Source organism: Vigna umbellata, chromosome 7 (genome assembly GCF_029865625.1).
Source record: "Vigna umbellata cultivar VRB3 chromosome 7, Vumbellata_1.0, whole genome shotgun sequence".
Classification (NCBI taxonomy): domain Eukaryota; kingdom Viridiplantae; phylum Streptophyta; class Magnoliopsida; order Fabales; family Fabaceae; genus Vigna; species Vigna umbellata.
The window spans coordinates 25,965,351-26,109,529 of NC_142171.1; the positions used below are offsets into that span (position 1 = coordinate 25,965,351).

Genomic DNA, 144,179 nt, shown 5'->3' on the forward strand with positions numbered 1-144,179 from the left:
TTGCAAATTTTTATTTTTTATGTTAATATTATCTTAGTAATAGTACTTAACAATTCATGTGTTAAAATAAAATATCTATTGTTATAATACAATGTTATTTTGTGATACCTAAATTTTAATATCTATAAAATAAATGTTATTTATCTATTTTAAATAAATATAAAAAAATTATAAATAGTGATTAGAAAATTTTAAAGATTGAAAATAAAACATTTGTATTTTATAAAAAATAATATCAAAATTCAGCTATTCTAAAAGGAATAAAAAATTGTTTCAAATTTTATAGAAATGAAAAATTGAAAAAAAAAATCACCAATTTTGCAAGAATTAAAAACATATATTGGTAAAAGTATATTTCACTCTGGAGTCCTCGTTCTTGGTATGGTCTTTTAATGTTCAAATGGAGTTTTCAAGAGTCGGTTCATCTAATTGGTTCAGTGTTGAAATCGACGTTCGTTCATATGCGTTTCTGGGAATATATTATTGTGTTCGCTATCTTTCTTAAAACCGATGTCAACCTTTGGTCTTATTCCATTCTCAAATTTGAAGATCTCTCTGTCTCGCTCTATGTGTTCGGCCTAGTTTTGAGTTCGGGTTGAACGTTCGTTATTTGGAATCCTCATGAAACTTTGTAAGAGGTGATTAAATGAGATGTTTATTAATAAAAGATGAAGAAAATGTAATATGGAAATGTTGTTGATTATGGACGAGCGTTCCGGGGAGGAACGACTCATGTATGAATATTGGAATTTGTAAAGTATGACTGTGGTAATGCTAAGCTGTCGGTTCATCCTGATGTTCCGTGAGTACTCGTCCTCACGTAGAGGAGGGTAGGTCATGTGTGGGAACGACAGGAGGTCCTAGTCCTTAGGGGTACTTTGGACAGATAGGACTAACCTCGGGTGGCAGCTGATGAGAGTGTTCCAGTTACTACATCACCCGGGTGCACGAACGTCGTAGCTACACAGATTTCATACAGTCCGGACGGTCAATCTAGTATATTAGGCTTGTGTGAACGAACTCTGATGTATTTTGTTTGAATGATTTTGTGAAATGTACGATATGCATGAATTAAATTACATAAGCTTACCCTGCATTTCCTGTGTTGTCTGTTTTGTACGTCCGTCCTTGTCGTTGCAAGTGGATGTGAGCAGAAGGAGACGAGCTGCTGGAAGAGACGCTGGAAGAAGAAAATTTGGTAGAAGTAGAAGTAAAGACCGAACAATAGAACGTTCGGTCAGTAGTTTAGTATAGCAAGGTGGTCGTTCGATCACCTCCCCTTTTGATGTTTTGTTCGAGCGTTCGGTAGTTCCTTTTGTAAACCGTTCGGTCGGACTTGTACTGCTGTATAGTTTAATTGTAACTCTTTATGTAAGGCCGTTCGGCCATAACCGCACGCCCTTTTTAATTTTAAGACTGATCTGAATTATTATTAAATGTAAATATTCTATCATATAGTTTATCTGTATTTTGGGATGTTACATCGCATTTTTTCATTTATTTATTTATTTTTGATTTTTTTATTTATTTTTTAGTTTTTTCTTTTACATATTCAACGATGGTAATTTTTTTTTACTTCTAACTTGATTTGTAATATATATATATATATATATATATATATATATATATATTTCTCATGTAAAAATTTGTAAAATGAAAAAAATAAATTAAAAGTGCTACATGTCAAATTTTCTATTAAATGAATTATATCGCTTTAAATATAAAACGTTTTAGTTAGAGAAAGTTCTAAATAATTGCTTTTAACAAAAAAAGAAATAAAAGAAATGTTAACTTAAAAATAGAATAAAAAATTGTTGAACAACGCTGAAACTAAACACATTGCGAAAACTATTCATTAAAATAATCAATTCTGTAATAATTTCAAATATAAAGGTCAAATGCATTAAATAGCAAAGAGTACTCCTTTAAATCATTTAATTATAATTAAATACATAATTATTATTGCTTGAAGAAATGTATATTATTGGTTTGGTTTCTGAAATTATTGGACATTGTATTATAACTTTCAGTCAAAAGGAAACATTGTAACTTTAGTCTGTATTCAAACTAAGTCCTTCAGTTTTTAGTTGTTTCATTCAAATGTTTAATTTTATCAATGCTTTGTGTAATAAGAAGATTTAATTTTAGAGAAATAATATTTTTAAATAAATAAAAAATAAAGCTATTGAATTTTCAATTATAACTTTAAAAGTTAACTTAGAACATCATTATCATTATTTATCAAATTTTGACACTCCCTCGTCTAATACTTATTTACTATAGGTTACACTAGTACACTTATATTTTAATCCACTGGGATGGTGTTTTGCAGACACTAGTGCAGAATTGGCTTTTAACGTCCCCTCATAGACGTCCGTCTACAAAAGCCCCAACGTATATAATTGACCGATGGCATATTCGTAAATAAGTGAAACTCGAGACGTCCGTCCTTGGTCGAGCTGGACGTTTATAATATTATAGACGTCCGTGGGAGGGGGACGGACGTCTACTAGGCTCCCCATGTTAGCCCTTAAACGTCCGTTCTGGGGCGAGACGGACGTTTATAATATTATGAACGTCCGTCTGGGGGGGACGGACGTCTAGTAGGCTGAACAAGTGAACGTTTCAGTCCCCATGGCCAGCCCTTAGAACGTCCGTCCTGGGGCGAGACGGACGTTTATAATATTATGAACGTCCGTCTGGGGGGACGGACGTCTAGTAGGCTGAACACTGAACGTTTCAACTCCCCATGTGTCAGCCACTTGAACGTCCGTCCTGGGAGGGCGCGGACGTTTATAATATTATAGACGTCCATCCTGGGAGGGCGCGGACGTTTATAATATTATAGACGTCCGTGGGAGGGGGGCGGACGTTCACTAGGCTGAACACTGAACGTTTCAACTCCCCATGTGTCAGCCACTTGAACGTCCGTCCTGGGAGGGCGCGGACGTTTATAGTATTATAGACGTCCGTGGGAGGGGGGCGGACGTTCACTAGGCTGAACACTGAACGTTTCAACTCCCCATGTGTCAGCCACTTGAACGTCTGTCCTGGGGGGCGCGGACGTTTATATTATTATAGACGTCCGTGGGAGGGGGACGGACGTTCACTAGGCTAAACACTGAACGTTTCAACTCCCCATGTGTCAGCCACTTGAACGTCCGTCCTGGGAGGGCGCGAACATTTATATTATTATAGACGTCCGTGGGAGGGGGGCGGACGTTCACTAGGCTGAACACTGAACGTTTCAACTCCCCATGTGTCAGCCACTTGAACGTCTATCCTGGGGGGCGCGGACGTTTATATTATTATAGACGTCCGTGGGAGGGGGGCGGACGTTCACTAGGCTGAACACTGAACGTTTCAACTCCCCATGTCAGCCACTTGAACGTCCGTCCTGGGAGGGCGCGGACGTCTATAACAGTATTAATATTGTAAACGCGAACCCGCGAGCAGTTACGCTCGTCTTCCCCCCGCGAACGCTGTTTGCTCCATTGATTTTCTAGGTGCGTTTTCTCTTTTTTGGACCGTTTAAATTAACTTTCAATCCGATTACATTGCTCTGTGAAGAAATACCTTTGATTTGAACCGATTAAAAATCGTTTTCGGTACGTTTTTTTGCAGTCTCTTGCGTGTTCGTGGGCGGATTCTTTGACTGTTTTTGGGCTACGTTTTATGCCGTTCCCTCCTCGATTTCCCTCCCTTTGACTGTTTTTGGGCTAAATTCTTAGGCCGTTCCGGCAGTGCACAAACGGACGTCCAACCCCCCAGCCCCTACCACTAACAATACAGCCAAGTAGACGTCAAGGGTCGAGGCGCCGGACGTCTATATAAACGTCCGGCCTAAAATAGCAGACGTTTATATAGACGTCCGGCCTGACACAACGAACGTTTATATAAACGTCCGACCTGGTACAACGGACGTCTACATAGACGTCACCCGCATAGACGTCCGTTGGAGATCGGACGTCAAAAGGCCCAGAGAACGGACGTCTATAGCCCGTTCTGCACTAGTGAGATGAATCAAAAACCATCTATTTTTCTAACTCATAATAATAATAAAAAATCATATATGTGAAGATATAAATACACTGATTTTGAATTTGAAATTACAAAACATATTTTAGTATTTCTTTTTTATAAATTCAGACAACTCAACTTAAAAAAAAAGTAAAAAAAAAAATCTATCAAATACAAATCTTCAATAAAATTTATTAAGAACTAAATTCATCCATTTAAACAGTCTTAACTAAATTATACTTAACTAAATTATACTTAAATTGTAATATCTCGAATTACTATAATCACTTCACTAATTCAAAGTATTTCAAATTTGATATCAAGTACAACTAGCATGTTACAAAATTTTTGATAAGTTACTTAATAAAATTTTCATAAACATAAATGTATTTGAATTTTAGAGAAAATATGTAAAACATAAATGAAATTATACGGATGTAGTCTACTTTTATTCATACCACCATTCCTTTTTATCTTAGTGTTGAGTACCTTATCTACATTATTTTCTATCCATATAAAATATACAATTATTGCATATAGATAAACCACAATACACACAGAAAAGAAAAGATAAATAATCTTTATTAACTTACAATCAAAATAGCCAATTTTCTCTATAAACAATACAAGCAACATTTATGATACAAGCAATATACTTAATATATGTATTTATGCAGTGGATAATAGAAGTCATGGACTTGTGTCATGAAATTATAGAACAAAGTATCAAGAAGATCAGTTACACCAAACATTATAGTCTCAATTGACACATGATAAGTTTAACATATGGTTTCGTCAAAAAAGATGTCACATCCCATATTTCGTCGTAAAAATCTTTTACATCTCTCACCACTTAGACAAACTATAATACTCTACATGAATTTATAAGTCTAGTAGAGTTTAGAATGATTTTTCGCCAGTATTTCTAATAAGTGCATAACACTAAATTACTCAATGCAGTCTTTCTCTTTAGAAACACCACAATAACAAAGTATACATATCTTTTGAATCCATACATTTTTTTACATAATCATAAAGACTACATTTATCTTAATTCTCATTAAACATTATCAAATTGGTATACACAATCACAAAAAAATAATCAAAGAACAACATATCACACATAACTCATTCATCACCTTCTCATATAATTTTAAATCATCACACCATGTCATACATATTTATTTACTTAAATTCAAACTCATCTCATAACATAAATCACTTATTATTTATTTCAAATTATATGTTAATAATTTATTATTTATTTTCTAGAATTCATAACACAAAACAGGGTGACACCCAGTGCCTTACACTTGGCACCCAATCCCATAGTGCTCACCGCCTCTCTAGAATTCATTGTGAGGTGAGCACTAATGGTCCCAGAGTTCTGCCCAACATTCTGAACCATTAGAGCTCACTAACTTGAGTCTTGGGAATGTGCCCATCGGTTTTGTGATACTACCCAACATTGTATCAAAGTTTTAACTCTCAATTTGACTTGAGTAAGTTGTTCAACTTGACCATCTATGCAACTTTAGTTCCTTCTTAGTTTAAAATACCTTATTTTAGTTCAAAATAAACATATGATATATCAAATTGAACAATCCTAGACAAATCATTTTAGTCTTACAGAAAACAATACTAAATCAACCCAAAAACAATGGTCCAAGCAGTAAAAACACAATTCAATCTCATTATTATACTCAAACAATTTACCAATATAATTCAACATTTAACATACAAAATCACAATCAAACAATCACACATCTCAATTGAAACCAATACACAAGTTAAAACAGATATTAACAAGTATAAAATTACTACTAATTTCTCTTACCTTTATATACACTCCTAAACTCAAAAGATGTTCCCCATTGTCTCTACCTTACACAGATTATTCTACTTACTCATAGAAAACTATGATCAATTATTAGAATACATCAGAACAATCATAACTAAACAAAAATTGCCCTTAAACACCATATACAAGTCCAAAACCCCCCACATGTAACATTTTTTAAAAGATAAAAAAATAAAAGAGGAACTTATTCTGTTCAAGATTATAATCAAATAGGATTGTGAACCTTAACGCACTATGATATTCAAATAAATAAATGATGAAATCAAATATCTAAAGAGAAGACAAAGAAAGATTTTAGAAAATTTTTCCAAAAAAAATAGTAATTATTATAAAATAAAATTCAATTAATAAAAAAATTACTTATATATAGTTAAAAAATTTATAAATAAAAAAGTCGCATATCATAATTAAAATATTGTTATTCTTAAACTATTTTCTAGATCTTTAAATAAATCGTAATTCTTTTTCAAAGTAGAAAACTACATTTCAAATATAAACTAGTTATTGACATGATTAGTTCCATAAATAGACCCACGAATTGCATTGGTTAATAGATAGTGAATATGATGATTCGTCATGATAATGCCAACTTCTTACAAGAGATTCCAAGTGTCCAAGGACGTAGGGGTCATATTTATGTGAACAAAGAAGTTGTTCTAAGTCATCCATATTTCTGATTGCTTCATGTTTTATTTCAGTCACATAAGGATTATATACATTTCATAAAATTGGTATGAGAAAAAGTAAATATTTTTGACGAAAATCATAAACATAAGAATCTATAATTCATTTAAAGACTTTTTTGTTATTATAAAATATATTTTGTAAGTTTTGATGATTTTGTATGTTTAAAGCAAGAATTTAGTATTTCATTATATTGTCTTAAAAGTGAATCATAATACACTCTTGAAAGAAATAAATTATGTTTTTTATGGATAACTTATTTGAATAAATTTTAAAATATAAATTACTTGAAACATTTTTTTATTTGATGTTTGTAGATAAAATTTTAGAAGATAAGAAATTAAACAAATAGTTTATTACTCGAAAATTTTCCTTCAGTAGACCTATATTGAAATTAAATTCTTTAATTAGACTTGGTCAATATTTATTTTCGCAACTAGACCTTTTTTTCTTACTATGGTAAAAATTTGTTTTGCAAGACAATCGAAATTGAAAGTGAATTTATGTTTGTTATGATAAATTGCCTGTTAGAAATCGGCTAATCGATGGGGAGCCAAATTCTAAGCCGGTTTTTAAGCCTTTTTATTTTAATATAAATTATTATTTTGAAATAAATTATAGAATTAGAAATGTCAATATGTAGAAAATAGATTTAAGGTATTTTTAGTTTATTTTTAAAGATATTTTATTTATAGAAAATTTAAAAATATAGTAAAATATATATTTTTTAATAGAATTTTTAAATAAGAGATTGGGTATTTTTTTTAAAAATATATAAAAATAGAAAATTAAAGCATATAGAAAAATGCATGATTTTTTAATAGAAATTTATAAAACTTTTAAAATATAAGAGGTATAGAATTTTGAAAAAAAACGTATATTCAGAATATACACACACACACATTTGAAAAAAGGTATAGAACTTTTAAAATATATATTCAAGTTATTTCAGTACAAATTATTCTTTAACCATATAAATATACATTTGTCAACTTAATTGAAATCAATTATCCTAAATCAATTCAAATTAATAGTTTTTTTTTATCAAACAACAATTTTTCTCTGTATTATTTTTTTTTTCATTTTTTAAACTATAATTTTAATAATCTATATATTCAATAAATTATTATCTTAATAAATTACAACAATTTAAATTCATATTAGTAAATTACATTACACTTCCACATTTTCCATTTCTTAAATATATTTCTCCATCTGCTATTCTTTAATAATTAAAAAAAAACATTCCAACAATTTAATATTACAAAATCCAACCATAAATATAAATATTATATCATCTTATATACATATAAACTTTGCTTTTTTTACCTTTTTCATTTTTTCTTAAAAAAATTCGAAAATAAAATAAATTAAAAAAACCAATTCAAAATTCGACCTCTCGATAACCAAATTCCAACTAATTTTTTGGCACCTGATGTGCAATGTGTGCTGTCTGGATAATTAATAATTATCATGCACAATTCGCTATCTCTCTAGTAATAAGTGGAACAATGCTACTGAAAAAAATATAATAAAAACAAAATAATAGTTAATAACCAACCACCTTGTACATTTTAAATTTTTTATAAGTTTCAATTAAAAAATTATACATTTTGCTATATATTTTAATTTTCTACTTTTATGTTTTTTGAAATAAAATTTTTAATTTTTTTTACCTAGTTTCTTATTTAAATTTTTTATCATTTTTTATTAAAAATTATATATTTTACTATATTTCTAAATTTTATCTTAATATTTTCTATAAATAAAATACATTTTTACAACTAAACTAAAATTACCATAAATTTATTTTTTATACTTTTCTATTTCTATTTCTACAACTTTTTTCAAAATAATAACCTATATTTAAAAAAAAAATCTTAAAAACCCGTTTTAAATTTGGCCGTCAATTTATCATAACAAACATAAATTCACTTTTAATTTCGATTGTCTTCAAAACGAATTCTCAAGTAAAAAGGTCTATTTGCAGAGATAAACATTGGCCAACTCTACTAAGAAAATTTAATTTCAATATAGGTCTACAATAGGAAAAAACTCGTATTACTCTTATAAAATATTTAAGTTTTAATCAACGGGCATGTATAGATAAAAAGACTTACCTGCAAAAATTCTTTGATAATAATAAGAGAATTAGGTTCTATTAATAATTATTAAGTATTAAGTATGAAGTGAGTGTATTCCTTTTTGAAAGTTATTGTTATATGGGTTAAATATATTTTTGGTGCTTTAATTTTTAGTGAAAATTGGAATTAGTCCTTCTTTCAAACTTTGGCCTAATTTAGTCTCCAAATTTTAGAAATGTATGAATTTAGTTCTTTTAGCTAAATTTTGTTAGGTTTATTAGATGTTTTAAGTGTATTTCATGATAGTATTTGAGTTGTTTATGCCGTTTGATATATTTTTGCTTTAATGTTAATTGAGAAATGTGTTTGAAACTTCAAATAAAGTTAACAAAATTTAGTTAAAAGAACTAAATTCATACATTTATAAAGTTTGAGGACTAAATTGGTCAAACGTTTTAAAGAAAAACTAATTTTAATTTTCAATGAAAGTTAAGGGACAAAAACATATTTAATCCTTGTTATATTTATAAGATTAACCTGAGTTGTAGATATATATTCCTATTATAATAATACTTATTTAAAAAATATAATAATAATAATAGAAAGATAAATCCTAAATAACATATCAAATTACTAAAATTTAATTATAATATATAAATATAACTTAAATAAATATAGATTTAAACTGTTTCATAATAATAATAATAATAATAATAATAATAATAAAGAGCCTTAAACAACCTTAAATAGTCTTATTTAAACAGTTCACTAAATATGTTTGTTGAGTAGATATGAACAAAACCCATATATTACTCAACTACTTAAACTTAAAAAAGATAAAGAAAAAAATTATAAAGAAATGTAACCCTATGAAATAGAGAATGATAACCATTTGTAAATATTTCATTCTTTATTTATTAAAACAATCTTCGAAAATTCAAGTCTCACATAATGTTGAAAGTCTTTATCTTATACACCAATGACATCTACATCACTTTTATATAAATGTAGAATGTCTAGAATAACGTATGTAGAATCCTCTTCTTCTAGAAATTTTACTTTTCTTCCTTTCAAAATTCTTAGAGTTTTATATACATTAAAAATTTAGATTGATTTTATACCATATAATAGTAACAATATATGTTTATATATATATATATATATATATATATATATATATATATATATATATATATATATATATAATGGTTTGTTTTTTCATTTTATAAATTTGTTTTGATAAGTGAATTATCATTTTTATATAGTTATATCTCTTCACCATTAATTTACTGATAAAAAACAGTTTAATTATTTAGTTGAGGTCATTAATATAAAACTATTTTTAGTTGAGGACATTAAAATATTTTTTCATTGTAAATAATAAACACAAACTTTATATAAAGAGCCATGTAGGAATGTTTGTTGATATAAATAATATTAAATAGTGACACAAATTTTATGAACCTTGAATGTGGACATATCTCTTCAATTAAAATAGACCCCAAACCCATTAAAAACCTCTGTTTTTACAAAAGTCATGTCCAATAATTTAAAATAGAGAACCAGTTCTGCATCTCTATCAAATACGCATTAATTTGTCCAACACAATCATATATACTTTTTTTTTTTTTTTTACTTTTGCAAACTAATATTTGTCCAGCATTATTACGAGACCAAATATTGATACATTCAAGTTTGTCCCACAAACAGTGGAGCAACGTATATAGGTAGGTTAAAAATGTTACCCAAAAGGGAAAAAAAGAACTTTAAATTATTTGTAAAATAATTTGGTTCTTAATCTGTTAACCAAAATTGGAATTTGATTTTTTTACCCTTTTTTATAATATAATTAAATTTAACCTTTATCAATCCAAGCTACATTTTACTATAGCACTTTATATAAAGATAACAATAAAAAAATATATTAGTTACTGTTTCGATTTCATTGAAATAATATTTTGCATTTTAAGTATTATTTGTCTTGGACTTTATAATTCTTGTCACAATTTTGTTTTCAATTTTTTTTAAAGATTAAAAATTATATATGTATTTAAATTATTTTTGACATTCACTTTAAAATTGTGAAACTATTAGGTATACCATGTTCTACAATTAAGAGATAAATGAGTTTTTCTTATACACATAATATTAATATTTCGATTTTGAATTTATTGAGATATTATCGTTAGGATCAAGTATCGTTTAAGAAAAAAATTGTGACAAAAGTTTTAAACTCCAAAGTAAATAATACCTTAAATATAGTGATTAACCTTAATAATTTCATCTCAATTCAATAGACTTAAAGTTAAGATATTGATGTCATATGTGAAAATGAAAAACTCTCTAACTTTCAATTTACCAATGATAATTGACCTAACGATATTTTTTTCTAAGATATTTAAAGTTTAAAACATTTATCATAGTAGATTACATATTTATTTGATACTTAATAATAGCTTTCTCAGCTTATGATAGACAAAAGTTTTATACATTCACATAGCCTAATTAAGTGGAAAAGATTGTTACATTTTTGTAGAACATGTCATACAATTGATACACTTATATTTTAACATTGTAGTTAAAAAAAATAGTTCAAAAAACATGAATGATTAATTATGTGTCCAAAAAAAAAAACTCAATATCTTTTAATTAAGTTTGAAGACCCAAAACTCCTCATTGAAGCTACCTTTCATAGTTTTATGAGACATGGCACCTTAAAGTAAAGAAAGATGGCTTAAAAGGAGTAAACTTTAATGACAAAGCAAGGGTGTGGAAAACAAGTATGATTGGTGGTGTTTTCCATTTGATGTAATATAAACACACTAGAATTTATAGGAAGATATAGAATGATGTGGCATTTCACTTCACATGAGGGGATCACCCCAATTAGGGTACATGTAGCTTTCACTTTGTGGTACACCCTTGTTGTTGTTGTCCAACAAGCTAACCAATGATCTAGACAAGAGCCTATGGCATTCCATTTGAAAAAAGAATTATATGAGTCACAAAGTTGAAAATGTTCATGTGGAAGGATGTTGCCATGACCAATGAGAAGCAACTATGTGTAGGGGCATGGTGCTCAATGATGAAGGATGTCTTAGCTTCCTCCAATGTTAGTGAAAATGTGGTACATGTTTTTGTCCTATTGTGTTCATTGGACACTTTCTTATCTTCTTTGTCAAGTGGACAGCTTGGAAAGATATGACTTTAGGTCTTTGTGGTCACACATGTGACATATATGTATATATATATATCTGCAAACCTTGTGGCCTTCCCAATGCTAATAATTTAACCAAACCTTACCCATCAATGTGGTAAGCCTTCCCAAGGCCACACACATAAACAAACACTCTTTCCTTGGATGGAGAATTTTCAAATATTTTTAAAATGTTAAATCATTTGTTCTCTTGAGAATCTACAATGAGTTTCAGTGGTCAAATCAAATCAATTGGTTTCAGATTAAGGTAGACTAGGGTTTAATTTTTTTTCTTTTTTTTTAATGGCTTTTTGTGTATAGTCGGACGAATTTATTTTGTACAAAAAATTAGAAGGGATAGTGTAAAATAGATATTTTTCATAAATTAAATTAATTTATACATATATTAAGTTTTACAAATTATAGTAAGTTTTAAAAATGTATTCTATAAATTAAATTAAATAAATCAACTTTAATCTTAAAAAGGTTCATTCATATTTTTTTTCCAAATCAAGTGTTTTTAACTCTAGCTAGAGTATGAAACAACCTTAGCAAAAGTGACAAAACAACTTCTTGATTCGAATGAGACAATGAGTTACAATTCAAATAAATAAATAAAATGTTTTTGAGTTTAACCTGATCTTCTAATTTGTTGCTAAAGTCTGTTCTTAACACTGGCTGTGAGCTTTTATCAGACATTTTCTATTGACTTTTTATTTGATTTTACAGGGTTTTTCTCTTTTCTTAATATATATATATATATATATATATATATATATATATATATATATATATATATATATATAAAGGATTAATTACATAATCAAAGTATTTAAAAATTACATAAAGACAATTACAAAAGGAGTATATATCATAAGTTGTCTAAGTTTATATAGAATCGTATCGTTGTCTTGCAATATCACTTGTTTATTTGGTAAGTTTATTTTAGTAATGATTAAGAAACATCAAACCAACTAAATTAACTCTATATTTAATTCATTTCAAAGTATTAATTAGTTTACTACAAATATGAAGTAATCGAGAGAACAACATTTCTTAACTCATACAACCAATAAAACCTTCAAACCCACATAAATGTAGTCAAAGAAATTGGAATAGAGATATTTAAAAAAAGAGAGTCTAAATTCAACTTTGATAGAGTAAAAATGTTTTTTACTTTGCACATTTTAACTAATAAGGTTTATTTAGGGTTTAGAAAAAAAATAATAACAACTTTATAAATTAAGATATAAAGAATGGAAGAAATAGAGAGAAACATGCAAAATAAGGGAGAAAGAACAATAATGAAAAAAAAATAAAAATAAAAATGAAAAGGAAATTTTGGCCAATAAATATGATCACATGATATATTAGATAAATTTAATTATAACTATATTTTATATTTTATAATTATTAAAAATTCACTGATATTTTAGTATCAAATGTTACATACATAAAAATAGATAATGAAAAATTGAAATTATTTAAAAATTTAAAAAATAACAAGATTTTAAATAATTAATCATATTATATATTTATGTTATTTGTAACATTCTATTTTAATAGTTTTAACACTATAGTAGAAACATCATATATTCAATAAAAAACACTTAACTTAATAGAAAACATATAAAGTGCAGTTAAAGTTATCCAAACCTATCTATTACATCAAACTTTATATATAATAGGTTTTTAAAAGAGCACGTATATAATAAACTAATTGTTTTAAAATAGTTTTTCAAAACTACAAAATATACATAAGAATTAATTATATTGTTTATACATAAGTTCCCTTGTTGTCTAACACCTACTCCACTAAAACATCATCCTCTTCACACTAATCATGTGATCATTAAAAAAAACACAAACAAAACATACAAACAAAACAGAAGAGTAAGATAAATTTTATAAAGAAACAATCACAATTTAGTTCAACCATATAATAAGTACATTCTCAGTTCAAATCATAACTTAAAAAAATTCATAACATTTAGACTTGACCATTTAAATGTATATTAAAGTCAGATTATGACAAGTTTTACACTTGTAGTGGTGGAACAACTTGTCCACGCAAGCTATAACACAAGGTTAGTTTGTCTACAAACTATGGCCAAATAATCAAACCATATATACTAGAACCTTTTGCTACTCCTCACCACATAACTTTCCCTTATCTACTTAAGATGAGATGATTGTTGGAGTGTCAGAATAACTTCCAAGACTGAGTCTCTACTTTAATACAACACACTACTAAACACTACCATAGAGTCTCACCACAAGGTCCATTAAATTACGCATACCAATAACAAAAATTCATTATCACTTTTATATCATACTTGAAATAGCATCATACACCACCTTATTCATCAACCATTAACATATACAATATCCACACCAATATGATTAATCTATATAAAAAATTGTAAACAAACCAACTTTTGAAAGTATAAAAAACTTAAAGAAAAACTCAAAATAGCCCAATACTATATACTGGTGCTCAGTGAGCAAGTCACTCGCTCAACGAATTAAGAGAAACAAAAGTCCAGATTTACAATAGAGAAGTGACACTCAATGCCACTTCTTACCGCTCAACGACTGCCCAAACAAAGATCACAACAATCAGCAACCTAGAATTTCCCCTCAGCACCCAAAACATAAAGAGCTCACTATCTTCGCAACACTCAGTATCCAAACTGGTCGCTAAGCGCCGTAAAGTTCGTAGCTCTTTGACTTCATGAGGCTCAACACCACTTCATGCCCCGCAACACGATACTAGAATCATCAACTTTGATTATTGATTTTTGTGTATCAATCCAAATTACCAAATTGGTATCCTAATACTGGTAATTTTTTCTTACAAGTATAAAACGCTTTATGTGACTAGGGATACCAAGAGTGGTTAAAATACTTATGTGTATTTCATTGAATATCTAATGAAACCCTCTAAATTATCTTAAAGGAGAACTAAATGTAGCTTTAACGAGTGAACCATTATAAAATGCTTTTGTTATAACTTATCTTACAAACAATTATTTCTTGTGGAAAGTAATTTCTCGACACACCTTCAACATATGTCGATTTTGCTAAATGTTCATTCATCTCTAAACACAAGGAGAATAAATTAAAGGCCAGAAATATAAAATGCATTCAACATAATAACATTTATAAAGAAAGTACGAATAATAATGATCATTCATTTCACGATTAGTTGATTAGTCTAAAAAATATTTATAAAAATATTATTCAACTCCCTTATAGTGTTTTTGCAACTTGATTATTTGTTGGTTGCTCTCCAAAGTCATGCCACCTGAGATAGATCCAGATCCAACACTTTGCACTTCGAATGTGAGCGTGTCAGTGAGAAATAAGGTTAGTGGAAATAGTGTCATCTACGAAGAAAGAGAAGTCGGAGATACTGAGTGTAACATCCCAAATTCTCACATTGGATAATTCATAATTTATATATTGTAACATTACATTTACGGTAACATCCCGTAATCTCACCCTTTAAAATTTCCTAGTTGATATAAGTCTATACATGTAAAAATGTTCTAATTATAGTTCTTCTACTTCTCCCTTCCTTGGCACTGAGTGAGGCAACATTCCTTCATCTGCTCCCGTATAACGAATTATACGATCATCGCACATACCCAAACACAAACAAGTAGGGTGAGCTAACATGCAACCAATCATTTATGAAACATGCATGCAAACCTCATATAATAATTATGTCATACATACTCATACCATCATACAACAATCACATCATACAAACACAAACAAGTAGGGTGAGCTAACATGCAACAAATCATTTATAAAACATATATAATTACCTTGATATAAACATCATATAATAATTATGTTCGACACTCTCATACCACAATTCCTATTAGACACTCGTCTCACAATACCCAATAGACACCACAATACCCAATAGACACTCATCCGGATGATACGTTGATGAGCGGTCACGGGAAGTTATGCACTTGTAATGACTTCTACTTCTTTTTTTTTAATATACTTTCAAAATACTTCATACCATTTACAAGGTTAATCCCCTCACTATGTCCAAAACCGGCACATAGACCAGGACCTCCTGCTCCTCTCACCACATAATTCATCCCTCTCTACTTGAGACTAGATGATTATTAGAGTATCAGGATAACCTCCAACTACGGGACCCTCAACATCAACATATACACAAATACCATAACATTTATTTAATCTCTCCACAAGACTCATACCATACTAATATTCCTCAACTCACATTATACCCTTACAAAATCTCCCCATACTACCCATAACATGTTCAGATGCATAAATTCAAATGCAGTATAATAAAATGCAATTATCACAATTATAATTCATAATTCCATATCTACCACAAAATGAATTCATCAGACATTTCCATTCCAACAAGATATATTGCCCAATATTTTAATAGTACAAAATCTGTTCAATAAGATTTAAGTTAAAAACTTGTCGAGTAGACTTCCAGGAAAGAGAGGTGCGTCACAATGGACAACTTAAGTACCAAATCTTTCCTTAGCCAAAGTGTTCCTCAACTAGTTTTTAACAAATTTCTTATTTACAGATTCAAAACAACAGCATATAATATTAACACCGAATTTCAATATAGATAAACATACAGTAAGCATTAACAGTATTCATACATAATTTCAAGATATGAATAGTAATAAAACAATACTAAGTCATAATATAAAAGCATAGAAATACTAAATCATAATATAAAAGCATAGAAAAGTTAGCTCCCCTACCTCTATTCCAGACGTCTCTTGCTCTGAATTTATTTCTCCGAAACCTTTCAGAACCTCTACCCTTCTTGCAACTAAAAATTTCTCTCTAACTTTCTCTCACTTGATTTCTCTTCTCTTGGTGCAGAATAATCTTCCCTCCCATGGTTATTTATAGTAAAAAAAATTTACTATTCATTAATATTTTAATATTATTTATTATTTTAATATTATTTAAAAATAATATTTCAATCATTTTCTCACCAAATCTGATCCTAATTTCTACCTACTACTTTCTTCCATGCTAAGAAATCCAAATGCTGAAAATTTATTTTTACTATTCACTTTTTACTATTTACTATTTACTTTTTACTATTTACTATTTACTTTTTACTATTCAATTTAAAAAAATTTACTAAATAAGTTACCAAAAATTTGAACCTCTCCTTCTAAAATTACTATAATTTTATATCCAAAATTTACATTTTTCTATCCATTAAAATTATTATTACTAATAAAATACTAAAATTTACTACTATAAATATATATATATATATATAGATTTTTTTTTTATGGGTCTTACATTCTCCCCAACAACAAAAATTTTCGTCCTCGAAAATTCAAAAATAAAAATTTTTAATTTAATACTCATCTGAACGCATTCAACTAGAAAAGTCTCACACTCATAACCTGAATCATTTCTCTACTTATTTTGTGCATAAAATTTCTAGCATCTCAAATTGAAATGTACTCACAAAAATTAAAATCATAAACCTTCCAAACACTCTTACTTTAGCCCAATCACAACCATCATTAAACCTACCTCAATTATAATGTGTTTCCCGAGATCAAAACCATATCCCAAGGATATTTAGTGTTAACTAAATCTAAATTTTTTTTTTTTATCTTATGCGAATTAAAAGTAATTATCAACAAGTTCACTCATACACATCACTGGATAGAGATCAAGGTGCGACATCACCATTGAGGTTTGAATACTACCATATAACTATGCCTGATGAAATTGCTCCAATTACAACCTACAACTTCTTAATTATTCCTAATTCCCTAATCACATTAGTGTTGCAACCCTCCTTTTTATCTATTTCCAAACTCTTCTTCTTCCTTATCTTGCCATATTCATAATAATATCAATTCCACCTACACTACCTCTACTAACTTTAACATTCCAAAATCAATAAAATTTACAACCATAAATCATGACATTTTAATCCTATCATAAAAATACCAAATATTTTGCATAAGCCGAAAGCCAAAATTTTCGTACCTGGATTTTCTTCACTACTCCTCATACCAAAATCACATATTCTCAAATCTTATCTCTAATGTATTTACTGAAAAAAATCTAACCATCTCCTTTTAATCATCCATTTAGCTTAGAATCCTTCCAATACTTCATTCTTCTCTAAAGACCTCGTGTTCTCTTAACTTATAAATTTCTCCTCCTATTAAACTTTCTCTCAATCCTCTTTATGCCTTATACAACTTCTTATTTACTCTTCTTCGTCTAATATTTGATTTATTCTTAATCTACTTCAGTATTCCTATCCCTTTTTATTTTAAGCTTTATCTTCAAATCTTCATCTATTTTCTTTCTTCAGATTCCAATCATCACTGATACATCAATCCATGTTACCAATCTCACACAATGCCACTCTGTTTCTCATCAATACTTCCTTCTCTTCTGACTTCTAACGTTGCTGATATACTAAACCAAACTGATTTCTCAAACCTTGCCACATTCATGCTTATCCAAAGCTTCTCTTAATCTAGCCTTTGAACTCAACTCCTTTTTGTGAAACGTAAGATATCTCATCTATTAATTTTGTTCTAGAAACTTCTAAAAATTTACTTCTAAACACCAACATCTTCACTCATCCTTTGAAACTTAAACTCTAGTATTATATCTCCCTATCAAGGCTTTAACTAATTCTAATATATTTCCTCAAACCCTCATAATTAAGAAAGGAAAATCATCTATGGTAAAAGTCATGGTAGTTAGACACAATACTCTACTATCTAGATTTAGAGGAAATGGTAAATTATACCATTTAGACTCAATTCTTCACAGAGAAGACACGGAAGACCCACAACACAGAGGTCATCCTAAGGACGAACTGCTCTGATACCATTAATGTAACATCCCAAATTCTCACATTGGATAATTCATAATTTATATATTGTAACATTACATTTACGGTAACATCCCGTAATCTCACCCTTTAAAATTTCCTAGTTGATATAAGTCTATACATGTAAAAATGTTCTAATTATAGTTCTTCTACTTCTCCCTTCCTTGGCACTGAGTGAGGCAACATTCCTTCATCTGCTCCCGTATAACGAATTATACGATCATCGCACATACCCAAACACAAACAAGTAGGGTGAGCTAACATGCAACCAATCATTTATGAAACATGCATGCAAACCTCATATAATAATTATGTCATACATACTCATACCATCATACAACAATCACATCATACAAACACAAACAAGTAGGGTGAGCTAACATGCAACAAATCATTTATAAAACATATATAATTACCTTGATATAAACATCATATAATAATTATGTTCGACACTCTCATACCACAATTCCTATTAGACACTCGTCTCACAATACCCAATAGACACCACAATACCCAATAGACACTCATCCGGATGATACGTTGATGAGCGGTCACGGGAAGTTATGCACTTGTAATGACTTCTACTTCTTTTTTTTTAATATACTTTCAAAATACTTCATACCATTTACAAGGTTAATCCCCTCACTATGTCCAAAACCGGCACATAGACCAGGACCTCCTGCTCCTCTCACCACATAATTCATCCCTCTCTACTTGAGACTAGATGATTATTAGAGTATCAGGATAACCTCCAACTACGGGACCCTCAACATCAACATATACACAAATACCATAACATTTATTTAATCTCTCCACAAGACTCATACCATACTAATATTCCTCAACTCACATTATACCCTTACAAAATCTCCCCATACTACCCATAACATGTTCAGATGCATAAATTCAAATGCAGTATAATAAAATGCAATTATCACAATTATAATTCATAATTCCATATCTACCACAAAATGAATTCATCAGACATTTCCATTCCAACAAGATATATTGCCCAATATTTTAATAGTACAAAATCTGTTCAATAAGATTTAAGTTAAAAACTTGTCGAGTAGACTTCCAGGAAAGAGAGGTGCGTCACAATGGACAACTTAAGTACCAAATCTTTCCTTAGCCAAAGTGTTCCTCAACTAGTTTTTAACAAATTTCTTATTTACAGATTCAAAACAACAGCATATAATATTAACACCGAATTTCAATATAGATAAACATACAGTAAGCATTAACAGTATTCATACATAATTTCAAGATATGAATAGTAATAAAACAATACTAAGTCATAATATAAAAGCATAGAAATACTAAATCATAATATAAAAGCATAGAAAAGTTAGCTCCCCTACCTCTATTCCAGACGTCTCTTGCTCTGAATTTATTTCTCCGAAACCTTTCAGAACCTCTACCCTTCTTGCAACTAAAAATTTCTCTCTAACTTTCTCTCACTTGATTTCTCTTCTCTTGGTGCAGAATAATCTTCCCTCCCATGGTTATTTATAGTAAAAAAAATTTACTATTCATTAATATTTTAATATTATTTATTATTTTAATATTATTTAAAAATAATATTTCAATCATTTTCTCACCAAATCTGATCCTAATTTCTACCTACTACTTTCTTCCATGCTAAGAAATCCAAATGCTGAAAATTTATTTTTACTATTCACTTTTACTATTTACTATTACTTTTACTATTTACTATTTACTTTTTACTATTCAATTTAAAAAAATTTACTAAATAAGTTACCAAAAATTTGAACCTCTCCTTCTAAAATTACTATAATTTTATATCCAAAATTTACATTTTTCTATCCATTAAAATTATTATTACTAATAAAATACTAAAATTTACTACTATAAATATATATATATATATAGATTTTTTTTTTATGGGTCTTACACTGAGGATTTAATGTACATGGTAGCAATTGTTGAAAGTTTTTAATTGATGTTAACAAGTGTAAAATATTTTTGACTTATTATATTATCGATTTTAAAACCGATGTAATATGTATTAAACGACGTATGTAATGTCATTTTTCTTAAACATAATTACTTATTCTAAAGAAAGTTTCAACTTCAATAAGAATTTACTCAAAATCTAAAAACCTTGAACAAGACACGCCAGCATAACAAAATTTTAGTATATGATAAAACAAATTGAGAGATCATTTTTCTCAAATAACTCCATCAATTATAAAATTATAAGAAGAATAAAAAAATCTATAAAGTAAATAAAAAAGCTTACTCTTTGTAAAAATCTCCTTAATTACTTTGAAAATATCTCCTTAATTACTTTGAAGTCCGATCAGATTAAAAAAAATAAAGTAACTGAAATGCATAAAAAGCAGATGAAAAAGCTTGTATCCATGAGATATTGAGTATATCTGTTTGTTGCAGCTATGCAACAAAAATGAAACAGTTCTCAAGGTCTTCCAAAGATTCGGTTTGTGTTGGTCAAATCCTGGTGGGTCCCACAGTTTTTGTTGTGCACTCAAAAAAAAAATTATATTGTAATTCAATCTCAATTCATTTTCTATATGTTATTGTCACACTTGTCGGTGTTATTTTTTATATATTTTTATGCAATTTGCTGGTTTTCAATACAAATACTTTTATTCCTGCCAACAATTTTTATGAACTCTATGGTTAGAGTAAGTAATTATTCTAATTATCGTTTATTCGTATAATTTCTTTTTTTAAACGTTGTACATCGAATACCCTTGTTTGATAAACCAACAAGTAGGGATGGCAAAAAAATCTACGCCCGTAAATATCTACAGATAAAATCCGCGATGGATAGTTATACCTGCGGATATTTATTACCCGCAATCCACGGGAATATTTTAATACCCGCTTATAAACAGGTCGGGTACGGATATTATACTATCCGTACCTGCGGATACCCGCTACCCGCAAAAATAAAAATAAAAATTTAATTTATATTTTATTAAATTAAATTTAATTAAAATTAACATTAATTTATATTTTACAAAATTAAATTTAATTAAAATTGAATTTAAATTTAAATTTAATTTAATTTATATTATATTTTATGTATTTTTTGTAATTCTATTTAAATTTTATTTTAATAATTTATTAAAATATATATTTTTTTAAATATTTGTGGGTATCCGCGGGTTTTAAAATACCCGCAGATATTTTTTAAACAGGTATCCGTACGAATAGCGGGTGGATTTTTTTTTTTCGGGTCGGGTTGCGGGTAAGCACTATCCGTGCCCGACCCGACCCGTTGCCATCTATCAACGAGGAACGAGTCACAACATATTAAGTAAATCTTAGTGATCCATGTTTATAATTATGTTAGTGTTTTCTTAAGCATGTAATATGACATTACTATAACAATCTAAATTAGTGAAGAAAAACAGTTTTAGATAGATGAAAATATAAAATAAATAAAAAATTCCTATTTATAATCTTTCTATTTTTTATCCATTTAAATTTATTTTTAAATAAGTCCCACATCTTAATTAAGAATGATATCACTTATTTTCCAAAATTTACAGTTTTGGTTTCTTATAAAAATTTGTTTTTATCTATAAGAACATTGACATTTTTATCTCTTAGAATAATTCTATCAATAAAGATAAAAACAATCAACACAATAATATAACAGGAAAACTCCAAATTCAAATATTAGAATTTCCACACTCAAATGTCTTCGGATGAGTTATGTTATATTTATAATAGAATATATATTTTTTCAACAGTAATTCTAATTAAAAAAATGATAAGTGATTCCAAAATTCTCATTTACATAACTATATAGTTGAAGTAGCAATACCTAACTTATTATAAATTTCACTGTTTTTGGTCGTTCGATTCTATGTAGAAAAAGGTGAATGATGTGAATATGTGACACCCCAATAGTGGCCAAAAGCTTTTTTTATGTGAATATGTGAATATGTTAATAATGTGAATATGTGAATATGTTAATAATGTCCAAAAGAGAGAGGTCTGTAGAAAAAACATACATGCATATAATTTCCATATCAAAGAAACATATAATTAATGAAACTAATTTTTCAATAACATGCTCAATGTAACTTTTTATATATCCTTATAAATTTTACCCATTAAAGTTTGATTTGTTAGCATCATAGCAACCCTTTAAGTTAATTTTCAGCATCCAAAAGAAAAGTTAATTTTTTTTTTATATTTTTCTCTCTCCTAAAACTTTTATAGAAAAATTCAACCAAATATACATTTAATTTCACACATAAAACATCTAGATTCAAAAACATATTTATATTTAATGTTTTAACATATTTTAGATACACATGTTTGATAAAAATAATACATATAGTAACACATTGTTATTATTTATTCTCATATCAAATCTATTTTAATATATGTAACATCGTTAAGGTTAATGATACGTTTTTTTTCCTTTATTTTTATAATAAAGTTGGATTGACTTGTATCCATAACTAATAACCTAGTATAGTAATTTAAATTATTTTAAATTACGTATATGAATATATAAATTATTGGTACATGTTAAGTTTCCTTGCAACATTCCTTCCTAATCAAGGATGATACATATCATTATTTTAAAACCAAGTATAGGGTAAATTTATTTGGTTGGATCATGTACCAAATCACAATATAACATCATCAAATTGCTACAAATAAAATGCTTTTAAATATATAATTTTTTTTTAAATGTGTCCTTGTTCTATACGCTGCCATAGTGTGATAAAGAGACATATATACCTATCATTTTCAATAGAGGTTTATAGCTATCATCAAAACATCCCCATCATATTTACATGCAAGTGGTTGTAGTTGTACAATGCACCTAAAAGTACAATGCAAACCCAACAATGACCAAGTGTTTTTCTTATTCATGTTTATCTTGATAAGATCTGTTTTATTTATGTTTGTCCTAGAAAATCAACATTCTTTCAGATTTAAGAAATGTAAATTTGGGGTTTGAGACAACATCTTAGAAATATATTTGTTGAAATGACTAGGAAGTTTGAATTAGATAAATATATGGTTGGTTAATGCAAAGGTGTTGATTCTTTAAATGATACCTTTTCTTAATCAATAATGCTCTGAAATATTACTATAACTTGCTCCATCCTTAATTAAACCTAAAATATTGATAACTAGTTCAAGACAAATTTTTGTTAATTTATTTAATAATATTAACTTGTTTTCAATTATCATATATTTTTCAAAATTACCCTAAAGTACGGTGGAAAAAAGAATAATAGTAAGGAATCTTTAATTTTTAAAACAAAACCCTTGAATTCTCTTATCTTCTCGTAAGGGAGAAAAACAAGATAATTCATCGTATTTATTGTTTATAACTTTATATAATTAAGGTTATTTTAGTCAAAAGTAATTAATGCAAATGATTGATTAGAAAAACGATAAACAAATTTGAATTTTAGGACAATATCTTATAATTAAAGAGTGATGTATGATCGACAACAACTAGTTGTATTTACACAAACTATGTAATTTTATATATTTGAGCCCTCAATAATCAATGATTAAATAAAAATAATCTCGAATATTTAAATTCATCATTGGGTGTTTAAATGCGTAATACTTAATTAGTGAACACCAATCTCATTGCCAATGTTCATGTACTTATGCTCCAAACTAAGTGGAAGTCTATTCAACTAGTTTCCTCCAAGTGGGTCTACAAAAGAATAATAGATCTTGGTGATTTTTTTAGGACAAACTTTACCAAACCTACAAAAGATGCCCACCATATACTAGAAATGACACAATAATTTTTTAATAATTTAATAGGCACGATTTACTATAATACATACTCTATGTACCCACTAGTTCACTCCATTGTAATTGATAAGCAATAATATATGTAGCATGGATGAATATGTGGTGAAAAGGGATTGTTTCGAGTGGAGGTTGATGTCCACGGTTTAATGTTGTATAAATTATTAAGGAATTGAAATGTTTATTCTCACGCTATCGTATCGTTCTTCTTTTATGTTTAGAGATTATTAGGTATTTCGATGTTAAATTCATTATAAATCATTATAAATCAAGTATTTAATGTATATTAAATATAGATTTTGGAGTGAATTTTTATTAGTGACAGTCTAATTACGACTTAATTGATGATAAATATACTTTGTCTTAAATTGATTAATATTAGATATTATATCTCCATAAACTGACCGCTCGACGTGTTGGTCATAGTTACACGGTTACGAGAGTAGCTTGTGGTATGGTTGACTGTCTGGTCCATAGTTGACCAAACGATTATATGGTACACAGGCGCTCTAAGCCCGAGCCTATCGTGATAGGCGAAGGGGTTTGTGATGAAAAGTTGTCTTGGTCATCCAGTCGTCTTCAGAGGTGTTATGGTCTTTCATGATCATTCAATTTTCCCTCGATCGATCAATAACTGATTGTTATGGTTCTTGAGAATATAACCGTTGGAGGAAAGTTATAGCCATTGAGATAGAGACGTGTGACACGTTGATTCGCACGCTCCAAAAGATGAAGAGTTGTGTGTTGCGGATCGTCGAATCTAGTTTGATTCGATGACTAAGGATGACATCTATGATGAAGAAGAAGTGTCATTCATGTACTCTTGACCTCCTCTCCCCTCAGACTTCTAAGACGAAGACACAAAGACAGTTGACATTATTACTTGAAAGGGGTTATATTATTTTTATTTTTTTGCGATTAATGGATATCTTCTAATACAGATAATATGGTACTTGTGCCTAATCTGTTTATAAGCGAGTGTTAAATTATCCCTTACTCCTTACCCACTCGTATTCGTTTAAAGTATTTACTTAATACCTAATAGATTTTATCTATGGATACTCATGACCAATAATATTATTGACATCTCTAATCAAATAATAATAGAAAAAAAATTATACTATTTATTATATATAAAATAAAATAATTGATAAATGCTTATTTTAATAAAAAATAATTAAAGAAAGTGATAACTAGAAAAAAAAAACGATAAACAAATTTGATTTTTTTAGAATAATATCTTATAATAAGGGGGATGAAGTAAAATATACCAACGACTAGTATTTATACAAACTAAATTCCTTGAAATATAATTCTAGATATTTGAGTATGCTATAGCCAATGATTAAATTAACATAATCTTGAATGTATAAATACATTATTGGATATTTAAATGCATATTACTTAATCAGAGAGCACCAATCTCATGGCCTATGTTCATCTACTTATGCTCCAAACTAAATGAACCCTATTTAACACCATCATTTCCCACCATGTGGGTTCACAAGCCCGATTAATGGCTTTTGGTTACTGCACATAATGTTTTCTCGCTACACCCCATAGATGTAATGAAATGACCATTTTATTTTTATTGAAAAAAAAATAAAAATTAAATTATTTTCAGATTTGAAAATATATTTTGAATTATATAATCTGGAATGTATTATATTTTAAAATACATTTTGGATTGTACGAGACAATAATTTTATGAGACAATAATAAGTTTGCTTGTTGGTTTTTGGTGTAGGTACAAAGTTGTATTAATAATTATATTATATATATATAATTATAAATGAACATAAAGAATTTAAATTAATTACTTTTAATTAGTAATTAATAACATACATTTTTATAATTTTTATTATTATTAGTTACATTTACCAAAATAAAGAAAGGGAATCGAGAATCTGCTATAGAAATGATCTAAAAAATTCTTACAAAGAAAGATGGGGAAGAAATTGGTTCTCAATTTCATTCCATCGGCAATTACAAGCTAATAAGTTCACGAGCACATTGAATAAAACGAAAAAGAAAGTCACCGATAAGTGTGACTTAGCATTGTACGAGAAAGTCATTGTTTTAGTATTCCATCCAAAAAGTTTAACCTATTTTAGAGGGAATCTGGTTTTTAAAGACAGACTTCAGCACCATGATGATGGAGCCCATAAGCAGCATTGCGCCAATTGCCCCTCCACAGACAAACATAAGAGCAGGAACTTCGGTTGAACCCAAGGCAACACCATAACCAGACAATGCTTCTGCTAATGCTAAAATGCAATAGATGAAAAGTAGCAGCAGCACTAAAATTGCAGGCACACGAAAAGCAAATGGTCGTGTAAGAATTCTGATCTCTGGATCTCCTTCAATTGCCTTATCTTCTCCCTCAGTATTTATCACTTTAAAGGAAGGATGAGATCCCTTCTTCATCTGCAGATAGTCACTGATTAAAGATATGATATGGTAATTGATAAGTACAGGTGAATCTAATTTCGTGTTACTAATTATAATTATAAAGTACCTTTGACTTTCTTTTCATCTCAGCAGTAGCGTCATCATACTTCTGTACATAAAAGTAATAAATATTAAGTAATTGAGGGATTATGGGATTTCCAAGTTATTTGATTAAAGTTTCTCTTATTACGTGAAACTAAAAACAACAGTACTTGAGATAATAAAGATAGAATTCAATTTCAATGATAAATTGTTATCAATTGGTTCTATAATTACTTCAAGTATGATGAGCTTATCAAACCAAGTAACCTGCTCCATTCAAATAATAAAGATATGGTAATTGATAAGTAAAAATGAATGTAATTTCAATAATGAAGTGTTACTAATTATAAACTACCTTTACCTTTTCATCTGCAAAATCATCATTAAGAGCTTTGAGACGCCCTTTCTGTACATAAAACAATAAATATCAGGTAATCGGGGGCTTATGAAATTTTTTAATTATTTGATTGTTGTTTCTCTTATTACTTTTATAAAAAATAGAGATGCAAACAACTTTCTTCTTGAGAGTAAATACAAGAGAGAAAATAATAAAAATTGAATTCAATTTCAATTAAATATTGTTATCAATTGGTTTTACAAATACATCAAGGACCTCTAGTTTAAGGTCATCATATAAATCATCAAACTTCTCCTACATTCAAACAATGAAGATATGATAATTGATAAGTAAAAGTGAATTCAATTTCAATAATGAAGTGTTACTAATTATGAAGTACCTTAGACACATTACTTAGCTCGCCATCATTAGCTTCAAGATTGGGTGGCTGTAAATAAAAGCAATAAATATTAGGTAATTAAGGGATCATGAGATTTTCAACTTTTTTTTATTATAGCAAATATTAATTATTAGTTTTTATTAGTGAGGATCTCTTACTTTCCTTTCAACTTTTACTACTAAACTAATCTTAAGCTCTATGAGATTTTCGAGTTATTTGGTTGGAGTTTCACTTACTACTTTTAAAAGAGATGAAGATGCAAACAACTTTTTTCTTGAAAGTAAAAACAACATAGAAATATATGGTACTCGAGATAATAAAGATAGAATTCAATTTTAATAATAAATTGTTATCAATTGGTTCTACAAGTGTCTCAAACTTTGGTACTGTAACATCCCAAATTCTTACACTTGAAAATTCATAGTTGATATATGTCTATACATGTTTTAGGCTAAGATTTCAACTATAAAACTATAACTAGAGTTCTTCTATCCCTCCCTTCCTTGGCACTGAGTCAGACGACATTCCTTCATCTGCTCCCGTATAAAGAATTATACGATCATCGCACATACCCAAACACAAAACACAAACAAGTAGGGTGAGCTAACATGCAACCAATCATTTATGAAACATGCATATTTACTTTGATGCACTCAACTAACCTCATATAATAATTATGTCAGACACACTCATACCATCATACAACAATCACATCATAGATATTCATCCATTACTTTGATACACATGGTAAAATGACATCGCAAGACTTGTTACTTTATAAACCGACTCGTCTGGACTAGAATGATTACCGAGCTATGGTGGGTCTTGCACTCGTGGTGGCTTATGAAACTTGGGCTCCCCCACCCTACCACACTCACGAGGTTAGTCCGTTATCACTCACCTTGGACCATACTGGAAGCACCCAAGACTAGGACCTCTTGCTACTCCTCACCACATGGTTCAATCCTCTCTACGTGAGAAGAAAGACCATTGGAGTTTCAGGATGACCCCCAAAACTGAGCTACCATGAAATCATTCTACACACCCCCAGATCACCACCATGTATCCTCTTCTTGAGGATCATGGAATTACGTCCATGAACCATACTGTCACTTTGAACCTTAACCCAAAACATGAATAACTAGATACCATCATATTATCACAGTGAATCCAACATATCTCATACATTCACATACTTCCCACATAAATCAAATCATGTTCAGACGCATAAATTCAAATTCAATATAATAAAATACAACCATCACAATTATAATTCATAATTTTTGTATAAATGGTCCAAAAACAGAAATTAAGCAATATTGAGATCCCTGAGAAGATACGAAATTAATATCTCTAAATCTATAACTTCGATTTCAAATCTGAATGGTCAAAGTAATTCAATATGTGTTAGAAACTACATATTAAAATTTCCGGTTGATCCAACGGTTAACTAGATAGATATTGAGGTTTTATCGAGGTAACTCAAGGACAAAATTTTAAGTGGTTTTCAGTTATACTCAAAATGCGGAATGAATTCCTCTAAGCACAGACATCTAATTACAAATCTGAACGGTCAAGATGACTTGATATGTTTTATGAACTACGTACTAAAGTTTGGGCTCAATCTAACGGTAAATGAAATATATCTGAAGTTTTTACCATGATAACTTAAGAACAGAAATATAGTGTTCATCAGATTTTTCAAACCTTCAAAATTACTTTCTCAAAACATAGACTTCCAATTACAAATCCGATCGGTCAAAGTATATTAATATATCCTAAGAATCATATATCAAATTTTCAGGTTGATCTAACAGTCAAATAGGTCAGAATCTATATTTTACCGAGAGAACTCAGTAACAGAACTATAGGGGTAATTAATTTACTCAAACATGCAGGATTTATTTCTCCAAGTACAGACTTCTAATTACAAATTCGAACGGTCAAAGTCTATTAATATATCTTAGGAATCATATATCAAATTTGCAGGTTGATCTAACGGTCAAATAGGTCACAATCTATATTTTACCGAGAGGACTCAGTAACCAAATTATAGGGGTAATTAATTTACTCAAACATGCAGGATTTATTTCTCCAAGTAGAGACTTCTAATTGATGATTCGAACAGTCAAAGTGAAGAAATTGGTCTTAGGATTCATATATTAAACTTTTAGCTAAATCCAATGGTAAAAACAATTAAAAGGAAGGTTTTACCACAGTAATTCGAAAATAAGAAAATTATAATCATGAAAACTAAATTTATACAAGTGAATAGATAACTACCATTACCAAAATTTTAACATATTCATAACTCATATTCATGATCATAACATGTATAAAAATCATGTATAAGAAGGATTAGCTCCCCTACCTCTATTCCAGACTTCTCTTGCTCCATTCAAATAATAAAGATATGGTAATTGATAAGTAAAAATGAATGTAATTTCAATAATGAAGTGTTACTAATTATAAACTACCTTTACCTTTTCATCTGCAAAATCATCATTAAGAGCTTTGAGACGCCCTTTCTGTACATAAAACAATAAATATCAGGTAATCGAGGGCTTATGAAATTTTTTAATTATTTGATTGTTGTTTCTCTTATTACTTTTATAAAAGATAGAGATGCAAACAACTTTCTTCTTGAGAGTAAATACAAGAGAGAAAATAATAAAAATTGAATTCAATTTCAATTAAATATTGTTATCAATTGGTTTTACAAATACATCAAGGACCTCTAGTTTAAGGTCATCATATAAATCATCAAACTTCTCCTACATTCAAACAATGAAGATATGATAATTGATAAGTAAAAGTGAATTCAATTTCAATAATGAAGTGTTACTAATTATGAAGTACCTTAGACACATTACTTAGCTCGCCATCATTAGCTTCAAGATTGGGTGGCTGTAAATAAAAGCAATAAATATTAGGTAATTAAGGGATCATGAGATTTTCAACTTTTTTTTATTATAGCAAATATTAATTATTAGTTTTTATTAGTGAGGATCTCTTACTTTCCTTTCAACTTTTACTACTAAACTAATCTTAAGCTCTATGAGATTTTCGAGTTATTTGGTTGGAGTTTCACTTACTACTTTTAAAAGAGATGAAGATGCAAACAACTTTTTTCTTGAAAGTAAAAACAACATAGAAATATATGGTACTCGAGATAATAAAGATAGAATTCAATTTTAATAATAAATTGTTATCAATTGGTTCTACAAGTGTCTCAAACTTTGGTACTGTAACATCCCAAATTCTTACACTTGAAAATTCATAGTTGATATATGTCTATACATGTTTTAGGCTAAGATTTCAACTATAAAACTATAACTAGAGTTCTTCTATCCCTCCCTTCCTTGGCACTGAGTCAGACGACATTCCTTCATCTGCTCCCGTATAAAGAATTATACGATCATCGCACATACCCAAACACAAAACACAAACAAGTAGGGTGAGCTAACATGCAACCAATCATTTATGAAACATGCATATTTACTTTGATGCACTCAACTAACCTCATATAATAATTATGTCAGACACACTCATACCATCATACAACAATCACATCATAGATATTCATCCATTACTTTGATACACATGGTAAAATGACATCGCAAGACTTGTTACTTTATAAACCGACTCGTCTGGACTAGAATGATTACCGAGCTATGGTGGGTCTTGCACTCGTGGTGGCTTATGAAACTTGGGCTCCCCCACCCTACCACACTCACGAGGTTAGTCCGTTATCACTCACCTTGGACCATACTGGAAGCACCCAAGACTAGGACCTCTTGCTACTCCTCACCACATGGTTCAATCCTCTCTACGTGAGAAGAAAGACCATTGGAGTTTCAGGATGACCCCCAAAACTGAGCTACCATGAAATCATTCTACACACCCCCAGATCACCACCATGTATCCTCTTCTTGAGGATCATGGAATTACGTCCATGAACCATACTGTCACTTTGAACCTTAACCCAAAACATGAATAACTAGATACCATCATATTATCACAGTGAATCCAACATATCTCATACATTCACATACTTCCCACATAAATCAAATCATGTTCAGACGCATAAATTCAAATTCAATATAATAAAATACAACCATCACAATTATAATTCATAATTTTTGTATAAATGGTCCAAAAACAGAAATTAAGCAATATTGAGATCCCTGAGAAGATACGAAATTAATATCTCTAAATCTATAACTTCGATTTCAAATCTGAATGGTCAAAGTAATTCAATATGTGTTAGAAACTACATATTAAAATTTCCGGTTGATCCAACGGTTAACTAGATAGATATTGAGGTTTTATCGAGGTAACTCAAGGACAAAATTTTAAGTGGTTTTCAGTTATACTCAAAATGCGGAATGAATTCCTCTAAGCACAGACATCTAATTACAAATCTGAACGGTCAAGATGACTTGATATGTTTTATGAACTACGTACTAAAGTTTGGGCTCAATCTAACGGTAAATGAAATATATCTGAAGTTTTTACCATGATAACTTAAGAACAGAAATATAGTGTTCATCAGATTTTTCAAACCTTCAAAATTACTTTCTCAAAACATAGACTTCCAATTACAAATCCGATCGGTCAAAGTATATTAATATATCCTAAGAATCATATATCAAATTTTCAGGTTGATCTAACAGTCAAATAGGTCAGAATCTATATTTTACCGAGAGAACTCAGTAACAGAACTATAGGGGTAATTAATTTACTCAAACATGCAGGATTTATTTCTCCAAGTACAGACTTCTAATTACAAATTCGAACGGTCAAAGTCTATTAATATATCTTAGGAATCATATATCAAATTTGCAGGTTGATCTAACGGTCAAATAGGTCACAATCTATATTTTACCGAGAGGACTCAGTAACCAAATTATAGGGGTAATTAATTTACTCAAACATGCAGGATTTATTTCTCCAAGTAGAGACTTCTAATTGATGATTCGAACAGTCAAAGTGAAGAAATTGGTCTTAGGATTCATATATTAAACTTTTAGCTAAATCCAATGGTAAAAACAATTAAAAGGAAGGTTTTACCACAGTAATTCGAAAATAAGAAAATTATAATCATGAAAACTAAATTTATACAAGTGAATAGATAACTACCATTACCAAAATTTTAACATATTCATAACTCATATTCATGATCATAACATGTATAAAAATCATGTATAAGAAGGATTAGCTCCCCTACCTCTATTCCAGACTTCTCTTGCTCCATTCAAATAATAAAGATATGGTAATTGATAAGTAAAAATGAATGTAATTTCAATAATGAAGTGTTACTAATTATAAACTACCTTTACCTTTTCATCTGCAAAATCATCATTAAGAGCTTTGAGACGCCCTTTCTGTACATAAAACAATAAATATCAGGTAATCGAGGGCTTATGAAATTTTTTAATTATTTGATTGTTGTTTCTCTTATTACTTTTATAAAAGATAGAGATGCAAACAACTTTCTTCTTGAGAGTAAATACAAGAGAGAAAATAATAAAAATTGAATTCAATTTCAATTAAATATTGTTATCAATTGGTTTTACAAATACATCAAGGACCTCTAGTTTAAGGTCATCATATAAATCATCAAACTTCTCCTACATTCAAACAATGAAGATATGATAATTGATAAGTAAAAGTGAATTCAATTTCAATAATGAAGTGTTACTAATTATGAAGTACCTTAGACACATTACTTAGCTCGCCATCATTAGCTTCAAGATTGGGTGGCTGTAAATAAAAGCAATAAATATTAGGTAATTAAGGGATCATGAGATTTTCAACTTTTTTTTATTATAGCAAATATTAATTATTAGTTTTTATTAGTGAGGATCTCTTACTTTCCTTTCAACTTTTACTACTAAACTAATCTTAAGCTCTATGAGATTTTCGAGTTATTTGGTTGGAGTTTCACTTACTACTTTTAAAAGAGATGAAGATGCAAACAACTTTTTTCTTGAAAGTAAAAACAACATAGAAATATATGGTACTCGAGATAATAAAGATAGAATTCAATTTTAATAATAAATTGTTATCAATTGGTTCTACAAGTGTCTCAAACTTTGGTACTGTAACATCCCAAATTCTTACACTTGAAAATTCATAGTTGATATATGTCTATACATGTTTTAGGCTAAGATTTCAACTATAAAACTATAACTAGAGTTCTTCTATCCCTCCCTTCCTTGGCACTGAGTCAGACGACATTCCTTCATCTGCTCCCGTATAAAGAATTATACGATCATCGCACATACCCAAACACAAAACACAAACAAGTAGGGTGAGCTAACATGCAACCAATCATTTATGAAACATGCATATTTACTTTGATGCACTCAACTAACCTCATATAATAATTATGTCAGACACACTCATACCATCATACAACAATCACATCATAGATATTCATCCATTACTTTGATACACATGGTAAAATGACATCGCAAGACTTGTTACTTTATAAACCGACTCGTCTGGACTAGAATGATTACCGAGCTATGGTGGGTCTTGCACTCGTGGTGGCTTATGAAACTTGGGCTCCCCCACCCTACCACACTCACGAGGTTAGTCCGTTATCACTCACCTTGGACCATACTGGAAGCACCCAAGACTAGGACCTCTTGCTACTCCTCACCACATGGTTCAATCCTCTCTACGTGAGAAGAAAGACCATTGGAGTTTCAGGATGACCCCCAAAACTGAGCTACCATGAAATCATTCTACACACCCCCAGATCACCACCATGTATCCTCTTCTTGAGGATCATGGAATTACGTCCATGAACCATACTGTCACTTTGAACCTTAACCCAAAACATGAATAACTAGATACCATCATATTATCACAGTGAATCCAACATATCTCATACATTCACATACTTCCCACATAAATCAAATCATGTTCAGACGCATAAATTCAAATTCAATATAATAAAATACAACCATCACAATTATAATTCATAATTTTTGTATAAATGGTCCAAAAACAGAAATTAAGCAATATTGAGATCCCTGAGAAGATACGAAATTAATATCTCTAAATCTATAACTTCGATTTCAAATCTGAATGGTCAAAGTAATTCAATATGTGTTAGAAACTACATATTAAAATTTCCGGTTGATCCAACGGTTAACTAGATAGATATTGAGGTTTTATCGAGGTAACTCAAGGACAAAATTTTAAGTGGTTTTCAGTTATACTCAAAATGCGGAATGAATTCCTCTAAGCACAGACATCTAATTACAAATCTGAACGGTCAAGATGACTTGATATGTTTTATGAACTACGTACTAAAGTTTGGGCTCAATCTAACGGTAAATGAAATATATCTGAAGTTTTTACCATGATAACTTAAGAACAGAAATATAGTGTTCATCAGATTTTTCAAACCTTCAAAATTACTTTCTCAAAACATAGACTTCCAATTACAAATCCGATCGGTCAAAGTATATTAATATATCCTAAGAATCATATATCAAATTTTCAGGTTGATCTAACAGTCAAATAGGTCAGAATCTATATTTTACCGAGAGAACTCAGTAACAGAACTATAGGGGTAATTAATTTACTCAAACATGCAGGATTTATTTCTCCAAGTACAGACTTCTAATTACAAATTCGAACGGTCAAAGTCTATTAATATATCTTAGGAATCATATATCAAATTTGCAGGTTGATCTAACGGTCAAATAGGTCACAATCTATATTTTACCGAGAGGACTCAGTAACCAAATTATAGGGGTAATTAATTTACTCAAACATGCAGGATTTATTTCTCCAAGTAGAGACTTCTAATTGATGATTCGAACAGTCAAAGTGAAGAAATTGGTCTTAGGATTCATATATTAAACTTTTAGCTAAATCCAATGGTAAAAACAATTAAAAGGAAGGTTTTACCACAGTAATTCGAAAATAAGAAAATTATAATCATGAAAACTAAATTTATACAAGTGAATAGATAACTACCATTACCAAAATTTTAACATATTCATAACTCATATTCATGATCATAACATGTATAAAAATCATGTATAAGAAGGATTAGCTCCCCTACCTCTATTCCAGACTTCTCTTGCTCCATTCAAATAATAAAGATATGGTAATTGATAAGTAAAAATGAATGTAATTTCAATAATGAAGTGTTACTAATTATAAACTACCTTTACCTTTTCATCTGCAAAATCATCATTAAGAGCTTTGAGACGCCCTTTCTGTACATAAAACAATAAATATCAGGTAATCGAGGGCTTATGAAATTTTTTAATTATTTGATTGTTGTTTCTCTTATTACTTTTATAAAAGATAGAGATGCAAACAACTTTCTTCTTGAGAGTAAATACAAGAGAGAAAATAATAAAAATTGAATTCAATTTCAATTAAATATTGTTATCAATTGGTTTTACAAATACATCAAGGACCTCTAGTTTAAGGTCATCATATAAATCATCAAACTTCTCCTACATTCAAACAATGAAGATATGATAATTGATAAGTAAAAGTGAATTCAATTTCAATAATGAAGTGTTACTAATTATGAAGTACCTTAGACACATTACTTAGCTCGCCATCATTAGCTTCAAGATTGGGTGGCTGTAAATAAAAGCAATAAATATTAGGTAATTAAGGGATCATGAGATTTTCAACTTTTTTTTATTATAGCAAATATTAATTATTAGTTTTTATTAGTGAGGATCTCTTACTTTCCTTTCAACTTTTACTACTAAACTAATCTTAAGCTCTATGAGATTTTCGAGTTATTTGGTTGGAGTTTCACTTACTACTTTTAAAAGAGATGAAGATGCAAACAACTTTTTTCTTGAAAGTAAAAACAACATAGAAATATATGGTACTCGAGATAATAAAGATAGAATTCAATTTTAATAATAAATTGTTATCAATTGGTTCTACAAGTGTCTCAAACTTTGGTACTGTAACATCCCAAATTCTTACACTTGAAAATTCATAGTTGATATATGTCTATACATGTTTTAGGCTAAGATTTCAACTATAAAACTATAACTAGAGTTCTTCTATCCCTCCCTTCCTTGGCACTGAGTCAGACGACATTCCTTCATCTGCTCCCGTATAAAGAATTATACGATCATCGCACATACCCAAACACAAAACACAAACAAGTAGGGTGAGCTAACATGCAACCAATCATTTATGAAACATGCATATTTACTTTGATGCACTCAACTAACCTCATATAATAATTATGTCAGACACACTCATACCATCATACAACAATCACATCATAGATATTCATCCATTACTTTGATACACATGGTAAAATGACATCGCAAGACTTGTTACTTTATAAACCGACTCGTCTGGACTAGAATGATTACCGAGCTATGGTGGGTCTTGCACTCGTGGTGGCTTATGAAACTTGGGCTCCCCCACCCTACCACACTCACGAGGTTAGTCCGTTATCACTCACCTTGGACCATACTGGAAGCACCCAAGACTAGGACCTCTTGCTACTCCTCACCACATGGTTCAATCCTCTCTACGTGAGAAGAAAGACCATTGGAGTTTCAGGATGACCCCCAAAACTGAGCTACCATGAAATCATTCTACACACCCCCAGATCACCACCATGTATCCTCTTCTTGAGGATCATGGAATTACGTCCATGAACCATACTGTCACTTTGAACCTTAACCCAAAACATGAATAACTAGATACCATCATATTATCACAGTGAATCCAACATATCTCATACATTCACATACTTCCCACATAAATCAAATCATGTTCAGACGCATAAATTCAAATTCAATATAATAAAATACAACCATCACAATTATAATTCATAATTTTTGTATAAATGGTCCAAAAACAGAAATTAAGCAATATTGAGATCCCTGAGAAGATACGAAATTAATATCTCTAAATCTATAACTTCGATTTCAAATCTGAATGGTCAAAGTAATTCAATATGTGTTAGAAACTACATATTAAAATTTCCGGTTGATCCAACGGTTAACTAGATAGATATTGAGGTTTTATCGAGGTAACTCAAGGACAAAATTTTAAGTGGTTTTCAGTTATACTCAAAATGCGGAATGAATTCCTCTAAGCACAGACATCTAATTACAAATCTGAACGGTCAAGATGACTTGATATGTTTTATGAACTACGTACTAAAGTTTGGGCTCAATCTAACGGTAAATGAAATATATCTGAAGTTTTTACCATGATAACTTAAGAACAGAAATATAGTGTTCATCAGATTTTTCAAACCTTCAAAATTACTTTCTCAAAACATAGACTTCCAATTACAAATCCGATCGGTCAAAGTATATTAATATATCCTAAGAATCATATATCAAATTTTCAGGTTGATCTAACAGTCAAATAGGTCAGAATCTATATTTTACCGAGAGAACTCAGTAACAGAACTATAGGGGTAATTAATTTACTCAAACATGCAGGATTTATTTCTCCAAGTACAGACTTCTAATTACAAATTCGAACGGTCAAAGTCTATTAATATATCTTAGGAATCATATATCAAATTTGCAGGTTGATCTAACGGTCAAATAGGTCACAATCTATATTTTACCGAGAGGACTCAGTAACCAAATTATAGGGGTAATTAATTTACTCAAACATGCAGGATTTATTTCTCCAAGTAGAGACTTCTAATTGATGATTCGAACAATCAAAGTGAAGAAATTGGTCTTAGGATTCATATATTAAACTTTTAGCTAAATCCAATGGTAAAAACAATTAAAAGGAAGGTTTTACCACAGTAATTCGAAAATAAGAAAATTATAATCATGAAAACTAAATTTATACAAGTGAATAGATAACTACCATTACCAAAATTTTAACATATTCATAACTCATATTCATGATCATAACATGTATAAAAATCATGTATAAGAAGGATTAGTTCCCCTACCTCTATTCCAGACTTCTCTTGCTCCATTCAAATAATAAAGATATGGTAATTGATAAGTAAAAATGAATGCAATTTCAATAATGAAGTGTTACTAATTATAAACTACCTTTACCTTTTCGTGTCCAAAAACATCATTAAGAAGTTTGAGAAAGCTTTGCTGTACATAAAACAATAAATATCAGGTAATCGGGGGGTTATGAAATTTTTTAATTATTTGATTGTTGTTTATCTTATTACTTTTATAAGAGATAGAGATGAAAACAACCTTCTTCTTAAAAGTAAAAACAACATAAAAGTATATGGTAGTTGAGATAATAAAGATAGAATTCAATTTCAATAGTAAATTGTTATCAATTGGTTCTAAAATATCTCAACCTGTAGTAGTCTTCGCTCATTAAATTTATCATCAAACTCTTACATTCAAACAAAAAAGATATCGTAATTGATAAATAAAAGTGAATTCAATTTCAATAATGAAGTGTTACTAATTATAAATTACCTTAAACAATTTAGATAGCTCGGGAGAATAACCTTTAAGATTGGGTGACTGTAAATAAAAGCAATAAATATTAGGTAATTAAGGTCAATACATGAGAGAAAATAATAAAAATAATAAAGATAGAGATGCAAACAACTTTCTTCTTGAGAGTAAATACATGAGAGAAAATAATAAAAATTGAATTCAATTTCAATAAAATATTGTTATCAATTGGTTTTACAAATACCTCAGAGATCTCTAGTTGAAGGTCATCGTATAAATCATCAAACTTCTCCTACATTCAAACAATAAAGATATGGTAATTGATAATTAAAAGTGAATTCAAATTCAATAATAAAATTACTAATTATAAAAGCATGAGTTTCAAGATTCGGTTGCTGCTGTACATAAAAGCAATCAGTATTAGGTAACTGAGAGGTTATAGGATTTTCTTGAGAAATATTGACGTTGAAGAGAACAAATAGTATATATGGAGAGAGATAGTTACAAGAAGTGAATAATTCCTCAAGTAGGTGAGTCTCTTCTCAGTCTTCTCTGCACACAGATCAAACAAAAAGATTGGTTGTCAGAAATTATGGCATTCAATCAATACAGCAAATATCTTCTCAAACACTCACAATTAAAAAAATAAGAATTTGAAAACCCTGTGTGAGGATATTTCTGTTTCCTCTTTTCTTCTCTGTCATGTCTGTTTTATGTAAGCTAATGGATGAAAAGCTTAAATTCATAATCAAATTATTTCTATTTTTCACGGTTCAAAACATTAAACATGTACTTCTTACTAACATAATTATCCTGAAAATTTATCAGACCACCCTAGATCCATCAATCGGAAAGACTTCTTGAATCCATAGCTGATGATTCATCTCCGGACCAGTAAGAAACAACTTTTTTTATAACAAAAAATGCATGATAATGAATTTTGAGTGGAGAGAAGCAGCATAATTATTGTTTTTTTGTTTTCTTGTTTTCAATTAAGAAATTGCAGTTGCAAAATTGGCTTGAAGGTAAAAGTATTAGTACCTATTTCCTTGGTTTCCTGTTCCTCCAAGTTCTCCATTATTGGGAGCTGATTTTCTTGTATAACTTCAATAGGAAGGGACATAGCTGCTGAACTGCTCTGTTCGGTTACTTGCGTTTCTCTCAGGTACCTCAAACCTTTGCAATCCCTAAAATCACTTTTTGCTTCCGCACAAGATTTAGAAAAGAGAAACTGACTTCTTACACGGCGTTAAGTGATTAACGATTCAGTGATAGAAAGCTTCACACTATTTTTGAACTTTTGTTTCATTCTGATGTTGACCCCAATAGTCCACGTTAACTAACAGCATTGGCGGTTGGACTTTCTTACACCGGATTGACTATTTCAACGCGGAATTTCACTTTCCACGTTACGTAAGCAGTTGGAAAAGAATGATCGTTTGGAAATGAGGGTTTTGTTTCAGACTTTCACAAATCATCAACTTGAACCAAATACGTACTACTCCTGAGAAGCTTAACCCTAAAAGCTACGCACTGTACCAAATCATGATTTCCTCCTACATGGTAAGTAGTATATGCTTGATTTTTGGCCGAACTGTGTCATGATATATTCAATTCTTAATGTTTTCTTAATCGTTCCTCATAAACCACCCATCCGTCGGTTTATAATTTCGATCAATTTTGGGGAATCTTGATTCCATATGCCAAAGTCATCGTTTGAAATGTTTCAATTAATTTTTTTGCAGATTCAACATGCAAATCTTGTTTCAAAAGGCTTTACGGGAAGTTTGAAGATCAACAGAAGGGAGAAGCATGAAAATGATGAGAACTGCAAGCTTCCGGAATCACCCAGACGAATAAACAGTTCGAGTGTAAGTTGTTTTCTTTAATTTCCAATCCAAATCCTACAACTAATGAAGAAAAGTGATGTCCTTATGCTAATAATAGTAATTGAATTGCACAGCAAGATGAATCAGAGATATGTGGCACTGTTACTCCTGAGAAGCTTAACCCTAAACGCTACGCACTGTACCAAATCATGATTTCCTCCTGCATGGTAAGTAGTATATGCTTGATTTTTGGCCGAACTGTATCATGATATGTTCAATTCTTAATGTTTTCTTAATCATTCCTCATAAACCACCCATCCGTCGGTTTATAATTTCGATCAATTTTGGGAAATCTTGATTCCATATGCCAAAGTCATCTTTCGAAATGTTTCAATTAATGTTTTTGCAGGACTTCCAACAGATTAAACATGCAAATCTTGTTTCAAAAGGCTTTACGGGAAGTTTGAAGATCAACGGAAGGGAGAAGCATGAAAATGATGAGAAATGCAAGCTTCCGGAATCACCCAGACGAATAAACAGTTCGAGTGTAAGTTGTTTTCTTTAATTTCCTATCCAAATCCTACAACTAATGAAGAAAAGTGATGTCCTTATGCTAATAATAGTAATTGAATTGCACAGCAAGATGAATCAGAGATATGTATAATTGTTAATGGTGTTGAGCAAGTACCTAGCAGAATACGAGCGAAGCATTTCCCCAGAACTTGTGGTGAGAAAAGAAGAACAGCAGAAATGGAAAGAACGGCATCATGGTGGGCGACCTTTGCGTTATCTTTGTGTTCATTGTCACTGAAATACAGCAAACCACTTCTCCAAGCACAACCACGTCATCCACTTTGGCTTTCCATCATAGCCATGTTGAGCTTTACTTTGTTTGCATGTTCTGCAACTGTTATGCTTCTTGTTGGAGCTAGGTTCACTCATACGCAGATAATTGTTATGCTCATTGCATTCTTCGCTCTGGTGTTGGCTTAACATGTTTTCAGATTCGTTCACAAGTAGTATCTTGCTTTTTACATATTTTCATCTGCAAAACAATATTGTAACAAAGGTTTGAGTGTGTGAGATATTAATCATATCTCCTCTCTTTATATATTTACATTCTGTTGCTCTGCCTTCTACTGTTCTTCGTGACTCTACTCAGTTCTTGCTTTAAAATTTCATTCCTGCACCAGATTTTTAATTTGTTTTACAGTCTTTTATCACTTTCTTGCACCATGGTTGCTGTTTCAGCGTTAAAATTCTTAATTTCTAATTAGAAATTCTGGCTCTGTAACTCTTTTGCTTCAATTGATTAACCTGTAAATCATGTTCATTCACATTTGATAAATTGATATAACCATCAGTGTGTTGTTTGCACGAAATACTTAATATTTGTATTCACTCCTCTTCAATTTACCCGCACAGTTGCGCCTAAAGAAATTTTCACGACACTATTTCTTTCTTCACCAAGATTAGTATATTTATATCATAAGCGAAACATTTGGAGTATTCTGATCGGTATATGTAGTTTTGTAAACGACAACAAGAATATAATACAAAGATTTATACAAAATACAATTTGTAGGATGCTCCTCACTTTTGTATCCTCACCAGAATGAGCTCTAAAAACCATTTGTATGTATTTCATCCAACAACCTACATCTATACTCATAACTAATCAAAAAAGTTTTTTTATTCTACTTTGATTGTCAAATATCTCTTTTACAAATCTTGATGTGTTTATGTATGGCTATCATATCAGTTCTATAATTTCTCGATGCCTTCTGCCTATTCTACTTGGTGTGCTTCATTCATCCTATCTGCATAATTGCTTTTGTGGAACTGCAGCAAAACTATATTTGTCCATGTTACTACTGCATTGCAGTTGAATCTTAGTCAATGTATGTTGTTGTTGATGAATCTTAGCCTATCTGGCATATGGCATACTTCCTGATACAATAGGATTTGCCTCTGCAGCGCTGTACCTTTTCTCGATATACCATTACTTCCACCTTGTTCTTTCAAAGATGTTGAGGTGTCCATGTGTGCTATATACCTAAACTATAATGACACTCACTGTACTTTAATTATCTCCTATTTCTTTTCCTCTTTAGATGACCAGTTACTTTATATCATTTTCTGGACATAGATTTCGAAGAGAGTATGAAAATGCGACCCTTTTTTAAACTTATTGATCATGCATGCTCATGCATTAACATGTGTCAGAGACCACCCTTTCATTCATAGATACAAGGTTTAATTAAGTTTCATCTCTGATAAATTTGAATATTTTCATTTGAATTGTTATTAAATTTTCTTAGTGGGTACATAATGTTTATTATATTTCTCAATTAGTCAAATATATTTCATAAGAGTGTTCTAGAAGACATTATATGCACTCCAAAAAGTCTCTGTTCATGAAATTTCATTCCAAAAAGCTTATGCAGAAATATTTCATGTCTTCTGAAAATTTCAATTCGGAAAATCTTGTTCTAGAAATTCTGTTCCAGAAATCTTATTCCAAAAATTCTAGAAAGCTTGTTTCGCAAAGTCTCCAGAATATGTAATCTGGATGTCACTTTTACCAAGAATAGAGTGGTAATTTTTGAAATTTGAGGGAATGTGCATAGAAATTGTGGGTGTGCAGGAAGTAAAAACCCTTCCTGAAAACTCGCATGATGAGTTTTTGGGATGCTTTTCCTTTGGGCTCCTGACGGTACTTTAAAGGGCTTTCCTTCTTGCACCCGCCTTTTTTCTTCCTGCAACCCCATAAAATATATAATCCCCTAACTACTATTCATTACTAGTATAATATAAATCCCTGCACCTCATCAAATATTTCAGATGAAAATAACCTTCGAAATATGTTAGAATAAAATGATGGGTTTGGTTGAAAGTTTGTTCCAAAAAGTGTAATCCAAAAGATGTCATATATGTTCTAGAAATTTTGTTCTATAAGTCTTATTTTAAAACCTATCTCATGTTTAAGAAATTTATTCTGGAAAGTTCATTTTAAAATGTATATCGTACATTCTGAAAAGCTTGGTCTCAAAATTCTATTTTAAAAATCATATCCTGTATTTCATATCATTTTGAAGTTATGGAGCGCACTTGGAAATTATATGAGTGCAAAAAGAAAATACCTTACTTTAATTAAGATAAAAGGAATTTTGGTCACCAAACAACAACCAGAGTCACTTCCTCCACTACCACATGTTACTATTCCCATTTTGTCATGCAGTTAAAAGTTTTTTCTCATGAGGATTGGTATAAATCAAGATCGCATCTCCCACCCTTCATTCTTCTAAAACCCTAATTTTGCAGTCTCACCCCTCACTTTTCTCTTTCAAAATTTTGTTTTATTTTTTAACAATTTTTTTATACATAAAAAGTATTACAAAAATTATTAAATTATGTAAAATCTACACAAATAAACATTTACAATGTTCAGAAATTAAAATCTACAAAAAATTAATAAACTAAAAACAAAAAAAAAATTAAAAGAGTTGAAACGCAAAGACTTGAACGGATGTGAGAGATCCGTTCAGCCTTCAACGGATCTTGACATCCATGGACGGATCTCAAGATCCGTAGAAGGCTGAATGGATTTTCCACATCTGTTCAAGCCTTCGCGTTTCTCTTCTTCCTCTTACACAAGACACCACATACATCTATTTACAGAGTGCATATACAAAAAGAAGGAAGCTTTAACCACAAAAATGTACAAGGGAAGAATAAACGAAGAGAAAGAGAGGGGATGGGGGCTCTGTGTGTGTGAAAAAGAGAGCAAGAGAGAAAGTGAGGGGGTGAAGTTTCTGTGTAATTAGAGAAAGAGAAAAGTGAGGGGTAGGGGTTGTAGAATTAGGGTTTTAAAGAATGTAAAGAAAGTTAAATGGTAAAAGTTAAAAAGTTTTAACATAGGATATGTTTGGAATAAGAAACAAATATGAGGAGGTGTAGAGAGCAGTTGGGGTGGTGGAGGGAGTAACTCTCCCAAACAACAAGTCTATGTATTTAGATTAGAGCTGTCAAAACCCGACTCGGCCCACCACTGGTTGGTCACTTAGTGAGTCAGCCCAACCCGGCTCACTTATTAGCGAGCTGAAAAAAATTCAAACTCGGCTCGACCCACCACGGGTTGGTAGGTTAAACGGGTTGGCTCACTGGCTCATTTAATTATAAGTTTTTTTTAAAATGAAAAAATTAATTTTTTTAATTCAAATCTAAATAAATATCACTCTAAAACGATGTTAAACTCCAAAGACAATTCAAAATAAATAAAAAAAGTATCATACAATTCAAGCGTAATTCAAAAACATATACAAAAGGCGAACAAATAAGTTTTTAATATTGTTAATTTTTGTGTCACTTGTCCATTTATAATATTAGAGTCTTAAATAGATGAAACATCTTATTTATCACTACGTGAACCAGGTTCTAAGTGAGCCGGGTTGAAAACTAGCCCGCATAAAAAAGTTACATTTTTTTCAAATCCAACCCAGCTCAAACCCGTGGTGAGTCGGGTTGACTCGCGGATTACAACCCATTTTGACAGCACTAATTTAGATAACCTTCAATCTTCTAAACCCATTTATAAACTCAATCTCTTATTGCAATAATAATATCTAAACTTATCTACTTCTTCTTATTTTAATATAAATTTCAAATAAAATAACAATAATAATGGATTAAGTTTAAGAAATAAAATAACAATAATAATAAGTGGTTTAAATTATGGACTAAAATGATTCTCTAAAATAACAAGTATGTAGAATGGCATACCAATTATACCTTTAGATTTTGTTTTTAATTGGTTAATTACAAGAGCAAAAGAATTGTTTGTCCTATATAAAAACAATCATGAGATCTCACAAACTACAATTTCACTAAACATTGGATTTGAATAACTTTCATCAGAAGACGTGTTTAGGTTAATTTTCTCCCAAATTTGGACGATGACAAACTCCACTTTCTTTCACTTGCAAGCATCTAATTGCAAACAACACTTTTCTTGTGAGATTGTGAGATGAATAATAGTATAAGGTTTTTTTTCATCCATAATAACCAATATATACATAAAAAAAAATAAGACATCGGATGTCTCCCATGTATAAAAAATTTCAAATAAAGATATGAGAATTTGAAACCTACGAATACTATATCTTCTTTTAATCATACAAATCTTATAAATAACATCAAAACTCTCTACTGGACAAATCAAGAATTGGGAGACATTTTTATGATTTCAGTGTACTCGAAACATTACAAAAATATATTTATACAATTGTATTATACAAGATAGATATAACATTTTATATGTAACATATAATAAATTTGAAAAAAAAAATAGAAATTTGAAATCAAACAAACCTTTCTATAATATCTTTCCATTAAACTCATAATTTCTTTTAAAAAGTAACTTGTTTTTTATATTTATAAGAAATAACGATGAGAAACCCTAACAAAAAATCCAATCACAACAAGCGTAACCAAACAAATTCTACATTCTTTGTTCTATTTCACTATCACCATAATTTTTTTTTTAGTTTTGGTTCAACATAGTCAAGGAGTTGCTATTAACATAATCACTTCATGTCTAAAACACTTAATCTCATGACATAGGTTTAAAGAATAATTCTGATATATTATTTTAGATATTAGTGTATCATATATATACAAAGTCGTATGATTTCTCATCTATTAAAAAAATATTTGTACAAATTATAATAATACTTAAATTATAATTAACAAATATTTGATATATCTTAACACACATTAATTAACAAATATTTGATATATCTTAACACACATTAATTAACAAATATTTGATATATCTTAACACATGATAAAACTTTTTAATGACCCAAATCATTATATATAATGTGCTTAGATACATACTTAAACCAAGTTACAGAGTGTGCATATGGTGGGACAGAAACATTAGTGTTTTTTTTCCTTTGTGGGACGTTAGATTGGATCCAGACGTTGGAAAAGGTTGTTGTGTCTGTATTTTGGAATTTGCAAAGAGAGTCGATAGTTCCAACTAGGTTTTTGTTTCTTCTTGCATTCTATCTGTTGTTTCTTTCTGCAAAGTTGCTTCACATTGACTGAATGGGATATGCAGCCTTGTCGGTCTCTAAAGTTTATAGGAGTGCTTGCTATGTACCACTCAACACGACAACAATACTATTAACCAGCTTGGATATAGCCAAACAATTAATTAGCCTCTCAATAATAGTGTTCGATGAAATTATTTTTAGTAAATTGGTCCACTATATATACAGTGAAATTATACTAGTAAGATGGTGGAAATTTAATTTCTTAAATAAATTGTGTAAAGTTAAACAATACTTGTCATTAATTTTTATAAAGTTACAAGGTAAAAAAATAAATCAAATTTTAATACATAACATTTTTAAATGACGTTAACGTGAATTTAATCTAAATGATCAAATTAGCTCTATTTAATAAATTTTCAAGTTGAATTAAAATTTATAATTTTATATATATATATATATATATATATATATATATATATAATTATAAATCTAAATATAAAATTAAAATTATTAATTAATTATTTTTGTATTTTTTATTGAATTTATACATTCAAAACATTAAATCTTTATATGTGTTAAAATTTCATATCAATTAAAATATAATCAACTTATAATAAGACGTTAAATCTTCACACGTATTAAAAATCCCACCTCAATTAAAAGTATAATCAAATCGTAACTTACGTTATATAATTCAATTTCATGAGATTTTAAGTTAATTATGGTTATAAAAAAATAGTCTTTTAAACAACTTCGTTATTCAATTTCTAGGTTAAAATGAGGTATAAGTGAATTTAGCTCAATTAGTTGAATAGGGTAGTATGAGTTTTTTCTATATACGTGTTAAAATTTTGAGTAAGAAAAGTACAAAATCACTGGCTGGTACGTCAGCATGTATGTTTTTACAAAATTAAAAAAAAAAGTAATCTGGTTGGGAATTTGTTTGGATGATTGTGAAAATTATTAAACTATTTCAATAATTGATAACATTTATTTTTACAATAAGTTATAAATAAAATCAGTTTTTATCATCTGAGTATGTTAAAAGCTAGTTTTTACATAAGAAAAAGAGTAATACATTTTGATGTTCAATTCATATCGTATAAAGATAAAATAATTATAAAAAAACAATTTTTTATATGTTTTCATAAAAGAAAATAATAAAGAAATAAATGTAAAAAATTTATATATATCAAAATATTATTTTTCAAAAAAAATAAAGTATGTCGGAAGAAAGAATTGGTCAGAAAAATAATAATAAGTTAACACTTTCCATATTTTCTTTCACATGTTTCATTATTGCTCTAAATTTAAACATATATCAACAAGATCTATAAAAGAAATCTAATCTATTAAAGTTGGATACCTTCCAAAGCCTTAAATATTATCACAAAAAGAACACCATCGTTCAACCTTTGGAGTTCATTTGGGTCACAAGAACCAATCTTTAACAAAAAGCACCACCTCCATAGTCTTTTCCTTTATCTAAGGGAATGCAATATATATGTATATATATATATATATATATATATATATATATATATATATATATATATATATATATATAAAAGAAGAAAAGCATAGTATAGTTATGGTGTGGAGCAACATAGGAAATTCATGTAATGTAAGCCACTTGAAGTAGAATAAAAACACATGCAAGGGTCTATAAATGGTGGGACCTTTACACAAGAGTCTCAAATTCCCCACATGTAATCACATGTAAGGGTATATATCACATATGACATGCCATTTTTCCATCCTCACAAAATTAAATTAACCACAAACAATAAATTAGATCACTAATTAATCTAATTTGGAGAAAGGAAATCAAAATCATTACCCATCTCAAACCCCACAAAAAGGACACATACCACCAATTATGTGCCAACTTGTAAGCCATTATTTAAACTAATAGGACCATTTTTCCATCAACAAAAGTATACCCACCTTAACAATCTCTCTCTTAATCTCTTTCTCTCACTATATATATATATATATATATATATATATATATATATATATATATATATATATATATAAGGATTAATTGTAATTTTAGTTCACCTACTTTTTTAAGTTTGCAATTTTACTCTATCATAATATTTGTTAAAGAATATTAATGTGACACTTTAATTAAAATATAGTTGCACGATTAAAAAAAAAACATCAACATTTTTGTTAAGCATTGAAAGTTAGGTTATCAGATAAACTAAATTACATAATTAGAATATTGAGAGATTGAAAATTAAAGGGAAAAAGGGACCAAATTCATGCAATTAAAAATTATAAGAAAAGAACACCGCCTTGTTTTCATACATGCGTGAACATTTTTTGCATCACATGGCCCAGAGATACTTATAAGTTTAAGAGGACAAAATAAAAAACTAGTCATTTACTATATTAAAATATAAATAAAGATTAATAATATTGAGAATTTAAGAGTAAGTCTCATGTAAGGAAAATAAACAAAACTCATAAATTCATTCTCTGAAAGTTTTGAGTGGAAAATAATGTTACTCTTATATTAATCTCGTTAATATTATCTCTCACTGGAAAAATATATACCTTGTAAAACTCATTATATAATTAAACTTTTAATAAAATATTTATAATAACTTCCTTCAACATATATTCTTTTTACGAACGATATTCTAAATAGTCAGACAAAGACTAATTATTTCTTTACTAAGATGTCACCAAAAATAAAACTCATTTTCCAAATAAAATTTTCTCCATTCACATCATTAGAAATCATACTTCCAACAAGACATACTTTAAATAATGGAATTATCTATCTATATATGGTGGACCATGTTGCTTTTAACTTAACTTCTTAGTGCATAGCAAGAATAGCATAGAAAATTGACTCTATATATATATATATATATACAGACAGAACCCACATCATGAAAATTTGAAACATTTGTTACATCAAAACCTTGTGATAGTGTTCATGGCAGAGGAGGAGAGTCCAAGTGTGATGCCAAAAGTGATCACTTTCCTCTCCTCCATGCTGGAAAAGGTGGCTGAATCAAACGATCACAACCAGAAGCTTCAACAGCAGCACAAGATCTCAGTGTTCCATGGCTTGACACGACCAAACATCTCAATCCAGAACTACCTTGAAAGAATCTTCAAGTACGCTAATTGCAGCCCTTCGTGTTTCATCGTTGCTTATGTCTACCTCGACCGTTTCACTCAGAGACAACCCTCTCTCCCCATCAACTCCTTCAATGTGCATAGATTGTTGATCACGAGTGTCATGGTAGCTGCCAAATTCATGGATGACATGTCAGTCTCTCTTTCTCTCATCGATCGTATCTCACTACTCAAAACTTTCTTCACTTCAACAAAACCTACTTTCCTCCATGATCACATGAATGGAGGGAGAATTACCCTTTCATGAGATCGGAAAAATCTTTCATTTTTTAAGTTGGGAGATGTTCTTGGTGGAAACTAATAAAGAAAAAACAGATTTTCATATTCTGGGTTTTATCAGATTTCTAAATTTTGAAACTTTGATATGTGTGTGTGTGTGTCTGTAATAACTGCTGATGAAATCTTTGGTTGTTTAGAAGCTAGGAAAGTTATTAGAAGGGAATTTTTTCTTATTTTTTTTCTGAGTTTTATGCAATACTTAAGGTCAATTTTTCATTCAAAACTTTGAAAAGAGGTTTTTGAAAAAGAAAACAACTGGTAGATATTGGATGATCATGGTGGAGGTGTCTAATTTTTTGAAAATGTTAGAAAATAGTTTTCCATATAGAAATCAAGCATCCATTATAACTGTCTCGATGTTCTTGACAGACTTTCAAAAACTGTTTTTCTGAATTCTGAAACTTATTAGAGACATAATTTTAAGTTAACAAATGATGAATGATCTTGGTCTTACTTCTCTAGTCTTGTTTCTTTGTTTTTTCCTGTAAATTACAGTTACCTGCAGAAAAATGAAAGATCTTAAAACCCCAGATTGTGAATTGTAGTTTACCTAAAAAAGATTATATCTTTTTCCTTTTGGGGTGCGTTTTTTAATCTTCTAGGATCCTCACTGACGTAAAGTTTTGTGTTTATGATAAGAATATTTCCTTAAAAAATATAATGTTGCTTGTGAAAAATACTATGGCCAGCTGGCTTTCCATTGAGAATAGACAATCACCCATGTGATCCCATTAGTTTACTGCACATATCCAGCAAATATATCTCTTCTTTAATTATATACATATACATATATACATATACATATATATATATATATATATATATATATATATATAGGTAAATAAATACTGTGTTAATGAAAATGAATCTTCATAAGTTTTAATGAATTTTAACTTTAATTCAATTTAAACAGAATTTATATCAAGACTAAGAAAGATTTTTTATGACATTGATGATTTTCAGGTACTACAACAATGCATACTATGCGAAAGTTGGAGGAATCAGCAAAAGAGAGATGAATGTTCTTGAGTTGGATTTTCTGTTTGGTTTAGGTTTTCACATGAATGTGAGCCCAGGAAGCTTTGAAGCATACTGTGTCCATCTTCAAAGAGAAATGGTGCTGATGCAACCTCTGAGTTTTGCAGGAAAATCATTAAAAACTCACTTGTGCTTCAATGAAGATGAATCTTCTCATCAAAATCAACAACAGCTGGCTGCTGTTTGATTCATTCCATGCATTTTTCTCAATGCATCAAGTGTTGTTGACTAGTTGTAAATGTACTGAATCTATATCACAGTTGGCAAGTAAACTACTTTTTTTTATTCTAATTCTTCTTACTTTTCTTTTTCTTACTTTTTTTTTATTTTTTATATATATTTTTTTGTCTTTTGAGAGTATCTTATACTATTTGGTAGTTTGGACATAGTTGTCTCAGTTCAACCCCACAAGCAAAGACTGAATTTTTAAAAAAAAATTAACTTTGTTTGGCTTAATATTCCAACTTTAATATCTTGCTATTGAAATTGTGTTGTTTTAGTCTCTCAAGTTTCTATTGGGTTTTCCAAAAATTTATAAAAATGTGATTTTTAAAAATTACGGTAACATGAAGAATGGACGAAGCAGGTAACATGAAGAATCGAAACAGTTTTTTTATGAGTAAAGGTAACATGATATACGTTTATATTCATTTGATACATAAATAAAATGGTATAAAAGAATAAATTTTATAAATTTTTAATAAAAATAAATAAAAAATAAGAAAGAGTAATATCAAATTAATATAAAATAATTATGTTTAAAGTATCATTTTTCTTATTTTTCTTTTTTTATTAAGTAAGGACACCCTAATACAAGTTTACATTCATTTAACACATTACAACAATAAAAAATTAAAAATATATATATTAAATAAATATAAAAAAATTGATGTGTGAGAAAGTATTGATTTTGACTAAGATTCTTAATTTATTTATTTGTTTTGTCTTTCACTAAATTGGGATGGATCTATGTAGTTGTTCTCACAAATTTTATATTACTTTTTTAGTATAATGTACATTAATAATTACACATTGTCCCAATAATTTGAAATGCAAAAGAAAATCAGTTTATATAATATGTAAGTGTGTTGTTTCCTCAAGATTAGATCAATGATTGCTACCAAAACTTCAAATTCCTAAATATTTGCCATCAATGAGTTCTTAGATCTAAGACAAACCCTAAAGTTTTGGAATGGTGGTTGGGTAACATCCTTTTCAGAATGGTAGCTTTAAAATACTAATTATTTAATTTCTTAATTTTTTGTTGTTGTGTACATTGGCACTTCTTATTCTCATCTACGTTTAGGTTATAGGAATTTATTATATTGTCATTAAGAACAAGGAAAAGGTTTAATGCTCTTCTTTATAGACAAAATTTGTTGCAAAATAAGTTTATTGTTTCAAATTATTTCACCTTTTAAATATTTTATTAAGATAAATTAATTCCAATTTATTAAATTTTAATTTTTTTTCTTGTTGAAATAAAACATTTTAATGATCAAAAAACGTAAAAAAAATTATCTAAATATAAAACTAATGTTAAAAATTCAAAAATATCAATATTGATAATACTTTTTTGTCGATAGTCTTTTATATTATTTCTTAATCAAAATTTATCAAAATATTTTTTAAATGAAAGTCTTTTATTGATCACAATTATATAGATCGATACTGTAACATCTCTATCATACAATGTTTCCTTACTTTAACACTTAAAAATTTACAATATCATAATTTCATATATAACGTATTAAAATTATAATATTTATAATTTCATTATTTCGCAATATATATATATATATATATTAGTTAATCAATTAATTAAAGATAATAATAAGTAATAATAGTATTTAGTGTTACCATTAAAAAAATAGTAATAATAAATAAAATAACGTTTCATTGGGAAAATCTATATACTATTTTTTTTTCTTTATAAAGTCTCTTTTTCAATGTTTTTCATCAGCAATAATCAAACATGGCATATTTAAAAATAAAAAACATTATCAAATCAATATCATTTGAAATAAGGACTTTGTTATATGGGAAACTGATATTGTATAAAATTTAAGGATTTAGATTTAATATTTCTAGATTATATAACAAAAAATTGTTTTACTTTAATCAGTAATTTTGAGTTTGAATCAGAACATATTCATAATATTTTATCTGATTGAAACAAATAAAATTGTCTTGTCTTTCATTACATAAATAGTTCAGAATTTGAAACTGACGATACTATCTTAAGTAAGAAATACATCAATTCTTATTCTTGAAACATTATTTATCACCACCATAACTTGCCAACGTTGTAAGCCATCTAAGTTAATAAACAAACTATCACTAAATAATTGGTTGTGTAGAAGATGAACATCAATACAATATAAGCTACAAGTTTAGATTGATGCAATAAAACAGAATTAGAATATAAGAATATTTAATACAATCACAAACTCTTTTATATGGAAATCTTATCGAGTATGATTTTCTTCTAACAAAAATTCAAAAAAGTCAATTACAACACAATTTTGTTTATCTACCGTGTCTGTTGTCATGGGAAAACCTCGTTGATCAAATTCTTATTCATCAACATGACAAAGGTATGGTACTAAATAAACATTTTCTGAAGAAAAAATCGACCCACAAAAACTAACTGCTAGGACTATTTTAAATTCTAAAAACCTTGTTTTCTTTAGTTATAATTATACATCACTAAATAAGCGGAAAAAGCAGGAATCTGCCGAGCATGTTAGTTTAAACAGAGTTTACAATATAACAATGCATGAGCAATCGAAAAAAACATTGATATACAAAAACCTGTGACAGTGTCCAACTAAATATAAGAAGATATCAAACCAAAATTAAAAAAAAAAAGGGTGCCATATATGCATAGAGTGTGACCAAACGGGGCTTGAAGAGATCTCAGACCCTGCACTGAGAGAAAGAGAACAAACTGGAAACTAAAACTTAGGTTAGCAGATAACCATCCTCACTCACCCAATTGAAGAATAATTAAATGTAAGAAGTCACTATGTGAGAGCAATAGAAACTGAAGTAGACACCTAACAACTGAAGCTTAACAATTCTAGAGTTGACCCTTCAGAATATTCATACGATAATAGAAATTCATGTTTATATGTAATAGCAAATTGTACGATAACTCATCTGATTTACCAAAACTCAAATCCTAACAAAATTATACCAAAAATCATCTAAATTACCAAAACGCAAATCCTAACAAGGTTTGAAGTCTTAAACGAACGAACTCACAAATAAAACATACTTAGGCAATACCCCATTCCGTAGGCAATGGCTTCAGTTCCTTCAGAACCTTAACAAAAGTAGTTTTTGAAACTCCATACTAACAGGGTATGAAATTGGAAACACCCACTTAAAGTCTTAAACATAGAACAATATCAAAACCAAATCATAAACTTTGCCAACTTTTGCCTTAGGGATAGGGTTTATAGCTACAATTAAGCAGGAAGGATGTAACAACCAGAGGTGCATAATGAACCTGCCTTAATAATTAATTCCACTTCAGAAACTCAGTAACAGGTGATTCTCAACCCTCATCTGCTACTCTATTAATCTCTTGATTGTAGCATTTCCCCAAGATATTGCAAAGGCAATTAATCTTCTGAGGTCCATGTCAGTGTACAAATGATTTATGGAAATCAATGAAGTTAACTAAGGAAAGATATCAATGCATCTTTAGCATTGTCCTGAAGTTCCCCTCAGCCCAAAAACCTCAAAAGCATCAAATCATAGCAGCAACAAATATTACCTGTGCAATATGCTTTTACTATCTTAGGATGACACCAAGTCAAATAAAACCCAATAAACTAATTATTTGACTTCATTAATTGCTGAAGAAGCGCTCCTATTACTACTAGCTCAACAAAGCACTAATTAGTTCACTTCTGTTCTGATCAAATCACGGCAAAAACAAGTAACCCATCCATAGTAACTAAACATCTCTTTAGAGATTCAAAATAAAGAACCAACTTATTGATAAATTCAGCAGGTAAAAATCCATGAAGCCTTAATCTAACAAGTAGAATCTCTATCCTGGTCTCAGTCCAAATGAAAAGGAAGATGGAGCTGTGGGTAAATCTGTCATAGTATCCATCCAAGTACGATTTCATAAATCAGGGTTTAATTACACATCACTGCTCAATACTTTTTCCATCTCTAATTAACTTCAGTCCATACAGCACAAATTCAATTACTGATAATACATCCATCCAGTGACGACCCAAGATAGCTTGAATTGACAAGAGCTAGATTTTGCGATGAATTCCAAAAAAAGGCTATAAATAGCAATGTTCCTTTGTCTCCAAATTTGTAGGCATCACAATGCGCATAAGCTTCAACGGTCATCCTACAGCAGCCACTTTATTATATCAGATCTGTTCATAGACAAATTCACTGGTAACCACAGCGTGCAACCTTCACCAGCCCTTGGGAAAAAGTTAGAGATGCTATTTCGGGGATAGGGAAATCTCTCAAAAAAAATTCACTTATATTGGAAGCATCCTGATATAGTCTGCAAAATGCAATCCCGATAATTTATCATATGACTTACCTCAATAATAAGAGCCTGATCCTCCACCACCCATATAACTGCTACCACCACCCACGCCCCTGCTTGAATACACTGACGAATATGAGCTGCCACCAACCTGCAGCATAGGAAAAACAATACATAAGAATAAAATAAAACCTCATTCATATACAGCACAATGTCCTACAGACTCAGAAAGGTCAGGATCATTTACATCACTTCCACGGGAAATGTAATCACTGCCATAACTTGATGAGTACAAGCCACCAACATCACCACCAGCAAAAGAACCTGACAAACAACACGTGCAAAAATGTAAGAAAAGAAGCAAAATACTGATGCAGACAATAATAAATCAGACTGATTGCATATAAATCACCTCCATAACTCATGCCCTGTCGACTGCTATACATCCCATGTGAATCTTGACTAGACATAGAGCTTCTGCTGCTACCACCATATCCCATACTGGATCTTCCAAGTCTATTAAATAAATTAAATGACAATAATTAGTTTAGGGAGGAATAAAAACATAAAACCTTACCATCAAACAACTAACCTATCACCATAAGCATCTCCATACTGTGAAGCACTACCACCATAGTCATAGTCCAATCGAGCTCTTGATTGGCGGGCACCAGTATCAGCATATCGAGGAGGAACATCATCCTTATTGAAAAAAAAAAAGAAGTGATAAGTGAATGATTTCATTTAATAATTAGAGAACAAAATCCAGTTACAAAAAAGAGCAATTATACTCATAATAACTACACAAATTATAATAACTAAACAAACAATACTCACTATAGCAGCATAAGAACGTTTTGAGCCAGACAGAGTATCATAATCTCGGGGACGTCCTTCACGGTAGCTTATATGGGGAGGAGGTGGAGGTGGAGGCCTCTCAAATCTTTGGCTATATCCCTCATCCACATAACCCCTCCTCGGTGCAGCCCGAGATGTGCTTCTAGGGAGCTCAGAGTAGCCAGGACCAGGACCACGGGCAGGATAATCCCTGTAAGATGGTCTTCTTTCAGAAGCCACCCTTGAGCCATAATCTACAGGAACTCTACTTCTTGGAGGTGGTATATCCTCTCGCCGACTATAATCTCTCTTCATGCTACTTTTTGGATATGCAGGTGCTAAGATAAATAAAATAATTTATTTTTTCATGAGAAATAAACAATCATTAAAACCAAATCAACTAGTAAAAAACAAACTGAATACTACATACCAACTGGTCTCCTATCATAAGATCTAGATGGAGGAGGCACTGGCCTACTTCTTGCAGGTATGGACATGATAGGGCGTCTATCTCTCACACTAACTGGTCTGGCAGGTGGAGCACGACTTCCAACTCCTCTTGCACCACGAGTAAAAGTACGAGGAGCAGGTCGGCTCCATGAAGGCCTCGTCATCATTCCAGATCCTCGACCAGAACGATAGTCACCACGACTAATATGTTTTCCACGACCTCTCTGAAGTGGTCTTGACAACCTTGCTCTAACTTTTGCCTGAAAGAAGAAACCCCATTATAAAATGCCTCATTTAACTTAAGAATATAAGCAGTTTGTTTAATATCCAAGACAGACCTTCTTGTCTCCTTCACCCAACTCTGTGCCAGTAATACTATCAGCACATTTTACAGCAGCATCATGTGTGCCAAATGTAACAAACCCATAATCCTTCCTACGTGCAGCTGGCATGTTCCTGGCTAGCTCAATCTTTTCAATCTCTCCATATTTCTTGAGAAGATCACGAACATAATCTTCATCCCATGAAGGAGGTAATGCATCAATAAACACAGTTTTAACCTGCAACACAAATACATTATCAGTAGATTGGAGGTCTACTAGCTTCTAAACACGAGACCACAATATGGATAGTTCATCCCCTCGTAATAAAGTATCACTATGACTGTAAACTCAATAAAATTTGCAGAGCCATTAGCAATTAAATTATCAACCATAAAAGCAATCCAAGTAAAGGGTTGAGGTAGCCCTTTGTTGTGCTCTATTATTAATAATTTTTATTGCTGACAAAAAAAAATAGCTTCTTTTATATAAAAAAGAGTTTAGTTTTAAATTGATGTTGCTAAAGCAAACACATTGTAACCACCAAGCCTGCAGAAAATTGTGTGAAAATGCTCACAACTAATGTTAATAGAATTTGAAACTAAGTAACAAGAATAATACAATATCCAAAATCCACAATATAGACAGCAAAAAAAGAAGCCACCAATGGTGTTGGAACCCATTTTACAGCAACCCAAAGAAGCTTGAACAAAGCCAGAGAACCAACATACACAGGATCGGTTGAAAAACCCTTGCTAAACCAAGGAATTGGACTTAGAAAATACCTGTGCCATAATTTCATCACCCGGGTCAATAAAAGAATCTGCAAAAGAAACTTTTGCAGGCTTATCAACTCCAAATACTACATCCCTCTTCTGCAACCGCTTAAAGGCATCCATAGCATCAGAACGAGAAGAAAATTCTAAAAATGCAAACCCACGGTTCTTTCCTTCATCATTAGTATCTTCTACCAAGGTCAAATCCTCAACATTTGTAACTCCATAATGTTTCAGCTTCTCTTTTAACTGGCACCAGAAGTTTCATTTGTGATCAGAAAAAACAGCAGACTTGAATTAAAAAAATAATTATCAAACAACTTGGTTTCTGAGTTCAGAAACTCAGAAAATAAAAATTAACTTACAGCTTCCTTTGTCCATGTCTTGCATATATTCCCCAAATAGAGTGTATCACTGTCCTGACTAGGAGTAACACCACATTGTTTGCCATTAATCTGAAATTGGGGTGTTAAAAATGTGATTTAACACAGCATCCTTTTTAGCCTACCCTATCATGGAGAAAATTAAAAAGAAAAAATTACCACAGGATTTCTGAGCTCTGACACAGCTCGTTTAGCTTGTTCCACAGTTTCAAAACGCAAGAATGCAAATCCCTTGTTCTTTTTAGTCTGAGGATTCATCATCAACCTGACCTCTGTAACAACCCCAACTTCACCAAAAACCTTCCTCAGATCACTCTCAGTAGCATCCTTGTCCAAGCCACCAACAAAAACTTCAAACTCTTTCCGCTTCCGCCTCTCTTTCACAACTTCTCGATGTTCCTCTTCATCCACATCAGCAAAGTCAGGGTGCTCATGCTCCTCACCAGTATGCTCATGCTCCTCCTCACCCTCAAGTTCGTCATGAACATCTTCAACCTCTTCCTCACCTGTATCACCCTCTTCTTCTCCTAAATTATCCTCAGCCTCTTCTTCCTCTACTTCATTGCCCACCTCATGACCCTCATCTTGTTCAATTTCCTTCTCATCATAATCAACTCCACCATACTCCTCAGCTTCATACTCGGGATCATTATCCTCCAAATCTAAGCGTTCATCTTTCTCATATTCATCTATGGATTCCTTAACATCCTCTTCATTGTCTGTAATAATACATTTCAAATGTTTCCAATCAGAACAGAAAAAACTTTTCCAACGCCATAGTACTCATTAAATCAACACAGTCCATACTCCATAATCACGTCATTCTGGTAAAAACTATTCCCACCACAGCAGACTAGCACACAAATGAACTCAAAAATCTTGAACCAAAACAAATTGAAAATTAAACTATCACCGTCAAAGCACATGCATCTCATTGAATAGCCCCCCATCTCAATTTCCAACAACTGCAACAGAGGAGAAAGAACAACTACTAACATTTAAAGACACATAAAAGAAATACTTCTTCAAATAGCTCTCTTACTATCAGGTTAAATTTCCTCGGTACCTTATGACCCTCATCTATCAAATATAACATTCAGCCCCAACATTAATTCAGATTAACATACCCAAACAACAACTAAAACAATACAAAATTTCACAAGAACCCCAAAAAATTTGGGCCAATGTTTCAAAAACCAATTTGTTGTAAACATGATTTTATACTTGAGAGGCGCTATATCAGCCGCATATATCCCAATTTTACCCAATATCAAGGATTAGAGAAGAACAGCAACTGCATGCGGCATTGATTTGTTCCAATTGTTGGTCCTGTATTTGTCCAATTTCAAGGATTGGAGCAAAACTGCGGCAAATTTTTCCCAGTTTTTCAGCACCAAATTTATCCAAATTTCACCCAGTACAACAGACTGGGGTGAAATTGTCACCACATGGGCAGGTGCAATTGGGCAATTTTCCATCAGCCACAATTGCCACAACTCCAACCACGAATGATCCCATTTTTTCCAATTTCTTACAATATCAAGAACCACAATGAAACCAAAATCACAATTGCAATCAAAAGTATTGAGTATCATCATCATGCAATATCAAGAACCATAATTATAATTAAAAATATTGATTACCATAGCAATTAAACTCAACTCAGCATCACAACCAAAAGCCTAAACTACAACACCACCACCATCCTCAGCCAAACAAAAAATATAAAAATTAGACAACCAAAAGGCTCGATCATTAGAGCGTAAAGAAAAGAAAAAATTCTTACTTTTCACGGCGGTCAATCCATTAGCAAGATGGGACGCTTCTTCCACAGCCTCCGGAGCCATTTGATTCATATCAATAGCCTTGTCCTCAACCACCACAACAGATTCCTTCTCTTCAACCACAAGCTGTTTCTCTTCAACCAAAGGGTGCTCTTCTTCCATCGCCTTGGGTTGTTCCTCCTCAGCAACAACAATGGGTTGCTTCTCCTCGACCTTCACTACCTCTTCCGCAGCTTCATGGTGCTGCTGGCTATGCGCACCCTTGGAGATTCCCCTGCCCCCTCTGCCACCCCTCTTTGAGGCGCTTGACGCGGACCCACGCTTCGTCGATTTCGGAGGCATTCTTGAAAACTAAAGCTTAGATAGAAGGAACAACGCCCTAAATTGAACAGTCGTATAAGATTGAGAGATCTGAGAAAACCCAAAAGGAAGACGCTGAAATCAAAAAGTGAAATCGAAGTACTAGAGAACCCGAGAGATTAGAAAACCCTAGAGATCCAGAATTGGGAATTGAAAGGGATGAGAAAACCCTAAATAACAAGAATCGATACAAAACCCTAAAACAGAGAGAGAGAGAGAGAGAAGGAGATTTTGATAGAAAAGATAGAATGAGACAACTACGCCAATTTATTTATTTATTTATGAAATGGATTATTCCAACAAAAGTTTAGAAAACAATATCTTTTCATATTTTCCTTATTAAAAAATTGTAGTACGGTAAACAATACTTTAATTTAGGGAGAAGTTTTTTTTTGTTTTAATTTATAATTAATAAAAAGCTAACTAAATTAATAATTTTTTAAAATAAAAATAATGGCAAACCAATAATTATATAAATTGAATCTGTAACATTTTTATTATATAGTTTTATTTTATTAAGGGTTAATTTTTTTTGTAATTACATATTTTTTTTTATCTTACTCTCTTAAAAAAAGTCATTTTTCAGGTAATTATGCTACTTTAATTCTAAAAATATTGATGTAGGTTTCGATAATAATAATATTATGTTAATGTGATGATGGAATATCATCATTATATAAGTCTGTAAGGAACAAATAAAAATTAATGAGTCAATATGCATATATTTAATAATTTATTTTAATGTGATATTTTAAAACATTAATTAGAATCTTGACCAAGGTATGTTTTATTACAAATAAACTATAATATTTTTTAGAAAATTAAATAAAATAATATAAAATGATTTCTTCTACAATGTATATAATTAACTTGTAAAATTGTAAAAAATTCCTACATAAAATTAATTATATAAAATAATAAAAGTATAATTAACAAATATTTTTTATAATAAAACTATTTAAAAGTACTACTCTAATTTATATTAAGGTTATAACAACTATATATAACAAAATTATAGTTTTTATTAGTTGATGTTATAATTATACAATAATAATATTTGTATATTTTTATCAAAATATAAAAATAAGTATAATATATTTTTAAAATATTTTCAAATTTTACTTAAAAATTTTAATCATAACTATATGTAGATTTTTTCATAAAAGAAAATAAGAAGTTTATTAATGGAAATAATGATACCAAGAATAAAAGGTTTATTATCTTTCTACATATTATATGAACAACAATCTAATTAATATAAAAATTAATTTAATAGAATTGAAAGAATAATAATATACTATCTTATCCCATTTCAAGAAGATATTAAAACCTCTTTATAATTGTAACATAAATAAAAAATACATAAAATATTTACTCTTATAAAGTATGAATAGGTATAATTATACCTACAAATTGAAAAAGGTCATAATTATCAAATTCAAGTTTCTTATGATAATTATTTATGCTAGTTATTATTCATACCCAAAATTATATATATATATATATATATATATATATATATATATATATATATATATATAATATTTTTTGGTGTGCATATTTGCTTTCCAATTTTATCTTTTAAATAATTTTTTTAATTAAAATAATTATTTTATCAATTTTAGTTTTTAAGTGATAATTTCTTTAAGTTTAACCCTTTTTTATTTTACCTTTTTTCGAACTTAACCAATTTCTTATTATAAAATTATCTAAAAAATCAATATTTTAATTTTATAATTATAATAATAAAAATAATAATAATAGTAATAATTTTATTATTTTTTATTGTCATAAAAATGTGAACACACATGCATAATCCATGTGTTTTCACTAATAAAGATATAAAGAGATTTCTTTTTTTCACATTTACTTTTTAAATTTGACTTTTAATTAATATTTTTAAATTAAAATAATTATTTTATTAATTTTATTCTTTCTTTTTATTTTGTAAAGACTTAAAAAATAATTTTTAGAATAATAGTGATTCTTTTAAAATAATAAGATCTATTTTTATATTAATAAAAGGTTTTTGTATAAATATATTTTGAATAAATGAGTTTTATTATTTTAAAAACTCATTATCTCTCTAGAATGTTTTTCAAGAGTTTTATACTTTTTTTTTTTGCTTTTTCTCACCCTCTATTAATTTTTTTTCAAATATTAGATACGGTTGGATTGATCACATTATGAGCTCTTCTTATTTATTCGATCATATTATTCATTTGAGTAAGTGAATTTTATGTCTCTTTTTTGTTTCTCTTTTTCATGTAGTCTTCTTTCGATTGCATGTGTCCTATAAGTCATCAATGTGAATCTTTGTTGTCCAATGATCATAATTGTATAATTTGATCATTAATATGAGGTTCCTATGTGTAGATAGAGCATTATGTGAGATTAAAGGAGTGTTGATATTTTAGAGCAATTAAAGATGTTATACAAATGAGGGAAGCTAATTTTTACTCTTACATGTTTCTTCTTCATTGAATTTTGGTGTGGGTGCTAAATTAGTGTTGTTGGGATTCAATTGGTATGTTTGATACTTGATGACAATGAAATTAAATGCTTTAATTTAGTTACATTCTTATAATGATTTAAGATTGCGAGTTTTTTATGGTATGCATGGATGAATGTGGTTTCAGGATTGAATTAATACAATTGTAAATTTTAACCTATATTGAGTTGGTTAATCTGAATTTGGTAATAACTTGTATGAAGCTTGAAAGTGGGATTTGGCATGGTTAAAACTATCATTTTGTAAAGCTTTTGTTGTATGCATTATGTAAAGTCATTGAGCGAGGGTGTTTATTGTTGAGCGACACCAAAGTTACAAAACTCATTAACTTGGTGGTTGTTGGACGAGAGTATTGTCACTGAGCAACATCAAAGTCAAAAAAAATTACTAACTTGTTTGTTGTTGGGTGTCATATAGAGTTATTGGGAGAAATTCTTCAAATTAAATCCTGAGAGCATTAGGGGTGCTCTCACTGAGCAAGTATTGGGCTTGTTGAACGTCGAAGGGTAGCGTTGGGCAAAAATAATTAGAAATTTTCAGAGAGTTTTAGTTAGAGGTGGAAAAACAAGTCAATCTAGGCTATTTAAGCCCACCTATTGACCCGCCAAAAATTGACTAGAATAAGCTGGTCCGCTAATTTAAAACAGGTTAAACCATATAACCCGACCTAGCCCGCTATTAAGCTGTCGGGTTTTTGAGGTGTCAAGCTAGCTCACTTGTTTTTTTTTGTCATCGAAAGTCTAATATCATACGGAAACAAGCTGAAATTTTTTATATTTTACATGAAAACATGTTCATACAGAGCTGCTAGGTTGATTCTAGGTTTAAAAAGGCTTAAACGGACTACCATCTAGGTTGTTTCAGATATTGGACAAGTTGCATTAAACATTGATCGAGTTGTATTAAACCATGATCGAACTCTCGAGCTATGTTAATATAAGGAGTCAAGTGGTTTCAATTTTTTTAATTAAGTCAGGTTGCCAAGTTGGTCTGATTGACTCGTGGGACTGACTTGTTGGGCTGGCGAGCTTATGGGATCGAATTTGTTCCGGTTCCCAAGTTGAAAATGTTGTCCCGATCCACTTTTTTTGTCAAGCTGGGAGGCTTGGGTGCCATGCTTGACCCTTTTTGCCATCCTTAGCTTTAGTTATTGAGTGAGTCATGAACTAGCTAGGTAAGTTTATTGTTTGGATGAGATTTTTAGAGGTTTTAAGAATGTTTAGTTGTTAATTAATATATATATATATATATATATATATATTTATTTATTTATTTATTTATTTATGTGTTTTAAAATAATAAAACTCGTTCATAACAAAACTATTTATATTAAAACATTTTAATATAAATATAGTTGAGTTTCTAACAATTACCACTTCTAAAATATTATTTTCTAAATCTTTACACATATAATTAACATATACTTTATATTAAATCACCAATATTTCTACATTATTTTAATTCTAATAAAAAGTTTACATTTAGTTTCAATCACCAACCATTTAATATGAATAAAATTACCTTGAAATTCATATTACAACCATACTTCACATATAAAATATATAATCACTTAATATATACAACTTTTTTTTAAAAGCCTGTTAAAAAAACTATAAAACCATAAACGTTTGTTGAATGAAACATCAAACCTATGTGTAGAAAACATCCAATTCATAAACAAAAAGAGTATATAACTTAATGTGATAGACAATCCAAAAAGAATAAATACACGAGACTACTAAAGAATTTCACCAAACATCTTCTATAAACTCCTTTAAATCTTTTAGAAGATTTTTTTTTCATGTTGTTGGAGAATTCTTAAAAATAAGAAAAAATTTATTACAAATTATCAAAACTTGTTAACTTTGAAGTATGATTTTTTTACATAATTTAATATAGAACCAATCTAATCAATTATATTTAAGAATAATTGATTGTATTGTCCATAATTGAATTTGGAAATTTAATATTAAAAGTTTAATTGATTGCTTTTTTTACAAATCAATCAGAATGGAGTTTTATTTGAATCAAGTTTCAAATAATAGTGATCTCATTTATGTTAATTAATTATGTATAATATAATCATTTTTTTTTGTTAAAGCGAACACAAAATAACATAATCGATTAATATATCGTAAAATAACTTTTAAAAGTTTCTGAAAAAACTTTAAGTTGTTTTCTCAAATATAATATATTTATTGATCGCATAGTGATGCAAACTAAAACTAATGCATGAATCATTCATGCATAAACGCTGAAAAGTAAATTATAACACTCGTAATAGTTTCAAGATACATCATTAAGATTAAACAAGTTTTCAAAAGTGTTGATCAACCGTAAAAACTAAACATGTGATAGTCTTATAGAAATGATAATTTCTTTAAACATTTTGAATTAGTATTTATAATATTAATATTCATTAAATGATAATTTACACACCAAACCTGTACAATATATTATGTATAGTACTAAATATATATAACACTAAATTGTTAAATTGAAAGACAATTCAAGAGGAATGAATTGGTTTGAAAATACTTTTTAAAGTTTTTGAATTAAAAATATACATACATGCATATATATATATATATATATATATATATATATATATATATATATATATATATATATATATATATATATATATATATATATATATATATATATATATAACAAAGGTACAAAATTGATAATTTTAATAGTTAAAATTTATACACTGTTTTAATTGATTAGGTATTGTTCTCAATTGATTAAAAAAAATAGTTGTTGGATTTCATACCATTTTAATTGATTAGAATATTTTTCTAAATAATTAAAATTTGTACACAATTTTAATTTTAATCAAGTAGCTATTTTACTTAATGGATTAAAGTAGTGAGAGAAGTCTAAATTTTTACACTGTTTGACACTTAGCTCAGATTTAATCACTAAACAACAATGAATTTATTTTACATGGAATCTATGATATTATTACAATCCATTTATCCAAGAAAGAACATTAATTTTCATCGTAAAAAAAACACTTATCATGATAAAAAGCACAACACTTTGAGTTTACTTATTTTGAAGATATTGAAAGACTCTTACTTTCGACATAAAGTACTAAAATTAAAATATTAATAATTTATAGATTTGACAAAAAAATATATTAAAGAATGACTTATATTTGAACTAAGAATGTAAACTTTTTCAATTTTACCTACTAATTCAAACTAATTAATAAAGACACTATAGAAGTTGTTCTATAATTTCTTGTACAAGTCAATGCTTTCATTATTTATAGAATGACTCACAGAAATTATATGTAATTGTGTATTTTTTAATATTCACTATGACTTGATCCTTAATAATATCACTCAATTTTTTTATTATGTATTTTATTTAAATTTAAATCCAATTTGACTTGTGAAAAAAAATGGGACAAAAGTGAATTACCCAAATTGTGTAATGTAATTTATTAATATTCACATTAGAATGGAGGAGTTAATGAGTTAGGTTTAACTGTATTCACTTAAAGTTATTTAATAGAGACTTGTAGCTGAACCTATATTAGATAAACCTAGTCATTATATTAATTTTTTCCCTGAATATAAATTCATCATATTCAAACTTTAAAAACACCACAATGATAAACATAAAAATTTTAAAACATATGATTTAAAAATTATATTTTGTTTTTACTTTTCGTTAATTAACGAGACATGCACCAATCAAAATGGTCAACTGAAACCAAAAGAAAAACTAAGATATCTTTATTAAAAACATCAAGTTTCCTAATTGATTTTCATCAATTTCTATTCTAAATTATTCAAAATTTATATTTAAAGATATAATATAACACCTCAAATAACCTAATTACATAAATACATCATCATATAATTTTGTTACTCAACAATATGTGCATACTTTATAAGTCTAAATTATACCTCGAATTAACAAAACTTAAATTTTGTCATAAAAATTATATGAATAAAATGTTTTCAATGCTATCAGAATTGTCTTCTCAATATTACTATCTGTTGTCTTATTTAATACAATCGCTACATAAAATTATATAAAGTACAAAGAGAGGGTAAAATAACAAAAATAAAATTAATATATAAACATATCCCAAAATCAAATCGTGTGGAACAATATTCCAACCTAAGCTCATAAAGGTACAAGATAAAAAATATAAATTAGATGTCTTAAGTTGTCTAAACTTATTAGTTTTATAACTCAAGATCATTTTATTTAAATCAATACCCGTTTACCGATTAATATATTTCAAGTGTGTAAAGATTTTTCTTCCGTTTCTCATTATTCAATTCTTAATCTATATGATTTAGATATAACCTGTAAAACAATGATAAATTATTTTAATTATAAATTGAATTTAAATCTATATTACTTTTTTTTAAAATTCTTTTCTTCAATTATGTCATCTTTTTTAAGTGCTATCATTATTATAATAAGTCTAAATTCAATTTGTAGAGAAAAACTCTTTTAAAATATTTTTTGGTTTAAAATTTTAAATCAATAATGTTGATTATTATTACAAATTAGGTTTAATATCACTTTTCATTTCAATATTTGTTGGAATTATTTAATGTAGTTTCTCAAATTTCTTAACTTTATATAGTTTTATATTTGTTAAAAAAAGTGTTGTTGCGGTCTTTTCCATTGAATTGGTGTTGACTTCATTTAGAGAGTGTGACAATTGGTAATGCAAATGATCGTTTCGTAAAATCTATAATAAATAATAATTAAAATAAAAACTTATTTTTCTTTTATTGAAAATCTCAACAAACAAGAAAACATTGTTTTACAAAAAGATTTTCTTAAAAAAGAAAAAAACATGAAACTAAAAGATTATCTCAAACATTTTTTATATTGATCACTTTTCTCAATATTGTATATCTTTCTCAACACGTATACTATCATATGCTCTTGTTAAAATACAATCATCATATATAAAAATCATCACCACAAATTATTTAATCTCAGCTAGATATCCAAAATTTCTCCACGATCAATAATAATAATCATAAACACAAACATGGACCAATCACAGAATGACACGTAAATGGTGTTAAAATGTTGTCAAAAAAATATTGTCAAAGTATCATTATCTTTATAAAAATGTAGTAATGTACTTGAAAATAATTTTATTTGCACGGAGAACATCAAGACAAAGATTTTGTCTCTTCAAATTTATTGATTTTTTTCATAATCATGGTACAAAATACAACAACTCAAACATTATCACTTGTATAAATTAAAACAAACATATGTTGAATGTTCTCACGCAACTATATATATGATACTTAATTACCCTTTACTGTTATTGATTTTCCCCAAGATTGGCTACACCAAGTGTGCCTACTCCACTTAGGGCTTGCAGAAGAGTTAGATTCCAACTTCTTAAACCTCTTCCAATCACTGAACATTACTTTCAAGTCTTTTTCCTTTGCAGTGATGCTCCTGCAACAGGCTGCATGGACAGTGATGACTGCCCTAATATCTCTGCTATCTTGGCAAAATGCACTAAAATAAAGGGTATCCAAAAACCTAACCCTAAGTCCTAACTTATTGATTATACCACCATTGATTAGGTCCCTAAGAATATCTTGTTCTTTTTTCCCTGTGGAATTGTCCTTTTGTGCATACCATGTTTCATATAGGGAAATGGTCTTCTTGTTTGATCTCACATAGTAAAAGCCTGTGTTGATTGGATTGTTTTGTGACCAAGGATCACCGAGGTAGCTGTCTAAACTTATTTGAAGGTCTTCTGTTTCATTCTTGCCCAACATTGTAAATGGGTCTCTTAACCACATAACATCTGTGTCCTATATGAAAAATGTTGCATGAGAATTAGAAGAAAAAGAAGAAGTTTGAATTGATATGCTTTGTATTTAGGGTTAAATATCTCTATAGACTTTAACCATAGATGTGTAATTAGAAGCTAGGTGTTTAAACTTTAAAAATGAATAATATAATTCGTTTAACTTAATAAGAGGCGCAATTAAACCTTGCTTAATATTAAACTTCCTTTTTGACATTACAGTTGTATGCATTAATTACGTACTTATATACTCAACTTCATAATAAATTTTCATTTACATCTAGGTATGGTAAGCTCATTTTAGTATATTCTATAAATTAAACACATTTGACTTCACCCATTGTAACGTAAAATGGAAAGAAAACGAAGAAGAGAAAAATGTTTCAAATTTTAATTAAAGAAAATTAGAAAAGAAAGAAAAAAAAATTATTTTGGAAATTGCACTGATATAATATATTTACTAAACATTAACTATTAATAGTAAATTTTTCAATCTAATAGATACATTATAATTTTATATTGTTGCAATCATTTATGTCAAGTTTTGTTAAAATTGAACAAATAATTATGAAATAATTTAATAATTTAAAATTAAATATGTTTTTAGTCTTGAAGAGAAAACATATCAAACCACAACTCAATTGTTATTATGAAATACGTTTGAAACATTAAATAAACTTAACAAATTTTGGTTAAAATGATTAATTTCATCTCTTTCTAAAGTTAAAGAATTAAGTTGGATGAAAGTTTTGAAAAGAGAGTAATTCTAATTTTAACTAAAGTTAATAGATAAAAATATATTTAACCCAATAATTTATGTTTTAATATATTTCAAAAAATATATGCTAGTTTAATTTTAATACCTATAATTAATTGAGACATAACATAATTTCATATTAATATAAGTATTTTGAATATAAAATACGTATGAAATGAATTTTTAATTTAATATAAGTATTGTAAAAACATGATGTAATAGAAAATTATTGAATGTTATTATATATATAGTTAAAAGACATTTGTTGGTTATTATACTTAAAAATAAAAAAGAGCAATTGATGATAATAAAAAAAGAAGAAAAATAAAACATACTGTGAAAATGAGATTGTAGCCATGTTTGAGAACATCCAAGAGAAACTGAGTCCTCTTCCACATCATCTTGAGGAAATCGTGAGACATGTAAACTTTCTCGCCTTTGAAATCAACACCATCTGTTTCCAATTTGATGCAGTTCATCTTCAGAAATTGACATCTTTCATAGGCAATTTGATCAACAGCAACTAAGAGAATGTGATCAATGAGATATCTTGTTCCCTCTCCAAGCCAAAAACTGTTGAGAAATAGATCAAGCATTGTGTTGTCACTCTCCACATCTTGCTCAGCATAAGCCCTATTCACTACGGCAATTATCACTGTTTTGTTTCCCATTGCAGCTTTTGCTAAAGCACACTCAAGGGCATCTCCACACGCTTCACTCTTTGAATTGTTCTACAATGTTTGCACAAACTTCAGCTAATCAAACTTCTCAAACACTTCACTTTATAATGTAAGATTATAAGATGATCACTCGTTTTCATGACATTTTGATGTTCAGATTTATGCATACTAGATTAAGAACTAACTAATTGATGTTGAAAATCTTAAGTCCACATGATAAAATGAATATAAATCTCATTTTATAAGTCAGTTTTATAAAGTTGAATTAGGCTTTTAGTTTTTAAAATAGTATTATAGTTATCCGAAATTTATCCTAGTACGTGTCACCCACTATTTGACTGTTATTGAATCATTAATTAATGTCTAATTTTACACTCGATATATATGTGTGTGTTTGTGTGTCTGTGTGTGTGTCTGTCCGTGTGTTTGTATGTGTGTGTCTGTGTGTTTTTGTGTGTGTATATGTCTGTGTGAGTGAATGTATTGAAAATTTCACACCAACTAAAGACAAAAACAAATTTATAATATATAAGTGAATAATCATCTTATAAATTAATTTTTTAAAGTTGAATTAAATTTAAAACTTATTTATTGAAGATAATTTTATATATATATATATATATATATATATATATATATATGATATATTTTGAGACGAATGCAGAAAAAAGAAGGTAAATTTGAATGAACTTACAAGATTTGATTGGTTTAAGAGTGGTTCCTTTTGCCATAGGATGAATTGGTTGGAAAAATGGGAGAAGCATTGGTAGAACAACATAATACCAATGAAGAGAATTGATACAGTTGCCAAACTAACAAGAGGATTTTCCATCGCTTTTCTCATTGTGTTTTTATCTTTGTTCACAAAAACCAACAATGAGAGTTATACATATTTATATATATAGAGAGAGAGAGAGAGAGTGGTTGTTTCAATAAATTGAAAAAAAAAACTTTAAAAAGTAATTAATGAAATCAGAAAACTCAGCATTGAGGCCTAATAACCTTTATTATATTATAAATGACGTGGCCTAATTAATTTATAAATATAACTCACTTAAATTTGCATTCAGTTTAGGGTGGGTATTACCCATTCTATCGTTGATTTTTTATTTATTTAATGTGAGCTGGACTAATAAAAAATACTTTTTAGCAATATTATTATTTTTATTTATTATTTAATTTGCTTCTGTTCTAGAGTGAGTTTGGCCCACTCTATTATTAGTGTCTTTATGTTTTAATTCATAGATACAACTTACTTAGTGCGGGTCTAACCCATACAAGATTTAATATTATTATTCTCATTTATGGATTAACTTGTATCTATTTTAAAGTAGGTTTGACCCACTCTTTCATGAATATTTTTATTTTCTCTACATAGTGTCAACTTTATTGACATTAATATTAATAAAAAAATACTAATATTTACTTAGCTCACACAATATTTAATATTATTATTATTATAATTATTTTTTAATTTGTGCTAGTTTAAAGTGGACTTAATTTATTATATTTTTTATATTTTATTTTGTGTCGAGTTACAAATGATTTGATTGACTTTAATAATGCATCTCTTTTGCCAAATCTTTAATGGTAATTAATATGTAACATTCTTGTAGTGATTCTATTTTTCTAGTCTTTTTCTAAATTTTGTTAATATTGGTTCCATATATATATATATATATATATATATATATATATATATTTCTATATTTCTTCTTGAAAGACTATTAATTATAATAAAATGTTTGATGAATATTTTACTATATATTCTCCTTAATTGTAATACTTGACGCTCACAAGAGAGTCAGTATTATAAACAACTGTGTTTTCTCCCTAAATTATAAAGTATTTAGTTTTTGTACTTTATAGAAGTGATATAACGACTTCCTTAGCAAAATGACACGTGGAGTGTTTTTCATGTGATAAATGGATTTTTACAATGGACTATATATAACATGTATATGTACATGTGAGTATGTTTTACATGACTTTCAGTGCAAGAATAAAATACTTTATAATTTAGTTTCAAAGCGATGTGTGTGTAAAATTTACGAATTATAATGAGTTATATATAGAAATGAGATTAAATAACTTATAACATTTGCATATGTTCTTGCTTGGCTCAGATGTACTCAGATGCACATGTTCCTACTTTCCTCCTTGTTTTTCAGGTCGAGATGTCTTCTGCCAACTGTAACGATAAGTCCTCTTCTAATATACCTTGATTTTCTCAACAGGAGAGTCTGCAATGGTAATCCGTTGCTCATGTTAGAGATGTGTTGTAAATGAAATATAGTAATAAATGATTTTATTGACATCCTCATGAACAGTGACTATATATAGTACATGCATGGCCATGTTTGTTAGGCCTAGGGTTCATAGGCTTACCTAGTTTTATGGTTTCTTAATTTGCTTAATTTTCTTTAATTCACCATTATTTAGATGTGATTTATCATGTTGCCTACGTAGATGCTTGAGTATCTCCTCCTATGTTGTTGTGTTGACCGAGGTGTTATCGACCATATGATTTACGTAGATCGAGGTTTTCTCTTCCTCAACCTATTAGTCCAGTATAAATGAAGATTGATTTTATAAAAACATTTCTTTTCAACCCATAAATAAAAGTATAAGTTTGTCAAAAGTTGAAAGGAAGGATAGGAAAGGTTGTGGGTTCAACTCGTCCCACTAACATTTGAGAGCTATAAGGTTGGATTTGAAAGCGTTTCGAAAGAAGAGTGAGAGAGGTTGTTGGTTTGACTCCTCCTCTAACAAAATACTAACAACTAACACTTGCCAATAAAAAGAAAAAGAAGTTTGTCATAACCTTTAAATTAACCGACCAACCATTGTATCTAAATGATGATCACATTACGTTTATGAGATTATAACCCATGATGTAACTATTAATATCAAATGTTACATTTCAAATCCTTCACTCTTTTAAACATGATGGAGTAATTTTGTTTGTGTATTTATAACTCATTGGCTAACCCAAGACATCAAACAAATAGATATTAAAAAATTAACTTTAATCTTAACTCATGCTAAGACATATTCATGCTGAATGCGAGATTATTAAATGTTTGTGAGTGATATGATAACGATCTGATAAGTGGTAACATGATATTCTTAGGTTATAATATCATATAAAATAATGACAGTGGGAACAAATGGACTTTTACATCATAATATGGGAATTAAAAGAAATCCCTAAAACATTACACTTTGTTTATCGAGTGAGTTTCAACTCTATCGTCACAAAAGATAATCTAGGTAAAAAAGGAATACATCTTTTTTTGCAATTTTTGTGCCATGAGTAATACAAATGAAGAATCAATTCAATATCTATTCTTTGAGTATACGGTACCTAACCTTTCCTAGAATCTTGGTATTAGCGGTCAGGATTAATAACAACACAACATAACCAAACTTTACAATTTTGATCAATTTTGTTTGCCTATAGTATGGATATAATAAAAGGTAATAAGATTTGGAAGGTTATATGAATGACTATGATAAGAAATATATGGAATCATAAGAATGCAATTGTACTAAGAACGGGCAAAGGGATGATAAAAAAAATTTGGGATGACAAAATTAAAAATTTGGACATGGATGAGAAACAAGATATCAAAAAAAGAAAACTTTTCATCCTTTGATTGGTATTTATATCCAAAAACTTGTATCCAATTTGTCTTGAAATTGTTCAAAAGTGATTTAAAAATAGGAGTCCCAAAAACTATATTGTAATTATTTATTTTCATTCTAACCTCTGCTACCAGCAACTATGTTATTTGTTATTACGTTGTTAAGTTCTTTATGCAATCTCTTTGCAAAGAAAGTGGTTGTATTTTGAAACCATAAAAAGAAAAAAGTAATACAAAAAGAAAACTATTTCTTACTCACTTCATTGGAAATGATGTTCTATAGGAGTAATTTAGACTTGAGGCTTTTGTGGTGTACATCTTTTGTTATATGTTGCTTATAGATTACACTCAAAGTTTAAATAGGTTTGTTTGTATTGATTTGGGTAGGAGTAGACCCAGGTGATATTCACATCCCTTATTTATATCTATTGATATTTGTTGTAAATGGGATGAGACATTTCTAATGCCTTAATTTTTTTCATCTATATATTAGTTGCTTTAAAAAAATAATAGCCTCAATAAAAAACAAATTTATTAGAATAAATTTTAAATCGGTCTGATATCATATTTCAACTGAACTTTAAAATCTAATTTGATTTTATAAAACTAATTTGTAAAGATAGATTTGTATATACCTATATAATATAAAAGATTTTCAACAATATACACATTTTTTTATTAACATTGGTATTAATTTCACAATGAAATCACTAAATATATTTATATAAAATAGAAAATGAAAAGGTCTCTATTTTTCATCCTTAACCCTATATAGGTCAGCCAATGCATAATCTATACAACATATCAACATAAACATTTTCCTATTAAGTTATAATTCTCTTCACGACAGTGTACAAAAAAAACTCATAATTATAGTAATAACCTTTAAATTAAGACAAATGCTTCTTAAAAAAATGGGTTGTGTTAGGTCACTCAACTCAAGATGATGGTTAGCCTTTGTTTTTCTAAGTCTTCCTCCAAGATTGCTGACACCAGTCATGCTTAGTCCATTGAGGATTCACTGTAGAATTAGCTTCCAACCTCTTAAATTTCTTCCAATCACTGAGGGCAACCTTCATATCTGCTACCTTTGCATTGATGCTCCGACAACAGTTGGCATGGACAGTGGTGACTGCCCTAAAATCCTTACTGTCTTGGCAAAATCCACTGAAATAAAGGGTGTCCAAAAACCTAACCCTAATTTGCAACTGTTCAATAATACCTCCTCTGATCAGGTCAAGAAGCACATCTTGCTCCTTTTTTCCTGTGGAATTATCCTTTCGACCGTACCATGTTTCAAACAAGGAGACAGTCTTGTTGCTTGTCCTCACAAAGTAAAATCCAGTGTTGAGTAGGTTTTCCTTTGACCAAGGATCACCATTGTACATGTCTGTGCTAATTTGAAGGTCTTCTATCACATTCTTATAACTCAATCTTGTAAATGGGTTTCTTAGCCACATTACATCAGTGTCCTGTCAAAAACATGTTACATTATTTGTCTGGTTCTCTCTCCAACTTAACATGGTAGAAAACAAGAATTCATACTTAATATCACGACCATGATATTAACAACTTTTGTTAACAATTTTTTGACAATAAACTATGTATCACTATTTTATTGGTTCGTATATTTGAAACGAACCGATCACAAGCTACCATATAGATTGTTGTAAAAAAGTTATCAAAAAAATTGTTAAAGAGGCATTTTTCTTAATATTACGTGCATGATGAAAATATTAATTTGAAAGTTAAATTCTATATAAAGTAAACTTTGAAAAACATGTGTATGGATATGCGATTGAAAGTCTCACATCAACTAGAGATAAGACTAATTTAAAATATATAAGTGAAGTGTAAATCTCATCTTACAAATTGGTTTTATAAAATTGAGTTAAACTTAAAATCTATTTTTTAACAAATGCAAAATGGTTTGTTATTCAATTAATTTTGGATTATTTACATTTTATCCTTTTATTAGGGCTTTTTCTTTATGTCAATTTCATTTTCTGATTTTCCTGTATGTGAATTAAATATTTTATGTTTGTTAACATGCTTAAATTTAAATTAGTAAATAAAATTGTAGAACATATATTTAAGTAGATCTTTTAAAAGAAAATAAAAAAGTATTTATTTAAATTTAGGAGTTCTCGATTTAAGATTGTAAAATTTATTCAATTTTAAATTGGAAAGGTATATGAACGTATTTGTAATTGTTCTCTAATAATTTAGACTATTTTTCGGAGCATGAATTTTGCTTTGTTAATATGAAAATGAAAATAAATAAAAAAAACAGTTTGTGAGAAAGATTAAGGGTTGCATTTTATAGAGAAAAGAAAAGGAAGGTGAAAATTTATTTATTTTTTTAAAATTGTCTTAAAAAGGATAAATTAATTTTTTAAATCATTTGTTTGATTTTATCAAAATTATAAAAAAAATCGTGGTCCTTTTCAAAACTCAACATCCAAACATGTTCTAATATTACTTATTGATATCATTAAAAAAAATCATAAACTTCACTATCTTTGACTATAAAATTTTTAATCTGTTATTTTCTACTCATCATGGATCGGTATTTTACTTTATTTTATTGATGAAGTTCATTTCCATCTTTTCATAATAGAAATTCTGAAAATAAGTTTTTATTGATAGATATATATTTTGAATATGTTTCAATAATGGAATTATTATAATTAATTTAAAGGTCAACTTTCAACAAAACCAACAGTAAAACCTAACAATGTCTACACGTTTACGTAACTAAGTATGACATGTTCAAGAAGGAAACAGTTCAAAATCTTGTATAAAATGATTTAAAACAATGCACGATTGAATTAGTGATGTAAAAAAATATATAAATTTTTAAAAAATACAAAAAAAAATTCAATAATTTCTTCAGGTTTATTATAATATAACTGAATATATAATTGAAAAAAAAAACTATTATTCATAACTTTTTTTTTCTGTCATATAGCTTTTTCCAGTATATTGATTAGAGGCTAAATTTTTTTTAAAGGTAATATGAGATGGATGAAATATTAAATAATATTATTTCAGATATCATCTTAAAATGAAAATTTAAACACGATTTGTAGAAATCAGAAATATAAATAACGTTAATTGCCTTTTAATTTGAATATAGCAATTCCATTAATTAACCATATGATATGATTCACTCCTCCTGGTTTAATTAATTTTTTCTACTATTGTATAACAGATATAATATGAAATAAATGAATATTTAGTATCTTAAAAAAGTTGATGCATGCAATCAATATCTAACAAAGAAAGAAAAAGGATGAGTTAAAAAAATAAAGTTTGTCAAATTAAACATTAATTATTACCCATTTAAGTTAATTATAAATCATTCCCTTAATTGATCGAATCTTCAAATTTTCATATTGTTCAAATTTCAACTTACGTAACTAAGACATGTTACGTGCACCACACAATAAGAAAAGGTGTGACGTTATGCAAAAATAAACAAATATTCACATTTGAAAAACCAAAAGAACGAACACTATTCAACTTTCTTACTATATATATATACCATAGGTCTCCCTTTATATATATTTATGAGTTTTGAACTTTTGTTTTGGCATTTAACTCTCATTTTTTTTTTCTAATTTTTCTTCAATCAAATAAAACAGAAAAAAATACTAATTAATATATTTAGTTTATAAATTATCTTTAAATATATCAATTATATTTTAAATCTGCAATAAAATCATAATACAAGATTGTTCAAAATTTAATTTATTTGATTATTTTCATTCTTGAAAAATATAAATAAAAATTAAATATGTTTATAGTTCATAAAATTAAATACAAAATTATAATTTGTGTTTGTATTGATATATTTTAATTTTCAAATTTTAAAATTGAATAAATTAGAAAAATATTTTTAAAAATTAAAACCAAAATATATTAAAGTTTTAGAAAAAGATAGACTCCAATTTTATGTCATAAGAACTAAAAATATATTTAACTCTTAAATAATAAAAATTAAAAGAGAATTTAACTTAATTTTTCACTATGCAATTCTATAGACACAAACATGATAGTAAGATTTAATTTTATAAAACTGAATATTACCTTTTTATAATATAAATTGATGTTATACGTAATTAACCAGGAATAATCTGAAATAAAAACAAAAACGCAAGAAAATGGAAAGGATTACATACAGTGAAAACGAAGCTGTAGCCACGTTTGAGAACATCCAAGAGGAACTGTGTTCTTCTCCACATCATCTTGATGAAATCGTGAGACATGTAAACTTTCTCACCTTCGAAATCAACACCATCTGTTTCCAATCTGAAGCAGTTCAGTTTCAGAAACTGACATCTTTCATAGGCAATTTGATCAACAGCAACTAAGAGAATGTGATGAATGAGAGATCTTGTTCCCTCTCCAAGCCAAAAACTGCTGAGAAATATATCAAGCATGGTGCTCTCACTCTCCACATCTTGCTCAACATAAGCCTTATTCACTACAGCAATTATCACTGTTTTGTTTCCCATTGAAGCTTTTGCTAAAGCACAATCAAGCCTATCTCCACATTCTTCAATGTCTGAAGTCTTCTACAGTGCATATATAAGGCAAAATCAAAATCATGAAAAGTTACAGCTAAAAAGAGAATCAAACTCCTTACATATATACATATGTATATGACTGGGAATTTACATTCCAATCCAAATCAGACTTACAAAGATAAATTATTATATATCCAAAAATACAAAAATATGTCCAAATTTCTAAGTAGTCGTTGAAAGTCAAGTATCGATTAGAGATAAGTCAATTTAGAATATATAAGTGAATGCAAACCTATTTTACAAACTAAGCCAATTTTGTGAAGTTGAGTTAGACTTAAAGTTCACTTCTTAACAGAGTTATCTGAGAAAGATTTGTGGATATAACACTTTTAAGGTGAAAGGGAAAGTTTTTAATATGTGAAAAACAGAGGAAAAATTATGAGGAATTTGAGTTTAAAAGGTGAAATTCAACAATTTTCATAGAAAAGAAGAAGATGTGTGTGATTTGAACTTACAACGTTTGATTGCTTGCATGGTGGTTCCTTGTGGATTAGGACTAACTCATTGGAGATGGAGGAGGACCAATGGAACAGCAAAATAAACACAGCAAGAAGCAAAGATAGAACAACTGCTAAACTCCCAAAAGTTTGTTTAGGGTTATCCATTGTTCTCTATATCTATATTATATGCCTTTTGTGTAGAGTTCTTAAGATGTGTATATATATATATATATAATTAATTATATAATATATTGGTGGTTTTTCTTAGGGAGGGTGGCTTTGGAGGTAGAAAAGTCATATGTTATTGTTTTTGTTCAACGTTGAATGTTGGAGAATGAAAAGAGAAAAAAAGAAGAGTATCGTATGCAGTGGGTAGGTTGATTACACAGTTTAAGAATGCTATTTCTGTGATCATAATAAGAATATTATTTTTTGGTCCTAATTGGCTACAGTTTTTGTTATCATATTATGGTAAAAGATTCAATTTTCAGTTATTTTGGGAATTTGATTGTGGCCAATTATGTCATACTAACTTCGTATTCAGGGAAATGTTATAAGTTTGTTTTTGTTTGTAATATTTGTAATTTATTTCAATAATGGATTTAAGCTTCTTTATATAAAAAGAAAGAAACAATAAATTTAAAATCAGGTTATAAGAAATAGTTTTACAATAATATCGAAAGATAAAATTAATTTTAAAAGTAAAAAACAACTAATAATTGAATCTACATGGGTCATGCCACTCATTTATAATGGACCACTTTTTTCTATCCTAAAAAATATATGGTGGGTTTTCTTTAAAAATTAGATATATTACATGACAAAATAAGTAAAGGTGTACAATATTATAGAGGGGTTATTACCCTCAAAATCCTAATTAAAATGGTAAATTCTACATATTTTCTAGATTTAAAAGTTTAATATAGCTAAAATTATGTATAGAAATTATTACAACTATAGAGATCAAATATTTCAATGCTAATCATAGCAAATATGTTAAGAGAAAAATTGCAATAATACTTGAGAACATTTTAGAAACTCTAGTATGAGTTATTGAAGTTCTTATATATATATATATATATATATATATATATATATATATATATATATATATATATATATATAGTCTTCTTTTAGTTTTCAGAAATCAGACATTACAAAAAAGTAGGGCATTACCGAAGGCCAGAAGCCCTCGGAAAATGCCAAAAGCCGTCGATAATGGGTGTTTACCGAAGGCCTATCGACGGCCAAAAATCCTTCGGTAAATCCCCTGTCGCTAACCATTACCGAGGGCTTTTGCCCTTCGGTAATTACCGAAGGCTTTAAAATCTGACCAGAAAACCTTTTCGTAAAATTGGCATAGAGGTGTCTCATGTAGAATCTTTGTTCTACCAGACAAAAGTTCTTGGGTAGCTGGAAACAATCCCTGTCCACATCAATTTATTAGTGAAACATACATCATTTACAAAGCTTAAAGTATAAAATAATGTAACTTTTGTAGGTCAGACATCCACATGCACACACCACACACTTCATTACCTCCAAGGTCTTCAATCAATAACTGCAAAAACCACGTCCATGTGTCTTTATTCTCTACTTCAACTATTGCATAGGTAAAGGAAAGCATTTGCTCAATTGGGTCCCTTCCAATTGCAGTGAGCAGCTCTCCCTTATACTGGCCTTTCAAAACACACCTATCTAAACAGATAATTGGCTTACAACTGACAAAGTTGTCCTTACAAGCTTTGAGACAAACATAAAATCTTTTAAACATTGGGTCACCATCATCACTGTCAACTTTAACCTTAATTGTTGACCCAGGATTACACCTCAACAGCTCATGCGCATAGTCATATATTCTTCTAAATTGTTCTTTAAAATCTCATACAAGTTGATTTGATGTCATTAACTTTGCCCTTCGTGCTTTGGAAATTGAAACTTTAGTATTCCATTTCTGTAATGTTTTATTACGTATGTCTTTCACCTTTAAATTAGGATTTTCTTGTAAAGACCTATCTATTTCCTGACTCAACCAATTTGTATTCATCAACTTAATGTTAAGTTGTTTGCTGCAATTATGGGTATCAATTATTTTCCTTAATTGCCAAAATTGTTGTTTTGGCAAATACCCACAGTAAGCTACCCATGGACACTTACCTTGCCCACCTATGCATTTGACCTCACCCTAAGCTTATCATTTTTAATAAACTGTAGAGCCCTCCCAGTATGAACACCATAACTTTTAATGGCCTCCTTAAACTCATCCTTATCTGTAAATATAGTCCCAACTTTCCATTTTTAATCGGCCATTGACTTTTGTTTCCCATATGTATGAAACGAACCAGACTTTGGTCTATATTCACTATTGTTGTCCTCAGTACCACTGTTTTCTGGAGTTAATATGACATCAGAATCCCATTCAGCATCTGACAACCTCCTACCACTATCTTCAACCTTATACTCTTCATCACTATCCTCCAAAGCAATACCAACATCTTTTGCCTCCTCCACGTGCTCATCACCACTAAGATGATTCATATGTCCTTCATCCTCACTCTCCACTTCAACTTCTTCCTCACTGTCCACTCCACCATATATCTCCACATGAAAACTCCACCATCTATGTCCACCTTCACTGCACCATCCATCTCCTCTCCACTATTACTGTCCACGTCCACTCCACCCTATTTGTCCACCTCCACTCCACCATCCACCTCTTCTCCACCATTATGGTCCACCTCCACTCCACCCTCTCTATCCACCTCAATTCAACCCTATGTATCCACCTCCACCTCGACTTTGCCATTTGTCCCCAACAAGTCACCCTTACTGACCAACTTACCCTCAGTCACCAATTGATCCTCACACACCAAATGACCATTATTTTTTACGTCCATCTCAACTTTTTTCTGCACCCCTACTTGAGCATAGTCAACTGCTCCTTCCTCAACCTCTTTTTGGACTTCAACTTCCTCGTCCACATTTCCTTCATCACCATGCTCAACATGTAGGAAACCTCCCAACCCCACTATCCTCACCACTCGAAGCAGGTGCTTCAGCTTCACAAAGAAAAACAATTTGGTTAACATCATCTTCTACAACCTCTGCATGGTCCACGCCATGTACAACATACAAGTTTACTTTCCCTAAAAAATTTGCCACCTTCATCATATTCATTATTCCTCTATCATCATATAGTTTATGTAACAAATGTTGTACATTGTAATATAACTCTTTCACTTGAAGATACCCCAGATCTTTTAGGACACCTAGTATTTCAAAAAAACTCCATTTATCGGGATCAATATCCCAATAAGAAATCTTTCCATCTATATACTTAAAGGGGAATTCTTTTATCAAGGTCCCATCGTGGTGGACCACTACCTCAAACCTTTCCTCAGACATCTCAATCCCTACCCTGCAAATGCTAACGGAGGCCACTAAATTTACTTAAACTAAGAACTATGGGACCCGAAAAGCGACAATCTTGATCACTACAAAATTTAGGAAAGATTTTTTAATGATTTAAAAATTATTAGACGTCTACCACTTGATTATTCGACGTTTAATGCTTTATAGCGTTGGTGTCTTGACTTTTCAACATCAAACTCTTCAAGAACATTCCTTTTCCAATTTGCTTTTTTAAATGTTAAAAAGAATTAGATGTTGGCCACTTAACTTCGAAAGCATGAGAGAAGGAAAATGCTTTCTCGCATTATTTTTTTAATTTATAAAACACCATATAACATTAATCCCCCTAGGAGACCAACATCATATCACATTAGACGTCAGACAAGTATGGGGTTGACATCTAATGAATATAGAAAATTAATTTTTGTGTTATACTTTTTAATGATTTAAACAACATTAGATGTCAGTCCCCTTGACTGTTTGATGTCTAATGAGATATTATATAGGCCAATTGATTGTCTAATGTCATAAAGATATAGAAAAGGACTTTTCAGGAAATATCTTTTTTCAGGAAAAGTCTAACAATCATTCTAGAAATATTTTGTACTTTATGAAAAACCGAATTGACTACCATGTATATTACGCTTTGACCATCACAATAAATGACATGACGCTTAATAATAGGAATTCTTAATTAATAGGTAAACACAGCCATTAAAGCTTGCAAGTGGTAAAAGTAAGAGTATTATACCCTAGTTTGATGAAGATAAAGAAAAAATGGATTGTTTCTTGAATTTCTAAGACTATAAAAAATTACCAATAAGAAACAAACCAATGATGAAACTTCCAATATCAACACACGTGCACAATTAATTTTAATGAATCCAAGAAGTTGTGTTGAGAACTTATGAGAAAAAATAAACCTTTTCTAGATAATAAAACACTCTCAAGGAAGTTCGAATGAGTCTAAGTTGATTCTACCATGAATTAAGGTATAAAAGATGGTATCAAGTCTTATGTTAGTTAAATAGATGTGACAACCTATTAATCATATATATGACAAGGATATCAACTAAAGGTTCACTAGAATCTTATTAATATGCAAGGAATCATTTATCAGAGTGGAAGAGGGTTTGTAATCCATGAGACAAGATTCTTTCATCAAGTTCAAGTAATATTTGCATTGACATAGAGAAACATCATTGTTGGAATAAGCCATTTATATTCCAAAAAGAATATATCAACTAACCAAGATCGTTTATATGGAAGTAAGATTGAATAGTGGTTTAATTTTAGTAATTTCGAAAACACAATTTGCAATATGCACGATATCATCAAAATAAACAGTGAAAACAAAACCAGTAACTTCGATGAATAAATTGTAAATAACATGGACTTGAAGATACATGAAAGACAATAATGAATAAGATAACTTTTCATACTATGTGAGGCCTGCTTACACTAATATGGTCAACATATTCATCTATTATGTTCAATTGAGCTTGCATTGCTTGAGTCATTTGGTGACATGGTCATCTAATAGCCTTAGTTGTTGAATCCAACTTGTGAGTCATTTAATCAACACTTTTGACTGAGCTCGTCTATACTTCACTTTTATCCAGGTTTGCCTTAGTCTTCAAGTATCATATGTTATTGTACAAATTTTGCTACACACACATACACACTCTGAAGTCTTTGATTTGGTTTACCTTTTCTATGTTTATGCTTGTCTAAGTGTATTGTCTAATCATCCTTAGCTATATTGCATCATTACCTTATTAACTTAACTCTTTTGTTTCTTTATAAACTATATTACTTTCAAAACCTATTTACCATCAGACTCGTCTAATGAAGTTTATCAATGTCTAATACTAACATCAATCACTTAAATTTGTTAGTGTGTTTTTTTGTATACTAGGCAAGCTTTGTAGGGCTCGATATATCCATCAAGTCTTCTCTTTATTTTAAAAATCCTTTTGCACCTAATAAGTTTGACAAATAGAAATTGGATAATATCCTAATAATACATCTTTGGTCTTTGCTCAGAATCAAGACACTTTAGAAAATAAGAATGAGAATACAAGTGAAAATAATCAGCAAAAATATTGGATAGAATATATGATCTTGAAGAGGATTGGTTGAAATATTTTGGAACAAAGGCCAAATAACTTGAAGAAGGGTTGCAAAAATCATTATCAAGGTAACTTGGGCAATTTGTAGTATAAGTAGAATGTCGTGGTAGAGGTGATGTCGAAGCAACAAAATCCTATAAGGGAAGTGTTGTTGTTGTGGTGGGGAAAGAGAGAGAGATAGTTGCTAGTTTGTAATGAGAAGGTTGAAGGAAGGTTAGAAGGATCTAAGGAGAGTAGGTGACTCAAAGGGAGGGAGGTGGGAATAATCTACTTCAAGTTTTGGAAGTGTTTGAATATGAGTGGCTTGAAGTAACAATCAAAGCATGTATTGGTATTGGATTGAGAAGTTAGACAAGGTGGTGAGAAAGGAAAAATCTTCTCATTGAATTAGAAATTATTATACAAAATTTCTTCAAAAATGACATATCCTTAAATTCTTCTTTGTAAACTCAAAAAAACATTTAGAACAAACATAAATTTTTTTTATGCGAGAGATTTATTGATACATAAAAAATACAACTAAAAATTTTAATCACAGAAAAACGAAGAGATTCTTTATATAGTAATTTAAAAAGAGTTTTATTTTTAATAACAAAACAAGGAACATGACTTATTGGAAAAACTACATGTTTAATATTACAGGACCAAAACAGTCTTAAAATATTAGATTGAAACATGAGTACCCTAGACATATTGAGATCAAGTTCATGTTTTCTTTCTACGAGTCTGTTTTGTTAAGAGATATGAATGCAGGTTGTTTGATGTAAAATGTTCTTGAATGAAAAATAATCATTTTGGAAAAAGAAGAACGAATACACTTACTGGTAATATGGAATTGATTTTTAGTCAAAGTAATAAAATTTTGGATGCGCAATTGGACTTCTCTTTCTATTTTAATATGACAATGTATAACAACTAAAATCATCAACAATATTTTTTTTACAGAAAGTTTAGAAAAGAATCTTCAAATATCCATATGAACTAAATCAAATAAATTGCAAGATCTATTAATATTTGGAGAATATGACATGTTTTTGTTGAGTTAAATGGAAAATATCACAATTATCATCAACACACTTAGAAATAAAAGGAAAATCATATGCAAAACATCAAGACAATTTCAGAAAGGTGTCCTAGCCTAAAATGTCAAAGGTTGGTGTTACTAATAGGAAGGGAGGTGAAATCATTGTTGAAGACTTTAGGTGGTGTAAAACTCACACGATTGTTCAAGTGATAAAGAACTTGTTTTAATTTACTCACACCAATAGTCTTCAATGACCCCATTTCATGTATATAATAGTTGACAATAGAAAATAATTTAGAGAAGAAATAAGTTTAGAAGAAAAGAGCACATTAAAATTAAAATTGGGAGCATAATGAACAATGAACACAGTGAATTATAAAATTTGAGAAGAATAGAATAGAGACCGAAAAATGTGCAAAAACAATATCATTAGATAAATTGATTTGGACAAGTTTCATTAATGTAATGAAGAAAATAATTTAACGACTAGACAATATGATCTCTTACCCTATAATCAATAATCCTAGGAATGTTATTTGGTATCTATGTTATAGAGCAGACACTCACATTCAGGGATGATAATTATGAAGTTCTTCCCATTGAGATTTAAGGGGCGGGTAGTATTTCGAGACGAAGAAGAAGCCTTACTTTGGGTCATATATTGCTTCTTGAAGCTTTGCATTATGAAGAGATTACTCCGAGAAGAACGATCTCTGATATCATTCCTAATGGAAACAATACTCTAAAAATGATAGTTTGAGCATTAAGTTGAGACAGAGTTAGGAAGCCAAGATATGATTAAGGTACTACAATGTTTCTATGTAGTGTGTAAATAATGAATATCCATAGTTTAAGTGATAACACCAGTGAAAAATAGCTAACAATGTTGGCATCTCATTGATGACAAGCACCAAGCATAAACTTATGTTGAAGGATGTAGACATACATGTCAACGAAGAAGCTTCACGATGTTGGACTGGTGAATCACTCTTGAAACTTACAAGGTACAAAATGATCGCTGTCTGAGGACATACTTTTATTATTGCAAAAGGACAATTCCTTTGAACACACCTATCAACATGGAATTTATCAGATATCCAGGGTCAGTGGGAATATCTCCGAAATTTCTACAACTTTTTTAAAGATAGTTTTCGAATCATAATTTCACAAGTTCGAAAGTCTAGATAAAATATTCGCATTTACCAAAGAAAAATAAAAGAGGTACACAGAAGATAAATCTAATTTAATAAATGAGGCATTGTTACAGACTCTAGGCACACTTTACATCATTACAGATTAGTCATAGGGGATCTGTGATTCAATTGAAGCCAATAATTTAGTTAGAATGGGATCTAATGGGAATGGCCATCAAATAGAAAAGAAAAATCCGTCAGTAGACAAACACTACTTCAGCGTTCATAGCACTTCCTTAAGTCACCAACATAAAAGGCAGTGAAATAAACTTGTACAACAGCAACTCACGGACACTTCCTTTGGATATATGAAGCTCCATGCTCCTCATACCTGCCAGAAATGCATTAAAACGATCCAGTGTTCAATTATTACTTACTAGAAGCCTAATTTGGCGCATTTTGTGTTAAAAGAGCGAAAACAAGAAAGGCAGTGTGAATAATGCAGTGGTATAATCACAATTTGGTGAAAGGGGGGATAATTACTCGGATTTGGAGAACCACATTTGCTGGAAGGAGCCAAGAGATGCCAATATACTACCCCCTATCCAAACACTGCATATAAAAGTCATGCATTGAGTTAGAAGACAAGTATATGTATAATGCACCAACAATTACTACCGCATGAAATGTTAATCTGAGTCCCCGCACCCACTATTTTGAAGAGGTATGGAAGCATAACAATAGAAAGGAGGGGCAAAAATTAAGATGGTCTTCCAAAACTAACAAAAGAAAACCACACGAAGGATGAAAAAAAGATCTCATTGATCAAACAATTTAAGATCTGCCAAATAAGTGTCCCTGTGAACTGTTTATTCTAAGTGTTAAAAAAGAATAAATTGTAAAATAGGTTAGGAAATTTAATCACTGAAAGTTTATATTCAGTGTTAAAGAATAAAAACATTGTAAAATATGCCGTTTATGTAAAAAATGAACCCTACCACCAAAGTATAGAAATAAAGCCTTCAAATCTGTAACAAATGCAATGATGAAAACATTGCTTCCCAGATTAATAAAAACGTAACCACTTCATATACTGATTCGTGGAATTGAGGGACTAGAATTAACCATGTAAACAGAAGAAAAAGAAAATGGGAACTTGCAACAAACCAGATTTGTCCTTTGCAGGAAATAACCAGGAAAGAAAAGTAAAACGGTAAAATGATAATGGCGTAATTAATAAGTGCATTGACACAAGATAGATAACACACCTAAACCTTCTTTCAGTAGCATTCCCACTGGCCAATACTTTTACTCTGGCAGCTTGAGGGGACTCCTGCAATGGAAATGACATTGTGGTCAATTCTTACTACAATTAATCGTTCCAGATTCTCGAAAAACAATGACAACCACACGCCACCTGCTGAATTAATTAAAATAAATCCAATGTGTTGACTTTTATAATATTACAAACTTAAATGGCTTCTGTGAAATTTATTAAATGTTTTGAATTAATCTTCCCTTGTTAGAACTGCCAGCCTGCAGAGGCTTTAGCTAAATGTTTATAATCCAATATGAGCACAATCTTACAGATTACCATTGTACTTTACAATGATGTAAACTTTCTTTCTTGTTAACGTCATTCTGTTAAAATATGAGTCAGATTGAATAGAAATGAGCTTGTTAGTCGTTAGTTGTTAATTGATGAGGTGTTAATCATATATAAACAGAGGGAGAAAGATAGGAGAGGTATATATACATATGTTCATTTGTAGATTGAGCACTAGCTTTTCATGAAAGAAGAAATCCTTTGCGAAGGGAAACAGGACACCCTAGGATTAACAGGGTAGTCTCATATTTCTTGTTCTTTCTTCCTATTCAATAAAACTCTTTCATTTCACTTTTCAACTCTTGGTTTTTAACAGATTTCATAAAAAATATTAACTTAAAAGGTCACACAATTTCATCCCAAACAAAAGCAAGCATAGAAAAAGATATATACATTAGCACAAAGAATATTTTCAATGCCTTGCAAATGAAAGTTCCGTTGAAGAAAGACCCAAAAGGAAACAAAAAATACAGATTTTCTTTCAAAAATATATTTGGAAGCAACAAGTTGATTTTTTTTAAAAATAGAAGTAAAAGCACTCCACAAGCCTTATAGAGAAACCAAATATATTTAATTCTAATCTACAAAAAGGCAAAGACAAAAAGTTTCATTTTTCAGCCAATAAATTATAGAATTTATAGACAGATTTACAAGTCCCTCCCATAAAGCCTTGCACTCTGAATAAAATAGACAAGGGGTCATTTGTTAAAATATATACCTCTAGTAAGTCTTTCTCAAGTCGTTCCTTCAGTTGTTGCATTGAAGCTGTACCACCAGCAAGCTGCATGTGATAAAAGAAATCAATTTTAATTTTCCAGTTAAAGAAATATAATGATATACTGATATGAAATGCTTCAAAAACCAACAAGTGATCGTAGACTAAACATAATAAGTATGTACATTCAGCAAATAATTGTCAGTTAAGTTCTTCGTAAAAAGTCATTTGACTAAAAATACAACTCAAACAAAATTCCAATCCAGATAAAAGCATTGAGTTATGATGCGTGAAATATCCTGAAACTACAACTTTGGCAACACTTCCACCCCAACAACTGCAACCCAATCTCAAAATAACTCCCAGATTTTCCATAAAGAAAAGGATGCCCAGGTATCTTTTTTTACAGAAAAAGTGAACTTGCCTAACTAAATAAGAACTACTTGAGTGTGTGTGTGTGTGTTTGTGTGTGTGCGGTAAAAGAAATAGAAATAAAATGTAAATCAACTTTACCAGTATACTACTAAACAACTCTCTTCGAATGTCTACATCACACTTGTTAATGCTTTCAATGACCTACAAAATGGTAAAACAATCAGCAAAAGCAAGTCAGGTACTTCAAACAAACACATTAAGATTAATAAATTACCATTTGAGGAAGGCCACGAACTGAAGGAGCAATTTCAGCAAAGCTCTCCATGCCAGGAATTGACTACACACCATTGACACAACAAGAAAATTAGTAAACAGAAGGGAAGGACAGGAATATGTTAAAGAACTGCAGAACATAATAGAAGCACAATAAAACATGGACCAGACAGAACACGCAAAATAATCGACCACCAGCCAGAAGATTTCATTCTCCCACAAGCTGAAGAGAGGGAGGAAATTGCTTTAAAAAATTTTAAAATTGTTATTTACATCACACATCCAAAATCAAATTATTTTCAGAAATGGGGCATTGCTAGGTGTATTGACTTTATGACATTGCAAGTTATTGATCAAGAATCCTATTACTCATCAATGTCACCATATATTTAGATGAACAATTTGATAAAGATGTCTTCCATACAATTCAAATAGTGATTTGACAACCAAGATACTTATTCTAAACCAAACCCGACCTCATAACAGTACATATCAGCTATATTGCCCAGTGTAGTTAAAGCCTAAAAGGGCACTATGAGCAAGAGTCCAAAGCTTTTTTCTCTTTCTAGTGCAGACTTTTTCACTCCTTCACTACTTAAGACGGAGGTGTTCCATACAGGAACCTGACTTGGGCAGTGAAGTAGACCCACCCTAGTCCATAAAATTGTCAGCTTTCAGAAAATGCAATTGAAAAGACTCCCCTTAAGTGAGTGTATCTACCCTTAATTTTAGACTACATCATTACCTTATCCACTAAAATGTAGAGGTGAATACATCCTTATGCACTTAAAAGACAAATTTGCTTTAGAGGAGAAAGATAGTTAGTGCAAGAACTAGTTCAAGATCATGACAGAGCAGAAAAGGAACATCAATAGAGGTTCCGGCGGCTGGAGAATTTGATTAGGAGACACACAGTAGTCGTGGAAAAGATATCTTGTGGTGGAAAACCATCTAACGACTCATCCACAGTGAATGAAACAATTGGATCACGAGCAGAAGATAGGGGCCATCCAAATCCTCATTCACGGTGGAGGAAACTTGTTATTCCTGTCTTTGCAGGTGAAGAAGCTTATGGGTGGACAAATAGAGTGGATCGGTATTTTTGGTTGAAGGAGATAATAGAAGAAGAAAGAATGCAAGCGGTGAATGATTGCTTTGGAAGGAAAGGCATTAAATTGGTTTCAATGGTGTGCAACATGTAACCCCAATCCCACGCGTGACGCTTTCAAAGTTGCAGTAGTAGGAAGATTTCAACCCACTGTGTTAAAAAATCCTTTTGAAATTTTAATCGGATTAACACAAACTGGTAGGGTCGAAGATTACATAGAGCAATTTGAACAATGTGGGATTCTTGAAGGGCATTGAACAAGATTACTTGATAGGTACTTTTCGTGGTTCTATCAAAATATCATAAATTCTTTATATTAAATGAACAAGACAAACTAATCACATCCATGCATGCAAGCCACACACCTGAACCAGTGACGGGTTGAAAAGAACATCTGGAATCTTAAATCTGTCAGCTCCAATTTCAATTGTCCTGCATGATAAATAAACACATCATAAACAGCAATAGACAAAAAGTTACACTAAGAACCAGAGGCAGCAATTAGGCTATGAAGTACAAATGGTAGCATAGTAAATGAAAGAAGATATTTTGAAAGATAAAACAACATTCATTTCATCCTCATCCATGTTTCAATAAACAAGAATAACACCGACTTACTGGCCATCAGGAAGCTCATACGAGGTCATTGGGATGTTTGAATATGCACTCTCTGTCAAATAAAAGAAAAATAAAGTTTTAATGTACAGGACTATTGAACTGGTACAGCAAGTTTATTACTAAACAGAACATCATATGTGGCCTATGTGAAAGGTCATAGATCAAGATGAACAAATTACATCAGAAGAGGCGTCACATGTCAAGTTATCTAAGAGGTCTACACAGAGAAAGGAGGACGAAGCAATAAAAGAATGCCACAATAAAGACTAAGAACCTTTTCCACATAACATCAAAGAACAAAATAAAACACAGGAACAACAATATGATTCAAACAAGAGCATGGTTCCAATAATATTCAAAAACGTTATACAAGGTGCCAAAACAAGGTAAACAAACCATCGTAAGGAGTATCTGGAGCACGGCACACACATTCCTTGACATCACTAGCAATCACCCTCTGCCATGAGAGAACATACATAAGATAAAGGAAATGCAGAAAGTTATGAGATATTACATCGTCATTCACAGACCTGTGAATAGAGTTTGTAGCTTTCAGTTGTATTTGGAAAATCAAGATCTACCGTCTGCAAGGTTCAGAAAAAAAAATAAAAATGAGAAATAATCATTTATGCATACGATAGCAGTTGAGATCATATAGAAAGGTAAATGCAAAAAACTAATTATGGTGCTAATGAAGTGAAACAACAGGCAATTTTGCTCACCATCATTTGTCCCAAAAATTCTACAAGTTGTTTTAAATATTCAATGAAATAACAACAGGTGCAAGGTTATAATGTAATTGAAATAAACAAAGTAAGAAAACTACAACTCACTCTTTCTTCTTTGTTCTGATCCTTAATTATATACCTAAAAACTAACACCATTCCCTCCTTTATGCACTTGAGAAAAATAGATAAAAGAAAAGAAAATGAATTTGAGAGGACTTTTATGTTCTTGTATTTATAATTCGATGATTTAGTTAATTGAATTAGAGAAATGAGACTAAAGGGGAACTCACTGTTGGAAGTCCCACATCGACTAGAGATAAGGCCAAATTATAATATATAAGTGAGGTGCAAACCTCACCTTACAAGCCGGTTTGTGAGGATGAGTTAGGCTTAAAAACTCACCTTCTAATATGGTATCAGAGCCATAGAGTCTATCCTAGCGAGTTCTAAGTGGACATTCTATTCTTCTATTACACCCGCTATCGGGCCGTTATCGGACCACCCAATTTCTACTATCACGCACGAGATGTCTATACCTCGACGTGAAGGGGGTGTGTTGGAAGTCCCACATCGACTAGAGATAAGGCCAAATTATAATATATAAGTGAGTGGCAAACCTCACCTTACAAGCCGGTTTGTGAGGATGAGTTAGGCTTAAAAACTCACCTTCTAATACTCACCAATTCCTTGAGAAGCTACTTTAGATCCATTGGCTAAGGTTATAAAATGAGGTGTTTTAGGAAAGGAGATAGAAGAGAACAAAGAAATAATTCCAGAAATATAATGAGATGAACATGAATCAATTAACCATGAATTGACTCTCCACAAATTGTGAAATGCAAGTTGTTGTCAAACTAGGAGTTGTAGATTATTGTGCTAGGATGTTGGATTTCAACCTCAAATATGCTTTACACTCTTCATTAAAGAACTTTGGCTCATAAACATTGGATTAGAAAATATAGGCTATCTTGTCAAGAAAGCCATGTTAAGAGTAACAATTCTCTTGGGTGTGGCCCATTCTTCTACAATATGTACATTGTGGATACCCTCCTCCAGTGTCACGACCTCCTCCTTTTCCACAAATACAAATCAAGGCAAAAGACTCAACAGATTCTTGAATATTTCTACTCTTAAGAGTTGGAACATGAAGAAGTCGTGTCGTCAAGTTTTCCATAGAAGAAACTTCTTGTCCGATTAAAATTTGATCTCTAACACGATCAAAATTTTGATTCATTTCACAGAGGATTGTTACCATGTAAACCTTACCCGACTTCAATTTTGTCTCTTCCCATTAGTCAACTTCCAAGAACATCTTCAATTCCTCAACTGTTATTTGAGTTTCAGCAATAAAAGACATTGTCATTATTGTACTACTTTAGAGAAGCCAATGATTTTGGATATCATTTGAAAAAATGTTTTGGGTCCCTTTCCAAAAGGTGTTACAAGGTTTGAAAGACCTATAAGAGAGCTCAAAATATTTGGATGCACAACCACCACGGTTGGATCACACTTTGTTAGGTTTATAGAGGAGGAGATTCATTGGAGGAGATTTATATTTGGATGCACAACCAACCACATAAGGGATTGACACCACTCTCAACCCAAAACCTTAAGGCAATGGGTTAATGGGTCTTCATCCTTATATGGTACTCCATTTTCTCATTTCTACCCAATGTGAGACTTAGACTCACAATTGGATTCCCAACAATCTCCCCCTTAAGGCTGAGTCTCTTCCACATTGGTACCTCCCCCTTCAGCGGAAACATTCCCAACCACGAATACCCCTTTTTGTATCGTCGTTCATCTTAACAAGAAACACTTACCTGGAACCCTTGCCAGGAAGACTTTTCGATACAAGGACCATATTGTACTCATTTGAACCTAACTTGGCTCTGATACCACTGTTAAGTTTCATTGATATACCATCACATATGTTGTTTCCCAACAACCTTCTTGAGGAGCACCGGACCCAAGCGTCGGTGAACAAAAGTCCAGCGATAGACGATGACCAAATGGCAATTTCTTTGTCGAACATAGTCAGGCAGAGTGGGATCGAGTCCCTCTAATTCCAACTTAAAATAAAAAAATAATGAGTACGATTTTCTCTCTCTTAGGTTCTCATATTTATAATGACTTTGAAATATCATATACAATGTATGAAAGGAAAGAGAAGAGAAAAAGAAAAGACGTACCTAGGAACTAGGTACAAAAACTCTTCAATAAATTATATTGAAGACAAATTATTCTAACATATACCTTAAGTTTAAAATTAATTTCCTAACTTGAGCAAACATTTGGTACAATGTCAAAATTCTAGTGGATTAAACAAGAGGCAAATTATTTGGTTCAGGTCACTACCAGCAGTATACAGGCACTTACAAATTTTATCAAATTATATCCATAAGTGAAAACAGTTCAAGAAGAATACTCAATTAAAAGAGACAATAAAAACCATATTGCAATCATCCAGAAGTTCTTGAGGAACAAACAGTACCGATAATAACCAAGGAATGGAACTCGTCACGCTTAAGTTCAAATTTTAAAGAGAACAATAGGAAAGAAAAGTCTGGATGCCTCACACTTTAATGATTGCAAGCAAGTTGAATAAAGAAAATGTTATTCATATATCATTAGGTTGAAAACACATTATACCTGAAACTCTCCAGGGCGTATTTCCTTTCTCCTAAAGGAATAACGTGGTTTCATCTGTGACAAAAAAAACAGGGAAATCTCAGGCAGATGAAATCAGAGCATCTTTATTTTATATGATCACTGACAAATATAATAAGTAATGTTTACCACCCACCGTAATACCCTTGCTTTCCAAGCTTTTCATCAAGCAATCTGTAAGAAATTCTCCTCCAATTGGGGAAGTTGCCACAGCCTTATGTTGTAAACAAAATATACATATGAGCAGACAAAAAGACCCACAGTATTAGCTAAATCTCAAATATAAATGTTATAATGAAACCTAATTTGACATGTGTGTATGTCGCACAAACATAACAGAATGGCAGATATCATGCAAAAGATACATGGAAAAATATTAGTTTGTAAAATGCCTATGCAAGCAATAGTAGCTCACCTATCCATAGTCCTTCTCTCTTACAATTTTGATAGTAGTTGTAGTTCCATAAAACACAATCAAATGACTGAGTAACAATATAGAGACTATGGCCAACATATAAGAGCACCAGTTTATTCTTCAAGATTTCCTTTCATACATTTGATGTATATATTTCGCATTGTTAATCAAATAATCACATCATTTCAAATTTATCTATAACCCATGTAGTGTTAGGAGATCCTTTTCAAGTACCCACTTCATCCTTCAAGCCTTAAAACCTTTCTACAGAGTGGTGCATACAGTAAATTGGATTGATGCAGGTTCTTATAACAATATCAAAGTCAAATTTAATAAATTGGATAATAAAACTAAATATTGAAATTCCAATGTGAATTTTATTGGATTCAATAATAAGGAATACCTTCTGAATAACATAACCATCGTGTACTGGTGCAATTGTAGTTGACCCTCCACCACTGAAAACAATGGAATAATGAAAAAAATGTTATGTTTCTGGCATGTTACTTAACATATTAGAAGTAATAATAAATATTGAACTTTAAGTTGCACTCTTTTTCCCACACCTTTTCAATTTTCTCAATTGAATACACTTAAAAGTTTTTTAATTTAGTCCACCCATTCCACTATTTTTAATGCAATATTCATTGCTTGTTACCAAACCCAAATGATTACTATAAAATGGTTGAGCAGGAAAACAAAAATCTTTAGACATGTTAACACATACATAACAGAGAAGCTTTCGAATTGTTATTTCTCAACTTAAGGTAGCATATTATTTATTTAACAATGATTTAGAATAAGTAAAACCCTGTTGGTATTTATTTCACACACTTAACTGTAATAATTGTAAACTTTCTATTCCAGAACTAAAACAAAAAAGTATAATTTCTTATGTGTCATTGTCAACTCTTGATTCAGTGATTTCATGCACGTGAAACTATCTTTATCTTGCTACTAAAGCGAAATAGCATGCTCTCTGAGGCTTTATATGACTACTGCTTCCATCAAGTATAAGGGAACACAGGCTGAAGAGGAACTTTAACTGTAAACGGTTGTAACAAACCAGACTAAAACTGATTGCATGGAATTGAGTGTCTAAACTACATTATTTGTTCTCTAATTCCAAATTCCTACTTTGGTCTTACTATAAATGGTAAAAGCTAGCCATGTAAGGTAGTTAAACAACACAAGGACAAATATAACTTAGGCCTTCCAAATATAATATTTTGAAAGGTAAGCAATTGTTAAACGAAAATGAAGGAAAACACCATTTTTCATAATGATACTGCCACAGAATAAGAACAAAACTACCATTGAATAACCTCATGATCTCTTACCCATCAACAACCAATGATGTAGCACGCCCTGATGCAAAGGAAGTCAGAACCTGTATGTGAACACCAGGAATAAACTTTCAGAACCTTTTCATTCTCACTCCACTACAAATATTATTTTATGAAGTAAGCGAAGCACTAACAGCATTCTTTGCCAAAAACAATGCAGGTGCTTTGTACTTCTCAAACATAAGCTCCGCTGTCCTGCAACAATAAAAAACCAAATTGCTAGTACTGACACTTTAAGATGAGCTCATAATTCTAGACAATAAATTATAATCAGAATACCTTTCTCTCTGCTGTTGAGAGTTTGAAGAAGGTTCTGCCAGGAGCATAGGATGCTCTTTAGGATCAATCAATAGGCACTCCCTACCAAAAACAGGAAGCATGCCCAATCAATAGGCATTCTCTTCCAAAAAGAAAGAATGTGCAGCCAGTGACAAATAAAATAATTCCTAAGGTATATGAAATATATAATAATAAAAATAAAAAATGCAAAAAATTGTCAAAACCAGACTAGAAAAAGAACTAACAAAAAGAATATAATATCTTAATGTTGCACAGTGCATCAATTGTCCCATACCAGAATGCATATGAACTAAGTTATAATCAAATCGTAGCACTTAGCCTATTATGCTCTCTTATGTAGAAAGAGTCGCACCCTAACTACTAGCTATATTGGCATAGTGATAAGCACTCGATCTAACAAGTGGTATCAAAGTTAAGGTCATGAGTTAAATTCCTAGAGAGATAGTTGCTAAGGGAAAGAGATTATTGCACCAAACGTCTCATAGTATTGACTAGGTATGCTAAGTAACAATAAAAGAGATTGGTTCATAGTGGGGCAATTATTGGAGGGAATTGTTGCAAGGTGCATCCATTGTCTCATGACAGGGGTCAAATGGGTCAAGTCACGATCAAATGGCACTTAAACTACCATGCTCCTATGTAGAAAGGATTGCGTCGTAACTATTAGCTATAGAATTTCAGTATAATGGTATGTGCTTGATCTAACACTTGGTAATAGAAGCACCTTTTCTCTATCTATCAAATTATGATCTTTAAAAACAATCCCGTCTAAATGCACTTTGGCTACATGGTTCAAACAACATATAGAGCTATATTTAAAACAATGTTTTTAACAAATCCATTTTAATGTTAAGCTTTTTCTAATGGTACATCTACCCTTCTAGTTTGCTATCTTCTCTTCTCCAAAACAGTGCTACTCCAACTCTTTATTTTGTCATGCATCTCACATTATCATCTCTGGAGTACTTGTCAATTCTCTTTTGCAATTTGTTGTCCAGCATTCACTACCATACAAAGCTTCATTGACCATATAGCTATTAGATTAGAATTTTCTCTTTTAGTTTGAATGTGACCTTAAATTATATATATGTTAACTTCACTCAGTTTGATTCATATTCACTTCTCTTCAATTTCCCCCATTATTTTCTAAGACAGATCCAAAATACCAAAGGTGCCACTTGTGGTATGATGTGATCTCCAAGTTTAACCTCCCAACTTCACTCTTGCTAACTATCCCTGTGTTCATGCTGTGTTGCCAATCCTTACATGAAGTAGAAGGGCTGAGTGAGGCCTTGTACACCTAAATAAATGTAAAAATATGATAAATATTTATGTAAGGACCATCAATGTTTGGAAAAGAATCTTCATTGCTATCAAACATTTATTAGCCACCATTAACACCGAGCTTTCTCGTGTATTTATATTCTTTAGATATAGGTAACAGATCAACTATTATTTGGACCAATGCTTTAGAGAGGAATCATCAAATAATCAAAAAGGAATCACATGAACTTTATCAAGTTTCAACTATATCTGCAATAAAATAATCAAAGGAAGAAAGGAAAACAACAACCCTACAATACATATCTCAGATAGTTCAGAAAATCAGTACTGACCTGAAGGCCTGATCCCATATGCTATCAACAATATCCCAGTCAGCTACAATTCCATCCTTAAATGGAGACAGCACCTGCCAAGACAAAAATATATAATAACTACAAACATTCATTATTCAAAATAAATTACTAATCCTAGTCCAATCAAGAAGAAAACCAAAAGGGTTACCTCCATATGATCTCTACGGTAGCCCAAGGACTGTGATCCTACAAACAATTTCCTCTTTCCCTTAGCCTTGTCAGAATCAGCATTTTTAAGACTATTCTTTGATTCCCCAACTGAGGCAGAGTTCTTCTCGGCATCATCATCTGCTTCATCAACATCCATTTGATCAATTGCTCCAACAACCTAAGTTCACACACACCAAAGACAACCACCAATTCATTATCAACAAGCAAACTACCCATCGGTTTTCCAGATACCTTCCAATCAACTACAATTTTTAAATGCACCCAACTACACTATCAATGAGTAGTAGCCGACCACCACACGAAAATGCCAGTGCCCACTTCATTGTGAACTCAAAGCATAACAAAATTCAATACTCTATCAACAAAAACAAAACAAAATGGAAGCAACTTCGCCCTACCAACAGAAACTATAAATGGTAAAACAATATCAGAAAAAACAGTGAACACACAACAAATCCGAAATTTCAGAAAAGTATAAAGAGGAGCGCAAACACTTACAGACGGAAACACGGCCTTGGGAGCATCTTCACCGGCATAACCAGCTTTACACGTGTGTGAACCCAAGTCAATTACAATAGCTGATACTTCATCTGGGGAATCAACCAAACAAAGAAAATTGAGTTCACGTCTCAGAAGGAGAAGGAAGACGATAATAAGGATAATAGGTTTGGATACTCACCACCGCCATACATGGCTGTGACTGTGCTACAAACTCGACAGGTGAATTAGGGTTTCTGAATTTAAGGTTTAAGAATTTTCTCTCTCTAGGGTTTCAGTAGAGAGAGAGGGGAGCTGCGGCGAAATAGAAGGCCGCCGCGGGAATTTCCGGCGAGGTCAGAGGAGGAGGAGTAGAGTAGAAGTGAGAAGCGCGCGCGATTTGAAGAAAGAAAAATTAGGGTATGGTTGGATAAACCCACATAGAAACCATTCACCATGGTTTTCACCCTTATGCCCGCTTTCCAAGCCTCTAACATTTTTTTTTCTTAATTTATTTTTGTTTATAATAATTTATTTATAATTTACTTATTATCTCAAGTTATTATGTTTAATTATATAAGCTTAATACTAATGTTGATCCCAATTTTTGTCATCTTTGTTCGAAATGGTCTTCATTTTTTTTAAATGTTCAATGTAATCTTAAATATCGTAATTTGTGTTCAATTTAATTCTTTTTGTAAACGTCGTTTAAATCGTTAACGACCAAATGTCTAACTGTGCAATCAGTGAATGACATGTCATTTAACCGCTAACGTGGACAGTTTAAGGCGTAGTGAGGTGGATGTGGCCAATGAGGCATTGCCACGTGTTACCCCCTTCCCCACCCAAAATTAGGGTTTTAAATTGGGGAAAGGGATCTCATGTGCCTCTTCTTTCTTCTTCCTTGCGGCGCAAATTAGGGATGGATTTGCAGGTATGTGAAGAAGCTTGGTGGTGTTGTGGCTGGCGAGATGGTGGAGAGGTTGATGACGGTGATCCTTGCGACTGCACATGGTGTCGCGACATGGTTGAGATTGAACGGAGATGCGCGATGATTGGAGGCGATGTTGATGCTTCTCGCATGGTCGCAATTCTGTGTGCAGGTTTTGAACTGGTTTCGCGAAGGAGATTGTGACTCTGCATTTAGGGTTCGCATGGTGGTGGTGGCACTAAGGTCTTGCGATGTTGATGGCGGCGACGACTTGAGGCAGTGGTGGCAAGGTAGGCGTTGCTAGTGTTGTGAAGAAGAAGTGGCTTGTTGTTGTTGCTGCTGAGTTGTGGTGAGGTAGTGTCGCGGCGATGCTCGCAATAAAGGGGGAATAGTGGCGCATTTGGGCTTCACGACGGTGGGTCGAGTTTGATGGTGATGAGGTGTTGTCCATGTCAACAGTTAAATGACATGTCATTCACGGATTGCACGACTGGACATTTGGTCGTTAACGATTTAAACGGCGTTTGCAAAAATTACTAAATTGAACACAAATTACGATCTTTAGGATTACATTGAACATTTTAAAAAAATTAGGACCATTTCGAACAAAGCTGGCAAAAATTGACCAACAATGGTATTAAGCCTTCATTATATAAGCAAAATTAAAGTATGATATTTTTAAAAGCGTAACTATATAAAAAGGATTTTAAAAAAATATTATCTCTCAATAATATTCGTGAATAAAATTGTTGTAGTTGTTTACTCGTATATATAGTTCATTGGAATTGAGTTTGAAAATTAAAATCAAATTTTGAGATTGGTAAAAGAAACATTTCCTTTCTTCTCCTTTTGCGAGCCCCGTCTTTCTCAACCTAATATTTCTCAAATTGTGAGTCTTTTTCAAGCCTCATTTCTCAAAAAATTGTCTAAAATTCATCTTTTTTCAATGTCCCAAATTTATAAACCTTTGTTCCCCATGCAAAATGGCCTTTAAAAGCTCTAATCAAAGTGAGGTGAATCTTGTAGCTGAGAGTGATTAGAGGCAATGTGATGAATCAAGACCACTCAACAAACTTATCACTCGAAGTATGGCTAGGAAGATCCAGGAAGCCTCTATGGTAAGTCATCAAATATATGTAGTCCTAACATGGGCTAAAGAAGTTCATTGTTCGTACCAGCCACAAAATAATTTGTAGGGATCAAGGACTAAGTCGCCTAACTCCTAGATCAAGCTAAAGAGACGATTTCAAATGCTTACTTCAAACTGGGTCATCCAAACTGAGTTACTAGGCCATCAAAATCGAGTTGTTGGGCCTTATTTTAAAGAAAGTTTAATTGCTTGATTTGTTCCTAGTTTGGTTGTAGTGTGTCAAGTTCGTCCACCCTTTTAAAAAAGTTTCAATTACGTCTAAACTTGGTTTAAAAGTGTCAATTTCATCCAAACGTAGTAAAATTTGTCTCAATCAAATCCCTTCCGTTAAATAGGCAGAAACGGTGTTAACTTTTTTTTTCTCTCTTTTATTTTTCTATACAATGCAGCCTCTTTGTCAATGTTTACAACATAAAATGATTACTTTTCAAATAAAACATTTGCAACCACTTTTCAATATGTTCCACACCACTTTTTATCAACCTAATTATTACGGCATATATACCATTCTTTAAATAAAAAAGAATGTTTTAATAATATAAAAGGACAAAAACAATATATATTATTGTGTAAATATATCTAACCAATATATGTTTTTTCGTTTGGCATCCAGTTTCAAAAGAATATTAATATAATAAAAATATTATAATAAAGTTAAATAGAAATAGAATTTGTAAAAATCAGTAGTATTTAAATAATTTTAATAAATAAAAATAAAACATAGACGAAGAGAGAAAAAAACGAGAGCTTATTAAAAAAAGGTTAATTTTTTTATGAATTGTTAATTGGCAGTTTTCATTTTTTTAATATCTATAGCGAGTTTTTTTTTATTATCAACATAAATATTATTAGGGTTAAATATGTTTTTAGTCCCTAAACTATTTGCCGTTTTTGGTTTTCGTCCCTCTTTCAAAGTAAGGTACAATTTGGTCCTCATTCTTTTCGAAACGTTCGTTTTAGTCCTCGGAATTTTGGTTTTAGTCCTCATTTGTTGCTAAATGAGGACCAAATTTTTAAACAGTGTTTAGTTTTCGAGGACTAAAACGAACGTTTCGAAAAGAATGAGGACCAAATTGTACCTTACTTTGAAAGAGGGACGAAAACCAGAAACGACCAATAGTTTAGGGACTAAAAACATATTTAACCCATATTATTATTTATCAATAGTTTGTTTCAATTTTTGTAAATGTTGACTGAAAAAGAAATTCAACAACATTAATTATGATTGTTTTACATTTAAATAATTGTATGTAGTAGTAATTGAAATATTTCATCCGAGTAATTAAGATTAATTAAGATTCAATTTCATGATAACTTGTTCATAAGTAATAATGAATAATATTGAGATGAGCAAATTCTTACGAAATATATTGTTTTCAATGTTTAAAATGGTTAAAATTATAAAATTAGCATCGAGAAATATTCTGCTGTATAAAACATAATAAATTGTTTAGTTCTTTAAAATTATAAATGTAAAATATTATACTATTTCCTTTTTCACTTGATGAAAATAATTCAAAAGCTAATTGAAAGCGTACAAGACAACTGTAAATCATTAAAAAAATACGTAAATTAAATCTTTAGATAAATAATGATAGAACGACAGTAAACAAAAAAATAAAAAATAACGGAATAAAATAAATAGTCGTTTTTTAATGATAAAGAGTTAAAGGGGTAAGATAAAAGATAATATTTCATACGAAATAATTGATTTTCTTTTCTTTTCATAGTTAACAAAATTACTACAAAAAACATGTACATAAATTTAAGCAAGAGAAATAAAAAGGAGGGATTGTTTTATAAAAAATAATAATTGATACTTTTTAAATATGTTGTGTAAGAGCTGAAGGTGAAAATTAAATGTTAAAAGATGTTATTTTAAAAGATGTTTAGAAATCACAAGAGAGAAAGCTGCAAAATTATTTAAATTTTATTAATTTAATATTCTTTTGAACAGGGGTCTTTTAACAAAAAAAAAATATACTTTGGTTAGATATATTTACACAATAATATATATATATATATATATATATATATATATATATATATATATATTGTTTTTGTCCTTTTATATTATTAAAACATTGTATTTTATTTACAGAAGGGTATATATGTAAACGTAATAGTTAGATTGATAAAAAATAGAGTGAAACATAGTGAAAAGTGGTTGCAAAGTGCTTTATTTGAAAAGTAATTATTTTATGCTATAAGCACTGACAAAGAGGTTGCATTGCCCAAAAAAGCTGAAGAGAGAAAAAAAAAGTTAACACCGTTTCTGCCTATTTAACGGAAGAAACTTGATTGAGTCAAATTTTACAACATTTGGATGAAATTGACACTTTTAAACCAAGTTTGGATGTAATTGAAATTTTTTTAAAAGGGTGAACGAACTTGACACACTACAAGCAAACTGAGGACAAAACAAACAGTTAAACCTTTAAAGAATAATGGTATATTGTTTCACAATAGCATTTTCTTCATTCTACATGTGGTTTCAATTTATCAACCACGTTGCATGCCACTTATAAGTGAATTCGTGAATCATCGCAGAAGTCCAAGACTTACAGTTAGAATAGCAAAGTGCCTGACTTCCTATAAATATCATGTTCATCACCATTGTATGAGACTTTTGTTTTATAGAGAATTCCTATTGCGAGCACTCAAAAGTTTCTCTTCTTTAAGAGTTACGATTAGAGGGTCTTCCAATCTCCTGTAGCCCCCTTCTAATGACTTAGGCCCAAACCCAAACTCCATTCAAGGGCTCATTACTCGTAGCAAGGTTGGAAAGCTCCAATAGCAACTTGAATATGCATCTAAGAAAGGAGAAATGAAGACCTTATTCACTTGGAAAAGAGACTCGCCCAGCACATAACCTCAGGCGATCAACACTCTATGTGTTGACTCACTCATTCAGTGTGTAGCTTGTGATTTCTTATTATTTAACATTGAAAATGTTCATAATATGTGGCACTTGATCCATTTATCATGTATGATCATCAGGATCTTAGCTAGGCACCGTAGAAAGGCGTCATGCTATAAATTTAGTTGTCTTCCATTATTTGTAACTTTGATGTTTATAGTAATGAACCTCAATTGAGATCACTCCAGATTTATTTCTTTCAAAGGCATGCACAGAAAGAGTGTTTTATCTCCTCTAGCCACCTTCCATAGATAGGATTCCTACTAGGCCTTTTGCTTGCACCATAAACAAAACCATTCCACCTCACCGAGAACTCTTCATCATCATTACATCAAACACCTTCCATCATGTGTTTGGTTTCCACTACTTCATCAATCTTTCAACTCTATTCTGGTTATGCAACCGTGGAAAGCTTAAATCCAGCCATGGAGGGAGCTTATCACATTCCCTAGTTAAGTCTAGCCTTTCTTGGGATTTTGCTTTCTTTTGCACCACACTAAACCATTTTTCATCTTTTTCATTCTGTTGCATCCATTTTAATGAGTATCATGGCCAATCGTGAGCCATCAGGTGGTATCAGAGCTTGGTTTCCTACGAATGCCATGATCATCATCGACATACAAGACTTTTGAATGAATAAAGAAATCCTATAAAGAGCACTCCATAGATCATCTTCTTTGATAGTCACGGCTAAAGAGTCTTTCAGTCTCCTCTAGCTCCCTTCCCTAGTTTGGTCTAGCCTTTTTTGGGTTTCCGCTTTCCATTTTTGCTTTCCTTTGCATCACATTGAACCATTTTTCATCTCCTTGATTTCGATGCATCCATATCAACAAGTATCATGACCAATTGTGAGCATATCCTCTTAAACTCTCTCTCACTCTTAAGTTCTAAAACTTTTGCTTTGGTGCCTCTAACTCTCACTTGCTAAACCTTGTATATATAGACTTCCTCCATCACCCTTAATTAAAAGTATCAAACCTTAGAAAATAAACTCCTAACCTTGGATCCCCCTTCTCCATTACTCCCTTAAAACCATGCTTTACTCTCATAAATTTCCCCTTGTCCATTTTTTGACGTAGCATTGAATTCTCTTCTTCCTATGGCCCAGGGTTTTTGAAAATTAAAAGAAGAAAACAAAGGGAGAAGAGAAAACTAACAAGAAAAAGGATGAAAGAAGAAATGAACCTCCTAAAATTTGACCCTCACTCTGCCCTAACCAGTTTATGGGCCCCGTAGCCCAACTCAAAAAAAAAATTCCAATGCAAAAAAAAAGGAACAAAATAAAATACCATAGTTTTATTGTGAGACAGGTTTGAACATAAGTAAACTAGTCAGATAGACAAACACACAAACATAATCACTAAGCCAAACTCATTTCACTAATATCATACTCATTTTATATCTATTTAAAACATCTTATTTCACTTATTTCCTTTTGACTCCACTAATTATTATTTTATTTTATTTTCCATAACACCTAGGCATATTCACGAGATCTTTACCCACCATACTAAACTCTGACTAGTCAAATAACATAACACTTTTATTAATTAAATATAAAACAAACAAGCTTCCCAAACAACTCAAACATTCAATGACGTCTACAACCAGAGTCTTAAATTGTATGCCACTTGTAAATGGATTTGTGAATCATGACATAAGTTCAGGACTTACAGTTTGCATAACAAAGAGTTTGGCTTCCTATAAATGTCATGCTCCTCACCATTGTATGAGACTTTTTTTTAATAGAGAAATCTTGTTTAGAGCACTCTAGAGTTCCTCTTCTTTGAGAGTCATGATTAGAAAGTCTTTCAGCCTCTTCTAGCCCCCTTCCTTAGTTAGGTTTAGCCTTTCTTGGGTTTCTACTTTCCACTTTTACTTTCCTTTGCACCATACCAAACCACTTTTCATCTCCTTCATTCCGTTGCATCCATTTCAACGAGTACCATGGTCAACCGTGACCCATCACAAACACTACTAATTGTCCTTTATCGATTGTCACTGTAAGCCCCTTTGTCCCAACTTGAATGGTTATTGTGATTGGAAAAGAGGTTACATTGGGAGGATGAGAGCATAATCTTATTTTCATGTTTTTGAATTCTTTCCTTATTTTTTTTCAATTTCAATTTAGTTCTCCATAATTGGTCTTTGTTTTTACCAATTAAACATGTCCATTTATTTAATTTGTTGCAATTCTTATTGTTAGTGTTAATTTATGCTTGCCCTTTTAGTGTTTTGTACTATGTTTTGTTGTTCTTACCTAATTAGGATTTTATTTTGAGATTTGCTTTTAATATGTGCAATCTTCCATCCATTATACCTTCTTTTTGCATCCATTAAATTATTTAGAAGAGTAAAATTAGGGTTTGAAACCTCAATAGCAAGCTAATTTTATTGTTTATGAACTCAACCACTGATTTTGTATTATTTTTTTTCATCATAGTTTCATTTTGACATATATTTTAATGACTATAAGCATGTTTCAATAGCTAAATTCCTATTCTAATGATTATTTCCAATTATGTCAATTTACCTTTTACACTTTGGTACCTTGTTCTTATTGCTAAGTTCAATTGTTGGTGTTGCTTCCATCATTTGGTATCAGAGCCAGGTTGAGAAAGTTTTGGGAGCTTGTTATTAAGACAAGATCGTCTAGAGAGATTAGATTGTCTACCAACTCGAGTTTTAAAGTTTAATATACAACACACTTAACGAAATATCATTTACTAAAGTAAAGTGTCCAAGCGAAGTGCATATTAGAAAACCTTTGTTAAATGCAAGCAACATAAACAATGACGTGTCAGATATAAAAGGTTAAACAATATTTGACAAAAATGTGTCTAGAAAAAATAAAAGTAAATGATATATAATTTATTAATTGTGATACTACTTTTAAAAGCACAAACTCGCTACAAAAAATAAGGGATTTACCCACGACCATAAGCCCTCGGTAATAACAAAAAGTCGTCGGTAAAATGTGTTTACTGACGGCCTAGCGACAACCAAAAAGCCGTTGATAATATGCATGTCAGAAACATTACCAACGACTTTTGGGCCTTCGGTATTACCGACGAGCAAAAACCTTCGGTAATACCAAAGGCTAGAAAGTCGTCGGTATTACCGAGAGGCAAAGACCCTTAGTAATTGAAGACGAAACTCGCTATTTTTGCGACGACTTTAGGTCGTCGGTAACATGCACTATTTTTTTCAGTGCAATTTCTTTCTGCATTATATCCGGACCTGCAAATAACCAATCAATAATCAATAAACATCAATTCAACCAACCAATTCATCCAGGCAATTCAAATGCAATCATTCAACATTCATATTCATTAAGAATACTTCAATCATTCTAAGTTTCAAAAGTTCCTAAATGCAAAACAAAGTTTTTAAGTAAAAAACCTAACTTCTGATGTTTTCAAAAGTTCCTAAATGTCTAATATTCATCATAATCATCATGATCTTCTTCTTGCACAGGTGTGGTCTAGGAAGGCTGCTGAGGTGGGCATGGCTGCTGGGATGATGATGGGGCGGACTGTCCTTGCTGAGGTATCAATGTCCTGACCATATTTTCAAGATTGTCAAATCTGGCTAGAAGTGAATCATAATCCTCTTTACTAACGACATTGTTGTGGTCAGATGTGTCGGAGGTAGATGGTTTATGTCTGAATATGCCTCCTCTTCCAGCACTATAATGGGAGGCAAGTTGTCTTACCCCATACAGTCGTTCTTTCTTCTTCCCCCCAACGACCTCAACCCAACATTAGGTCGTGATCATTTCATCGTCAACATCTACTCTAGAGTTAGCATCAAGAGCAGATCCCCCCTTTGATCTCGCCTGTATCAATCTCGCAGAAAAATCTTCCTGTTAAATAAGATAGAAAACGTTAATAACATGAATTTGAAAGTGTGAAACAGAAAAAAATAATACAAAATTGAATGTTGTTAAAAATTTTACTTACAATGGTCTTGCGAGACCTCTCATCAACATATTCGCCAGTCCCCTTTGCGAATATGAGTTTGTGTAAACACCTCATCAACATGAAAAGGTAAGAACACAACACAGTAGCTAGATCATCTACAGAATAAAAATTAAAATATATTATTCAAGGAGTTTTTTTGCATCTATGGATAAGAGTTATCCTAAATGACTTGGAACTTGGAAGTCAAGTAAGTATGTCTCATTAAGCTCCATTATAACCAGAAGTTGACGATTAATAAAACTCAGTCCTACAAGCATGATAGGAGTATAGGACAAAGCATGATGAAATAAATAATCATTTTACACGTCATCATGGAAAAGCTATAAGAAAACTTAGTGTGTTTCATACAGAGAGCAAATAACTCATGTCTAACACAGGGGATGAAAGGCTTCAGTTTCAATGATCCAATTACCAAGCTAAGAATGGGAAGACTTATATTAATAAAACTAGGGGAGAGGAGGTGAAGCTGAAAATGTGGATATTGTAAATTAGATGTAAATCATTTTAGTGTATCAGGTTTGAAATCCCTTGAATCAAAGGAGTCTGTAAAGGAGTCTGTCCAGGAAGCTAGACCTGATTATCAGGATATAATTTTTGATTATTTGGGTGATTTATGTCCATACATATAGCCTTGCACTATGATAGAAATACCTGTGATATTATTTTGAAATATCAATGACATCATTCTATTCTCTTTTCAAATTGCAATTTTCCCGTTATTGAAAGTCAATACTAACATTATACACAGAGCAATAAAAGCTCTTAGCACTATAGTAAACAATGAATAATGGAATATACTATTTCAAAGATGACACAATTCATAAAAACAATGTGTGAAGAGAACCACAAATTGTATGCAGGAAACTAAGCTCATAATGAAAATATTAGTACTAACCAACACCTATAATAGTTAGTTACTCACACTAGTGGTGCCTAAAGAAGGAAGCAGTTGAATTTAATCGCAGTTTCCAGTTAAGCATCCAAGAATCTATTCATTCAAATATTCTTAACGACTAATATCCAAAGAATGTTGGCACCTTCAGAAACTCTAAGGCCACACAAAAAGAACACAATTTCTACCATACACACAATGACAGAGACAAAACAACATGAAAATGAAAAAAAAAGAAAGCAAGCATCATTCAAGTACAATTTCTTCTCAACAAAAATTCAATTTTGAAAAAAAACTTACCTCGAAAGAAAAATGAACGAAGATGCCAGCCTCTGCAGACCACGACCACGAACTTAACAAGCCCACATCACCCCAATGCTGCCGTCAAGCCAACCTCGATGACCCACCACCACTACTGCAAAACGCCGTCTAGCACGACCCACCACCCTGCCGGAAACACCACGCCACCAATGACCACAACTCCGTGGGAGAACGACTTAGAGTGACCAAAAATGGACTAGGGCCCTGGTATCATTGGAGGAATTTCTGAAATTTGGCAGAGGAGAGGGGGAATTTCTAAACTTTGGGCAGAGGAGAGGAAGATTAGGGCTTTGGTATCGTTGGAGGAGCAAATGGGAAGGGTTGGAGGGAAGGGTTTTGGGCGATGAAGAATAGGACGAAAACTAGGGCTGGTGGGAAAATGAATTGCAGAGAGGGAACAACTTAAAATTCTTCGAAGATATTATCGAAGGCCTATAAGCCGTCGGTAATTGAAATCACCACTACATTACCGAGGGCTCCTAGGCCATGGGTAAAAAGCAACCGGAAAAACGCGCATTTCCTGTAGTGTCATACTACGAATCATGTATAAACATTCTCTTAATGTAAGAACATTCAATGCATAAATGTACTGTACTTTTGTCTACTTTGCTTTTGTTCTTTTTATCTGTACAAATAATGTCGACACAAAACTTTACTCAAAACTTTATTATCATTTAAGAAAACATTGTTTTTGTTAGTTCATGAAATATAGGTGGTTTGCATGTGGAATTTAGGTTAATTTTTAATATGTTATTTTTTTAAATCATAATCTTATTATTAATAGTTTTTTCTTTAATATAATGAAAAAAAAATAGTATATTTTAAATGGAAACTAATTTAATGGAAGTATTAATAACACACTATTTAAAACTTATTCTTTCTCGTTAGTTTAAAATTATTGGATATATAAAAAAAATGGCAGAACTTATGCTTTGGATAGCTTTCTCTCTATTGATTTTATAGTTTTCAATAAATTTCATGCCAAGAGTTTGTTTTCTTTATTTGAAATATGAAAACTATAAAACTGGAAAAGAAAATCACAAGAGGTGAGACTTTTTTTTTAAAATAATTTTACAATATATAGTTAAAAATAACTACACAGGCACTCAACTAAAAACTAACTAATTAATTTTCACCTTTTTTTTACAATTTTTATTTTTAATAATTTTTTATTTTTAATAAAAATATGGAGACCTTTATGGAAAAAATGTGTTTTTCCACTATCCATAATACAACTTAACACTTTATGTTTCCTACTTTTTTTCCCATTATATTTTCCCCCAATTTTACTCATATTTTTTACGCTTATAATTAGCAAAAAGAAATTCCAATAATGTAAAGTGATAAATTCTTTACGTTGATGTAATTAATTGTCTAAAATTTTCAAATTATAACTTTTTATATCGAATTTGGAATTTATATTCGATATTTCTTTAATATAAGTTACCAATTTTCATTATAAATGGTCTTATATAACCATTCAAATTATTTAATATAAAGGTAAAATATAATTTATAATATATAATTTATAAAATTGAAGACATTTATTCATTGTAATTTTTTAGTCTTAGTATATTTTATTCATTAATAATACTTATTTGATATTTCATATAATTATAATTTCGAAGAATCTCATTTATTTATTTGAAAGGCAAAAATAACATTTGAATTTTTGGTGGTTGGGGCAAGCCGAACTGGACTGGGCTTAAAATATGGGTCGAATTCGCATAGGCCCATTACGGCATCCCTAAAAGGTGTTGTTACTCTTCTCAAACCCTAGTTTTGCAGAATCGCCACACACCTCAACTCTGCAACTCCTTCACTCTTCTCTTTTCACAGCTTCTGAAAATGGTACTTTCTTCCTCTTTCTGGTATTTGGTATTGCGTTTCTGAAACCTTAAGCTTTGTTCCAATCCCAGATTTTAACGTGATTATCGTTTTTGTGCATGGAAACAGACCAAGCGAACCAAGAAGGCCGGTATTGTTGGAAAATACGGTACGTGTTCGGTTTCGATTCTTGCTGAAGGTTTTCTGTGTTTGATCTAGGGTTTAAGGTTTATTTTGATTGTAACGATGAAGTTACCATAAAGTGAATTTTGAATGATAGTGAGTTTAGAGTAAAAAAAATGTTTTTTTTTTCTTTTCTTTTAATCCCGTTTTAGTTGTTGGAGACAAGTTCACTATAGGATAATTATGTATATATTAAAGTGAGGTGATGATTTATGGTTGTGTTGTCAAATTTCAGGCACCCGATATGGTGCTAGTTTAAGGAAGCAAATTAAGAAGATGGAAGTTAGTCAGCACAGTAAATTTTTCTGTGAGTTCTGTGGAAAGGTTAGTTCTTTAATCATCATTTTGATTATGTATTTTGTGTTTTCCATTGATTGAGGGTGGTGAATGATATATATTTTTTGTTCGAACTAACCCAAAATTTTGACATTTCCATTACTTGGTATTTGATTCCAAACATGACCAAGACAGTACAACGTACTTGATATGCCCCGTTGAACATGTTAGATTGTAACGCTATGTATAGTTAGATTGTCGAATTGACGAAGCATAACATTCTAGTAGTAGTATATTTTGCAATGTATAATGCCATTTTATTTTATATACATAATATTCATTAAGTTTACTTGTTTTGTCATTAATAGAGTATACTTAACTGTTTGAAAACATTATACATCTTAAATGAGTACAAAAGTTGGAACTTGATTGTGATGTTTTTCGTACAACCCAAGCCCATCTCCCTAATTTTTGGGAGCTAAACCTGTTTGAATTAAACAATTTTTTATTCCGGTTTAGTGTAATTTATCATTATTAAGTATTGGTCCGGTGCCATTGAGAAGATTTTGGTAACTCCCAGTTGCAATTTGTGAAGAGAGTCCTGCAACGGTTGTGCTTTGCGCTGCAATCCATGTGTTTATATAGCAGAATTTCGCCTTCTCCCATATGCCATATATAAGACTCTGGACATAATAAGCCATATTCTTTGACTGTGGCCTAAGATCAGTATTTGATGGTGTGTTTGTTTTTCAGTACGCTGTTAAGAGGAAGGCTGTTGGCATTTGGGGATGCAAAGACTGTGGAAAAGTGAAGGCTGGAGGTGCTTACACATTGAAGTAAGAATCTTCCTATACTGTCTTCTACTTGTAATTATTTCTTGTTGTATGGTAGTTAAAGATATGTTTTGCTTGTCCGTATTCTTCTTGACAGTACTGCCAGTGCCGTGACTGTCCGAAGCACCATTCGAAGGTTGAGGGAGCAGACCGAGAGTTAAATGCAGTTTACACCTTTCATTTTGTTTTCAATGCATAAATTTTGCTGCTTATTTTAAGTCGTCGTACTTTGTTTGAGTAGTTGATCTAGAGTACAATTTTGAGTGTCTTTGTTCAGGATATATCAGTAACTATGCACTTTATCATTCAAAAATGCTCTTTAGTTTTTTGTCATTGGATGGTAAAATTATGGGATTTTAGTCCTTGGATCTATTTATGTTTGGTTTTTTTGGTCTAACTCTAAAATTAAAGAAATCATCACATTTTTTTATACGTCTAATTCTTGTAGTTTACGAACCCCTTTTAAATATTATTGGTTGTATGACCGAAACTAACTGGGCATTATTCTTCTAAAGGAAAATAACATTTTGCATCTTAATAGTTATGTTTTGTCCATGTAGCTCATGCGAATTACATCTTAATAGTTATGTTTTTGGTTCATTTTTCATTGTTGGTTTCACGTTGCGCTTAATTATTATTGTTTATGTAAGAAGGTAGGATTTTATTACTTCATTTTGGTAATTAAGTGTAAGTAATCAAACATTTAGAAGCCATTTCCAACATGAATTATGTTGATATGTTTGTAGAGGAATGTTATAGTACTCCATAGAAATACAATGGTTTCGTAGTACACTGATTATGAGTCAACGGCTGAAGGAGTTTTAGCACATTGAAGAAAAAGATAAAGCTTATCAATTTCTTTACCAAAGCTCATCAGTTTTTTAAATAAGAACCATGTAATTTCTCATTTAAAAATCTCCAATTTGAAGAGTGGCGTTTGCAAGACAAAAACGAGTAAAAAGTGTTATTTCAAACTTAAATTTAAGAATGGTTTCAATGGGATAAATGCCAATGTAAAATGGTTAAAGTAATTCATGATTTATATTTTATGCTTGTGCTTGACTTTTAGGGTTTTAATATAAATAGTATATTTAGTTATCTTAATATAAACTACCCCAAATATCTTCCTTTACAAACGTTCTTACGTTTAACAAGTACCTACACAAATTTCGTAGCATTGTTACAACAGCCACAACTAACAATTTTTTTTTTAAAAAATCGATGATTAAAATGTATCGTAGATACTAACTTAGAGGAATAAAACTCAGATACATAGAATAACCATATGTAAAAGACGATGTGTATGTACATTAAAATCTGAAAGTATTAATTAACTTTAACAATAAATACTACATAACAATTCATGATTAAAAAAAGAAACCCAAACATACAATATCAAATACATAATTAAACCTATAAAATTATGTAAATTTGCCTGTGAGTGAGCTAGACAGTGACCTCAATGATTTGATTTGCACAACACGAAGTTATACCATGAAATGTGATGAATCCCAATCAATCAGGTCATCATATAACCACAATGCTAATTGTTCAAGCACAACATTTAATTTAAATTAATGAGATAGCACAAAGTTCATTTAATATTATTTTCTAATGAAATTGATCTTTTTATTGTCATAACCATGAAGCTAAAGAATAAAATAATTAGTTTCATTGCACTTCATCCCAGTTAATTTTCTCTCAATCTTTATACATGTACACGAAGCTTTGGTAGTTAACAATCCATCACTTCATGTCCTAAAAAGTCTTTGATATTTGAGTAATAAAAAAAGAAAGAATTGGGGGAGAGATAAATACTATAAGAGATAATGAGTAAAAAATAAATAGATTTTTAAATTATTTGAATAATAAAAGTGAAAAAAAAAGAAAAAGAAAAAGAAAACGAATGTGTATTTCAAAGACAAAAAGGATAATTTTTTAACATTAAGTCTATGTCAATATTCTTTTTCCATTCTTTCCCCTTTCTCAAGCAAAACAATTTTAGTGTTCAATTATTTCTCAGCTAGTCCTCTCAATCCAAAATCACACTTCAAACAAACAATGTAAAGAAAGAAACTGAGAAAGAATATAACAGACAGGCTATATTGATTCAAGATCATAGGTACAAATAACATACCACTTTAAAGTTAAAAAACTTGTCTTACTGACGTTCATAATTTAGACTCAATTTTATTCAAAATAGCTTTTACAAAATTCAAACAAATGTAGACAAAAGTGATGTAATTGTGAAATTAAGATGATGCTAAAAGACTTAAAAATATATGGCAACATACGTGGATGGAGAGGTGATGGTACGAAGGGAATGATGAGATTATTAGACTTAGAGGCAAAAATGAAAAAACGCCAAACCAAATATCTCTGATGTTTAAAAGTAGTGCTGCCACGTGACAAGAAAGAGAACTTGAAATGTCGAGAGTTTTAAAGAGAGAGGGCACAGAGAAGCGCTCTGCTAGGGTTCCACCTTCTTCCACCAGAGACGGCCAGAGCCACCGTACACTGGAGCAAAACAAAGAACAAGACAGAGAGCAAATGAAAGCACTCAAGGTACTGAATATCTTCTCAAAATTTCATTACTTTCAAAGTATGACATTACAGAGTTTTTATATGCATGAAACGAACTGAAATGTACTGATACAAAGTTTTTGCTTTTTCTAACACTCCTCCTAAATAAAAACTTTAAAAACATGATTTTCGAAGAAAACCCTTTTTTTCACCGATTGAATCCATGAAAACTCCATCTCCTCCGATTCTACGCCTTTTCCGCCTATTAATAATCAGTAAAAAGTTTCCTTTGAGCTTTAAACTGTTTTTTTACCGATTGAAATCGTGAAAACATCTTCCTCTGAGTAGATCTCCTCTCTGCGACGAAAAACCCTAGGTTTTCGTAACCCCTTTCTGTTAATCTTCACCGATCTCCACCTCTTTTTACTCCGATATGCTTTCTAAGAACTAGAAAGCATTCACCTTTAAGCGCCTTAGTGAATATATCTGCAATCTGGTCTTCATGTCTGCAGTGTACTACTTCGAGCTTCTCTTTGCTGACTTGTTCCCTGATGTAGTGGAACCGAGTCTCAATGTGTTTACTCCTCCCATGCGATGCAGGATGCTTGGCCAGGTCTATGGCTGACTTGTTGTCCATAAGTAGTCTGACCTTCCTAGGGATTGTAATTTTACCCGTGGGCACAGGTATCCGCGGGTAAAATCCGCGACGGGTAGTAACTATCCGCGAATATTTACTACCCGCGGGTAACGGGTAGCGGGTATTTTAATACCTGCTTCTAAACGGGTCGGGTACGGGTAGTATACTACCCGCCCTACGGGTACCCGCTACCCGCAAAAAATTAAATTTTTTTTATATATTTTTAAATTAAATTAAATTAATTAAAAATAAAATAAAATAAAATTATATTTTATTAGGTTAAATTTAATTAAAATTAAATTTTAATTTATATTTAATTTATATTATATTACATTATATATATATATATATATATATATTTTTTTTTTTATTACATTATATATATATATATTATATGTAATTTTATTTAAATTTTATTTTAAATATGTATTAAATTTTTCTTTTTTATTTTTTGCGAGTATCCGCGGGTTTTAAAATACCTGCAAGTATTTTTTAAACGGGTTGTGGGTCGGGTAGCTGGTACAATTTTATCCGGCGGGTCGGGTTGCGGATAGGCACTACCCGTGTCCGACCGGACCCGTTGCCATCCCTAGACCTTTCCCTCTAATTCCATCTTCAATTCTTTCATCAATGAACACAGCCAAGCTGCCTGACACGTGGCTTCACAGGCAGCAATGTATTCTGCCTCACAGGATGAAAGAGCCATTACTGGTTCTTTTGTAGAGCTCCATGAAATTGGTGCTCCACTAAAAAAGAACACGTACCCAGTAGTACTCTTCCTATCACCCTTATCCCCACACCAATTTGAGTCTGAGTAGGCATTAATTCGTACCTCTCCTCCTGGTTCCCCTCTCGGCAACAATATTCCAAAGGTGTATGTACCTTTTAAGTACCTCAGGATTCGTTTAACAACATTCAAGTGAGAAATTCTTAGATTCTGCATAAACCTGCTAATCAAACCTACACTGTAGCTGATGTCTGGCCTAGTATTACATAGATACCTTAGGCTCCCAACCATCTTTCTGTATTCAGTAGGATCAACAACTTCTTCTTCATGGTCTTTTTCCAGCTTCAAACTCACCTTTGCTGGAGTGTTTGCAGAGTTGCAATGAAGCATGTCAAACTTAGTTAACATGTCCAATGCATATCTGGACTGATGCATCAAAATTCCACCATCAGTTTTGGTAAATTCAATCCCAAGGAAGTAGCTTAACCGCCCCAAATCACTCATTTCAAATTCCTGTAACATTTGAACTTTGAAATCAGTGATTTTCTCCTCACTGCTCCCTGTGATTAACAGATCATCCACATACAAACACAATATCAACTTCTCTTCTCTCCTATTATCCTGACAACACTGAACATACACTCCATGTTCAAAAGCACACTTCTCAAACCCAATGCTGCTCATAAACCCATCTATTCTCCGATTCCAGGCCCTTGGAGCCTGCTTGAGCCTGTATAGAGCCTTCTTCAATCTGTACACCTTATCTGGATGTCTCTTGTCTTCAAATCCCTGAGACTGAAGAACATAAACTTCTTTCTCCAGGTTACCATTCAAGAATGCAGACTTTACATCTAATTGATGCAAAGTCCAGTTGAACTGTGTTGCCAAGGAGACCACCAATCTAATTCTCTCTATTATGGCCACAGGTGCAAACACCTCTCCATAGTCTATCCCAGTCTGCTGTAAAAACCCTTTGGCCACCAATCTGGCCTTGTACCTAATCACCACACCTTGTGGATTTATCTTGGACTTATAAATCCATTTCAGTGTTATTGGCTCCTTGTTGGGAGGCAACTTTGTCAATTCCAAGTTCTGATTCTTCACTATTGAATCTAGTTCTTCCTGCATAGCCTTGTACCACCTTTCGTCCCTCACTGCTTGATCAAACTCCACAGGTTCAGCTTCTGCTATTAAAGCATAGCGAACAAAGTTACCTTCTGATGAAATGGTTGCATCATAGGCTAGATCATAATCTCTCAGGTGTGTTGGCAGCTGACTGATTCTAGATGATCTTCTAACACTCTCCTCCCTCCTGCATGCCTCTGACTCCACTGTTGCAAGTTCATCCTCCAACACAATGGTTGGTCATTCTTTCCAATTTGATTCCCACTGCCATATCCCAGCTTCATCAACTACAACATCTCTGCTGATAGAAGCTGCTCCTGTTGTAGGATCATACAACTTATATCCACCCGTAGCATTATAGCCACCAGAATCAATGAAACCCCTTTATCATCCAACTTCTTCCTCAACTGATCAGGTACGTTTCTGTAGCATAGAGAACCAAAAATCTTCAGATGTTTGACATCTGGTTTCACTCCTGTCCAGGCCTCCTCGGGTGTAATACTATTCAGTCTCTTTGTTGGAGACAAATTCAAAATGTAGGTGGCTGTCAACACAGCCTCACCCCATAGAAAATTAGGCAGCCCTTTACTCTTCAGCATACACCTAACCATATTCAATAGGTTCTGTTCTTCCTCTCTACTGCCCCATTGTGTTGTGGTGTGTAGGAAGGGGTAACTTCATGAACTATTCCCTCTCTTTCACAATAGTTTTGAAATCAGTGGTACTCTCCTCCTCCATCTGTTCTCAAGACTTTCAGTTTCTTCTCACTTTATCTTTGAACAACATTTTTAAACTTCTGAAACATTTGTAACACCTCCCCCTTTCTTCTCAACAAGTAGACCCAACATTTCCTGGTCCAATAATCAATGAACAATAAGAAATACCTGCTGCCCCCAGGTGTTTCTACTTGTATAGGGTCACACACATCTGAATAGACCACCCCAAGCTTCTCTGCAGATTTCTGGGGTAAGAATTTTTGAAATCTGCCTCTGGTCTGCTTGCATTGGACACACTCCTTGCACATTGTTTTTGGGATGTCCACCTCTGGTAAGCCAATCACCATCCTCTTTTGACTTAACTGGGATAGATCTTTAAAGTTTAGGTGTTCAAATCTGAGATGCCACAGCCATTCCTCCTTGTTCTCTGTTGCAGTAAAACACTTATGATTTACTGCCTCCATCACCACCTTAAATGTTCTGTTCTGTGACAGCTAAGCCTGCACAACAATCTTCCTATTCTGGTTGAAAACACTAAGACAATTGTTCTCCATTTTCATCATGTAATCCTTATGCAAAAGTTGCCCCAAGCTTAGCAAGTTGGTCTTCAAGCCAGGTACATACAGTACCTCTTCAATTATCACTTCTCTTCCATCTTCACCTCTCAAAACCTCCCTGCCAGAACCCTATGCAGCCAAGCTGCTGTTGTCTGCAAATCTAATTTTACCATGTCCAACCCCATGCATTCTCACAAACCAATCATTTCTCCCGGTCATGTGAGTGAAACATCCAGAGTCTAAATACCACACGGTATTTTCTGGTTGATTTTCATCAGTATTGGCCATCAAGATTACTGCTTCAGAGTCTGAATCTTCCTCATGGGCCAGATTAGCCCTCTTCTTGGGTTTATTTTTCGCCCCCTCTCCCTTCCAGCACTCCTTAGCATAGTGGTCATATTTCTAGCAGTTGTAACATTTGACTTTCTTTTCGTCAAAATTCCATTCTCCATCTGCATTCTTCTGATTTTTCACCTTTCCTGACTGATTGTACTCTTCCCCTTGCTGGTCCTGTGAGTCTTTCCCTTTCTTGCCTCCTTTTCCTCCTTTCTTGAACCCTTTCGTGCCTTTTAACTGTGATCTGGCCTGTAGGGCTTGCTCTTGACACTGCTTGCGCTCATTGATGCGATACTCATGAGCCTTTAATGAGTGCAACAACTCCTCAATCTCCATGGTCTCCATATTTCGAGCCTCCTCAATAGCCACCACAACATGGTCAAATTTGGATGTTAGAGTTCTCAGGATTTTGTCAACAATATACTCATCAGAAATCCCATCTTTACACGCCCTCATTTTATTCACCAATTCTTGTACCTTGTCAAAATATTCTGCCACGATTTCACTCTCATCCATGACTAGAATCTCAAACTGTCTTCTTAGTGCCTGCAATTTCACCTTCTTGTTCTTGTCTCCATCACCATAGGTCTTCACTAGGATGTCCCATACCTCCTTAGCAGTAACAGCCTTGGAGATCTTGTTAAAGATCTTTGGGCTGACACACTGGTAGAGCAAGAATCTTGCCTCTAGTCATCAAACTGCTTTCCATCAAATACTGGTAATGGTCCCTGTAATCCTCCAATTCCCGACATCCTTTCTTGCTAGATTCTTGTAGTTTCTTTGATTTTCACACACCCAAAGAAACCTTCTTTCGCCTCTTCTGGATACACACAATTTCAGTCACAGATCACACACCCACTTCACACACCCACTTCACACACACCAGGAAATACAGCCTATGCTCTTGATACCATATTAGACTTAGGGGCAAAAATGAGAAAACGCCAAACCAAATATCTCTGATGTTTAAAAGTAGTGCTGCCACGTGACAAGAGAGAGAACTTGAAATGTCGAAAATTTTAGAGAGAGAGAGAGAGAGCAGAGAGAAGCGCTCTGCTACGGTTCCACCTTCTTCCACCAGAGACGGCCAGAGCCACCACACATCGGAGCAAACAAAGAACAAGACAGAGAGCAAATGAAGACACTTAAGGTACTGAATGTCTTCAAAATTTCATTACTTTCAAAGTATGACATTACAGAGTTTTTATATGCATGAAACAAATTGAAATGTAACTGATACAACTTTGTTTTTGTTTTTTCTAACAGAGATGGCGTGAGGGTGACAAGAGAAGAGATGATGATGATGTATATGTCCCAGACACATTGCCCCCTGTTCAATTATCACCAACAGCAATGAAGATTGATAAACACGTCTATCTGATACCTTAAAAGAGGGGAAAATGTAATAAATATAAAGTATTTGAAATGACACTGTTCTTACATCACTTAGAACTATAATATGATATCAATTACTCATACAAGATCTAAGCAAAAAATAGTTTTATTCTTGACCCAAAAATATTACCATACTCATACGAATGAAGGAGAAAGAGTGCAAAGCAGAGTAGGAAAATCCACCAGGTTTGAGAGGAAGAAGTGGAAACCCATCACTTGGGGACCCACAAGCACACGTCCTTCACTCTGAAGTAACAGAATGGCTGAGGTGGCAGGGGGGAAATCATGGGAGGATCTTTTCGTTACATTCTCTCTGTTTTGGCTCTGTGTTCTGAATTGTATGAACATCAGAATTACTGAATATAGAAAACATTATTATTCCCTTGTTTCTCGTGTTTCTATACGAGGATACCTAACACATACAATTTTTAATCCATGTTTTTCATACCGTTTGGTAAAAAGCAACTCACTATTGCTATAAAAAATCTCAAGCCCTTTTCTTCTACTGATAGAAAATCAATTATAATACTTTCCAGTGACTGAAATATAACTTGATTTAGTAGAATTTCTTTCTCAACCTTTTTCCAAGTCAATTCTATCTACTAAACCCCAAACCAAATGGACACTAGGCATTGGAAAGTACAGAAATCAATTTTACAGCTCTAATGACCTCAGAGTTGGGTTGAGGTTTCACCCGCACACCAGCATTTACATCTACATAAATTTACAAGATGTAGGCAAAGGGAAAAAATATGTAGTTTTTTTACCAGGTGGAAGCCATCACCCTTTCTCCCCCTATGACTTATGGCAGAGGATAATAAATCTGCTTGCTCTCAGCCAGTGGTGACAATGGCAGTGTAAATGGCTCAGTTAAAAATATCGACATTTTCCAACAATCTCGTGCATTTCTACTGTAACAAAAGTTTCAGCTGATAGCCTCACACAATGGGGATTGGAATGCTCTTGCTGTTGACATTATGATGCATTTGATTTTGCACAGCCTTGACAGAAGCTACTCTAGCTGCATTGGCTGCTCTGTTAGCTGCTGTTACTGCTCTATTCACCCTTTCATCTACCTTGGCCACATCATAGGCCTTCTTAGCTGCTCTTCTTGCTTCCTGTTTGTTCACAAACAAACACATTATTAATAATGAAAGCTCGTGATGAAAACTAACTGTTTGCAGTTAATTTTGTCTTTTCTTTCCTTCTATTTAAATGGGCTAATTTGATGCATATAAAAAAAACGTTCTCTCAGCTTTGTCAATATGAAAGAATTGTATACAGTCAGAACTTTGGACAGAACGAGTGGCACCTTATTGATTATTAAATAAATAGGGGGCTTTGACCATAATATCTTATTCAACAACTCCTGAATCTAGCTGAAATCTGTAAAAATTCTGGCTAATTTTTCCTATAATGTAACACTATTTTTTTCAATTGGAATTTCAGTTAAAAAGCACCAATTCACACTCAGATAAGAAACCAACCTTGGAGACAGAAACACAACCAAAGAAACCATTACCAACAAGTTTGTAGATTCAGTAATAAAAAACTACAAGAAAGTATTATGATATACATGATATCAATCAGAATTACCAATAACTCGGGTCATAAAAAAAATTCAAAGCACATAATTAAAGCTTAACACATTTTACATTTCTTCTTCTAGATATGCTTAAATTACACTTTACCCTCTTACTTTAAATACATTCCCCAGCCTTGAAAGATGAACAGAAGCTACATCTATTTTAATGTAAAAGAACATTTTAGAGTTTTTTCTTTCATTGTGATTCTTGACATGATTGTTGATGTCAATTTCATGACCTTAAAAAATGAAATAAAATTTTGATGAAATTTCAAAACCAATAATACCGCTATATAAAGCTAATTGCTAGTGATAATCAAAGCCATATAAAAAGGTAAAATATTATTGGGAGGTGCATTTGTAATTGTTCACAATTGTTTAAGAGTTTTTTTATATTGAAAGTTATTAAGATGTTCAAGAGAAGGGAATGCAGCGTAAGCATCTCTCAAAAGATGATAATGCAATGTACTCATAGAAGATTGATACATCATTTGCCATTGTAATAAAATAGTAAAGCATCAATGACAAAATGTAATCATCCATACTGTTCATTCTAGGCCAAAGTCTTTTTTCCTTTAATGATAAGCGGGAAAGAACATTAAACAATAAATTAAGGTAAACTAAGTCACAAATGTAGAGTGTACCTGCACTGCATTTAGTACTCTGGAATGATTGACACCAACAGGAGAAACAGGATAGGTGGCACTCTGTGAGCTGGGAGTGTCAATGACTCCATTTTGCCAGTGACCAGACTGGGTTTCTCCATTTCTAAATGCATACATTCCAATTCCTTGCCTTTTGCCTTCATGCCAGGATCCTTCATAACAATGGCCATTTGCAAAACTATATACCCCATATCCATGCATCTTATCCGCAAAGTATTCACCAGCATATGTATCCCCATTTCTGATAACAAAAATAATTAGTTACAACAAAAGAAAAATACTATTACCAGTAAGCAAAGAAAAAGAAACAGAATAAAGTCCCATCAAATTCAATTTAATAACACCAATGATACTTAAAAGAGAGGAACCCATATTCAAGGTCAAGCATCCAGGATGGAGCACCAAATTTCGTTAACTGCATGCCTAAGATCCTAGTTCTGATCAGAGAACAAATACGCTTTTTGTTTTTTACGGACTGGTTTCCTTCAGTGGAATAAATAGGGAGATGGAGAGAAGAAGAAAAGACACCACACTTGTAGAAGCTTGCAAAGTTAAATTACATGACATTCAAATGGTTGGAATTATTGCTATGTGATCACAAGGCCATGTTGTGGAATTAGCTTCTTGCAAAGGAACTTGAGACTGTGTCCTTGAAAACACATGCCACGTAATTATAATGGAACACCCTATTGTTTTAAAGTTTTAGAGGTATAAAGCACCTTTGAAACTGATTCTATCCTTGGGAGCAGATACCTCTTTCTCTTGTAAACTGAAAGTAGCAATAACAAAGATAAGTCCTAAGAACATGAATACATACAAATAATGTTTACACTTTAAAGTCCAGTGTTTTCTGCATTTTAGATTTCATACTTTTTGTCAACTTCATAGACAATTATATGATCTTTCATTCAAATGAATCAAAAAGGAATATAAAGTCATAAGGAAATAATGTATTCCCTCAAAATGGTTTTCCAATCTCCCCTTGAATTGGTCTTTCTTCTACAGAAAGACATAAGAGATTATTCACTAAGATAATGAAAATGAACTCAAACAATATCATAAAAAGCTTTATGTCTGCCTCCTTTCCCTTTTACTTTTCCTAGGGAAAATGTTTACTATTTTCCTCAAACTCTTAGAAGATAACAAATACATGAATTATCACAAGTGATATCCACCAATCCAATTTCATTACTGAAACCCTTCTAATATATTTAGGTTTTACTCATCCACAAATACAGAAGCATGCTTGTTTTACCTACTTCATGATTCATATCCCCCATTAAAACTCAAAATGTTGTAGGATAAGAGGGAAGCATTTTCAGACTGATGATTTATATAAGATTAGTAGTTATACACCACTAATGAATGTGGCTTTCTATAATATAGTGATTTAGTTTTACTTTCACAAAGAAGTGGTGTTTCCTTTTTAGCTCCCTCTTCCTTCCTTCTTCTTTCCCCTTGAGTGAGGCCCCACCCGGGTGGCAGGTGGAAGTGGATACAGGTGCTTTTGGACCAAGGGTATCAGTCTCATGCCATCTATTTAAAGCAATTTAGCCAACTTCATGCTTGCTTCATCTAATCTTTGATTTCAATATTAAACTCCCACTTATTTATTTCCACACATCTAGACAATTGGCAGCCAAATGCCAATGCAGGTGAAATAAACTATCATTATTACCGTTACATGTTATTGATACTAGGTCTATTTACCTCTTGGTTTATTCCAGGAAAAAGATACAATAGAAATTAACATCCTAAAATACCTCAAAGCAATTGCTTTGCAATATCTGCATTACATATTACGCTCCATAATTGCTACCAATAGGTACACAACCGAACCAAGTAAATTTCAGATGCCTACGACGTATTTTAGACAAAACAGAAGCCATTGCTGAAGCAAATTGTATATGTTCATCCTCTATGCAAATGCTTTGCACTGTAAAAGTATATTGATGGTAATCCAACTTTCATTTTTTATAAAATAAAACCTAAGACAACCCATGAAAGCAGCAAAAGGTTAAGTCTGAAGAAATTGCCGCAAGCCTACAACAAAACAGACGACAAAGTACATTACCAAATCAAGCCCAACATCTTGCCAAAGTAACTCAAAAGCTTTAGATATACACACAACAAATCGAAAACAAAGAGGTATTCAATTAGTACACAATCAATAAAAGAAACAAACATAACACGGCCACCAAAACATGGTCCATAAGTAAGAAATTCCCATAATCCACAAAGCTAAAGAACCAAAGACAAAGCACAAAACCAAACAAACCCCAGTCAGCAACAATTAAACCAACCTCGTACCCAATTTTACTATCTCGAACTTTCAGAATACAAAAAACCAATTATAAACCGTAAAGAGCGTCACTTCCATTAAACAGTTCAATTAAACACTTCAATCAAACACAAACATAGACACACTCTTTCCCTCCCCCACCCCCACCCTCACCAACCATTTCCATACCTAAAATGATAGTGTCCAAGGCCATGCTTGACGCCCCACTTGAACTCCCCCACGTACCTGCTGCCATCCTCGCACGTGTGCACCCCACAGCCATGACTCTGCCCACTGGCCCACTCCCCGGCATAAACATCGCCGGTGTAAAACCGGTACACCCCGAACCCGTGCCGAAGACCCTGGCGGTACTGCCCCCGGTACCTACTCCCCTTCGCCCACGTCTCCACCCCAAACCCATCGTACTTCCCCTCCACCCAATCCCCCTCATACCTCCCACTCATGCTGTAGTAGTAAACCCCACTCCCACAACACTTCCCTCTTCTGAACTCCCCCTCGTAAACGTCGCCGTTCGGGTACGCAACCACGCAGAATTGAAACTCGGGCTGGGCCGGGCGGGCCCAGAACACGGGTAACTTCAGCGCGGGCCGGGCCTCGGGCTTGAGGAAGAAGCGGATGGAGGGGATTCGCGGCAGGGCGAGGCTGACCGAGAAGAAGAGCGCGGCGGAGAAGAAGAACGCGGCGAGGAAATCAAGGATGAAGGAGTTTGTAGGGTGGGAGACAAGGAAGTAGAAGAAGGGTAGGGAGAAGAAGATTAAGAGGCGTAGGCGGGAACGGAGGGAGACGACGGAGGATACCCAGGTGGTGGTGGCGGCGGAGGGAACGGTGGCGCGGCACGGTTTTGGAAATCTGTTGAGGATTGGGGATTTGCAGAGGGAGGGTCTTTTATAGGGGACTGTTGAGGTTTGGGTTTGGAGGTTGAGGTTGGGGATAGGGTGGTGGTGGTGGTTGGGGTGGTGGCGGAGCGGGTTGAAATCGGAAGAGACGCCGGTGCTTTCTTTTCCGATCTGAAGTTCGGATTTCTTATGATGCATTACATTAGGGAAATCGTAACCACTTTCTTTCCTTTTCTTTTCCTTCTTCTTCTTTCACTTTCACTGTTTCTTTTTCTTATGATGTTTCTCTTCAAAGAAAAAACAGAGAAGAAGAAAGAAGAAAGTGATTATGTGCGTATTTTTTCTTTTCTTTCTGTTCTCTAACATAATAATTTCGCCAACTATATATTAAAAAGTGGCTAACAAAATCTAAATTAAATTTATGTGATAAGAAAGCTTCAACTATGGTTGAGGGTATTGGTAAATACAATAGTATATTTTATCTTTTGTATTCCCTTACTAATTTTCTAAAATATTTTATAGAATATTAAATGAAAATATAATGTAAGATTATTCTATTTAGTAAGTTGAAGATTAATAAAAGAACCAAGGATTCAAGGTTATCCTTATTATTTATTATTTAACCTTTCTAATTTAGTGTATGCACTGATTATGGGTGATGAATTTGTTTTTTTTTTTCTGGAATGTATTGATTTGAGAGTGAGTTCGACGACATATTTGCAAGATATAGAACATTCTTTATCTAGTTGATATAAGGAGATTTGAATAAAATGTATTTATTCTAAATTGACATCTTGCCATCGATGACCCGTTATGGTTGGTTGTTTTAGTTTTAGTAGGGAACTGATTCCAAGGAGAGGGAATTGACTTCAATGAGAGAAGGTTTAACTTTCTTTTATTTTTCATCAATAATAAATTAATAATACCACAAAAATTAATCTTACATTTTTAATATATTAAAATATTTTTTTATTCTATTACTTCCATCTAATTTTTCATAAACTCCATTCTTAATTTCATTAACTTTCGTCTCAAAATTTATTAAAATAAACGACATAGAGTTTTTAAATTTACTCAAATTCATCTAATTCATTCCCTCTTAGATCCACTTTACCAAACTATCACACGTTTTTTGTTTTTGTCTATTTTCCAAACTTTGTCCTTAGGTCTATCTCATTTTAAAAAATCATAGATTTAGTCTTCAGTTAATTTTTTTTATGTGACAAACAATATGCCACCTTTTAAAGACATGTGTAGTGTGTCCTCAGGTCGGCAAGATAACTCAATGACAAACGATATGTCACATCCATAGCTTAGTAAAGTCGGCAAGACATGTGTATTGTGTCTCCAGGTCAATAAGACATCTGGATAGCTCGGTATGAAGTTCAGATAGTTTGGTAAGGTGCATGGAGAACTCAAATAGCTTGGTGGAAAGTTTAGTAATCCAATAAGGTGCATGAAAACTCATAGCTAGATGAACAATTTAGATAACTCGGATAACACATTGTCGAGCTCTCTAGACTTTCGATCAAGTTATCTGAGTTATCCATGCACCTTACCGAACTATCATAATGTCTTATCGGGCTATCCTAATACAGGTCAAAGGTGAGTGGTAGAGAGGAGCATTTACTGCACATTTATTACTGTTCTATTGAAAACGCCGTTACTCTCAAACTGACTTTGGCATCGGAGAATCTTTGGCAGGTCTCCCCCACCCGCACGCAGAGGAGTGAGACGAAAAGTAAGAAGCGAGACCAGACGACCGAGAGACTGGAAAAGGAAAACGTGAAGGTATTAGACGACTAAACCCCTACAATCGAAACAACTTTCATTTGAAAGATCTTTGAAATACATCTTTTTATTTAATGATTATTGAAACACATATTTTTAAGATAAATTTCTTTTTGATTGGAATCTTATGAATTTTATTTTTTACCTTGTCTCGGTCTAATTTAATGTGACGTTAGTATTCTTGGAAATGTTAAAAGATCTTTATTTAATTTTATGACTTAATGACTTTGGGAAGAGATGCTGTTACAAAAGCACTTTACTGTGATGTCAGTGTACTCTTAAAAAGTAGGACTTTAGATGGTTATTTTCTTTTGTTGAAGTGAAAACAAGCAAAGGAGGAGGGAGAAGGAGAGTGTATTGTGATGGAAATGAACACAGTGAAGATTTTGTTAGGAGCAGTTTTGGCGTTGTTGATTCATGTCTTCAATGTGTTTGTGTTTAGGCCAAGATCAATGAGAGCAAAGCTTCAGAAGCAGGGGATTAAAGGGCCTTCTCCTCACTTCTACTTTGGCAACATCCCAGAAATGAAGAAGATTTTGCTGCAAATTCAGTCAGCAGCACCAGCCACTGAAGTCAAAGAGAAAGATGAAGGATTTTCTCTTTCTCACAACTGGCCTTTCACTCTCTTCCCTCATGTTTATAAGTGGATCAACCAATATGGTGAGTTAATTACTTTGGCCAGTCTCATAAACATGTTGTTTTCTTTCTTTTTGTTTGGAGCAATGAATCGACAACAGTCACTCTTCTTTGCATTCAATGGTTTTTTCTTGTGAGATTCTGATTATAACAGATGAATGGTTCTAAGTGCACATGCTTGCATGCATGACATTTTGGGCTCTTTTACATTTTCTGAGTTGAGTTGGGTTTGAGTCTATTGTGAACTCTTTCTGTTCTTGGTCTGATGATGGAAATGTTCTATAACTGTAAGAGAAACCTTTTCAAAGTCCATAAAAATAAAAGCATTTCACTACTTAGACGCCAAAATCTAGAATATTTTCATCTCTTCAAAAGGCCCTTTTGGTTAAAGGGCTGAAAGAATCAAGTTTTCACAATTTTCAGGTAAAAAGTTGCAATTTTGTTTGTAAGAATGGGTTCAATGGTGTGTTCAAAAGACAAGTTTTCACTTGAAATAATCAAAGCCACATTAAAAACTTGTAAGACACCAAAGAAAAACTGAAAACCCAGAAAAAGGTCAAATTCTTGCAGGAAGAGCAGAAAAGGGTTTGCAAAATATTAAATGAAAGGGTTGGTGTCCTGGCATTGGCAGATTGATGTGATTCTATTGCCATCATTTCTATGACCAAATTTTGATTTCATATGTGCAGGTCCCATGTACTTGTTTTCTTCTGGGTCTATACATTGGCTAGTGGTGTCAGATATAGAGATGGTGAAGGAAGTGGTCATGCACACCTCTTTGAATCTAGGGAAGCCTACATATCTGTCCAAAGATATGTTGCCACTCTTGGGCAAAGGCATAATGACATCAAATGGGTCAATTTGGGTTCACCAGAGGAAGATAATTGCCCCAGAACTGTTCCTTGTTAAGGTGAAGGTAAGTGTATTCTACCCTACCCTATCCTGCTTAAGAGAAAAGGAACGCTGCATTTTCCACAAAGAAGAAATCAATGGGGAGTTCATCAAAATTTGATTACTAAAGATGAAAACTTTATGTTGCTTTGATCCTTGGTAGTGCATGTTTATGCAAAAGTGTCAAGTTCCTAACAAGTTTTCCCTGTTCATGGTCCTTAAAAGTGTCCCTACCCTTAAAAGCTACATAAAGATTGTGTAGATATATGGATCAAATGAGTAGTTAAGGCTTAACCCATTGAGTATGTTGAAGCATTTTGACTCAGAAAACTAATCTAAAAGCAATCTATAAGAGAGCTAAAAAATGTTAGCTATACTGTAATACAATACCAATCTCACGATTGCTTTTGCTGTAAATCATATTGAAGGCAATGGTTAATCTGATGGTGGACTCAACAAATACAACACTAAGGTCTTGGGAGGGTAGACTTGAAGGTGAGGGAGCAGTATCAGAGATTCAAATCGATGAAGATCTTCGAAGTTTGTCAGCTGACATAATTGCCAGAGCTTGTTTTGGGAGCAATTACATTGAAGGAAAAGAAATATTCTCAAAGTTAAGAGATCTTCAAACTCTCTTGTCCAAGCGTCATGCTGGAATTCCAGGCTTTCGGTATGCATGCCAACTAAAAAGACTATTTTATGCTCATCAGTCATAAGAATGTTCAATGTTTTTTTCTTTTGCCAAGAGTCTTTGCACATTTGTATTTCTTGTTCTTGTTCTTGGTAGCTGCTAATGTGAAAAGTGGTGCCGTAATCTGTTTTAGATACTTGCCAAACAAAAGCAACAGACAAATCTGGAGATTGGGGAAAGAGATTGACTCAAAGATAGCAAAGCTCATAAAACAACGTCTGGAGGAAAGTCATGAGCAGGATCTCTTACAAATGATTCTTGAGGGTGCAAAGAACTGCGAGGGTGGTGATGGCCTCATATCAGATTCCATCTCATGTGACAGGTTTATGATAGATAACTGCAAAAATATATTCTTTGCTGGACATGAGACTACTGCCATCACAGCATCATGGTGCTTAATGCTGTTAGCTGAGCATCAAGATTGGCAAGACCGTGTCCGAGCTGAGGTGCTTGAAGTTTGTGGAAAAAATGCTCCTGATGCAAACATGCTTAGAAGCTTGAAAACGGTATGTTATACACAGTATGTGATAAAGATAAATGTTTCCATGAAACACAGGGAACTGATACATTCATCTTCCCTTGGTTTAATTTTCTTGATCCTTGAAATTTTACATCAGAGATTTAGATTGGACACAATGCATGATTACCATATCATGTCTCTGTAGCTGGAGAACTTTCATTGTACCTTTTTCCCACTTCAAATGGATCCCGATCTCCTTGTGCATAAAATAATTTGTAGAAGTTCTATCATATCTTTTTACATTCTTATTTTGCATGAACTAATCTTAGCTTATGAAGGAACTCATTTCATTTTCTATAAAAATTTATTGTTCAAGCAGACCCATAGGCCCGTTGTCTAAAGGATTTTATGTAAAAGTTTCTTGTTCAAGGTTTTGTTGGAATAAAAGGGGCGGTAGTCTAATATGTAGGATACTCTACCGATACTTATCAATGAAGTATCTAATTTATAAAGTACTATTACTTTCATGATGATAATAATTTATAATATTTTGTTTTGACATTATTTAATACATGGTATTTTAATTTGGATTTCTACCATAGCAATCACATATTTATTACGTTTTTTTAAAAAGATTGTTTATTTTTTAATATGCATATATCACATATTGTATCCTATTATTTTCAAATTAAACGTTTTGCCATTTTAGATACGTGATACACTTATCGTTTCCATGCATCATAGGCAGTATTATTACATGCAGAAAAGCCAAGAGCATATTTTTGATTTCAGCTGTTTCTTAAAAACATTTAATATAGGGTTCTTTTTGGAAAGTTAAGTTGTTTTCGTGAATAAATTTTGTAACGTACTATTATTTTCTACCAACTTCCTTTCCTTTCAGCTTGCTTGATACACACTTTTTTTCCTAGGTAAGAGCTGATTCTGTGTTGTGTCTAAATGAAGCTATCTGTCTTAAACCACTTTTCTAGAAACTTGTCTAAACAAAAGTTGGTTTTGATAAAATATCAATTGCTGAAATAGTCTGATTTATGTTTATCATGAGCATTGTTTCTCATCAGCTTGAGGCCTTGCATGATAATGTTACACATGCAGTTAACCATGGTGATTCAAGAGACTTTGAGGCTGTATCCACCAGCAGTATTTGTTGTTAGAACAGCTCTTCAAGATGTAAATCTAAAAGGGTTACAAATTCCAAAAGGAATGAACATTCAGATTCCACTCTCAGTGCTGCAGCATGACCCTCTTCTCTGGGGTCCTGATGCTCACAAGTTCAACCCTGAAAGATTTGCAAATGGGGTGCTTGGAGCATGCAAGGTTCCACAAGCTTATATGCCATTTGGAATAGGGGCACGTGTGTGTGTTGGACAGCACTTAGCCATGATAGAACTGAAGGTGATTTTGTCTCAGATTCTGATGAAGTTTCACTTCTCTCTCTCACCAAGTTACTGCCATTCACCAGCCTTTCGTTTGGTCATAGTACCTGGTGGCCAGGGAGTTGTTCTTCGGATGACAAGAATTTGAGCAACTTTGTAACATTTCCCTTTGTTCTTTGAGGTCCTCTTTTGCTTTTTGTGCTAAGAAAAAGGGATGAATTGTTGTAGTAGCTGAGAATAAAATAATAAATCCCTGTTCTTAATTGTGGAAGCTACTTAAAATATAATAGGAATTTTTCAGAATTTTTGAGAATCTCATGATTAACAAATATATCTAAAAGAGAATAAAATAAATCTTTAAAAAAAATAAGAAAAGAGAAAAAATGAAATCAAGAGAAATGAGAAAAGAATGGCTTCGGATGAAGGTGTTTTGAAATGAATGAAGTGTTTTATTTACAACGTTGTAAATGAGACTTATAATCCAAAAGATTTAAAATATTTATCAAAATTTCTCTTAGGAAATTGATTTTTTAATAAAATAGCAACGTTGCAAATTAAAAAAAAAGCTCGGAAAAATCTTCAATGGGACAACTTTTCCAATATTATATTAAAAAATAACATGAAAACTGAGTCTCTTGATCTTTCATCTGCTTTAAATACTGGATAATCTGTTCTTGTATTTCCAAGAATGGTTATTTCTTTAGCAACATTTTTCTCATTTTCATAAAGACTTTTAACATATTTTTCTCATACAAAAGTATAGACTTTTCTTTTGACAAGTAATGAAGTTTTTATTAACTTTTTAAAACAAAAAAGAATTGCATGTTAACTGATACGTCACATTATAGAAAGATGTGGTGAAATTGTAGTTTCGGTTTTTCATTAATTTTTAATTTGAGATTTTGATGTTTTTATTCTTTTTTTTTTTTGTAATTTTTAATGTTCTTATTTTAGAAAGTCTGTAATTATGATTTGATCTTCAATTTTGCTAAGGTTCTTTTGTGTTTTAGCATTTTAAGCACTTAAATATATATTTTTGTTTATCAGATCTAGGATTCAATCCAGATAAACGAAATACTATATGAACAAAATTAAGAAATAAACTAAAATTTTATTTATCTAAAATATTGGGATTAAAATTACAGAAAAGAAAAATTAAAAACAGAAAATGTATTTTAAGTCTTTCAGTACAACTACGTCATTATCAAATGAATATATTTAATAAGAAAATAGTGCTTCTTGTCCTTTACAGGAATCGATATCTACTAACGATGCTACGATACAATACAAGCCACAAACAAAGTCCCACATCAGATAAAATAAGAGATAAACATGAGTTTATGTACACATAACATACCTCTATTGATAAGAGATTTTTTGGAATGGTACCAAAAATAAATCCGTGAGACTTTGATTCAAAGCGGACAATATCTTATCACTGTGGAGATATGTACATATTTTGATGATAATGGTCCAATGAACATGTCTTTATTCTATGATGCACATTACATTACCATATTATTGAAGTTAATATTTGTAAGCAATCTTTAACAGTTCTAAAGCAAGCTCTTTGGGTTTGGAAAACATGACCATATGGTCTGAATTCTTTATCTTTTTGACATCAGCAAATGGACCAGTGTTCTGAATTATCCACCTTTGAAAGTCCTTTGGTATCAAATTATCTTTTTCAGCAATTATGAACACTTTAGAAACCCTTCCATTCCTGTTCTTGCTTACTGCACTTTGTTTTTCCAATAATTTTACATCACTCATAAAGGGAGGTAAAGGTCTCACCACAGATACTGCAAGTGTTAGATCCTGCATAATATGTAAACAGACTTTTCACTTCTAATGGAACCATGCATTGTATACACAAAAGATAAAGTTTACACAATCAAATCATGCAGTCTAATTCAATCTCACAAAATCGTGTAAGTTCTACCTATAACTTTGATACCATGTTAAGCAGTGAATTTTAAACTTAACTAAACTCCACAAAACCAGTTTGTAAAAATAAAGTACAGCTGCAAATGCTGAAACTCTGAAACTGATAGAAGGTAAACAGAGGAACAAGAAGAAAAAACACACCATAGAAAAAACCCAATACAAAGGCTAGAGTCTTATATATACAAAAATTTTGTTATAACTTACTAAACATGACACACATCTATATTGACCAGAAAAATACGTATAGAATTGAGTAACTATTGTATTTTGGAAGACTTGCGCAATACACTGCAGATAAATTCTTAAAGACCATGTGTCAACACGTCTTAGAAAATTTTATTTATGATTTTGTGAGCATTTATGCAACTATAACCACTATACGATACAAACAAACTATACATGTTTTAGTAGACAATATAAGACTAGTCATCTAGTCTTAACGTACTTATAGTCTCCTATATGTAACTACTGAATAGTCTAAAAACCTCTTAAACAAGATTATACTTAGTCAATTTTTCAAATATATCATTCGTTAACTTTTCAATTGCTTGAATGATTCTCTGTCAAAGAAATATGAAATTGAATATGTTTACCTCGGTTGTTGATAGTGGGTACAATCTTGATCTAAAAAATTCAACTCCAGTTGATGAGAGGATTGGAGCTTTGTTTCCATCCAATATGAAGTATTGTTCCACCAAATTATTTCCCAATCTTCTATTTGCCTACATGATTAACACATAGATTCCCCAAATTGTATGATTTCATAATTATAATTTCTTTTGTAGATAGAAATGAAACACACACACACACATATATATAAAGAAATTCACAATAGTCTATACAATAAATAAAAAATTAACAAAGTGTTTCAGTGCATTTATATGTAAAAGGGTGCAATAAATCTTAATTAGTTTAATTCATATATATATATATAAAAAGAAAAAGACACATACTTAAAGATTATGCAGCATGAGTTTGGATATAAACTTGAGATAATGGTTGAAAATGTGTGACTAGTGAGAGCAATACCTCTTGAAGAAAAGCAAGGAAGGTGAGGTTGTGAGTGACAACAGCTGCAGTGATGAAAACTGCAACAGAGATTTTCTGAGGGTATTTTTCCATGGCAATGGATACTGATAGCCCTCCAAGACTATGACCTACAAGAATGACCTTTTCCTGTGGAGGAAGAGAGGCCAAGAATGTGATCAAAGGCTTATGGTATTCTGAAACTGAATCAACTTCTTCACTCTGCTTTGGATTCACACCACATGCTGCCATATCTAGAGTTGTCACATTCTGACCTTCTGATTTCAGTTGATCAGCCACCTTATACCAACACCATGCACCATGAAAAGCTCCATGCACCAGCACAAAGTGCTTACCATCAACACAGGCAAAGAAAAAAGGAAGAAATATCACAAAGATCACCAAAAGGTACTTCTCCCTTTTGAGCATCTTCAAAAGCTTTCCCTTGTCTTTCCCTTTTTTCTTTTGGTTTTGCTGTAGAAACTGAGTCTCATGATCTTTTCATCTATATTTATGCATCTATAGGTCCATCTGTTCTTGTTTATCATGAATGATTATTCCTTTAATAATATGTTTCTCAATTTCATAAAGTCTTGAACATATTTTTCTCACACAAATATGTTTAGATTTTCATTTTGAGTGGTAATAATATTTTAGTTGACTTTTTCTTTTAAAAATCATTCTCTAGTCCATCCCATATTTCTTATTCTGGTTATGTTAATTTGACAAGTCACATTATATAAAGATATGACTAATTTATATATATATATATATATATATATAATTTTTTTGATTTTGATGTTTCATTTTTTTATTGTGATGTTTTATCTTATGTTTGAAAATCTGTTGGAAAAAAAAAATCATAAATTAAAATTGAAAGGGAGTGAAAATTACACTATTACAAAATATTTGTGGTGACAAACTTTCAGAAATCATTTAATAGATCCAAAATTTTTCACAGAGGAGATATAAAATGATTTTTCTTTAGAATAGTAAGATAAAAAATACAAACCAAAAAAGAAAATAAAATTCAGGCGCATTTTGAAATAGAAAATGTATGTGTAAAGTATGACTACCTCATTATGAAAGGGACATTCTATAAGAAATAGTGCATCTTGTCCTTTACATGAATCTGTTATGTGCTAATGATTTTTTTAGTGTAATATTTTAATACACTCATCTTTACATTCGTATCTTTAATTCATTTATTTTCAGACAATGATGTGATATGCAAACTACCATAAGGAAAAAAGCAAAATTATATATAATGTTATATATTCATCGCATTACTTCATTGCTAAAGTGTTAGATCTTCAAGACAACACTAATGTTTTATGTCTATTTGTTTTTTGCCAAAGTTATTCATGACTTAATTAACACGTAACTCCTCTATACTAGAATATTACAATTGTTTACATTTATAATTTAAATATAAATATTTTAATTAAGTCAATTAACATTTTTAAATACCTTTTGCTTTTCAAACTTGAACCCCATCTTTAATAAATATAATTAAGAATAATTTCAAAATATTCTTTATTTTATAAGAAATAAAAAATTAAATGAATGAAATCACATTATTTATATTTTTCTGGAGCATCACGATTGAATGCTCGCAAATTTCTAATTATATTTATTTTCATTTTTGACTGCTCGTAGCTTTGTCGTAACAATAAAAAATAAAATATTTTGATATAATGATTATTACTATAAAAAATACAGCTGTACTAAAATATCTAAAAAATAGTTATTAAAACTAATTTACCTTTTATCCGTCATTATAATTACAGTAAAAACATTTTTAACTTTTATTGTTCATTATGGATAATTTTGGGAGATAATAAAAATTAAAAAGTTAGGCAATAAATATAAGAACAGGATGAATTTTTTGCTTTCGATCCCAGCAAATCTATATTACCAACTAGGGCTGGGCAAAAATAACTGATCTGTACTGTACTATAGTTAACTGTACTATATTATACTTAAAAAAACTGATCCACTTTTACTAAAAGTTCAGTATACTATTTTATGGTTTAGTTTTTAAAAACTGAACTTATAACAGTTTCGGTTCAGTTAACTGTGAGAAAACGTTATTTAATAATAAAATATTAATAAAAGAAACCGTTCAAATAAAAAATTAATAATGAATTTTTTAAGACAATTTTTTTTATCACAAATTTTTATATTTTTTCATCAATAAAAATATATTACTTTTTAAATAATATTATTTTAAGTAATAAAAGTAAAATATATTTTTTTAAATTTAATTTTATTAAATGATTAAGTAATATAAATCATAAAAAAAAGACTATATAAAAAAATAATACTTTAAATATATTATATTCTTTAACATATTATTAAATATGTAAAAATATGTTAAAAAAACTTTTAATGATATTAAAATGTGTGTAAGCACACACACTAAAATAACTATTTATTTTAAAAATCAACTTACTTTAAAATAAATATCAATATTATTATTTTTAAATGATAGTATTTTACATACTAAAAATAAAATATATTTCTTAACGTTAAATTTTATTAAATGAATATATAATGAAATATCATAAAAAAATAGTAATGTAGCAAAAATAATTAATATTATAAAAATATCAAATGACAAAAAAATTAACAACGTTTATCAAGAGTAATTTTTCTAGTATCATCTTTTATTATATTATAATAATTAATAAATATTTGTTTAATTTTTACATAATAAAATATAAATAATAAATAATTGATTAATAAAACAATTTTATGAGGGAACAAAATAAATATAAATAAAAAATTATTTTAAAATAAAATAAGTAGATAAAAAGATAAAATAAATTATATACACATATAAAACAAAAAAATATAAATAAAAAATTAAAAAAATAAATATAAAAGTAAAATAATATTCATGACAAAATAAATATAAATAAAAAAAGAAAAAAAATAAAAAAATAAAAAAAGAAAAAAAATAAAAAAAATAATAAAATAATTTCCATACACATATAATAATAAAAGAAATATAAATAAAATAGAAAATAATAATATCAAATAATTAAAAAGTTAATTTGTAAGACACTTATGAATAAAATAAAATAAATATTAAAATAAATTTCAATTAAAAAGAACATGTATTGTTATACTATTCAGTTTAAAAACTAGTACAATTCAGTTTAAAAACTAGTACAATTCAGTTTAAAATTAGCATAATTCAGTTTAAAATTAGTATAGTTAGTAGTTCAGTTTAGTTTATATTGTAGTTTAGTACAATTTAGTATAGTTCAGTTCAGTCCAGTTTGATAAAACAAAAAACAGTTCAGTTCAGTTTGTCTGAACTGTTTTACAGCTCAGTTCAGTTTATACAAATTAGTTTTTAGTTCAGTACAGATTTTAGTAGTACAGTGCAGTTCAGTTCTATTTGCCCACCCCTACTACCAACTAAGATTATACAGTTTTTTATTTTCTAAACATGAAATACAACTAGGAATGATGTGAAAATAATATTGTTGAGGTTCATCGAACCTTTGATATAAAGAAATATGTAAAAAAAAACATGACTATACCTAGAATTTCTTATGATTAAATGAACGTCTTACAATTGTAGTAAAGATGATGGAAAAAGAATATAAAAATAAAGAATCCCATATAAAAAAACTCTATTCACCCATTCCACAGAGAAAAACCATTCTCTGCAAATTGAGTACCCAAAAAAACACTAGTCAAAACAATTTTCCCTTCTACACAAAAAGACATTCAATAAGCATAACTACATGTCTAAATATATAGCAAATCCCTCGCACATATTGGAGCTCGAAGACGTTCGTCTTCGTCAAGACCGAACGTTCGAAATGAAGCCAGTTCGTGTTGAAGACGTTCGTACTAAGTATTACAAGGGAAAAGCCGTTCGTCTAGTGAAGGTAGTGTGGGATGAAAAGACGGGCGACACTACCTGGGAAATAGAAGACGCCATGAAGGACTTGTACCCTCACCTATTTTCTGGTAAGTTTTAATTTTCGAGGACGAAAATTTTTTTTTAGTTAGGGAGAATGTAAGATCTCGAAAATTTAAACAACCTCCACCTGTCAAATCACGTCATTATTGCTCTAAAATCCTGTCCAGAAATTTTATTAAGAAACGCACCCACACCCTGTTGTTCTGAGCACCATTTAATGCACCCTCGCCACACGTGCAGTGCCATTAAAACGCACTCACACTCATTCTGCATGCAACTGCCAAGTGTGACTTTGGAACATTCGAAAACGTTAGTGAAATCCAAGTGGCAGCAGGTGAATGGACGTTCGTCCTACGTGGGGAGAGAAAATTACTTTTCTGAAAAACCCTTTCCCACTTTTCTGCATGCTTCGTCTTCTTCCCCAAACTCTTGATTTCCAAATTATCTGCCTTCTTTCTAGAACCTCCATCTTCTCTCTACCATAACTTACTTTCTTCTTCTCCGATCCAATTTCAGAGACCGTAGAAGCAATCCAGACGTCATAAGCTTTCCATCAAACCAAACAAGTTCAAGTTTTGAATCTGGTAAGTTCGTCCCTTAGCTGTTCATTATTAGGGTTCATGCAAAACCAAATCTGGTTACATGCATTCTCTTTATCTGAATCAAATTTTGATTCTGGAATTTGTTTTAGTTCGCAAGAGTTGAGTGGTCTGAGGATAGAAGTGATAGTTGGGCGAATTCAGGATTTCGCGTTAGGACGTTCGTTCACTACTGATCAAGGTAAGGGAAGCTTATTAAGTTTAATTCATGTGTATGTGTTGTGCTGTATGAAGTATGCGAAATTATGAAGTATGAAATCTGTATGATTAATCTTTGATGTATGATCTGGATGATGAGATGATATGTGAAATTTATGAAATGTGCTATGATATGAGTAATTAAATGCATGAAGTTTTATACTAAAAAATGAGTTTACTGTAAGTGAAATTTGAAATATGAAATGCTATGAAAATGAACGTCCGTTATTGAACGGTCTTTGACCGTTCGGTATTTTGTACTTCCTTGAAAACAGGATTCTTTCATTTGGAAAGAATACTGAGTTAGGACGAACGCTCTCTTATATTAGTCTTACGTTTGAGCGTTCGGCCAAACGTAGGTGCTCTGAGTGTTATGCGAGAAAGTGAGAAGCTTAGAAAAATACAACCTTATATACTTAGTCATTCCTAAATAATTCTCTTCACTATGATTACCTTATAAATTTCCCTTTCTATTAATATCCCGCCTCAGCGATGGGTCTCGACCCAAAGCGTTCGTCATGAGTAGCGCTCGGTCTTATACCGAACGCTCGTCCTTACACTTGCTTACCAAACGTATGAAAATAGCGTTCGTCCAAACAGTAAATAAATATCTATTACCGCGTTCGGTCATTGACTGGCGGTTAACATCTTTTATAAATTCGTATCCGTTATCAATATCTACACGCCTTGCGATGTCTTTATTCATTTGGATTTGATCTAAAGTCCTTGAATTTAAATTCTTCTAAGTATCAGTTGAATCGTTCTAGAATCAGTTCATTTAACTGATTCAAGTGGTCATGACGTCCGTCCTTGGAAAGACGTTCGTTTTCTTTCTTTCAGAAACGAGTATCTCTCGGTATCATGATAACGTTCGTCCTCATTATGAAGGGGGCTGAACGCTCGTCTTTTTATGAAAGTGGAACTAAGAATGAAAATGTGATTTAGAGGAAATGGTATAATGTGCGAACAGTATAAGAGATGAATCTATGATTATGGAATTTGAACGAGCGTTCCAAGGAGGAACGTCTCTATGTTTGGAATATGAGAAGTTGTGTAGTATGACCGTGGTAAATCTGCTGATGGCAGTTCATCCTGATGTTCCGTGAGTGCTCGTCCTCAAGTAGAGGGGAGTAGGTCATGTGTGGGAACGGCAGGAGGTCCTAGTCCTAATGAGTACTTTGGACTGATAGGGCTAACCTCGGGTGGCAGCTGTTGAGTGTTTTCAGTTATCACATCACCCGGGTGCACGAACGCCTGTAGATACATGGATTCATACAGTCCGAACGGTCTGTCTTATGAGAGTTCGAACTGATTATATGTGTTGTGATATTTTATGAATGTTAATATGCTATTTGTATGAATTACTTGTGAATTAAATTCAATAAGCTTACCCTGTGTTATTTCCTTGTGTTGTCGTTCGTCCGTGTCCGTCCGTCTTGTCTATGCAATGATCATCCGTGTGGATGTGAGCAGACGGAGAGATGTTGCTTGAAGAAACTCTTGAAGAAGAAAATTTGGAGGACGCCAATCTGGTCGAAGTAGAGGTTAAAGCCGAGCCCTAGAGCGCTCGTTTAGTTGTAGACTTTAGTTTTTCTGTTTAGCTGTTTGGACGTTCGATTAAAGTTTGTAAAACCGTTCGTCTTTAGAATTTGAAATACTGCTGTATGGTATTTTATCTTTGTACTTAAGCACGTTCATTTTGGAATTTTTATTATTAGTGTAAGACTGCATGTTTTAACTGTTAATTGTAATTAATTCTAAATTATGGTGATTACTATATTTTGGGATGTTACACATTATAATTACAGTAAAAACATTTTTAACTTTTATTGTTCATTATGGATAATTTTGGGAGATAATAAAAATTAAAAAGTTAGGCAATAAATATAAGAACAGGATGAATTTTTTGCTTTCGATCCCAGCAAATCTATATTACCAACTAAGATTATACAGTTTTTTATTTTCTAAACATTAATGAAATACAACTAGGAATGATGTGAAAATAATATTGTTGAGGTTCATCGAACCTTTGATATAAAGAAATATGTAAAAAAAAACATGACTATACCTAGAATTTCTTATGATTAAATGAACGTCTTACAATTGTAGTAAAGATGATGGAAAAGAATATAAAAATAAAGAATCCCATATAAAAAAAACTCTATTCACCCATTCCACAGAGAAAAACCATTCTCTGCAAATTGAGTACCCAAAAAAACACTAGTCAAAACAATTTTCCCTTCTACACAAAAAGACATTCAATAAGCATAACTACTATCTAAATAAATTTTTCCAACTTCCTTGATATTTTAGCATTAGGTGGCTGGAAAGTTTTCAATTGGAAATTAGAGCTTCCTGAAAGAATCTCATTTAGAAGCACGTCACCCTTTTCATTTTGAATTACCTCCAACGTGCTTCCAAGAACATCACCTGCAAGTCCAATTTCTAAGAGACTACCAGGCTCTTCTCCACCATCATGTATTAATTGTGCAATCTCAGTAAAAGTAGCTACTCTCTCTATTATGACTTTAGCAAAAATTAGGCCAAGAAACTCAGCTGCTCTAGGGGCATCATTAACGACATCCTCCAATGTACAGAGAACAGATTCAAACCTAGCCAACATACAAAGGAATCAATTGATAGTTGCCTTCATAATAAATGGATTTTCCCTACTATGGTTAAATCAATCTTACCCTTTGATGAGTTGGACTTGACTCAAGGTGTGATGTTGAGATTTCACTAGGTTGATAAGTAGTTTGGCAAGAAGATCTCTTTCTGTGTCTTTTCTCTCAAATGAATCTGTGACCCAGAGAGAAACCATAGAAGGATAAAAGCTTGGAGAGTTCAAATCTTTGATACACAAAACAAGTTCTTTCTCATCTCTAGCACTGAAAATTGCATAAGTTTTATTAAGATCATTAAATGACGAGAACAGTGGGAATTAAATTCACAAGTATAAATTCAAAAAATGAAGGAAAAAAATTAACATATGTAATTTGGCCAATGGAATACAATACACATAGCATAAAAATTCGTCATGACAAAGTTGTAACAAAAAACAAAGATTCATGAATTTGATATAGCTGCAAAAAGAAACTTCACATAACCTCCTTTCTAAATCCAACACAAATATAGGACAATATTTCAACACCGCTCCAACTGCTCCTACGATATTGTTCAGGAGTCATTTAATTTAAGTATTAAAAGTTCAATCCTCCAATGAATAGAAAAATAAAATTTTGGTACCATTATGAGATAATGTCTATATGTATGCAAAAAAAATTGTAAGTTGGATACATATAGGGTTGAAAAAGTGGGTTGGGTTGAACCTACTAGGTGAACCTGTAAATGGTGGAGTGGTTTAGATGATTGAACTTACCACCTAGGCAAGTTATACTGCGGTTCAGTTGTCGGGTTTACCCACCTATGAGACCAATACCTATGTCATCCAAACACATTTATATTTTTATACAAATAAGAGATCATGTTTAGATGTAGGTCAACCTGCCATATTTATATTTGAAAAACAAGACACATTAAAAAAAATAAGAAAAAAAAGATTCCCACCAGGAAAAATTGAACATTTCTAATATAAAATGGTTTTACCTAGATCGTATGTGTGCAGTAATTTGTTTGTTTAAGCTTCCCAAAAAGAATATAACTGGCCACATAAGTTGTAACTAGGAGAAAAAACGTGCTGTAGAGAAAAAAGTGAAAAGAAAAAAAAAACCTGTAGTATTCTCTTATGGCTGACAAGGACATGTCTCTCAGTTCTTCTTCTGACACAATCTTATCTGAATAAGAATTCTGAGAGATTATGGATCCTTGCAATTGAGCAGCAGGTGAAACACTCTTCAAGTTTCTGTTACCATGGTTTACATTATGCTCAGGGGCAATTGATTGATCATGAGTAGATGGACCTAAAGACCTGTTAGTACCACGTCTTGACCCAAGATCCTCCATTGAGTTATATTGTGTGCGCTCTGATGAATTACTCTGACCATTAAGACCTGCAGTCATTATATGAGGGTCTCTAGGCACAGGAACCACATCAGATATTGGAAGATTGGAAATTGTGGTTGATCCTCTCATAGACATTCCCCTAGCAAGACCACCTTGAGGTACCAAGGTTATAGAGTCATCTCCTAAAGATCTTTGAGGCAAAGGAACTGACAAAGTCTTAGCTTCATAAGATTGTTGTTCTTCAAATTGAGCATCCTGAGAGCCACCATAGCCACGTGCTTGAGTTGGAAGACCACATAATCCACCCATTTGAGAATTAG

The 144,179-nt window shown here is 31.3% G+C and overlaps 13 protein-coding genes across 19 annotated transcripts in view; 4 read left to right on the forward strand and 9 right to left on the reverse strand.

The window, feature by feature from the left end:
* Positions 1-26,431: 26,431 nt before the first annotated feature.
* On the reverse strand, positions 26,432-40,466 carry LOC124846042 (uncharacterized). 4 transcript variants are annotated; one of them, XM_088094442.1, is made up of 15 exons: positions 40,246-40,466; positions 39,710-39,756; positions 39,449-39,496; positions 39,223-39,270; positions 38,836-38,880; positions 36,353-36,400; positions 35,977-36,021; positions 33,494-33,541; positions 33,118-33,162; positions 30,635-30,682; positions 30,259-30,303; positions 27,776-27,823; positions 27,400-27,444; positions 27,064-27,105; positions 26,432-26,972 (listed from the first exon to the last, which is right to left on the reverse strand). In XM_088094442.1, exons 1-15 carry the CDS (start codon positions 40,325-40,327, stop codon positions 26,646-26,648), a joined length of 1,011 nt encoding a protein of 336 aa, XP_087950568.1. In that variant the 5' UTR covers positions 40,328-40,466; the 3' UTR covers positions 26,432-26,645. The 4 variants fall into 4 exon arrangements, with proteins under 4 accessions (XP_087950568.1, XP_087950567.1, XP_087950566.1 ...); XM_088094441.1 differs by having other exon boundaries at positions 27,064-27,102; positions 38,830-38,880; XM_088094440.1 differs by having other exon boundaries at positions 38,830-38,880.
* A 141-nt stretch (positions 40,467-40,607) lies between these two features.
* LOC124827240 (uncharacterized) lies at positions 40,608-42,166 on the forward strand. Of its 2 annotated transcripts, none has more exons than XM_047300249.2 (5): positions 40,608-40,767; positions 40,950-41,075; positions 41,168-41,260; positions 41,443-41,580; positions 41,673-42,166. In XM_047300249.2, exons 1-5 carry the CDS (start codon positions 40,750-40,752, stop codon positions 42,024-42,026), a joined length of 729 nt encoding a protein of 242 aa, XP_047156205.1. In that variant the 5' UTR covers positions 40,608-40,749; the 3' UTR covers positions 42,027-42,166. The 2 variants fall into 2 exon arrangements, with proteins under 2 accessions (XP_047156205.1, XP_047156207.1); XM_047300251.2 differs by having other exon boundaries at positions 41,455-41,580.
* A 7,810-nt stretch (positions 42,167-49,976) lies between these two features.
* On the forward strand, positions 49,977-51,859 carry LOC124827239 (cyclin-U4-1-like). The gene is made up of 2 exons (XM_088094714.1): positions 49,977-50,383; positions 51,494-51,859. The coding sequence occupies exons 1-2, from the start codon at positions 50,046-50,048 to the stop codon at positions 51,753-51,755; spliced, it is 600 nt and encodes a 199-aa protein (XP_087950840.1). The 5' UTR covers positions 49,977-50,045; the 3' UTR covers positions 51,756-51,859.
* Positions 51,860-55,554: 3,695 nt separating this feature from the next.
* Positions 55,555-61,247, reverse strand: LOC124827242 (RNA-binding (RRM/RBD/RNP motifs) family protein). The gene is made up of 12 exons (XM_047300252.2): positions 60,652-61,247; positions 59,025-59,584; positions 58,848-58,937; positions 58,492-58,731; positions 57,725-57,946; positions 57,367-57,646; positions 56,937-57,274; positions 56,692-56,801; positions 56,512-56,615; positions 56,347-56,423; positions 56,154-56,250; positions 55,555-55,949 (listed from the first exon to the last, which is right to left on the reverse strand). Exons 1-11 carry the CDS (start codon positions 60,989-60,991, stop codon positions 56,155-56,157), a joined length of 2,457 nt encoding a protein of 818 aa, XP_047156208.1. The 5' UTR covers positions 60,992-61,247; the 3' UTR covers positions 55,555-55,949; position 56,154.
* Positions 61,248-68,715: 7,468 nt separating this feature from the next.
* On the reverse strand, positions 68,716-71,635 carry LOC124831954 (uncharacterized protein At1g28695-like). The gene is made up of 3 exons (XM_088095484.1): positions 71,477-71,635; positions 70,438-70,833; positions 68,716-69,349 (listed from the first exon to the last, which is right to left on the reverse strand). The coding sequence occupies exons 1-3, from the start codon at positions 71,624-71,626 to the stop codon at positions 68,828-68,830; spliced, it is 1,068 nt and encodes a 355-aa protein (XP_087951610.1). The 5' UTR covers positions 71,627-71,635; the 3' UTR covers positions 68,716-68,827.
* A 3,466-nt stretch (positions 71,636-75,101) lies between these two features.
* LOC124820550 (uncharacterized protein At1g28695-like) lies at positions 75,102-79,671 on the reverse strand. Its single transcript, XM_088094915.1, has 3 exons — positions 79,477-79,671; positions 78,614-79,009; positions 75,102-75,901 (listed from the first exon to the last, which is right to left on the reverse strand). The coding sequence occupies exons 1-3, from the start codon at positions 79,624-79,626 to the stop codon at positions 75,395-75,397; spliced, it is 1,053 nt and encodes a 350-aa protein (XP_087951041.1). The 5' UTR covers positions 79,627-79,671; the 3' UTR covers positions 75,102-75,394.
* A 7,579-nt stretch (positions 79,672-87,250) lies between these two features.
* Positions 87,251-100,063, reverse strand: LOC124835977 (actin-related protein 4-like). Its single transcript, XM_088094346.1, has 20 exons — positions 99,803-100,063; positions 99,622-99,713; positions 99,101-99,280; positions 98,932-99,005; positions 97,295-97,375; positions 97,150-97,210; positions 97,010-97,059; positions 96,073-96,127; positions 95,391-95,468; positions 95,237-95,290; positions 92,387-92,440; positions 92,253-92,313; positions 91,857-91,908; positions 91,604-91,670; positions 90,132-90,194; positions 89,996-90,058; positions 89,486-89,548; positions 88,430-88,494; positions 87,705-87,773; positions 87,251-87,552 (listed from the first exon to the last, which is right to left on the reverse strand). The coding sequence occupies exons 1-20, from the start codon at positions 99,813-99,815 to the stop codon at positions 87,507-87,509; spliced, it is 1,341 nt and encodes a 446-aa protein (XP_087950472.1). The 5' UTR covers positions 99,816-100,063; the 3' UTR covers positions 87,251-87,506.
* Positions 100,064-111,541: 11,478 nt separating this feature from the next.
* Positions 111,542-113,288, forward strand: LOC124821811 (large ribosomal subunit protein eL43). Its single transcript, XM_047293756.2, has 5 exons — positions 111,542-111,648; positions 111,754-111,793; positions 112,043-112,131; positions 112,837-112,919; positions 113,014-113,288. The coding sequence occupies exons 1-5, from the start codon at positions 111,646-111,648 to the stop codon at positions 113,075-113,077; spliced, it is 279 nt and encodes a 92-aa protein (XP_047149712.1). The 5' UTR covers positions 111,542-111,645; the 3' UTR covers positions 113,078-113,288.
* Positions 113,289-119,603: 6,315 nt separating this feature from the next.
* LOC148195584 (uncharacterized) lies at positions 119,604-120,289 on the reverse strand. The gene is made up of 2 exons (XM_088095251.1): positions 120,254-120,289; positions 119,604-120,200 (listed from the first exon to the last, which is right to left on the reverse strand). Exons 1-2 carry the CDS (start codon positions 120,287-120,289, stop codon positions 119,604-119,606), a joined length of 633 nt encoding a protein of 210 aa, XP_087951377.1.
* A 1,275-nt stretch (positions 120,290-121,564) lies between these two features.
* Positions 121,565-126,688, reverse strand: LOC124821809 (uncharacterized). 3 transcript variants are annotated; one of them, XM_088094630.1, is made up of 4 exons: positions 125,653-126,687; positions 123,902-123,951; positions 123,162-123,423; positions 121,912-122,050 (listed from the first exon to the last, which is right to left on the reverse strand). In XM_088094630.1, the coding sequence occupies exons 1-3, from the start codon at positions 126,516-126,518 to the stop codon at positions 123,173-123,175; spliced, it is 1,167 nt and encodes a 388-aa protein (XP_087950756.1). In that variant the 5' UTR covers positions 126,519-126,687; the 3' UTR covers positions 121,912-122,050; positions 123,162-123,172. The 3 variants fall into 3 exon arrangements, with proteins under 3 accessions (XP_087950755.1, XP_087950756.1, XP_087950757.1); XM_088094629.1 differs by lacking the exon at positions 123,902-123,951 and having other exon boundaries at positions 121,565-122,050; positions 125,653-126,684; XM_088094631.1 differs by lacking the exon at positions 121,912-122,050 and having other exon boundaries at positions 123,161-123,423; positions 125,653-126,688.
* Positions 126,689-128,366: 1,678 nt separating this feature from the next.
* Positions 128,367-132,470, forward strand: LOC124821810 (cytochrome P450 714C2-like). The gene is made up of 5 exons (XM_047293755.2): positions 128,367-128,771; positions 129,437-129,663; positions 130,067-130,308; positions 130,463-130,835; positions 131,903-132,470. The coding sequence occupies exons 1-5, from the start codon at positions 128,474-128,476 to the stop codon at positions 132,329-132,331; spliced, it is 1,569 nt and encodes a 522-aa protein (XP_047149711.2). The 5' UTR covers positions 128,367-128,473; the 3' UTR covers positions 132,332-132,470.
* A 1,023-nt stretch (positions 132,471-133,493) lies between these two features.
* On the reverse strand, positions 133,494-135,696 carry LOC148195585 (methyl jasmonate esterase 1-like). The gene is made up of 3 exons (XM_088094808.1): positions 135,160-135,696; positions 134,724-134,852; positions 133,494-134,001 (listed from the first exon to the last, which is right to left on the reverse strand). The coding sequence occupies exons 1-3, from the start codon at positions 135,583-135,585 to the stop codon at positions 133,711-133,713; spliced, it is 846 nt and encodes a 281-aa protein (XP_087950934.1). The 5' UTR covers positions 135,586-135,696; the 3' UTR covers positions 133,494-133,710.
* A 6,208-nt stretch (positions 135,697-141,904) lies between these two features.
* LOC124834674 (eukaryotic translation initiation factor 4G-like) overlaps positions 141,905-144,179 on the reverse strand; it is a 9,782-nt gene continuing 7,507 nt past the window's right edge. The window contains exons 8-10 of the mRNA XM_047309424.2: positions 143,627-144,179; positions 142,590-142,784; positions 141,905-142,508 (exon numbers count right to left, since the gene is read on the reverse strand). The exon at positions 143,627-144,179 is cut by the window's right edge and continues 1,845 nt beyond it. Of these exons, the coding sequence (XP_047165380.2) occupies positions 142,175-142,508; positions 142,590-142,784; positions 143,627-144,179 (1,082 nt within the window). The 3' untranslated portion in view covers positions 141,905-142,174. The remainder of the gene's footprint in view (positions 142,509-142,589; positions 142,785-143,626) is intronic.

Coding starts and splice junctions, on each gene's coding strand:
- LOC124827242 (XM_047300252.2), bottom strand. CDS start 60,991: ATGCCTCCGAAATCGACGAAGCGTGGGTCCGCGTCAAGCGCCTCAAAG. Junction 57,647..57,724: donor TGGGTGAAGGAGACAAGAAG/GTCTGTCTTGGA, acceptor TTCTTCTTTCAG/GCAAAAGTTAGAGCAAGGTT. Junction 56,251..56,346: donor ACATTTCCCGTGGAAGTGAT/GTAAATGATCCT, acceptor CCTATGCTGCAG/GTTGGTGGCAGCTCATATTC.
- LOC124820550 (XM_088094915.1), bottom strand. CDS start 79,626: ATGGATAACCCTAAACAAACTTTTGGGAGTTTAGCAGTTGTTCTATCT. Junction 79,010..79,476: donor CATGCAAGCAATCAAACGTT/GTAAGTTCAAAT, acceptor TATGCACTGTAG/AAGACTTCAGACATTGAAGA. Junction 75,902..78,613: donor GCTACAGCTTCGTTTTCACT/GTATGTAATCCT, acceptor TGTTTTTGACAG/GACACTGATGTAATGTGGCT.
- LOC148195584 (XM_088095251.1), bottom strand. CDS start 120,289: ATGTCGGGAATTGGAGGATTACAGGGACCATTACCA. Junction 120,201..120,253: donor GATTACAGGGACCATTACCA/GTATTTGATGGA, acceptor TTGCTCTACCAG/TGTGTCAGCCCAAAGATCTT.
- LOC124827240 (XM_047300249.2), top strand. Junction 41,076..41,167: donor GACGAATAAACAGTTCGAGT/GTAAGTTGTTTT, acceptor TGAATTGCACAG/CAAGATGAATCAGAGATATG. Junction 41,581..41,672: donor GACGAATAAACAGTTCGAGT/GTAAGTTGTTTT, acceptor TGAATTGCACAG/CAAGATGAATCAGAGATATG.
- LOC124835977 (XM_088094346.1), bottom strand. Junction 91,909..92,252: donor TCCAGATACTCCTTACGATG/GTTTGTTTACCT, acceptor TTTATTTGACAG/AGAGTGCATATTCAAACATC. Junction 89,549..89,995: donor AGTTGTTTAGTAGTATACTG/GTAAAGTTGATT, acceptor TATCACATGCAG/CTTGCTGGTGGTACAGCTTC.
- LOC124821810 (XM_047293755.2), top strand. CDS start 128,474: ATGGAAATGAACACAGTGAAGATTTTGTTAGGAGCAGTTTTGGCGTTG. Junction 129,664..130,066: donor TGTTCCTTGTTAAGGTGAAG/GTAAGTGTATTC, acceptor ATCATATTGAAG/GCAATGGTTAATCTGATGGT. Junction 130,836..131,902: donor TGCTTAGAAGCTTGAAAACG/GTATGTTATACA, acceptor TTACACATGCAG/TTAACCATGGTGATTCAAGA.
- LOC124827239 (XM_088094714.1), top strand. CDS start 50,046: ATGGCAGAGGAGGAGAGTCCAAGTGTGATGCCAAAAGTGATCACTTTC. Junction 50,384..51,493: donor GCCAAATTCATGGATGACAT/GTCAGTCTCTCT, acceptor GATGATTTTCAG/GTACTACAACAATGCATACT.
- LOC124821811 (XM_047293756.2), top strand. Junction 112,132..112,836: donor TCTGTGAGTTCTGTGGAAAG/GTTAGTTCTTTA, acceptor TTTGTTTTTCAG/TACGCTGTTAAGAGGAAGGC. Junction 112,920..113,013: donor GGAGGTGCTTACACATTGAA/GTAAGAATCTTC, acceptor TCTTCTTGACAG/TACTGCCAGTGCCGTGACTG.
- LOC124846042 (XM_088094440.1), bottom strand. CDS start 40,327: ATGTCCCTTCCTATTGAAGTTATACAAGAAAATCAGCTCCCAATAATG. Junction 33,542..35,976: donor ATGATTTTGCAGATGAAAAG/GTAAAGGTAGTT, acceptor TTTTATTTACAG/CCACCCAATCTTGAAGCTAA. Junction 27,106..27,399: donor ATGATTTTGCAGATGAAAAG/GTAAAGGTAGTT, acceptor TTTTATGTACAG/AAGTATGATGACGCTACTGC.
- LOC124831954 (XM_088095484.1), bottom strand. CDS start 71,626: ATGAGAAAAGCGATGGAAAATCCTCTTGTTAGTTTGGCAACTGTATCA. Junction 70,834..71,476: donor TCTTAAACCAATCAAATCTT/GTAAGTTCATTC, acceptor CAAACATTGTAG/AACAATTCAAAGAGTGAAGC. Junction 69,350..70,437: donor GCTACAATCTCATTTTCACA/GTATGTTTTATT, acceptor TTTTTCATATAG/GACACAGATGTTATGTGGTT.
- LOC148195585 (XM_088094808.1), bottom strand. CDS start 135,585: ATGCTCAAAAGGGAGAAGTACCTTTTGGTGATCTTTGTGATATTTCTT. Junction 134,853..135,159: donor TCCTTGCTTTTCTTCAAGAG/GTATTGCTCTCA, acceptor TTAATCATGTAG/GCAAATAGAAGATTGGGAAA. Junction 134,002..134,723: donor ACCCACTATCAACAACCGAG/GTAAACATATTC, acceptor CATATTATGCAG/GATCTAACACTTGCAGTATC.
- LOC124821809 (XM_088094629.1), bottom strand. CDS start 126,518: ATGCATCATAAGAAATCCGAACTTCAGATCGGAAAAGAAAGCACCGGC. Junction 123,424..125,652: donor CTTGGACACTATCATTTTAG/GTATGGAAATGG, acceptor TTTTGTTATCAG/AAATGGGGATACATATGCTG. Junction 122,051..123,161: donor GAGTACTAAATGCAGTGCAG/GTACACTCTACA, acceptor GTGAACAAACAG/GAAGCAAGAAGAGCAGCTAA.